The sequence below is a fragment of the Acipenser ruthenus genome, chromosome 23 (assembly GCF_902713425.1).
Source record: "Acipenser ruthenus chromosome 23, fAciRut3.2 maternal haplotype, whole genome shotgun sequence".
Taxonomy (NCBI): domain Eukaryota; kingdom Metazoa; phylum Chordata; class Actinopteri; order Acipenseriformes; family Acipenseridae; genus Acipenser; species Acipenser ruthenus.
The window spans coordinates 30,048,144-30,192,322 of record NC_081211.1 but is presented as its reverse complement, the minus strand read 5'-3'; the positions used below and the strand labels follow the sequence as shown (position 1 = coordinate 30,192,322).

Below are 144,179 nucleotides of genomic sequence, written 5' to 3'. Positions count from 1 at the left end.
GTATACTGTCCAAATTCATCCCACCTTCAAAACAAATCAGTGGTATTAACTACAGGACGATTGAACTGTGCATCCCGGCGTTTCAGCAGGTTAGAGAATCCGTATGCCACCAAGTCCTGGTTCAGAAGTCATGGTTAAAGTCGGTTGTTTTTCAAACACTGCTGCTTCGGTTCTGCCAGGTTTCCTCTGACCGCGGCGCTCACACGGAGAAATGACAGTGTGCGCGTTTCTGTTTTCGCTGAAGGAAGTAAACCTGCTGGAGTTGAAGTGTCTGTGCTCGAGTTCCTCCTATTTTAAGTAGAAATCCTCCCCAACTCCTACAAGGTCCCCACCCACATGGCAAGCTCGGTCTAATCGGGCTTCAGCAGCAGGAGCCTATTCGGGTGCGTCTCTGGGGAACGTAATGGCACAGTCGCTTTACGGGGTAGAAGAACTCTGCGTGTTTATGAGGACTGTCTGCGGAGCTACGGGCAACTGGAGGCGCACACGCACGAACACAAAACACCCCAGAAACACACACAGTATACAAGTGGATATGCAAATCGGGTTGTAATGGGGCTATTTAGCAAATAGTATTAATGTGTCATTATATTTCAATGTATGTAATCTATCCCTGCTAAATTAATTTAGATAGATAAGCCGATGAAGGACTTGTAGTCCGAAACGTCCTGATAATTGATCTGTAATCAATTATTCTACCTTTTTAAGTACCTGAAATATCCTTTTCTTTTTTCTTATTGATCATTTTGGTACACAGCAGTTTTCCTTTTTCTTAAAATTTATATATATATATATATATATATATATATATATATATATATATATATATATATATATATATATATATATATATAAAGCAGCTGGCTCTTTGAGCTGATTATATATATATATATATAATCAGCTCAAAGAGCCAGCTGCCCAACGTTTCGATATGTTGTACATATCTTTCTCAAGGAAGCCTGTGTTTGAATCAAAACATTGGAAGCATTTCTAGGTTTTTGACGGCATGACAGCTACTTGTTATTGTTTATATTCAAATCCATGATTTATTCTTACGTGATGTAATGATGTTCTATATATTGTGACATCATAGATATATAGTTAGATAGATAGATAAGAACATAAGATATATAGATAGACAGATAGATAGATAGATAATAGCAAATAGCAATAGTGTTTCGTACTCGCAGGATTGAACCCACGACCCTCCAGTCAAGAGTCCAGAGCCCTAACCACTACTCCACACTGCTGCCCTGCATCTGCCCTGATTGCTGAAGCTGTGTCTTCATGGGGAAATGTCTCCTGTCTCACAGATATCTCGACATGCTGGTTATGCGTAAAGTAGCACTTTTTATACAAAAGGGTGCAGTTGGTAATGATTAATTATTGCATGTGCACTCGTGTGTTTTTACTATTGGGTGGAGTCTGGACCGGAGGGTCGTGGGTTCAATCCCAGGTGGGGGACACTGCTGCTGTACCCTTGACCAAGGTACTTTACCTAGATTGCTCCAGTAAAAACCCAACTGTATAAATGGGGAATTGTATGTAAAAATAATGTAATATCTTGTCACAATAATAATAATAATAATAATAATAATAATAATAATATTAATAATAATAATAATAATAATAATAATAATAATAATAATAATAATAATAATAATAATATACGGTGTGCTCCTGATCACAATCGAGTCATCGTGCGCTCAAGAAGGGGGACCAGGGTTTTGGAAGGGTAGAACAGCGACTTTCTGGGGTCACTGTCACAGTATACCGCTTGGAGAGCAGATATTTGAATAAAACTCACGTGAGTTAATTCCTCGCGTTCTGCTTCAGGGGCGCAGGAACTATAGGGTTGCGGGTCCATTGTTCCAGCGCCCCTGTTCTGCGGTATGTGCTCGCCACAGTATTGTATTGTACTGCTTGAGCCCTGAAACCAGGAAAACAGAATTCGAGTAAATCCCTAAAGTGCGGGATTAAAACAGAAAAAAGGTGCGCCATTTTTGAGCGGGGTGTGGGAGTGTTTTACTGCGCTTAATTGAATTGGTTTCTTTCAAGATTTGGGTGTAAATGCAGCTGCTTTTGATTGCGTAATTTAAATGTTTATTTTTTTTATCTATCTATCTATCTATCTATCTATCTATCTATCTATCTATCTATCTATCTATCTATCTATCTATCTATCTATCTATCTATTTTATAGTACTTTTTTCAATTATCAATACGTACTGTAACATTTTTCAATTATTTCTTGGTTTTAGTTTTTTACGAAACCCGTTTGCTGTGCATTTCCTTCGTCTTGTAAAAATGCACACATCTCAACAATGGTGTTGCTTTATTGCAAGGTACGACGGGAACCGACATCCACACGTGAGCAACCTATCAGTCTGCAATAAACTATTGAAGCACGTGCTACAACACCTGCACACGAAGTAAGCTCTCGAGGTTAATAATTAATAAGCAACCATTTATAGCACAATTGCTGGGCTATAGCAAAACATGCGGATATCTCCTGGTCTCGCAGAACGATTTCGCTTTACAGCAATACTGTCTATTTCTCTTGTAAACACCGCGGGGAGCGCGCTGTTTCGTGTTTTGCATCATAACAGCTGTCATGGTGTCTTGTAGCCTACATAGTTATTGAAACGAGTTATCGGTGGGATGAAACACTTAAAAGAGGCACGTTCGAATATTACAGTCATTTATTAAATGTTCCATTCTTTATTAAATCAGTAATGAGCTGGTCCCAGTTTGGGCTACTCAATTACAATGCAGTCTAATAGCTGCTTCTGCGCCTTTACGGGAGGACAGCCGGCGCTGGCGGAGGCCTCACTCTGTTGTACTCTCATATTCCAATGTTAGCTGTGACACAGTCTGAATCGGAATTGTAATATAAACCAAGAATGTCTTCAATTTAAACACTGGCGCCTATAAAATGATCGAGTGACCCATTTTCCATATTGAGGTCCTTTTTTAAAGATGCGTGCATGACCAGCCTATCTCTTCCATTATATCTGTCACTGTTGAAATGCTCCCTCTGCAGTCCTTCATAACTCTGGGATACGGTTTCTGTAAGCGCTTTATTATTCTCATGTATCCTGCAACTGATACTGCAGGGCTGCACGGGATCCGCAAGCCATAGCCCGAGCTGTTGTGTTCCAGCTTTGCGCGCACGTTTCCTCATAGTGGCATTTCAAACTCATTCGCGGGAGATACCAAGGTATCAAGGGTTTTTTAAACGTTGTGTTACGTGAATAATCACCGCGAAACACTGACATTGCTGAACTGCATTTGACTTTATTATTAATATAGCCTATAACGAATTAAAACGACCCTTTCTGACAGCGATCAAAACAACAACATAGTGAAACCGAATCTATAATTCTTTGAAAACAACATGCATTGTTTGTTGTATAAAATATCTCCGTGTTTTAATGGTGTTTTGATTCTGAAATAAATCATTAGCCTGTCTTTGTGATTTGCTAATCATTTCCAGTCGAATGACTCGTTACAGTACAAGCAAAGAAATGGAGTTCACACTCGTATTCTACTCTACTGAATGTGATCACAAAACAGCATTATCAAAAGCCTACTCTAACTGTACATGCAGTTTAAACACAAATGCGCTCAATTAAAAAACAAAAACACACAACCATGGACATTTAGATTTTACAAAGCCTGCCTTTAACACAAGTGCGTTGAGAAGTTCTCGTAGTTTGCACGTTCAGTTTAAAGCACGCTGGTACGCCTTCACTCAAAGGATAGCGTCTCTCATATTCCAGTGACTTTAAAAAAAGAGTAGGAATGAAATACTCGCAATAGCTACAGGCTCAGTGTTTCTACCAACCCGATCCTCTCCACGCTAAATATCTCTTCAAACACTTCTCAGTGTAGGGCCGTTCGCACTTTATCATTAAAAAGTAAACTGTGTACAATAGTACATGAGAAGCACGCACAGGAAGAGGGGAGCGGCGGTGAAGAGGTGGACACGGCTGGGATAAGGAACCAGTACAGGTCACTGACGCGGCATCGCTGCAGAACAGACAGGATGGGGGGTTTGGGAGATGAGGGGAACTCGGGAATGCGCGGATAAGGACATCGCGCCATACGCCGGTGCCTATAGGGTAATAAAGGTTACAGTTTGTTTCCTGTTTCTCAAATGAAATCGTGACACTGCTGTTATGACAGCACAGCTCTATTCACACCACGTGCTTAATTCGTGTAATGAATCGATGGCCGGCCAGGGCAGTGCGTTACTATAGCTTCATTGTTTCAGCGCTCTGCTGCGCGGAGAGAGGAAAGCCCCGCTCCAAGCCACTTTTCTATTGCAGGTCATTAATGAGGCTTGATGTGTTCTGGCACTCTAAAGCTGATAAATCCTCATCTGGCGCCTTTGGCTGAAACAGATGATTACCCCCCAGTATTTACAGTAGTAAAGACTATACCATCGATCACCCTGTATCCTCCATTCATTCATGTATCTGTTTATTGGTTACTCATTAGTCCACTGATGTGATTTCTCTCTCTAGTTTGTATTGGTCTGTTTGCTAACATGCTGATCTGGCACATTGTGAAACCGTGCGCGCCACCATTCAATGTATTATTCAATGTAGCAGTGTGGAGTAGTGGTTAGGGCTCTGGACTCTTGACCGGAGGGTTGTGGGTTCAATCCCCAGTGGGGGACCCTTGAGCAAGGTACTTTACTTAGATTGCTCCAGTAAAAACCCAACTGTATAAATGGGTAATTTTATGTAAAAATAATGTGATATCTGTATAATGTGAAATAATGTATAATGTGATATCTTGTTACAATTGTAAGTCGCCCTGGATAAGGGCGTCTGCTAAGAAATAAATAATAATAATTATTATTATTAGCTGTAATAGTAGTCGTATTTTTCAGAACGGTAAATTATCTTCTTGGGTGAGGCAACGCTATATATTTTAAGCGCTTTATTTTTTATTTTTGAAGTGCTACCACCAGAAGGTCAGTTTGATTTGGGTCGAGTCATACAGCAGAGAGAACTATAGCATTGTTCAGAAACCCGCGACAAGATGCCACCTTGCTGAATATAACATGCAGTAAGGTCCAGGGGCACGCTGCATCTAACAGACACCAAAACCAGGTACAAAGAAAACGGCCTGTCTAATGAGTCGTGTAGGGGTAGCTTCTCAAACAAGTGACCCAGGTACGTGCTCGGCGGTTCTCTCAAGAATAACCACGCCAATAATACGACTAATCTCCCATCACGATTCTTTATATGCCAAGAAAACCCATTTAGCTGGGTAGGTGATGCTGTTTGACGTGTTTGACTTGCCTCTATTAAGAGGCTCATAAAGAGGCTGGAAGTGTCATGGGGAAGACTAACAGAGCTTGTGAAATGAATTATTCATGCAGAGCATTTCAGTCATGAAGAAACTCGTTAAATAGATCACTTGTACAAAACATAGGCGTCTCTGCGTCGACTTCAACTGTCTGGAACTACAGTTTCGTGTTATTGGTAGTGATTACGTGATGCAGAGCCCAGAGCTTGCGAATTAGACAACAAACCCACGAAATGTTCAACAGAAACGCCTCTCCTTCTTCATATGTTTAAATCGTGATGTTATTTAGGGAGACTGCCGGGTCACATCCTGCCCACCGCTCTCTATATAGAGACGGGGGTGTGAGTAGAGAGCTGCGTTACACCAGCGAGTTTACTCAAGAGAATAGACGCTACTTTCCAGCGATCAGCTATAACCAGGATGCACGTGTCCCGTTTATTAATGGCTGTTTTCCAGACTGTCTGCTGTTTCATTCAACTGCCCACGCAAGCAATCAGGGACCTATGCATGGCCAGTGCTGTAGGTGTTTCAGTGTTGTTATTTACTAGAGTCTCACCGTGTATATTTAAACTAAACTACGTGTGCATAATAACACAGCTGACTGGCTCATTTTTACAACAATACACTAATTGTGGGTTAGAATAAATCACACAGACAGGCGCTGTCTCGTTCAGACCAGCACTTGGAAACGTTGTCTGTTGCATCAGTGATACCGGCATCATCATGCGTGCCTCACATCAGTGTGGGGGATGGACCCAGATCCCTGCTGTATAATAAAGCCCGGTGTATGATGGACGGTAAAAGTCACAGTATTGCCAAATCTTAAGATTTACTGGTAAATGTCTTAAATAAACATGATAACGCTTTACTTCGGACATTTACCGGTAAATCTCAAGAGTTACCGATGTCTTTGTCTCCAGTGACCGGGTTTCGCGCTTTGTAAGGCTTCAGGAGTCCCGTGTAACTCCAAGTGCCACACAATGCTGCACTAAGTAAATATCCCTATTCACTACTTTCTGTGGCGTTTTGTGTCAAAAACCGAAGTGCGATTTTCTGTTGAAAAGACGAAGGTCCTAAATGATTTCATCTGCATTTAACAGAATCACAGTATTGCTCAGTACCATGTTGAACTAGTTTAAATATCACTGTAAGCTCATTCAAAATTATTTTGTAAATGGAAAACGTGTATTCAGAAATAAATATATTGTTCTACATTTAATGTTTTTTTTTTTGTTATTGAAACATTTGTATGCATAAATCAATGTTTTTTTGTTTATGGAAAATGTGTATGCAGAAATAAATATATTATTATTATTATTATAATTATTATTATTTTTAAAAGACTCTTAAAACACAACCTTCCGGAGAATACATTTCTATTTTGCATGGATGTAAAATCCTTGTACCCAAGTGTCCCTCGTAAAGAAACTTCAGAAGCTTGTCAAAAAGCACTAGATAATAGACTAGATAAATCAACTGCAACAGCAGAGGTGCTGAACATGATCAACGTGGTTTTAGAAAACAGTTATTTAACATTTGTTGATAAGATTTACAAACAAAACGATGGTACAGCGATAGGATCTAAATTAGGAATGCATTTTGCCAGTACGCGCATGGGGAAATGGGAAGAACAATTACATAGAAAATCGGAAAGAGAACCTTGAGAATACATTCGGTTTGTAGATGATATTTTGGGGGTTTTGACACGTGGAGAAGAATCTCTTGTCCAGTTTCATAAAATAGCAAATGAAATCCACGGTAATATTAAGGTGGACCTTCCATTGACAACAAAAGAAATATATTTTTTCGATCCCATAGTAAAACTTGAAGAAGGTTCAATTGAGACTGACCTCTTCTGTAAACCTACTGACATGCACCAGTATTTCCACATGTCCTCTGCACATCCGATACACACTAAAAGGGCAATCCCAAAGGGTCTAGGAATAAGAATACGAAGAATATGCTCTAAAGAAAGTGACTCTCTAAAACAAAGAAATGTATTAAAAACAAATCTTAAAAAAAGAGGATACAAAGAAAGAATTATAGAGACGGAGTTAAGAAAAGTGGATAAACTAAAAAGAGATGATCTACTAGATTATAAAATAGAGATAAAAAGGTCAAAAGAGTCCCATTAGTAATGACTTGCTCTAAACATTTGCCTGATATTTCTAAGATAGTTTGGAAACACTTGCAGATTCTACATAATTCAGAAAAATTTAAAAAAAAGTATGTCTTAATGCCCCAGTTGTAGCATTCAAAAGATAAGCTAATTTAGGTGATATTTTAGTTCACAGTAAACATAAAAGAATAATTGACAGACCAGGTTCTACAAATACTTGCATTAGTACATGTAAAGTGTGTAAATACACGGACAAAAGAACAAATATAATGAAACAGAAGAACAACACATAGCCACTAAAAACTAATACCTGCTGTAAAAATAGCAATGTGGAATAGCCTGTGAAAAGTGTGATGAAATCAAATGGAGAGACTGGAACAACTTTATATAAAAGAATTCAAGTCTGATCCTCAGAGCCAGCATTGCATGATAATATAAATATAAGTTTATATAAAATAATGTTAATTAGAATTAAAACAGATTTAAAGATAGAAGTACTAATGATGTCACAATATATAGAACATCATTGCGTCATGTAAGAATAAATCATGGATTTGAATATAAACAATAACAAGTAGCTGTCATGCCGTCAAAAACCTAGAAATGCTTCCAATGTTTTGATTCAGACACAGGCTCCCTTGAGAAAGATATGTACAACATATCGAAACGTTGGGCAGCTGATTATATATTATTATTATTATTATTATTATTATTATTATTATTTATTTATTTATTTATTTATTTATTTATTTATTTATTTATTTATTTCTTAGCAGACGCCCTTATCCAGGGCGATTTACAATCGTAGGCAAATACATTTCAAGTGTTACAATACAAGTAATACAATAAGAGCAAGAAATACAATAACTTTTGTTCAAACAAAGTACAAGTGTGACAAACCACAATTCAATAATACAGCAGATAATAGTGATAGTTACATCAGGATGTGATTAAATACAAAGTACTACAGGTTAAACACTTGGCAGATTACAGTATTCTGAAGTACAGGATTAAATGCAGTAAAATAGGGGGCAGATAAGAGCAAAATGAAGCACATTTAAATGAAGGGTGATAGTGTCCCAGGATACAAAAAGAGGAGTTCTACAGGTGCTGTTATATATATATATATATATATATATATATATATATATATATATATATATATATATATATATATATATATATATATATATATATATATATATATATATATATATTAGAGGCTGTATCCGTATCTGGAGCACACCTTGTACTATTACGAACTCCAGAACACATTTTTAACAAAGTAAAACATGACAACAGCCTAATCCACAATACTAAAAAGAAGCCATAGTGAGAGCCTGTAGCTAAAACTAGGTTTAATCGCCAGTTTCATAACGTAGCCGCATTTCTCCATGAAAAAGCTTCTGAAATTCTGGTTGGGCACCTTTCTGTAGGAAAATGCACAAGCCTTATTGTCAGAGAGTTACCTTTAAATGTGTTTGAAAGCGGTATATACACACACGGGGTAACGCTGTGTGTATATGCAGCCCCAACGACTGTGAGGTTATCTATGAACACTCATATATCCTTGAGTATTCTTAGAAACAATATATTTCATCACGGCGATTTCTTCTGAATCTAAAAAGATTATATAAATGTTTTTAGATTGTATAAATACACACTTATACTGTTGTGACTCTGCAGAAACGCATTCCGCTTACCTCAGATCTAGAATTATTTCACTGAACTGTAGAAACTTTAGTCTGTACAGCGACCAAGGATGTTTAAAGTGCCGTGTTGTTTGATCACAATAGTATTTATTATATATTAAATCGAAATAAAATGTGTATTTGGATAAGCACAGGTTTTTCAAATGACGTTTTTGCACTATATATATATATATATATATATATATATATATATATATATATATATATATATATATATATATATAAAGAAAAAAGGTACAAGAATTGTCCCTGTTTCATATGTTAATTAAAAACAAATCAAGTTAATATATATTTAAGATTTTCATTTTGTTAAGGTCAACCGACAATAATATATTAATAAGAAAGCTTTAACCCAGCACTGTGCAGTTAGAAGTGCGCTCCACTGCTTTTGAACCCAGCACTGTGCAGTTAGAAGTGTGCTGCACTGCTTTTGAACCCAGCACTGTGCAGTTAGAAGTGTGCTCCAGTGCTTTTGAACCCAGCACTGTGCAGTTAGAAGTGTGCTCCACTGCTTTTGAACCCAGCACTGTGCAGTTAGAAGTGTGCTCCACTGCTTTTGAACCCAGCACTGTGCAGTTAGAAGTGTGCTCCACTGCTTTTGAACCCAGCACTGTGCAGTTAGAAGTGCGCTCCACTGCTTTTGAACCCAGCACTGTGCAGTTAGAAGTGCGCTCCACTGCTTTTGAACCCAGCACTGTGCAGTTAGAAGTGTGCTCCATTGCTTTTGAACCCAGCACTGTGCAGTTAGAAGTGCGCTCCACTGGTTTTTTAAAATGGAATGACAGTGCTGATTTCTCAATTAAATGAGCAAATTAAAAAAAATGAAACTAGCAAAAAATAGCATGTGAATGTGCAATGAAACAAGCAAAAAAAGGCAATTGAAGGTAAACGCGGGTGCAACTTGAAGATTGCTCATCATTGTTTGCATTTTTATGGCATAAAGAAAAAAATATAACATCTGTTTTCTGTTTTCTGTTTTCTGTTTTTTTCCCATCCCTTTTACCGGTACCGCGGCATGCACGATTTTAAAAGCTGCTACCCAATACAACAGAGCCTACAGTAAGTCAGTGTAAAGATATGAACGTGGTTTCATGTGTAAATCCTGGGCACTCGCAGTAAAGTGCTGGAAGTATAAAGGCGCGATTAACTATCTCCAGACTGCACAAGCGGACGCAGCTCCTCTTTCTTATTTGCAAAACCTTCATGCCAAAGCCTTTCTATAATAGGAGTTTAATGTGGGGGTTGTCTTCAAAAGCCTTTAGCTAAAGCCTTTTAAGCCGCCCCAGCTAGACGGCATTAATGTTAGCTAGAGCTTTAACAGTTTTAATAACACAATAAATTTAGTGTAAAACAGGGCTGGTCGGCCCGGGAGGAGACCTCTAGCATTTATCAGTATTTAATCGTGCGTTAATGACGGGCGTTCAGAGAGAGAGTCAGGACTCAGGCGATAATAATAGAGAAAACAACGGCCCTCGCGAGGTGCATAAGAACATAAGAACATAAGAATGAAAGTGCTTAAGATTCACACCCGAAGAGAGCTCCGTGCCCTGTAACACATCCTGCTGATGTATTGACACAATGTAACACGTCGTGCTGTTTGCAGTGACACAGTGTAACATGTCGTGCTGTTTGCAGTGACACAGTGTAACACATCGTGCTGTTGTAGTGACACAATGTAACACATCGTGCTGTTTGCAGTGACACAGTGCTGTTTGCAGTGACGCAGTGTAACACATCGTGTTGTTTGCAGTGACGCAGTGTAACACACAGTGTTGTTTGCAGTGACACAGTGTAACACATCGTGCTGTTTGCAGTGACGCAGTGTAACACATCGTGCTGTTTGCAGTGACGCAGTGTAACACATCGTGTTGTTTGCAGTGACACAGTGTAACACATCGTGCTGTTTGCAGTGACGCAGTGTAACACACAGTGCTGTTTGCAGTGACGCAGTGTAACACATCGTGTTGTTTGCAGTGACGCAGTGTAACACATCGTGTTGTTTGCAGTGACGGTAGGTAATATCCAAGCCCCTTCATGCCGTACTCCTAACGTGTCACTCTCAAGACACAGCGGGTAATTCAGGCCCATATCACCGTACATTTCATATCCTGTTGCTGTTGACACAAGCTCGATTCGCAGCGACGTTTTTTTTTATATGACGTTGCCCATTTAAAGTGTAAATGAAATGTATCCAGAGTTAAACATCAAGGCTATGCGACCGATTCACTTCACCGTGCGTGTTTGTTTTGGTTCAGATGTGCATATTTAAGTATATTCTCAATTCGCGAATGCTTAATAATTAAACATTCGTTTTGTGTGCGCGTGTTGGAACTACAATAAAGGTTACATTTATTTTTTCAAATTATTATTATTATTTGTTTATTTAGCAGACGCCTTTATCCAAGGCGACTTACAGAGACTAGGGTGTGTGAACTATGCATCAGCTGCAGAGTCAATTACAATTACATCACACCCGAAAGACGGAGCACAAGGAGGTTAAGTGACTTGCTCAGGGTCACACAATGAGTCAGTGGCTGAGGTGGGATTTAAACAGGAGATCTCCTGGTTACAAGCCCTGTTCTTTAACCACTGGACCACACAGTCTTCTAAATAAATAAACGAATAAAATAAAATATATGTCTGGTCTTATATAAGCAAACAACGCCTAATAAAACCGGCTAGGCTAATCAAGCACGCTGGGATTGTGAGCTCGTGGCACAGGGTCATTCCTATTGATTGAAATGAGTTTCTAGAGCTCTGTGTCATCAGTCTGTGCTGAGTATACAGATTAATTCTCAATAGAGCTGCACTGCAGAGATTAGCCTCTAAGTAACAAATAAACACTTACGACCTTCGTGTGTGTGTGTGTGTGTGTGTGTGTGTGTGTGTGTGTGTGTGTCTATATATATATATATATATATATATATATATATATATATATATATATATATATATATATATATACACACACACACAGAAATGTATAATCAGAAATGTATTTATATATATATCCTGATATCTGGCTGTATGTATGGCCTTATATCAAACCCGAGGGTCGTGGCATTGTGTGTATCCGGTGTATTCAGCGCACTACTCTTTCATCAAGTTCCTCCGGATTTCCATAGAGGATATTCTTCATGTCAATTACGTCCTGACCAATTTGGACCTATTTCAAACCAAGCGCACTGAAAGAGAATGATACATATAACAATGTTCAGCACCAGAAAGTTAACCACAATCATTTTGCAATAACATGTTGCGCACAAAGCTTCCCATCGCCTCTTAAACTGCAGTTGCCACATGCTTGGCTTCTGGCTTTAGAGCAGACCTGCTCAATCGCTTACCCAGGACTCAGAACATGAAAATGAAAGCTAATTGAACGCTTCAGGACTCCCACAAATACATTCAGAGATTCCTTACCCGGCTCCACGCAGGACGTTCCATTCTTAGAGAACTGCAGTTCCATTCCAAATCCCTGTCATTGAAATAAACACGCATATTAAAATCCTTACAATCGACACACATGCAGCACGGCCGGAGCCAACCACACCAGCACAGCCTTTCGTCTTCATTGTGCTTCAGTTCCTTCAGAATCGACCTCAACATCATCAAGGCAGGGATTTCAAGAACGAACAGAATAAAATGAAAGCGTGTAGGGTGCGTTTCTTTACCGTGAAATGCAAGAAGCACACGATGGCTTTTGAATGGAAACATTAAATTGTACATTTGAGAACTCTCATGCTGGCAGGTTGAAGGCGGGCTGCGCGTTTTCAGAGTCAACACATCTAAAAGCACTTTTTATTTGCGCTGTGTAATGGGTATTTGGGTATTTGAGTATTTTGAGTATTGTGGGTATTTTGGGTATTTGAGTATTTTGAGTATTTGGGGTATTTTGAGTATTTGGGGTATTTGGGGTATTTTGGGGTATTTTGGTGACACTTGTTGGCCGATGTTTTTTGTCGAATAAATAAAAGCAACACTAAGATGTGTTTAAAATGAGTTGAATAATATTTTTGATTATAGTGTATATGATCAATAATAATGTGTAGTAGTATATTTATATATATATATATATATATATATATGTGTGTGTGTGTGTGTGTGTGTGTGTGTGTGTGTGTGTGTGTTGGTTTGTGTAATTCTTTAAACATTTTACTGTTACAATACTACCACTGCTAATAATAATAATAATAATAATAATAATAATAATAATAATAATAATAATAATAATAATAATAATATCGCTGCTAATACTACTAATACTAAATATTTAAACTGCATGTACAGTTAGAGTAGGCTTTTGATAATGCTGTTTTTGTGATCACATTCAGTAGAGTAGAATACGAGTGTGAACTCCATTTCTTTGCTTGTACTGTAACGAGTCATTCGACTGGAAATGATTAGCAAATCACAAAAAGACAGGCTAATGATTTATTTCAGAATCAAAACACCATTAAAACACGGAGATATTTTATACAACAAACAATGCATGTTGTTTTCAAAGAATTATAAATTCAGTTTCACTATGCTGTTGTTTTGATCGCTGTCAGAAAGGGTCGTTTTAATTCGTTATAGGCTTATATAATAATAATAATAATAATAATAATAATAATAATAATAATAATAATAATAATAATACCACAGCTATTAATAATATTCATATTACTACTACTACAACTAATAATAATAATAATATACACTTTTAATTATTAACAATGAATCCAGTAGAGGATTCGTTTCATCTGTATCTGCTAATTCAAATAACCCTTTTGTGCTGTCATGTGCAGTACACGCCATTGGCAAAAGAGGATTCTGCCGTCGGGTTAAAGGCAAGTGTACCAAACCAACCAATAAACAAACAAACAAACAAACAAACAAACAGACAAACAAACAGACAAACAAACAAACAAACAAACAAACAGACAAACAAAAAACGATATTTTGCCAAGAGTTTGCAAGCAACTTTTGAGTCTCAACTTTTGCTATATCCGTGGGTCTCTCATCTCCGGGAGCTGCTTGCTGTCTTACTGTATGCTAACAGTAAATCGTGACAGGCTGAAACGACGCGCTGTTTTTATAAGCGCAAGCATGCCCTTTGATTCTGTTTTGATCTGATCGCCTCCCTTGACTCTGACATGAAAATACAATACCGCGGCAACTTCAGAAAAGGGAACCCCTTTTTCTGTGCGGTTCTGTAGCTGACATCCATTGGACATTATGTATTCTGCAGTAGCCTATAGATATTTATACAAAGAGCTAATTCTCTAATGTTTTGAGGGTTATGTAGAGTACCCACCACCCGCCCGTAAGCACAGGATATAAAACCTACACTCTACCCGGTACCCTTATGAAGCCGTGCCTGCTGTCCCGTGTAAAGGCGACGTGTAAACAGTGCACACTAAAGTGCTTGATGTTATGCTACGATTTACTAAGTAAAAGGATATATCATTGGCAATAATGAGACAGACGGTAGGACATTCATTATGTTGGACACAGATCTACATTTCGTCCTCGGTTTCACCCTCTGGAATTCTATATTGTTCTCGTATCTGCAGTCTTGACGAGACGCAGACTGTAGAATTCATGATGTAAATATATGTCAAGGACGCCTAAGAGCGCCCAGGCTTTAGAGCCAGCCTGACCAACGTTACCACTACTAATTTGAAATGGATTCGCTGTCAGTGTTTTGTGTGATAACCTTTTCACTGAAAACTAAATACTGTAACTGCAATGGATAATGTGGGTTATGTAGTGAGTTCAATTCAACATCATCGTATTTATTTAAGCAATAACTATCTTCTATATTTAAAGGGACACAAAGCTTGTATCGGCGTGTGTGTGCTTTTTACCATCATGCAAACTATATATGTTTAACTGAATTAACAAAACGCATAAAACACTGCATTTATTCCATTTTACAAAATACAGTAGCCCTGTACAATATTACTATAACAGAAGATAAGATAGGTAAGACAGGCACACAGCCAGGAGGAAGCATTTCCGTATGAAATAGCCGGTATTAAAACAAGCCAGTTACAATGTAATCGAGCGCTCTTGTCGGTCAATATCTCAATGCACCCGCCCGATTTCTACTGTCACTTTATCAAAGTGCGAGTCACCGCACACTTACCAGTTTGTTTCCTCCACAGTCGCATCAGAGTGCCATGCAGGCTGTGATAGATCCAGTGGCAGGCAGACAGACAGGGTGCTGTGGTGATGTACAGGGTGCTGTGGTGATGTACAGGGTGCTGTGGGAGATTCGGTCTGTGCTGCTCTGCGTGTACTTTCCTCCCGAGGCTTCTCCAGCGCTCCGATGACGTCACGAACCCCCTCTGCCGTCCTGTCGGTGCTGTAGACAGTGATGTTGTAGCTGTCTGTTTAGACAGCGTTCACGGTTATACAAAAATACAATCAAATGAACTGAAAGACTAGTAAAGCGTGCCGATTGATTGGTTATTATTGGCAGATTACACAGATAATATTTAGGTCCCAGTATTTTATTTTAAATAATCCGGTCACTGGTACGAATATAAGTATTGGCTTCATATGTGACTGCTTTTAAAATACATATTTTGTTTAATCATTTCCATATTCAAAATGATTGAACACTAGAAGTTGCCCAAAAATTCATTTTCTTATGAAATGTAACACTGGAGATTGATCCAATAGGTGTAAGCGCTATAGACATGTATTCATTTATATGGGATATGAGTCCTCAGTGTTTCGTTGTTAAATAGTGAAAGGGAATTAAGGCTGTACAATATCTTTGGTGTGATTTCTTTGTTCTCCTGTTTTGAGTAAATGGCACACAATCCATCTAATATTCTGAAGGGTTTTACAGCAGGATTGATCGACACATTGGAACTTTATCTTTCCGATTTAGAGCCGGGGCTGATGGTCAAATATAAAGTGTATGCTTTCCTGCATGTGCACCGCCACCTTCATAACAAGTGTGCCTGGTGATCAAAAACAGCGTGGAAATATGCATGTGTGAAGACACGTATCATGAATGAAGAATAAATAATGCTACTACTATTGTTATTACTACTGCTAATAATGATAGACGCACAAGAAGCGAATACAGACCCTTCCTTATGCGCTCTGTTAATGTGCATGTAATATCTCCGCGCTGTGTACAATAATTATTATTATTTATTTCTTAGCTGACGCCCTTATCCAGGACGACTTACAATTATTACAAGATATCACATTATTTGTACATATAATTACCCATTTATACAATTGGGTTTTTACTGGAGTAATCTAGGTAAAGTACCTTGCTCAAGGATACAGCAGCAGTGTCACCACCAGGGATTGAACCAACGACCCTCCGGTCAAGAGTCCAGAGCCCTAACCACTACTCCACACTGCTGCCCTCCCCTGCCCTGTACAATGATATGTCGGACAGTGTAGTAGCAGCTCTCAATATTCTGCATGAATCTCAAGGGATCACGGAGCTCAATCTGGGGCAAGCCGTTTCCCCCGTGAATTACAGGATAGGACATCGCGTTATATGCAAAGATCATTTCTGCAGTCTGTATGATACCACTGTTAGCACTTAATGAAGTCTAAGTGTTTCTGTACTTCACACTGTTTATTTTGCTAACGCTTGCATGTTTTCTGTGTGAGTCAGGGGTAGTGTAAAATGATTCTAATAATCCCCATTTATATTGTGCTGCAGTAACCGTGCATTTAAAGCAGCATGTGTTTATTTACATGCCGGGCTCTTCAATAGGAATAAACCGGAGTCTATTCAAATGAGCTGCACTGCGGGGACTGCGATGGAAGCCGCCACACAGATCCGGATTGGTAATATTTGAATATTTAAACGGAGGTGCACAGTATTAGATCCGAATCGGATCGGTTCCGCGGAAAACAGAGAATGGAGTGGCTGCCATCAACTATTTCCATATCAGGGATTAATTTACCTTAGAAACCAGAGGAACCAAGTCGGTACCTAAGACCTGAACTATGTAAGTGCAGTGCAGTGCTGCAGATACAAACAGAGCCAGGCTGCCTTTAGTTTATTACGTGACCCTGAACTGTGTAAGTGCAGTGCAGTGCTGCAGATACAAACAGAGCCACGCTGCCTTTAGTTTATTACGTGACCCTGAACTGTGTAAGTGCAGTGCAGTGCTGCAGATACAAACAGAGCCACGCTGCCTTTAGTTTATTACGTGACCCTGAACTGTGTAAGTGCAGTGCAGTGCTGCAGATACAAACAGAGCCAGGCTGCCTTTAGTTTATTACGTGACCCTGAACTGTGTAAGTGCAGTGCAGTGCTGCAGATACAAACAGAGCCACGCTGCCTTTAGTTTATTACGTGACCCTGAACTGTGTAAGTGCAGTGCAGTGCTGCAGATACAAACAGAGCCACGCTGCCTTTAGTTTATTACGTGACCCTGAACTGTGTAAGTGCAGTGCAGTGCTGCAGATACAAACAGAGCCACGCTGCCTTTAGTTTATTCTGTTTGTAAGAGGTGCAGTAGAAATGTATCTGATCTGTGTTGATAACACGTCTTCAGTTTGAAATTGTAATGACAATGATGTCAAGATGCTCATTAAAAAGAGACACAAGTGGTTCTGAACAGGTTTTACGATAGGAAGTCTTCTTGTGCTTTGCCTCACAGCACAAATGACCTGACGTCGAAGCCCGAAGGTTACACAAGTCAAAATGAATTACTTTTCAAAGCCAAGCTGTTGAAAAGTGAAGTGCATTCTCTGTTTATTTAGTGGATTGCTGTTTAAAACCAGTGCGGGCCCGTGAGGCACTGCATTACTGGTGAAGCAAAGTCACGAGTAGAGAAAGCCATTACCAGTCTGGAGTGAAAGAAGAAGATTGGTGTGGAGGATCCTAGATTTAGAGTCAGTGGGATGTTAATGGCAAAATGCAAACAAATAGAAAAAGAACACTGTGACTCCAGAATAGATAAACATTTGCTGTGAGTCATCGCTGATTCCTTAAACCATACCAGAGTCAAAAGTGTGACATTCGCTTCCATGCGCTCTCCACTGAATAAACCCTGGGATCAGTGCACACCCTTCGGCTGCATTAGTAACTTAAACCCAGGACTTTAAACAAGGCCTTTTCAACCAAGGTAAACAGAGGAGACTATGAGCACATTATCTTCCATACAAATGAATTGGGAGCTGGAGACTATGAGCATTGGGAGCTGAGCTGTTTTATCAGAATTGCGGTAGTAAAGAAATATCAGCTGTTTGATATGGTCGTGGATTTGAAGAAAATTCATGAACATAAAAAATGAACTAATCAAAACACGCGAATACGAAACAATGGATAGAGTATGATTTCTAAATCCTTGCCCTTGTGTGTTTGTGACTCTGCCAGGCTCACTAAAGCAATGGTGCAGAGATGTTTGTTTTGAAAAATGGATTTCTACCGTAGATCTCTGAAGTGGAGATGCACCTCCAAGGCAGTTTCATTTGAGCGAGTGCTTCAGGTGAAACTCCCACGCTTGTCTGATTGTCTGATTCTTTCCTCCGATGGAACTCAGTGGAGATTAACCCTCATCCTGTCCAAGGGCAATCACACTGGGAATTCTTTGGGTATAAATGCATTCCAAATGCACTTCCTCTTTGAGGAAACGCCATCATCCTTCTGCTAGAAAGCCAATGCACTAGTACCATTACCAAACATGTATTAATACAGGCAATACAGACCCAGGCCCATGTTACAGGACTCTTATTAAAAGCGTCTCATCTGTGATCTGTATGATTTTACACATGTGTGATTAGGGAGCTCTTCCATGCTGGATTGGATCAAAGGAACTGCACAGCAGTGTTCATCATGCAAGCAGGAGTGGTGCTTCTTTAGTTCTATACTATAGTGCTGAAGCACAAACACAATCAATTGAAATACAGTAAGGGTCTGGTCATTACCGTTGTTGCACTGTGAACTTCAGGTGAGGACCATTACCCCTTGTTAATATCCTAGTACTATAAATAAAAGCTATCTGTAAACTGGCACAGCTGCATATCTGGCTGAGGTCTGGGAAAAGGTGAAGCGACACTCTGGAAGCCTGAGAAAGATATCCTTGCAGTGTAAGGGTTAACCCCAGAGAGCAATCACATCTTTGGTATCTGGGTCAGCAACGTGGATCCCAGTCAGCAGTCTGTCTGTTTTTAACAGACGTCTGGTGTTTGTAGAAAGTGAAGAATTTCATGCTTACAGAAGTGGAGGAAGCTGTCTGTGCCATTGGGTTCAACATCTCGTGAACCTGTTGTATGCACAACTTACCTGTTTTTCAATTTCTACACAAAACAAAGCCTGTCTGCCTGCAGTAATAACCCTATCTTTACTTCGCAGTCTGTTTCTGCGTGGGGGTGTGGTGGTGTGTCATCTGGTAGTTATGCCTCAAATTCCACTGTTTGTTTTTGAAATGAATATGATCTTACTGTTTTTTCAATGGAATACAGTAAGAAGAGGAGGTTGGGTTGTTATGGGAGACATTGTGAAGATGTTGGTAGTGGAGGTCAGGGCTTTATTGAAGAAGGCACACAACAACAGATACAGCTTCAGTTCAATAAAGCATCTTCGTGGTTGCACAGCAAAAAGAAATACCTGCACCTCAGGTGAAGAAAACTTCTGATTTTAATGAATTCCATTGGTGGAGAAATGCTTGACTACCTGTAGCCCTAAGGCACAGAACCCATATCCTAACTACTGTGCAGAGCCCTGATCCTGACCCTGACCCTAACCCTGACCCTAACACTACTGCGCAGAGCCCTAACCCTGACCCTGAGCCTGACCCTGATCCTGACCCTAACCCTAACCCTAACACTACTGTGCAGAGCCCTAACCCTGACCCTGAGCCTGACCCTGACCCGACTACTCACATCCCTGACCCTGACCCTGACCCTAATCCTGTGGTCATTTTAGGGATAATATCCATTTTCTAGACTTCTTATGTCTTGTTTATTGTCCTTCCATTTAAAAAGTAGGCATTTGTTTTAAGATATAGGATTTGTTCTTCACACTAATAACATTGAATTACCTTTGTCAATAGGATACTGTCATACTGTATAATCTATAAACCATATGTGTGTCACAGCTGGGATATCAGCAGTTTTCAAATCTTGTAAGCAATATTCTTAAATACGTCATCGGAATGATAATTCCAAGTTAGAAATCAGGTGGGTGCTTCTTTTAAACCTCCAGTTTCTGTCGTGGTTTTATATTTGTTTTTGTGTTTTTGACTTTTTGTGATCCAACGTCTCCGACTAAATTGATATGCTGCAATACTCCTTTGGGCTAACCCTTTCTAGACAATAGACTTTCTGGTGCAGCATCAGATAAATACATTGCAAAATGATTACTGTGCAGACGCACAGCTAGCATGATGCACCCAATGCTGTGATTAGACAGCTCAGTGCAGCCCTGGAGGCCTGCTTCGTCTTTGTCTCCATTCTTGCGTAAAGAGGAATGCCTGTTTTCCACAGGCCTTGTTACACTGCAGCCCTGTCCAGCGTGTTTATAGATCTCTGCCCAAGACATGCAGTAAACAAGGGCTGTGTCCGTGTTACTGATCACTCATGCAGGTGGGCACAGTGAGAGTCCTAACAGGGCTTCAGTTTCACAGGCCGTGTTTGAAGATGCATCCAGTCTAACAGGGCTTCAGTTCCACAGGCTGTGTTTGAAGATGCATCCAATCCTAACAGGGCTTCAGTTCCACGGGCTGTGTTTGAAGATGCATCCAATCCTAACAGGGCTTCAGTTCCACAGGCTGTGTTTGAAGATGCATCCAATCCTAACAGGGCTTCAGTTTCACAGGCTGTGTTTGAAGATGCATCCAGTCCTAACAGGGCTTCAGTTTCACAGGCTGTGTTTGAAGATGCATCCAGTCCTAACAGGGCTAAAGTTTCACAGGCTGTGTTTGAAGATGCATCCAGTCTAACAGGGCTTCAGTTTCACAGGCTGTGTTTGAAGATGCATCCAGTCCTAACAGGGCTAAAGTTTCACAGGCTGTGTTTGAAGATGCATCCAGTCCTAACAGGGCTAAAGTTTCACAGGATGTGTTTGAAGTGTGCTGAATCTCAGCTCTCTCCTGGATCTTAAACAGAAAGGTATGCTCCTCTGGAGAGGCTCCCACAGTACGGCCGTTTCAATACAATACTGTGTCTTTCTGTTAATTTTGACAAAGATGAATCGTGCAAACATTACAGTTAAAAAACACATATTGAAACAAACTTGACAAATATTGAAGCAGTGAGCGTTGAATAGCAGCAGCATTACAAAAAACCAGAAAACACAAACTGTTTAATTCAAAGAGCATTAGTAGTTTGTTTTTAGAGGTTTTGAATGGGTGGGGGTAGTAGTGTGTTGTATGCAGCCAAACAAAAGCTGGAGCTGTCAAAAACAAACCCAACTGCAAATGCCACGACGTGTTCTAATGTTGAAAAACTGGAAATCTGAACTGTGGTGAAAAGGTGCTCCGAGGCATGCTGTGAAAAAGCAAACAGTAAAACAATCACTTAAAGAAAATGGACAAACCAGAACGAGACGAAATACCTGCAAAGATACACAAGGAATAGTTGAATCAAGTACTAGAAACAGTACATAGTAAGCCATCCGGAACACACTGTGAAAGTATTAACACACGCAATACGAAGCTGAGGGATTCCAGCTGTGAGGTCAGCGCTGACACCGACCTTCTCCATGGCTGTTGCTAAGGAAGCCCATCTGAAAAGTGGGGTGGAAACCATCTTCAATCAGGCTCATAGGAAAACAGTGATCAAGTGGGATTAAGTGATTATGGTTTGATTTGAAAGGATGGCGATGTTGGTCTGGTTGCAGCTCTGTGTACAGTGAATCGCTCAAGTGCTGTTTCCTCATCAATACGGATCAAAAGATGTAGATGCGTGACTCCAGACCTTGCTGAAAAAGAGAATAATGTACAAATTATCAAAGGGAACCCAAGTGCAATGAAACCTAAACTTTTACTGTAAAGTTGCCGTTTGATCAGTAGTTTAAATCAAGTCGTGTTTTCCTCTCCTGTTCATCCATGTTTAGAAGAATACCCCATTTCAGAAATGCAACTCTGTCACAAGGATGGCTGGTGGATAATACCACAGAGCCGGCAGATACAGACTGTGGTGTGAAACGTGCTGCTTGCGCCTTTATTCAAGAAAAAGAAGGTTGAACAAGACAAAAACACTTTGTAAAATAAAACAGACAAACAAAACGAACAGACGAAACGAAACAGACAAACCAAACAAACAGACGAAACGAAACAGACAAACCAAACGAACAGACGAAACGAAACAGACAAACATATCGATCAAACCCACACTCTGTGCACCACTACAATCATACATATAACAGACAACATTAACACGCCACATACACCATATAACACCAACTACACACGGGGGCAGGACACCCTGCCACAAACCCCTATGTGGTGAGGAAAAATATCCAGCTGCCCCACAATGAAGGTTTTCCTACACCTATTCAACACTCATGCATGTTGTTTGTTAGATCCCATTCCAAATCTGTGAATTGTACGCCATGCTATGTTTTGAATCAGTGGAAGGCTTCAGTGTAATGTAAGAACTAGTTGAAGAGAAGGCTTAGATGTGAAAATTCACAGCCTTCATGTTTTGAAGCAAAGGTCTGCAAGAGGATTTATTGCATTGCATGGGAATTCCTCGTAGCCCAGATGTAGGAATCTGAGCCTCACAGCCAGAGCAGTGAACAGCCATGGGAACGTTATCTTGATCAGCAGATACACTGGGATCTGCTCCCCATAAACCTCCTCTGCTTGTCTCTGCTAAGAACCACTTTACTGACAGGTTTGTACCTTTTGCTTTCTGGCTTCTGATAAAAATCACGAACTCTGAGTAATAAAAGGGCTGCAATAAAAGAGGACCGGGCAGACCCCCAGACTCTGCCATCACTCCTGCTTCTCTGTTTCTCCTCAGGAGTCTGCTATGAATTCTGGGTTCCCACATGACATGCATGAAGATGCATCCTGGCCGGGCTGCACACAGACAAACTGGTGCCGTATGAACCAAATAAACCAGGGCAGAAACCTTCAGTGTGATTGACAGAGCAGAGAAATAGCTGAAGCATCACAAATGTTCTGCGTGTTCAAGGATCTGCTTCAGCTTCGTGTTATCTGTCTATAATTCATATAGCCGTCAAAGTGTTCCTCCATTTGAAGGCAGCACAGGAGTAGCAACCCCCACGGAAGCCACTGTTCATTTTTCACATAGTTATGAACCTCAAAGTGTATTTTTATGTTTTTAGAAAGATGATTTGACATGAAAAAACAAACTGGTGCCTCTCGTCATAATAAATTAGAGGTTAAACAGGGCTCCGATTATAGCAACCTTGTCTTGATTTTTCTTGAAGGCAAATGTCTTTCTAAGGAATTTTCCTTTTCTTTCTCCGGATAAGAGCAAGGAAATCCAGAGCTTCTTTATTTGACAGGAAGCATGTGCAGATTTCTTATCATTGTGGATCATAATAAAACTGAAGCCCTGATACTTTCCATTTCATTGTGGCTGAAGCACTTTAACCCCTTAAGAACCACGGCTTTGTTTAGTCTGAAGTTACACATACAGTATGAACAGGGGTGATCTCATACAGTATGAACAGGGGTGATCTCATACAGTATGACCAGGGATGATCTCATGTATTGCAGAGCTCCTAGCAATGCAGAGCTCCTCAAAGAGACCCAGCGCTCTCTGAACTGTACTGCTGCACTGTGACAGCCTCTTCTCCTGTCTGTGTTAACACTGATCACACAGAGACCCAGGGACCCAGCGCTCTCTGAACTGTACTGCTGCACTGTGACGGCCTCCTCTCCTGTCTGTGTTAATGCTGATCAGTGAAATGCATTGCAGGGGCTTGGTCATGGTCCCCCAGCTGCTTGTCATAGATCACTAGAACTGATTTAGAATATGCTGCAATGTTTGAAGAGAGTTTATTTTATATCCTTGTCATTTTTTTTGAGAGGGCTGTGTAGAATCTGATGACAGATTACAGATTACAGATTACAGTGTGTCGTCATTGTTGACCCCTCTTCAGTTCTCATGTAAACCTGCTGTGTTTTTTTTTTTTTTTTCGATGACGGCTCAAGTCTGTAACCTTGTTTAGAACTTGGTGTTCTCCTAGCGGTTTTAAAGTGAACTATATTGCAATCCGAAGCGTCCACAGGCTTTGATCATTTTAATTTAGAGTGTCTCTCTGTTCACTGAAATCCAGTTCTACTTGTGAAAGGTCAAGTCCCTGGATTAGGGAGTCTCTTTATTAGTGGTTCTGTAAAAGCTCCCTCATAGAAGTGAAGTTACAGCAGGCTCTGCAAACAACCAGAGACTCACTCTCTTTGAAAACCGCTTGAAGAGTTTTTCTTTCACAAATCACACGCTGTAGTTCTGGAAATGTTCTTTTAATGCACTCCCGCACATTGGCCCCTTGAGTTGCACAGCCCTGGTCGAGAGGTCAGTAAACACAGCTGGGATTTCCTCCCAGGTCTTGACAGCAAAGCCACTTCCATCAGCTCAGCGCCGGCTCAACAGAAAGGGTTTCAGAAGGAATTTCTTTAATCCTCATTGGAAAGATCGATCACATTTATAGACAGTTTTTAATGAATCACTCCCTTGAATGGGGCCTTAGTGGAGAACGCTTGCCATGAAATAGCTGAAATACACAGAGGTGATAACTGTCCGTACAAACCCCAGCCAGTGTCCCATCATTCAGAGTTCAGTGTGGCTGTTAATCAGTGCACCCTGGTTGAAACGCTGCTAATTAAATAGGACTCGCTCGCTTTGTCAGTGGATGATACAATGAGGGGAAGCTGAGCTCTGCAGACCTCTGCACTTGACAGCGGGGAGAGTGACTGACAGCTGCTCTATACAGTGTCACCAAGAGAGAGAAGAAAGCATATCTCTATACAGTGTCACCAAGAGAGAGAGAGAGAGAGAGAGAGAGAGAGAGAGATAGAGAGGAAACCATATCTCTATACAGTATCACCGAGAGAGAGAGAGAGAGAGAGAGAGGAAACCATATCTCTATACAGTATCACCAAGAGAGAGAGAGAGAGAGAGAGAGAGAGAGAGAGAGAGAGAGAGAGAGAGAGAGAGAGAGAGAGAGAGAAGAAACCATATCTGTATACAGTGTCACCAAGAGAGAGAGAGAGAAACATATCTTGGATGCTTTTCTGTCAATCATATATTCTTTGTACCTGTTTGATACAGACAGGGGTTCGCTGGAACGATGGAGCTGCGGTCACATTGCATGCAAAGATGTTTTTATTCTGTGACGGGCCAAAGCAGCTGCAAAGTGGGGGAGCAGTTCATTGTCGTCTTCGTGTTACTGATGGATGGCTTTGCTGCCAGATCAGGCAAACAAACGTAGAAAAACGACATGAGCTGAGGAGATGGGTTTTCCATTTTTAAAAGCGTGTTTTCACAAACCTTACCAGGAAACGTTACAGTACACTGAGTGTTTAACAGCAAGTCCCAGGTAATATGACTTGTAAAATAGACCGTGGACTATAAAGTGGAAAAGCTTGGTCTGTGCTTCTTTCTTAATTCAGCAGCCCTTTTTTTGAAACCACAAATCTCCATATAGGCTTTGGTACATATATTGCTAATAGTTGCAAGAAACATTTTCTAATACATTTTGAAAAGCTCATTTTAAAATAATCTCCAGGCGTGCATGGCTGTTTGACAGTGAGATTGTGTGGATACCCTGTCTGTGCAGAGTTTCACAGCATCGCCACAGTGTACTGTACGTGTGCTGAATCTTATCCCACATATTGGAAAGTCAGTGAACGCTGTGATTTATTCAAATCTGCTGGTGCGGTGCGCTGGTCATCTCTAAGGTGGGGTATCTAAATGCTGCCACGGTTCAAAAAATAAACTAAAGAGACATCAAAGATGTTGATTTTCATAACCTTGGTACAGATAAACACTCAGCCAAGGCAGCCCAATGTTTGAAATATTCCTTATTTATATTATCCATATTGACAGACCATTAGGAATAAAAAAGCAAAGAGAACAAAGCACTGTTGTCTTGCTTGACAGTAATGGTTGTTGGACTGAAAGTGTATAATCCCGCGAGTCACAAGGCTGTCGGAGATTCTGAACAGGCTCTCTGGCTCCAGTCAATTAGCAAGGTGAATTAGAGACACACAAACGATGAAGGATCTTAAACCGGGGAGGAAGATACAGGGTTGAGAAGCTGTTTAAACCCTATTCATGCTTTTGTAAAGAATAGCCAAAATAGTAAAACAAAAACAAAGCATTCAACGTGAGGGAGTGCAGTATGTGCCGCTGTGACCACACGCTTTGTACCCCCCTGTAGAATGAACTCAAGGTGCTTCATAAAGTCCAACGAAACCTGCCGAATACTGTTAACATATTGAATTATGTACCGCTTTGTAGTTTTCCACATATACAAAACCTGAAAAATGTGACACGCCATCGGACATGAAATACTGTACTACTATTATGGCTTCCAGTAGACTTCTGCACTATCATCTTGTATTTTATTTTTTTTTTATTACATGAGGTTAAATAAAAGATCTACATTATGTTCATCTATATATATATATATATATATATATATATATATATATATATATATATATATATATATATAGTGTTTTTTAATGATGTCTCAATCCTAACATTGTAGGTGATGCTAAACTTTTGTCTCAACGCTGTATGAAATAGCCTGCAGTTGAGAAGGGCAGCCCGGAGTCAAGGCGCTCAGGGAGATCTATGCAGTGTTGGAGAGTGCATATCATTGAATTTCTGGCTCCATTCCTGCTTCAGCTCCAGCTTGCACACATTAAACACGTGCTCCAGGAAGGCCCCGCTAGGTTACAAGATTAATTGCCAATGTCTTGAAGTGGCTCTAGCGTTTCTAAAATATGACTGTGTTTTGAAAAAAGAATTCAAAAGTTCATTTGTCATGAAATACAATCACTAGAAATGACACACCGGGCCTGTGGACCCAATCTGAAAGGGGTGTGCATTGAAATGAACCAGGATACACACAACCTTTAGCACTGACAGTGCATTGTATTCATACATGTGATATAAACACTTTACTACCAGCAGAACATAACAATAAATCATTCACTGCCCTCAAGTGCACTGCCTATCCCTCGCAGGGTGAGAAATGTGTCCATTATCCCAAACTGGGATGCAAACGACATTTCTAAAAAGGTGGCCAAACAAGTACAATGAAATATTGTCATGGTCGACTTTCTTTGCATTACTTCTAAGGACAATAATGTAACTGCCCTTTGTAGACCATTTTATTACAGTTTTTTGTCCTGCTGGACATTTGTGAAGTGTAAGTTTTCAGTGAATGTGTTTCTCTGGGTTCCCTGTTTTCAGTGAATGTGTTCCTCTGGGTTCCATGTTTTCAGTGAATGTGTTTCTCTGGGTTCCATGTTTTCAGTGAATGTGTTTCTCTGGGTTCCATGTTTTCAGTGAATGTGTTTCTCTGGGTTCCATGTTTTCAGTGAATGTGTTTCTCTGGGTTCCCTGTTTTCAGTGAATGTGTTTCTCTGGGTTCCCTGTTTTCAGTGAATGTGTTTCTCTGGGTTCCCTGTTTTCAGTGAATGTGTTTCTCTAGGTTCCCTGTTTTCAGCCAATGTGTTTCTCTGGGTTCACAGATGGCCCATTTCCCAGTAAGCACATTCCATTGTGTGTGGATTGCAGCAGGTCTCTGATAGGTGCTACAGGCTGTGCTGGGGTATCATACAATTCATATGATTCTATTGTATGGGGCTCACATAAAGGCTCTGAATACACCTCCACTGCTGTCCTCTAATGCTGCCCCATGTGAGCTTTCAGTACTTGAAGGATTACACAGCAGTTCCATTTCATAGAGAAGTGTAATCCTCCCCTCTTCCTCTTCCTTTGATTTGCTGTGACTGACAGCATCAGTCTGTTTGACAGAGCTGCTCTCTTACCACCCTGATGGGGATGTATCTCAATGCATTACCAAGCTCAAGATATGGGGGCTTACAGTACGACTGATGGCTTATTAGCAGCCAGATTTCCTTGACTCCAGAAGCTGTGCAGAAGCCAGTAGAGACTCAGTAAATGGAAAGCGAGGGAGTGGGAGAGAGCAGGAGAGAGACACTCTGTTTGTTGAGAGGGAGCCCTGGATGTGAAGAGACAGCAGGGAGTGTCTCGCTGCACCCATTTCTCTGGAGTGTATTCAAAGGAACGTGGCCTCTTCCAGCAGGGAGCTGAGCAGACGAGATACAACCTGCTCCATCTCCAGCCTCTTCCTTGGGCTTCGTGCTCACTGGGCTTGTGTGTTCATTAGGGAGTAGGAGCATGTATTGTATTGACAGGTATGTAGGCTGTAGTTGGCACTGTTTATTTTTTATTACAGTTGAAAAAGGGCAGGTGTGTTTTTTGATTTTTTTTTTGCTAAAATAAGCTACAATTAAACTAATTTGTTAGCAGTTTAATATAATGGAGCCACTACCCGATAAATAATACATTTAGAAGTGATTAATGTTATTAAAGGAATGCAATTGGTCTGCGGTCATGAAGCTTCACTGGTCCGGCACCACGTCACTTTGCTTGTGTTATGAAAAGCACCTGACAACTCTGCGTTGGCATGCTGGTGCACCTTCTACTTCTTTCACTGATTTAATGAGCAGGTTTGTTATGAAGGACAATCCAATTGGACTGCATTGAAATTCCGCATTCCATTCCGCTGAGGTCATCATCGGAACACACATGCTCATGCACTGTCACACAATGGCGTGCTTTAAGAAGCCCATTCACAACACAAACTGCCTTCCTCTGCATTGTCTGCTTTGTCACAAGACGGTTATGATTGATAAGGTTCCTATTTGAACCATATAAAACACTTTGAGAAGTGAATTCACAACATCCTGTAATTAGCTGCTCTTCAAATATACTGTAGGGTTATAGCAAGGCCAGCATCTGTATGTGTGGGAATATCAGCCCAAGTAGAAATGAGAGGAACGAGGCAGCTGGGTGGAAGCCAAACTAAGTGTCAATATAACCCATGCACTCTATTATACACTGCTGTGGTGTTAATGTGCAAGTCACACAATCCAAATGGGATCGTTCCTATTCTTAACAAGCCTGGATTCAGTGCACTGGCATTTTCAAAAGCTTGATGAAGAGAACTCTGCTATGTCACTGAGATACGTGGCTGATTGTGATGTCACGGTTAGGAATTGACTGTGTAGTGTGAGGTAGAAACTAAATATGGCACAGATGATGTCATCAATGAGGCTCCATTTGCATCCATGTAGCTGTTTACTAGAAGTCTAACATTACATAGTGATGTCCCTCAGACCTGCTCGTTGAGTCAGTGGGTTTGGTGTCACTGCTGTTATAGGATGTTCAAGCTTGTTCCTCAGACCTGCTCGTTGAGTCAGTGGGTTTGGTGTCACTGCTGTTATAGTATGTTCAAGCTTGTCCCTCAGACCTGCTCGTTGAGTCAGTGGGTTTGGTGTCACTGCTGTTATAGGATGTTCAAGCTTGTTCCTCAGACCTGCTCGTTGAGTCAGTGGGTTTGGTCTCACTGCTGTTATAGGATGTTCAAGCTTGTCCCTCAGACCTGCTCGTTGAGTCAGTGGGTTTGGTCTCACTGCTGTTATAGGATGTTCAAGCTTGTTCCTCAGACCTGCTCGTTGAGTCAGTGGGTTTGGTCTCACTGCTGTTATAGGATGTTCAAGCTTGTTCCTTAGACCTGCTCGTTGAGTCAGTGGGTTTGGTCTCACTGCTGTTATAGGATGTTCAAGCTTGTTCCTCAGACCTGCTCGTTGAGTCAGTGGGTTTGGTCTCACTGCTGTTATAGGATGTTCAGGCTTGTTCCTCAGACCTGCTCGTTGAGTCAGTGGGTTTGGTCTCACTGCTGTTATAGGATGTTCAAGCTTGTTCCTCAGACCTGCTCATTGAGTCAGTGGGTTTGGTCTCACTGCTGTTATAGGATGTTCAAGCTTGTCCCTCAGACCTGCTCGTTGAGTCAGTGGGTTTGGTCTCACTGCTGTTATAGGATGTTCAAGCTTGTTCCTCAGACCTGCTCGTTGAGTCAGTGGGTTTGGTCTCACTGCTGTTATAGGATGTTCAAGCTTGTCTCTCAGACCTGCTCGTTGAGTCAGTGGGTTTGGTCTCACTGCTGTTATAGTATGTTCAAGCTTGTTCCTCAGACCTGCTTGTTGAGTCAGTGGGTTTGGTGTCACTGCTGTTATAGGATGTTCAAGCTTGTTCCTCAGACCTGCTTGTTGAGTCAGTGGGTTTGGTGTCACTGCTGTTATAGGATGTTCAAGCTTGTTCCTCAGACCTGCTCGTTGAGTCAGTGGGTTTGGTCTCACTGCTGTTATAGGATGTTCAAGCTTGTTCCTCAATATCCGCTCAGATTGTCAATGAGGCCATTTCATTACCCTGATAATGCAATATTAAATATCTTACTAACGCAAGACTCATTATTGGATTAGATCACTAATAAAGCAGAGAGGAGTTTTGAAATAGTGCAGGTGAAGGATTTAAGCAGGGTGGCATAAGTGTTTAATCATTCTAATGCTGGATGTGATGAGGGCTGTGAAACGCTGTAACTGGAGATATTTATCCCCGTCGTATTGACACATGATCATACATTCCTTCATAACAGACCCGGGATCACGTAGGAGTTGTAAATGGTCAGTTAGAAGGCTGGAGTGAGGTCATGCCTAACTCTGTGGGCAGGAATTGTTCTGTGAACAGAGGTGAGTCACTGCCTTGGGCAGTCCAGCTCTGTAGTTTGGTAACATCATTGGTGTGTTTCTATTTTACAAATAATAAATACCCCAATGTATGCACAGTGCTGTATGCACTGTTACTGTGTGCGTCTTTGTTATTAGACATGGTAACAGATGGGGTATATGTGCAGTGCTGTATGCACTGTTACTGTGTGCTTCTTTGTTATTAGACATGTCTATTAATCCTCTTGTAGCCGTTCAGACTTCAGTAAGGGTGTGGTCGACCGCGTGGGAGTTTTTTCAATACGTTTGGGATCTCTGTCACAGTGTGATCGTACAAGAGGTTTTGAATATTTCTGGTTGTTTGAATGATGCTTCAGGCAGACGTTTCTTTAACTATTAAAGTGGGGTTGAATATGTGTCTGAAACTGAAGATCTGAAGACCATGGCTGACCTGGTAGAAAGCAGTGGGCTGCATGCCTTTGCCCTGTAATGGTTTGTAATGAGGTATAAATATGAAATAGACTCCAGTAAATTGAAGCGCTGTTAGAGTTTCCATAGGCTGTATTTGCATGTCACCATCAGATTAGCAGTCGATACTGACAGTTGAAGCTGAAGAGTAAACATCAAAGAGATGACAAGACAGATGCAGCCAGTAACATACTCAGCTCTGCAGACTCCTTTTACTGAACAAAGCCATTCGCTTTGCTAGGCAGACAGAGCGGAGGTACTACAGGTTCATGTGTCATGAAATGAATGTCATTTCTACACATCACTGGAGCCAGGTCTACGCTTGTGTGGTAAATGTGCATGTCAGCTCTAACTCTTTGTCTTGTGATTAAATGAGCTTTAAAAACATTGAGATGATTCAAGAGGGCACTCCTTTGTCTACTGGAATATTTCGTGTGTTTTTAAATATTTAAAAGAAAGAAACGCCTGGAACGTCGTTTTCAATAGGAAAGGTCATTTTGAAACAGCAGTTTCAAAGAACTCTGTGAAACCGAATGTGTGAGAGCTAAACAGAAATTTTTTACAGATGCATTCGTGTTTATTTAAATGGTTTTAAACTATGCATAAAAAACCCCACACATGCGCTGCAAGATAAACAGTACAGGGTAAAGCATGCAGACACTGAAATGGGTTTCCAATCTGTTGCATGAGATTTCAAACTCTTGCTTTGCAATGCCGTGCTCGGGGTCAAACAGCCTCTTTGTAAAGCTGTTGACATCAGCTGGTCTGCTATTGTATCTCATTAACTGACTCTTGCTTTATTAGAGGAACACTTGACCCGACTGTCATATCAAACTGCATCTGCAATACAAAGCTGGACATGTGGAGCTCCTGCCTAGGGATTGGTGATGCATACACATGAGTCCAGAGTGCTGCAGGCAGGGTCTGTGGGGCTGATTTAGCCTGTCTGTCAGGGAGGTGTCAGGGGAGCCCCTCTTTTAACAAGCTCGTTCCTGTGTCACTGCCGGGCTCTGCGAGCCTCGCACAGAGAGGAACAGCGGGGAGATACAGGGGGCTTCTCGCTGCTCATTTGTAAAAATGAAACACATCCCTTGTTATCTTACTGTTCTCCAATCCACCGTGTGAAACGATGCCAATCAATGTCAGCCGCTGTCTCGCTGCTAAGAAGGGCCTGTTTTTTGAGACAGGCTGCTTCAGTAAAGTGTGAAGCAATCTCTCTGTTAAATTGCACTTCTCTGAACCTGAGGGTCAGAGAGGTCGCATTAAACATGTTCCAGACATTAAGACTTGAGAAGAGGCACAGGGGGGAGGAGGGGATCGGAGTTCAACTGCAGCACTACAGAGGAGGGGGGTGCAGCACTACAGAAGAGGGGGGTGCAGCACTACAGAGGAGGGGGGTGCAGCACTACAGAGGAGGGGGTGCAGCACTACAGAGGAGGGGGGTGCAGCACTACAGAGGAGGGGGGTGCAGCACTACAGAAGAGGGGGGTGCAGCACTACAGAGGAGGGGGGTGCAGCACTACAGAGGGGGGGGATGCAGCACTACAGAGGAGGGGGGTGCAGCACTACAGAGGGGGGGGATGCAGCACTACAGAGGAGGGGGTGCAGCACTACAGAGGAGGGGGGGCAGTACTACACAGGATGGGTGGGTGCATTTGAGGTCTCCCTCAATGATGATATTCAGTATAATTGTCGCTGTTCAATACCTGCAATCATTGAAAACACCAAAGCAGAGGCAGGTATTGAAGTGCACACGACAGCTTTTATAGTGCTTACTGGAATGACAATTTAGTTGTGTGACTTCATCTGGTCAACATACATATATATGTGTATGCGTGCGTGCGTGCGTGCGCGTGTGTGCGTGTGTGCGTGTGCGTGTGTGTGTGTGCGTGCGCGTGCGTGCGTGTGTGTGCGTGTGCGTGTGTGTGTTGACAGACTGCAGTGCTTTCACATAAAACACACGAATATAAAAAGACCAGTGACTTTTTCTTACAGAGAAGTTTAAAGTTCCATCTTCCATACATTGTGCTCAGAAGAAAAGGATTGTTTGCTTGGTAGAAATGTTAATACTGCACATAACAATGGCTTCTAATTCACAATGTGTGTGGATGGGAGCTGAGCTGGTCTGTGCTTGAACTGTGCAGTGTGTGGATGGGAGATGAGCTGGTCTGTGCTTGAACTGTGCAGTGTGTGGATGGGAGATGAGCTGGTCTGTGCTTGAACTGTGCAGTGTGTGGATGGGAGATGAGCTGGTCTGTGCTTGAACTGTGCAGTGTGTGGATGGGAGCTGAGCTGGTCTGTGCTTGAACTGTGCAGTGTGTGGATGGGAGATGAGCTGGTCTGTGCTTGAACTGTGCAGTGTGTGGATGGGAGATGAGCTGGTCTGTGCTTGAACTGTGCAGTGTGTGGATGGGAGCTGAGCTGGTCTGTGCTTGAACTGTGCAGTGTGTGGATGGGAGATGAGCTGGTCTGTGCTTGAACTGTGCAGTGTGTGGATGGGAGCTGAGCTGGTCTGTGCTTGAACTGTGCAGTGTGTGGATGGGAGATGAGCTGGTCTGTGCTTGAACTGTGCAGTGTGTGGATGGGAGATGAGCTGGTCTGTGCTTGAACTGTGCAGTGTGTGGATGGGAGATGAGCTGGTCTGTGCTTGAACTGTGCAGTGTGTGGATGGGAGATGAGCTGGTCTGTGCTTGAACTGTGCAGTGTGTGGATGGGAGATGAGCTGGTCTGTGCTTGAACTGTGCAGTGTGTGGATGGGAGATGAGCTGGTCTGTGCTTGAACTGTGCAGTGTGTGGATGGGAGATGAGCTGGTCTGTGCTTGAACTGTGCAGTGGGATAAGCCAATACGTCATGCATGTTACAGCACAGCATTTGCAAGTATATCAATGTAAAATATACTTCCTGCCTTGGGAAATTATACTTGTACCGAACATAAATATCCATGAGAACTCCCCGTGGATTTGAGGGACCCTCCGAGCTGTTCCTGTCGATTTCCCAGAGGAGCAGGTTAATCAGCTTACATGTGTAGCAGCACACACAGAAATAGACACGAATGGGGAAGAATAGGAGACAGTAGATACACTTTCCTAGCCCCTCTGGAAACCTGGGTTCCTATTAGCATGCTGATTGGTGATCAGAGTTAACTACAAAGCATTGTGGAGTAATGGTTAGGGCTCTGGACTCTTGACCGGAGGGTTGTGGGTTCAATCCCCATTGGGGGACACTGCTGTTGTACCCTTGAGCAAGGTACTTTACCTAGATTGCTCCAGTAAAAACCCAACTGTATAAATGGGTAATTGTATATAAAAATAATGTGATATCTGTATAATGTGAAATAATGTATAATGTGATATCTTGTAACAATTGTAAGTCGCCCTGGATAAGGGTGTCTGCTAAGAAATAAATAATAATAATAATAATAATAATATGTTAACATGACATTATTCAGCAGGTTTCATTCGACTTTATGAAGCAAAATGAGTTCATTCTGTTTGGTGATGCAAAACCTTTGGCCACAGCTCTATGGGAAGCATTGCCCTCTTATTACAAGAGACAGATCACAATTGAGATGCGTGCATGGCCTCTTTATAATGGCAGTAGTGGGCGCGATGCGCAGTGCCGTTGAGAATGCTGCTATTTATTGAAGGTTCAGCATGTTGTAATCATCTCAACAGCAGGTGGCTACAGTGCTCCTCCTCGACATCACACTGGACTGCAGTGATGTCGTTCTTCAGCAGATCAGTAATGAAACCGTATTTAACCATTGACCTTTAGATGTAAGCAGTTCACCAAAACTGTATTTAGGTTCCATGTACATGAAGTATTTCTTTGGTCTATATAATACATTTATTAAACAAGACTGAAAAATTCCTATTGCACATCATATGTACCTCTCATACCCAATGCAATGTCAATACAAATAGAACAAGCCGACTTGAGTATGAATTAAGACAAAGAAAAGGTGTTTACACAGAGCTGCGAACCCTGGTCCTCTCTGCTGTGTGTGTGTGTGTGTGTGTGTGGGATTGCTTTTCTTTCAGGCGGATCCCTCTTTTATTCTGTAATCCTCGTCATGGCTGGGATTGGAATGCACAATGGGGTGTGGTAACAGTCGCTTTACAATAACACCAGCGAGCTGGACTCACTGTGTTTGGGTGGCCTATTGCTGAGAACAAAGAAACAAACCAGTTGGATTCTAGGCTCAGAGCCATTTATCTTCGTTATTCACATCTAGATTGTGGCAGTTTTATGACAAATAGCACATGTTCATGTAATTGTAAAGCCTAGAGGTGCTACTGTACAACCTAGCATATATTGTGTAGTACAATTAACGCACTTCTGAGCTCTTTGTCTGACAGGAATGTTTATTGTTGTATTTATTCCTGTGTTCATGACCCTAAGCCTATCCTGGGAGCTTATTATAAACGACCCAGTTAAAGCAGATGCTGATTTCCATTATGAATGAGACGACACATGGAGGAGGCAGTGGGTGTGGGGATGCTAAAATCAAATCGCTAAATTCTGTTCATATCTGGAGGTTTTAATTATGTCTCAATCCTAAAATTTTAGGTGATACAAAACTTTTGGACATTGATGTTATGGAAACTTTGCAAAAAAGATAACCAAACAGCAACTAATTATGATCATGAATGAGTCATTTAACAGACGCTTTTATCTACAGAGACTTGCAGAGAACACAGGGTGAACTGTGCAGCACTTACAACGGGACCTCAGATCTCATCCGAAGGACGGAGCACAAGGAGGTTAAGTGACTTGCTCAGGAGCACACACAGCTAAGCCAGGATTTGAACTGGGATCCTCCTGGTAGCAAGTCCTTTTCTTTAACCACCAGACCACCATTCTGTGTCTTAGGAAATAATTCAAACAGAAATGAGACAGCAAAGACTGGGCCTGTTAGCTGCTCTGTGCGGACTCTTCCGAGAGCTCCTTAAGGGTGAATTATTCAAAGAGTGGCAGATCTCAAACCCCCTGCTGAATGTGCCACCCTTTTCAGTGCACCGCTCTTGTCTGCAGTAGTGATGTTAATGTGAAGTGGCTGGATAAACCGCAGCTGGACTCGTATAGTGCTGAAGAGCAGATGTCAGTGTTTAGATCATTCAGCTGGAGCCCAGAGTCTGTTTATTCCACATATAGATTCTGCTGCACACAAGACTTTATTTCATTCCTCAAAACAGATCTTTCAATACTTCAGGGTTTCAATCTTTATAAGCGGGGTGATACAGCAGCCCTGTAACCTACCGTGACCACACAGCCATTGAAACGCAGCCGGCTGATTTCAAACAAGAGTGGGACTTGGACTTGTCTAGTGTCTGCTATTCCTTTTCATTTAGATACCACTAGGAAGTAATAATTGAAAGATCTATTTGATTTAATAAGATATTGTATTTCAGTTGTGTATCGTGACGTTTCAGGGTTGTGATGAATATATACTTTTTTCAAAAATGCAACCTTATAACTACACGCTTAAAAAGTCCCGTCCACTGCAATGTAAGAGTCTCAGAACTTTAGAAACTGAAATCGTATCAGAAACACATTTGAAGTATTTATTGACTGTGTAATATTTCATTTGGTCACTTGGTCTGTCTAAAAACAGTTACAATAAACCCTCAGATTTGATTATAATATGTTCCATAAGAACAATCTTTAATTCTTATCCTAATCATTTTTAAACAGAAAACAGATTAAAATGAACGAGGGTCATAAACTAAGAAAGATGAACATCGTCCAGTCAATGAACCAGGGGATTTGCATTTTGTTTTTCCTGCCTGTCAATGAAATTGCATTTTATCCATAAAAAGAATCCATTAACATTCTTGCTGGTGTTTGTGTGGAACAATCCCTTTGTCTTTCGAGGAACACTCTAACAACAAGCAGTATATCTGTACAGACAGAGCTGAGGGAAAGTGATGATGTCGGCTCAATAACTATTTTCTTCTTTCATGCCGAAGGCTTGGTGCTTTAAACATGCGAAAGCGATTTCTTAATCCCGTGGGCTCAGGAGCCAAGCACGGCATCATTGTAGAGTACAGGAAGCCTGTCTCTCTCAGTCTGCAGCCACGCCTTGAGGATCAGGCATCTCTTTCAAACACTCCTTTATTCTTCAGCAAGGGTTCAACACAGGGAGCCGCAGCAGTTGCCAGGCGACGGTGGTGTGTGGTGTTGTGGCAGGAGAGACAGTGAGCAGACAGGTTAATCCCTCACCACGCTGTAGTGCTGGAGCTGTGTAGGGGACTGGCTTCAGCAGGTCAGCACAGCAGCCCTCGAGATCGCCAGTCCTGTTTATTACAGAGACTGGGACCGAAACCAGCTTTATTCACACTGAGCAGTGAAAAGGTAAACACTGGCTTCAGCTTAAAACAAAATCCCCGGGACCTACTGAAAAAAAAGATGGGCTTAATGTTACGTCATTGTCATTTTATTTAGTTCATGCTGTAGATTGAAGGACACCTGACTGAAGGTTCATCTGAAATGTACCGGTTTTCAATGGGAATAATAATCATTGTACAAGCAAGACCTTGCACACGGCTCACTCATTTCACATGGACACAGCTTTCCAGCAAGACCTTGCACACAGCTCACTCATTTCACATGGACACAGCTCTCCAGCAAGACCTTGCACACGGCTCACTCATTTCACAAGGACACAGCTCTCCAGCAAGGCCTCTCTCTGTCTCTCTCTCTGTCTCTCTCTCTCTCTCTCTGTCTCTGTCTCTCTCTCTCTCTCTGTCTCTCTGTCTCTCTCTGTCTCTCCCTCTCTATCCATGTCTCCTCTTAAACTCCTCTTCTCCCTTTTAAACATCACATATACAGAACAAATCTTGTAAAAAAAGAAATAACAGGCTTGTAGGCCCGCAGTCGAACACGGATCCTGTTTATCATTTTGTTCTTGTCTTAGAAATGTTATAGAAAGCAGGACCCCAAACTGAAAGAATGATTGTTTTCCTCACAGAAATCTCACTTTTTTCTGCTACAGACAGACAAGCTGTTAAACTGGAGAGGTGAGCCTAGAATCAGGTCCAAACAAGATGCAATCCAGACTCCTGCCTGACCTCAACTCCTTGTGTAAGAAAAAGCAGCAAGGCAAACAAGCCCCCGCTCCGAGCTCATTGTTGTGCTTGTGTTAGTTCTACACGCAGTAAACCTGCTCTTACTTGCTGTCAGCCGTTACACGCAGATGTGCTAGTCAGGCATGCCAGGAAACTACAAAGGTGCAGCACTTGAGTGTCAGCACGGGGGTCACCTTCATGTTTTAGGACGTAGTCTGAGGCTGGAAACTGGAGTTTAACCCCCATGGATTTCTTTCTCTAAATCTACTGCATTTAAAGGTCAGATTCCAGCAGGGAACACATCTCCCTTGTAAAGAGACAAATCTCCCTTCTTTCTTCTTATTATGAACAGACAGGAACGTGACAGGAGACAGCTTGTTTCAGTTCTAATCGTCAGAGTCAGGCGTTTTAATGAGAGCCAAGTCTTGCACAGCAGACTCACATTCAAGTCTCAGCAGTCCATTGTCTATCTATATGGAGAATACAGTAGAAATAGAGAAGGCACAGTTCAGCTCAGCAAGTCATTGCGAAGTCACAGAACCTCCCATTAAGAACGCACACATTGCAATGCACACACAGTAGCGTTCACTCTTTAACCCAGACTCGCACCTCCTTTATCAGCGAGTTGCACACAGGAGCTGCCTTGTGTAGGATTGCTCTGGTCTGCTCAGTAGATTCCTCCCTCAAGTCCTCACACGGAGATCCTTGTCTGGGTTTTAAGATTGGTCTTGATGCTGGACAGCACTGCTGACCTGGTTTCAGTGGAACCAACAGAACTGTGGCGGGATGTTTCCGCAGGTCTCCACAGCATCTCTGAAAGACCGTGGTATTGTGAGGACTGAATGCAGGGCCTCTCACAGAGCAAGGGCTTCTGGTATTTTAACTGTGAAACTGCAAAGATATTGAAACTATTTCTTTAGAGATCTATAAACAGGGGCTTCCGAGTGGCGCATCCAGTAAAGGCATTCTGCGCGGAGTGCAGGATGTGCCCTATAGCCTGGAGATCGCAGGTTCGAATCCAGGCTATGTCACAGCTGACCGTGACCGGGAGTTCCTTGGGGGTGGCGCACAATTGGCTGAGCGCTGCCCGGGTAGGGAAGGCTTAGGTCGGCAGTGGAATCCACGGCTCACCACGCATCAGCGACCCCTGTGGCCGATAGGGCGCCTGTGGTTCTGCAGTGGAGCCGCCAGATCTGTGTTGTCCTCCGGCACTATAGGTCTGGTGGCATTGCTGTGGATGTGCAGTGCGAAAAAATGACGGCTTGGCAGGAGCACGTTTCGGAGGACGCGTGTTCCAGCCTCCGTTTCCCGAGTCGGCGGGGGGGTTGCGAGCGGTGAGCCGAGGATACAGATAATAATTGGGCGCATGCTAAATTGGGGAGAAAACGGGTAAAAAAATTGGCGACAACTAAATTAAAAAAAATAATAAAAATAAAATAATTAAAAGAGATCTATAAACATGCAGCAGACTTTGAGATCCACAGCTGCTATAGAACACAAACCATATGCCATGATCAGGTGCACCTCACTGTAGCTGTGTCATGCTGTCAGGTGCACGCACTGTAGCTGTGTCATGATCAGGTGCACCTCACTGTAGCTGTGTCATGATCAGGTGCACCTCACTGTAGCTGTGTCATGCTGTCAGGTGCACTCACTGTAGCTGTGTCATGATCAGGTGCACCTCACTGTAGCTGTGTCATGATCAGGTGCACCTCACTGTAGCTGTGTCATGCTGTCAGGTGCACGCACTGTAGCTGTGTCATGATCAGGTGCACCTCACTGTAGCTGTGTCATGATCAGGTGCACCTCACTGTAGCTGTGTCATGCTGTCAGGTGCACCTCACTGTAGCTGTGTCATGATCAGGTGCACCTCACTGTAGCTGTGTCATTAAATCCGGCAGTGCCATGGAAAAACGGAACATTCTTTCTTCTGTCTTTCAGACCTGTGCACCTCGCTCCTGTAAGTGAGGTGCACAGACATAATGAGCTAGAAAGTGATGGGAATCTCACTGGGACGGAGGCTCTCATCGTACAGAGTACAAGATCAGTATTAGGCAGCAGCCCTGTGTCCAGTCTGAATCATCGTACAGAGTACAGGATCAGTATTAGGCAGCAGCCCTGTGTCCAGTCTGAATCATCGTACAGAGTACAGGATCAGTATTAGGCAGCAGCACTGTGTCCAGTCTGAATCATAGTACAGAGTACAGGATCAGTATTAGACAGCAGCCCTGTGTCCAGTCTGAATCATAGTACAGAGTACAGGATCAGTATTAGACAGCAGCCCTGTGTCCAGTCTGAATCATCGTACAGAGTACAGGATTGGTATTATACAGCAGTCCTGTGTCCAGTCTGAATCATCGGCTCCTCTTTGAAGACCCAGGTCCTCTGCTACACTCGATCACTCAGTTTGCCACTTGGACATGTTGTAAATAGTTTGCACAGGGCAGCTTTGTTTCCCTGAGGACAGGTTTGTTTTGCTAGTGCTTGCAGTGTAGTTTATCACTTGTAAGAACATGGCATTGAACAGCAGGGAGCTGCACACCAGCAGAGACACATCAGTATGTGCGCTCAAGTGCTTATCAGGTGATGGATTTATTTCTTTTCTTATCTGAAGGGGGTAATCGCTGATGAAAAGTAAGCTAGGAGTAGGATTCTCTGCATAAACAACTCCTGTCCCCTACAAACACTGCATTGTATTGAAAGACTGTGTTGCAATGTTCTCTAGGGCTACAGAGTGTCTCAAAACACTAGACTGAATCCCAAGCCCTGTTTCATCTCCAAGCCCTGTTTCATGTCCAAGCTCTGTTTCATGCACTCCAAGCCCTGTTTAATTAGTCTTTTTGTGAATTCTGCAGTGTCTAAACTGTACAGCACACTTCACACTGTTGTCTCAGCATGCAGGGAAGACAATTCAGGGATTAGAAACACAAACAGAGACAATTCCAAACGCAGCATGACACAGTTTCAAAGGAAAACCCCTTTTTAAATTCTGTTTTCACAACATTATTTCAAAACCATGTGTTGTGTTTTAGCCACCCACTAAGAGCACTGAGTCCTGTGCGGTTCTAGGTCCCAGATTGCATTGATGTGGTGAGAAAACCTGTGTATGTGTGTGTGTGTGCGTGTGTGTGTGTGCGCGTGCGTGCGTGTGGGCGTGTGTGTGTGTGTGCGCGCGTGTGTGTGCATGTGTGTGTGTGCGTGCGTGTGTGTGTGTGCACGTGTGTGTGTGTCTATATATATATACAGTATATATATATATATATATATATGTATTTGTAACTGAAGAATGAGAATGTGCTCAGTGTGCAATACAGCAATAGATAATATAATACAGGACTGTCCCTGATATCCCCCGCGCTGCACTCATTTGAAACACTTTGAAAGATCAATGCCTCAGCTTGTAAAGGCTGCTGTTCAGAAGTTTAATCAAGTCATTGCTTCTGCTTGTTTGTATTTGTTCTCTAACCTGTATAGGTGTCTGGTGAGTTCAACAATAATAAATAATAATAACCCTTAATAATAAAGCCAGTGCTGCGCTGCACTGCTCCTGACCGTCAGTAATATACAGCAGGCTGATTAACTGCAATAAACCACAGATTCCTATACCAGAGCCGCGCACGCTTTCACACTGAGCAGCCCCACGCAAACAGGACGACAAGCGATATGAGATCTTGTTTAGCAGCTCAGGCAATTCTGCAAGCATGCGCATGACAATAGACTGGGAAGCATTAGGAGGGATTCACTGCCCTTGTTTGGGGAAGGCTGCCACGCTCATTCTTCCTCATGACTCTGGCACTTAGCGCTGATCTTATCTTCCACAACACAATGCTTCATTAGTGGATTAGCTGTAATTGGCTGCAGTAGCCATTAGTCCCTGGGTTTAGTGGCTCAATCTGCAGCTGTCATCTTAACCCACCATTGTGCCACACTGGGCGAATGCTGGAGACTTTCACATATGCTCCAAATCATTGATTGTGTAAAAGTCACTTGGAGGCAAAGATAATTGTACATAAGACTTAATTCCTCCCTAAATAAACCTCTTGTTATCAGGGAATTCATCCACCCAAATACCTAACGTTGTGGCTCAGCAATGCGCTGCATTACAGAAGCTGGTGATGTGAATGAGTCGGTGTTGTGAATTGAGAGCAGCAGTAGTGCAGGGCTCCCATGTCTGGATAGTAGAAGCTCTCTGGATGCAGAGCCTCCAGTTCCAATCTCATGCTGCTTCCCCCTGACTTCTGAAGCACCTCAATGTTCTAGCAAGAGGGGGATTCCAAACCCCAGAGGATTTCTTTACCCAGCCAGGTCCCGTGTGAGCAGCAGCAACAGACAGGCTAATGCATTGCATATTGTCTTGAGATCAGTAATGGATTCACTCGTCAATCAGATCTGCAATCCAGTGCCTTATAGAAAAGAGTTGCATTCTGGACCAAAGGGTCAGCTTACAGTTTGTGTTTCAACTGTTCTCCTGATTTGCAGCCAGCAGCTAACTACAGCATTCCCTTTGGAAATGATCTCAATTCCTGCCAAGGCCAAAGTAGCTATACCTTTTAGAAGTCTTTGTCAGTGCATTTTGCATGGATTGTGTTCTGTGTTATAGTAAAGTATACCAGATACACCGCACACATTCATTTAATAAGCTCAGTCCAAAATATGTAGTGCCTGTATTGCATGTAGTTTACAGAACTGTGAAGTGAATCCATACTTGATCTGCATTGCATTTGACAAACAGAACGATGGTTAATAGTAATGTCTGTTTAATGGGACTGTGTCTTCTGAAGCGCTGAGCACTGGAATGGGTCCAAACGCACGATAAGAATCGTCCACCTTGGACTTCCTGTAACTGTAGACGAGGTAACCTTGGTTTTGCTCCTGGCGTTACTTTTTGTGTCTTTAAATAACTGGAAAGCCAGTATCAGCACTATCTGATAGACAGTGTTCAGTGGTTCCCTTATAGGATTAAATTAAAACAATAAAGAAATAATGAGCTGGATAAGTCTGTGCTGTTTACTCAGCTGCTGTGTAAAGTGAAGTTGTGAGTGTGCTTCCTGTCGTCTCTCTGCCTCTCACACGGAATTCCAGAATCTCCAGCTCCAGAGATTCCGAGCTGCTGGTCATTGCGTGCCCACAGTAATGCCGCTAATCTTCCTGGGGGGTTACCTTTGGCCTGCCCGTTTCTTCGCTGTTTTGCTTTTTGATCTGTCCGTTTTCTTCCAGGGATTAGTGTGTGTTAAGGCTGAATGATAATATTTTGTTTGGCTCTGTTTGAAGCGATGGTGGTAACTTGTTTCATCCTCAAGAATTCCGCCCTGCACCCCATCGCGTTGTGAAGGGTGGAGGGACAGAAACGCTGAGCTGCTCAGTGGAGCCCCCAGTGGTGGAACAAACATGCCCTGCAATCACTGCCAAGGACCCGGCAGAGCTGCACTCTCACATTTTACATTCAAAGATAAAACTATGAGAGACTAAGCCAAGAGCACACCCAATAGCCTCACTGCTGTGCCTGTGAATTCTGTGTGTGTGGAAGTCATGGGTGATGTTTTAACAGAGAGAAGTTGATCGTTCTGATTGTGTGTGTGGAAGTCATGGGTGATATTTTAACAGTGAGAAGTTCATCATTCTGATAGTGTGTGTGGAAGTCATGGGTGATATTTTAACAGTGAGAAGTTGATCATTCTGAGAGTGTGTGTGGAAGTCATGGATGATATTTTAACAGTGAGAAGTTTTCTGTAGATTTATGAGTTGTAAAGTTCTTCTCAAGACTACACGCCCGTTTGTTTTGAATCATACAGTCGTTTTGCACTTGGACTCAGTTGTCTTGAAGACAGTTCCGAAGCGCATTGTTCCTCTGAGAATGCCAGGCAGGGTTATCACAGCAGAGGAATCTTCAGTGTTGATATATTGATGGAGGGGCACAGGCACAGGGCAATGCTGGAGCACTTTGTATATTTGTGAAATGATGAGATCATCATTTATTTGCTTCCTTCTTGAATGTTTGGCTCAGTCACAGTTTGCCTTGTCACAATCCAAACCTAATCTTTACTTCCATGACTGTCTTTCTGACAACTTTATATAGGGAATATTTTCTTTATAATTATGGATTGAAGTCCATTGTTTCTCATCACTGTCATTTGCATCTGTTTTATATATAAAGAGAATTAAGTCATCTAGGTTTCTTATGACATCTTGATTCACTCGTTGGCTAATGTATCATCAAGATTTAGATCAGCACTATTATGTTTGTCTTTTTAAATGCAAACAAAGGAATTGTTATATTCTGATCCGGTGCCTCAATCAAATTAGAAATGTTTCAAGCAGTAAACAGATTTGTAACACAATGTATTATTTGTAAGAATGATCTGCTAAGCTCTCGTTCCAGGATATGACATTCTTTTAAATAAACCATGCAGGAATCAGTAATCACAGATGACAGATGTATTCAGAAGGGTGTTTTTGTTTGTTTTTTTAAATACACGTTTAGTGTGTTCATTGATTTAACACGACAGGATTTCACAAAGCAGAATCATTGTTTGACATCTTGGACACACATCGCTCCCCTGAAGAGGGGCTGTGAAAGGCACTGCAGTGGATAGGAACCACAGCGTTGCTTATCATTTACCCACAAGAGCTTTAACACAGCAGTGTGTGACACATCCTGTGCTCTGCTCCGATACCTGTGAACTGTAATTAGAAATGAGCTGTTCCTGATCAGATTAGTGTAATTACAGTCCTTGAGGGGATTTAAACCTCAAAACAGCATGTAATGAATAACATGCTGTATATGCATTCCAACACGCACAAGCACACGCACAGGCACACACGCACACGCACAGGCACAGGCACAGGCACACACGCACACGCACACGCACAGGCACGCACACACACACACACACATGTGTTATTAAACGCAAACTGTATTAACTGTATATTATTGAGATATATGTTATTGTAAGCATGTGCTAGCTCTTCTGTACATGTCTAATATGCAAATGGTAGTTTTATGAACAGCAAGATTTATTTTTTCATGTAGCTTTTAAAAAATTGGTCTGGGTGATTTTTGTTGCTTTTCACATTTTCCTCAATTGAAATCCATTGCAATAATGCAAACATCTTATAAGTATTACAGACAGCTAGATACAGTTAGAGCCTCTTAATGCAAATGTATGCAAAAGACTGTCTTCAGAGCCTAATGATTCACGGCATGAACAAGTTCACAAAGCAAACCCACTGGAGCTGTTAAGAGCACTTTGACTGTGAGGGTCACGTGTTTCTGGTTCTGTATAAGTAAGCTGTGAGGGTCACGTGTTTCTGGTCCCTTATAAGTAAGCTGTGAGGGTCACGTGTTTCTGGGTCCTGTATAAGTAAGCTGTGAGGGTCACGTGTTTCTGGTTCTGTATAAGTAAGCTGTGAGGGTCACGTGTTTCTGGTTCTGTATAAGTAAGCTGTGAGGGTTGAATGTTTCTGGTCCTGTATAAGTAAACTGTTGCTACTGCATTATCACATCCTCTGTGATTTCTGGATTAAATCTCTTGTCTTGTCACCTTTTCTTTGCATTTAAATGGGTGCTGGTCTTGTTATATTTACATGAAGCACTTTGTCAATCCAGAAGCTTGCCCAGAGGCATGCTGTTTATTTATAAGGAAGGGCAGAAGAACTTGCATGAAGTTCCACTGCAACAATAACAGCAGGACAGCTTGCGGGGGGAGTGTGTACAGCAGTGTGTAATTCACTCCTGCTTTCTGAAAGATTGAAACACTTTTACAAAACCAAACAACGAATATAATCCAAGGTCTCTTCAGCACTCTCGAGTTGATCAGAATAGTTTCATTGTGCAATTCTGATTAACAGTTTTCAACCCGAAAGCTTGCCATCTGGCTGCTGTGCTGTCTTCAGCAGAACGTGGCGTTCTTTTCAGGTAAAGGCTGTTTATAGAGACTCCTTATTTAGTTTTCTGATTTATAAGTAATGCGATATTAAATAAGAAGCGATCTGCTACTGTACTCCACAGCAACGCTTTGTTTCACGCTGCAGTGTGGACTTACAGGCGGCGACTGCACTGTAGCCATTCGCCGCTCCGGAGAGGCATTCTACTGCCACCTGCTGGTAGAAAGTATATACTGACACTATCCGAAATGCAAAAAGAACTGCTGTCGGTATTTCTGAAATTTAGCATGAACAGTGTTTGATAGTACAAAATAATAATACAATTGACACTTATTTTCAATAGGGACAACACATCTTGCCTCCAAGGACGCACATACAGCCTTGCACTGATCAGAGATTTGCAGTGCACATTGTAGAATGTAGAAGAGCATTATATTGTTGTCAGCTTTGAAGCTGTAAAATCAACGTTCAAACCAGTCAAGACAGATTTTTTTACAAATAGGCTAATTATTGAAATGTGTCCTAATGTTGTTAAACCTGTGTTGCTAGAAGCTAAACTACCGTTGACAACGGCCAAATATTTGGACGATTGTGTAATTCCAAACGAATTCCAGGATGTGAAAACGTTCGAAAGGAAGGCGGGCTCTCCTCGTTTCTCTTGTTTCAAACTGTCAATCATTCACAACAGCCATCAGATATGGAACTAAATACAAGCAATCACTCTTCTGACACTGTGTGTATCTCCACGCATCAGAGCCGTGCAAACAGGCATTCTTCAATATGACACACACACACACGCACACACACACACACACACACACACACACACACACACACACACACACACACTGTGTGTATCTCCACGCATCAGAGCCGTGCAAACAGGCATTCTTCAATATGACACACACACACGCACGCACGCACAGAGAGACACACACGCACACACAGTCACAGGGAAGGAGAAAATTTGCACGGTTTTTTCTTTTATTTTACTAAAGCTTGTAGCGAGATTTTAGTATAAAATGTATTCACTTTTAAAATATTGATCTAAACTATCATTATATATATAATAATACATATGTGTGTGTGTTATTATTATTATTATGATGATGATGATGATGATGATGATGATGATGATGATGATGATGATGATGATGATGATGATGATGATGATGATGATGATGATGATGATGATGATGATGATTATTGTGTATTTCACGTCCCCTCAGTATTTTCCAGTCTCTAGTGAGATTTACAACAGCAGCTATTTGCTTTGTTTTTCACTCTCAGGCTTCACAGCGTTGAAGTGGATGTCATGAATCGATGTCTCGGGTCACCACTAAAGTTCAAATTCAGTTTATGTACATCAAATGGTCCTGGCAGTGATCGAAATATAATATAGAAGCAAGCATGGCAGTGTCTCTACCAGCTCAGACACAAACTCATTCATCAACATCAATAAAGAACAGCCCCATCAAGAGACGAGACGTTTTATCAGACAAGAGATCAAACGTTTTATCAGACAAGAGACGAAACGTTTTATCAGACAAGAGACGAGACGTTTTATCAGACAAGAGATCAAACGTTTTATCAGACAAGAGATCAAACGTTTTATCAGACAAGAGACGAAACGTTTTATCAGACAAGAGACGAGACGTTTTATCAGACAAGAGACGAGACGTTTTATCAGACAAGAGATCAAACGTTTTATCAGACAAGAGACGAAATGTTTTATCAGACAAGAGACGAAACGTTTTATCAGACAAGAGATGAAACGTTTTATCAGACAAGAGAAGAGACGTTTTATCAGACAAGAGACGAGACGTTTGATCAGACAAGATACGAGACGTTTTATGAGACAAGAGACGAGACGTTTTATCAGACAAGAGATGAGATGTTTTATCAGACAAGAGACGAGACGTTTTATCAGACAAGAGACGAAACGTTTTATCAGACAAGAGATGAAACGTTTTATCAGACAAGAGAAGAGACGTTTTATCAGACAAGAGACGAGATGTTTGATCAGACAAGATACGAGACGTTTTATCAGACAAGAGACGAGACGTTTTATCAGACAAGAGACAAAACGTTTTATCAGACAAGAGAAGAGACGTTTTATCAGACAAGAGATGAAACGTTTTATCAGACAAGAGAAGAGACGTTTTATCAGACAAGAGACAAGACGTTTTATCAGACAAGAGATGAAACGTTTTATCAGACAAGAGACGAGACGATTTATCAGACAAGAGACGAGACGTTTTATCAGACAAGAGACAAGGCGTTTTATCAGGTAATCTCTGTCTCTGTGTGTCTGTCTCTCTCAGGCTGTGATCCCTGGCAGGGTCACTCAATAGCCCATGCTGCTCCTCTCACAACTGATGCATATAATACTTCAGAAGTTCTCTCTGGAGTGTTTACAGCTCAGCCCAGACAGCTACACAAGAGGACAAGTGCAGTCGGGTCTGGGGATCATCAGGCACATCAAAAAGCAGCTTCCCATTTGAAAGGCTGCATCAGGGCCTACATCAAAGCAAGCAGGCACTTTAAACCAGCAGGCTGTTCAATGCATCGCTAATGCAAGCTGGCTGCTTTAACAGAAAGAACTGGATTTGCTTAAAATGCAGTCATGCAAACAAGCTGTCTTGTGCACCAAGCAGAGTAAACATGGTGTCCCGTTTAGTGAAAGGGCTGCTTTGTGATTGTTCTTTTTGAATTCCCGTTTACCGAAGTAAACTTTGTGCCTGTTTGTTGAGATCAGGAGTCCTGAGTGCTGTCTGTCTAACTCATGGTGTGTCTGAATGCATTCACAAAGGCAGGCTGGATGTTGTCTAGCCTTGTGGAGATGCAAATTCAGATGTTAATTATATCTGCGTGCTCATGTACTGTATATATTACATACAGGGTGCATAACAATCTCACAGACTAAACAGAATAGATGAATGTTCCACAATTAAAAAAGATTCAAGCTCTTTTACTTTGATTTCCTAACAACAAAACAAAAGCTTCAGGGGCATTAAATGGAAAACATGCAAAAAGTCATTTCTAACCAGTATTAGTCGTAGATGCATTGGCAGCACTCAATGAATGTGATGATACTGGAAGGCTGTCTATACTGACGCAGACAGAGCATGCTTGTGGTGTAAGAAAAGTAAATGAAAAGGCTTTGGCATCTTCTCAAAAATGAAACCAGATTTAAAGAAGTAAATGAAACCCGAGGTGCCCAGTTTGAATGCTGCTTCACTGCTGGAGTTTCATTTTTAAAACAAATACTGAACTTCTTCAGCAAGCGTCTTACAGCAATTACAAAGGGCCACAGGTGGGGGGTGCTAAGCGTGAACTACAAGCCAGTTGAAATGAGAATGCCTGTGTTTGATGTGCTGGGTGAGGAGTGTCCTTGTGAAAGCAGCAGTGAGGCGGGAGAGCGGGTGGCCGCTCACCAGGACCCAGGTGATTCATGCATTCGTTTGATTGAAAGGGCTCTCCTGGTTTCCCTGCTTCTCCTTGTGGGAATCTCTCATCTTTGCCTCGACACATTCCTGATCAAATCAAGAGCAGCAGAGTCTACATTGGACCCAAAACAAGCGTGTTCTTAGATTCCATCAGATATTCCTGGCTGTCTTTATTCAGCAGGTGCAGCTGTTTCTGCTCTGCACAATGAGGAGCCTTGTCTGAGTCCAGTGTGATCCAACCCTTCCCCCGGCCTCGCATTTCAGGACAGCTTTTGCAGCACTGATCTTTGAACACAGGTCCTGTGCAGTTCAGAGTTTAAGAACAGGAGGGATCCCTTCAGCAGTCCTGTCCTATTGTCCCCAGTCTTTTTGTGTCCCAGTGAGAAGTTGTGTTGTGGCAGGGTTATACTGTAGCGTGTTCAGCTGGGGTGAGTAAGCTAATAGCAGCTTTTATTGGGTGGGATTGCTCCTGGGAGTCTGGTCCCACACTCCTGCTCACCTTGCTTTAGACAGGCTGTAGCTCTTCAGAGAATGACAGCAGGAATGCACTTCTGCTTTACAGAATGCTTTCTGTTTTGTTATGTTTGTGTTAGGAGAGCTTGAAATAACAGAGAGATGGAAGCACATACATCGAGCCTGATATGAAAAAAACGTTTTTTTATTGAGCTCCACCATATATATATAAATGTGTGTCTGACATGATAGGGAAGAAATGCACTACAATCTGCAGACAGGCGTGGCTCGTATGATATGTCATAATGCAGGGGTGGGCAAACTACGGCCCGCGGGCCAAATCCGGCCCCCGAGAGCTTTTCATCCGGCCCGCAAGCTTCCTTGTGTTTTAACAATAAAAGTACTAGATTACTATAAATAGTACAAATATAAAAATCCATTAAATCGATCCATGTTATTGATTGATTTGGGTTAGAAATAACTAATTTACTAATTTACTAGGCTAATTCACGACCGACACAGACAGAGATTGCATTGCCAAAAACAAAGCGCTTTGCAACGTCTCACGTGGGGCGCAGTGTATGACGTTTATTCATCTTTGCTACAGTGCATGCAAGCTTGCGAAACAGCCGTTTGAATTGCAGCAGCTAGGTTTTTGTTTTTATGCTTTCTGAAGAAAAATGAGCACTTCAAAGAAAAGAAAAGTGGACAGTGAGTGTCGAGTTTTCAAAAAAGAGTGGATTGAGAAATATTTTTTTCACAAATGCCAACTCGAAGGCTGTATGCCTGATTTGTCAAGAGAGCATCGCTGTGTTCAAGGAGTACAATTAGAATCGCCATTTTACAACGAAACATCCTAATTACGGCAGCAACTTAACAACAGAAGAAAAGTCAAGAAAAGCTCAGAAACTCCCTACTAATTTAAAAACCCAGCAAAACATTTTTGTGCGACAAGCTGCAGTTCAGGAAGCCGCTACGAAGGCAAGTTATGTTTTGGCATTCAAGATAGCTAAACAAAATAAGCCGTTTGCTGAAGGGGAGTTTTTGAAAGAATGCATGGTCGATGTTGCTGGCATGCTGTGTCCTGAATACAAAAATACGTTTGAGAACATTAGTTTGTCACGAAGAACTGTTGCTCGCTGTATCGAAGTAATTGATGAAGACTTGGCCTCCGAGTTGAACAGGAAGCACAGTGCTTCACGGTGTTTTCGTTAGCTCTCGATGATAGTACTGACATAAAGGACACAGCGCAGCTCTTGATTTTTGTGAGAGGAATTAACAACAAATTTGAAATCACAGAGGAATTTTTATATATGGAATCAATGAAAGGCACAACAAAGGGATTGGATTTGTATGAGAGGGTGTCTGGTTGCCTTGAACGTCTGAAGCTCCCCTGGAGTAAACTCGCAAATGTGACCACAGATGGATCGCCAAATTTAACTGGGAAAAAAGTAGGACTTTTAAAAAGAATTGAGGACAAAGTAAAAGATGTAGATTCTGAGAAAGAAATCATTTTTCTGCACTGCATCATACATCAGGAGGCACTCTGCAAAAATGTTCTGGACATAGATCATGTTGTTCACACAGCAGTGAAAATAGTGAACTACATTAGAGCAAGGGGGCTTAATCATTGGCAGTTCATTTCCCTTCTTGAGGACAATGATGCTGAACACCAGGACTTACTTTATCATACAAATGTCCGCTGGCTCAGTTTAGGAAAGGCGATGCAGCGAGTGTGGGAGCTTAGAGATGAAATTAACATTTTCTTGGAAATGCAGGGGAAAGAAAACGATTTCCCTGAATTAAGGAATTCAAACTGGGTGTGCGCCCTCGCTTTTGGTGTGGATATCATGGCACATTTAAATGAACTTAAACTGTGAAGCTGCAAGGCAAGGATGTGTTTGTTCACGAATTGTATTCCAATGTGAAAGCTTTCAAAGTCAAGATAATTCTGTTTTCAAAACAAATGAAGAGCAAACTGTTCACTCACTTTCCAACACTTTACGTTTGGAAGTGTCATCAGAGTGGGCAGACAAGTACAACAACATTGCAGGGAGAATGTTCTCTTCGATTCTCTGACTTTGAGAAGATGGAGAAGACCCTGGAGCTGGTGTCATGCCCACTTTCATTTGACTACGAGAAAGCCCCCGAAGAATTACAACTGGAGCTCACTGAACTCCAGTGCAACTCCACTGTGAAGGAAAAGTACCATTCACAAACACTGGACAAGTTTTACACCTCTTTGAACGAAACAAAGTTCCCAAATATCTGCAACGTAGCCCAGACAATTATTGTGTTGTTCGCCTCCACCTATGTGTGCGAACAAACATTTTCACTACTGAATTTCAACAAATCTCACTACAGATCCCATTTAACTGACCAGCATCTCAGCTCTGTTTTGCGGATTTCAACAACAAGGACAGCACCGGACTTTGATGCTATCGTAAAGAAGGGCGACCAACTGCATTGTTCACATTAACAGCAAAGAGAGCGAAAAAAAGGGGGTATGTTTTGTTTCCTTTTTTCTTGTAATGCATTTTTATGATGATATATCTATAATAATAATAAGGTCGTATGTTTCCCCCAATATCTATCTTTATTTTAATACCTGTTCTTCAGAGTTAAATCAATTAACAACAACATTGCTTTGTGGTTTACTTTTAAGCTAAAATTGTTTGAATATGTTTGGTCATTGCAACAGTTTAATAAAGAAACATTGATGGTTCAAAAAAGCTCATTATAGCAATAAACAGGAAAACTACCAAACGTATGCAGTGCAGTACACTGAGAATTGTGAGCGATGCACATAATTTGTGTTGAGACAGGGGCAACATAACTGAGCACGTAAAATCAAAAGACAACTCAATGATGCTATTTTATGATGATTTTACCACAAAATTGTTTTGTGTCTGTTTGAACATGATTGGTTTGTTTGTTAAGTATACATTTATATGGCCCGCCATACAATTTCCATACCCTGATGTGGCCCTCAGTCCTAAAACTTTGCCCACCCCTGTCATAATGTCATCATTACTTTAGTTTTAACTCGTGAGCTATTAATCATTCTAATACAGTTTGCAATGTATCTGTTCCAGGCTGGTTTAATCATTCTAATACAGCTTACAATGTATCTGTTCCAGGCTGGTTTAATCATTCTAATACAGTTTACAATGTATCTGTTCCAGGCTGGTTTAATCATTCTAATACAGTTTACAATGTATCTGTTCCAGGCTGGTTTAATCATTCTAATACAGTTTACAATGTATCTGTTCCAGGCTGGTTTAATCATTCTAATACAGTTTACAATGTATCTGTTCCAGGCTGGTTTAATCATTCTAATACAGTTTACAATGTATCTGTTCCAGGCTGGTTTAATCATTGGAATACAATTTACAATGTATTTGTTCCAGGCTGGTTTAATCATTCTAATACAGTTTACAACGTACCGTGGCATCTTCCTACATTATTCTTTGTAAATCTGTGCTTGTTAGGATCATCAATACCTGTATGTTCTGTGCTTGTTAGGATCATTAATACCTGTATGTTCTGTGCTTGTTAGGATCATCAATACCTGTATGTTCTGTGCTTGTTAGGATCATTAATACCTGTATGTTCTGTGCTTGTTAGGATCATTAATACCTGTATGTTCTATGCTTGTTAGGATCGTACCAGAAGCACACAATAGCTTCTACAATTCCTCAGCAGTCGCTTCTTTCTTTCACAGGTGATGTTAAATTATCCTTGAAATCCTGGCACATTATCGGCTGCTCACTAGGAGGCAGATCTCAGATAAACAGGAATCCATATCAAAAAGGTGACGTGCGAGCCATGCACAAGCTGCACTGAGATTAACAGCAAGTGGCATTAGCACTGCTGACTCCCTTTGTATCTTAATGCTGACTGAGACGCCTTATCTCCCGTTTCTGTGGATCTGTTTGCCTCTCCTGTTGCTGACCTAATCTAATCCCCTGTAAACCAAAGGACCTTACATGCAAGTGAATGGTTTTGTGGTGCATTAGAGGTCAGTCCTCAGAAGGTAAACACATTGCTCATAAACGAAGAGCAATCTCCAGCCCTTCATCCTTGCAGGTAAGATCAAACCCCTTCACAGGGCAATCTCACACTGTCCTTGTGAGCCTGCTTGTGGTTGCTGTACAGATCTGTTAAAGTACAAACAAGACTCCTTTGTGCCTGTCTTTCATTGAGTGCTGAAGACAGCCCATCCAGGAGTGGAGATTACTGCAGCAATCTGCTGTAGACCTTGCTTTGTACAAACAGGGGGGCAATGAAGAGGCCTGCCCACTTTGTGAGGAAGACCTCCGGCACATCAGCGTCACCACTCGCCATTTGAGAAGTCTTGCAAAGACTCCAACATTGTGCTAGTCCTGGAATCTCGGCCCCTCCCCCCGTCACCGCTCAGGCTGTCACAATCCCTGTGCTTCTCCTCCAGTGTACAGATGTCATGCCATGCTTGAACATACAGCACGGCGCACTTCTGGAATTAAACACACAGGACACCTCTTCATGAGGAACACAGATCCGGTTTGGTGATTCATAAGAAGTTTATACGTTACGTGCAGCGTGCCTCTTATCATAAAATAAAATCATTTTGAATAGTGAATCGAGCAGCCAGAAGGGATTTCAAGGTATTCAGAAAGACACAAAGAGCAGGTTAATATTGCACAGCCGGTAACTCAGAGCACACTGACACTGCATGCTTCTCATGCTTCCCTTCATTCAGATAGGTCTGCATGTTACTAGCCATGCTTGTGATACACCTGTGCTTGCACAGTGCACGTGGTGGCCAGTAGGTCTCCCCCACGCTGAAATGTTTCGCTTCTTTATTGCTCTTCTTGGTGTTACAGTGACTCCTGCTGCTGCTGTTGTTGTTGTTTGCAGCAGCAGGGGTCATTTAACAGAACGAGAAGCAGATGCTGTTCCATGAAACCAGTTCCTCCCATTGGGTGCTCAGTCAGCTTCCATTCTCCAGTGTCATAGAAGACGTTCACAGGAACTCCCTGACTGCAGCTTCACGTGCAGCACACTTAAAGGCTTATCCCATTGTCTCGGACAATGCATAACAACGACGAGGAAAATGCATGAGTTCCAGCTATTACCAACGATAGATCCACCTTAAAATGAATCAGTCCCATCTCTGGGAGCCACAGCTATGAGCCATCCTCCTTTAAGTAGTACGAATTGAGCAGGTTACTTTGTTTTGCAACAGAAAGGATTAAACGGATGATTTCAGAGGCTCATTACACTTGAACTGTTTTGGGCCCATGTTGCTGGTATGAATGCCTAAGTGATGGAGCCACACCTTACTGACTCTTCAGCCCCTCTACCTGGTAATCAGCAAATGAAAGCCTGGTTACCATGGCAGCAGAGGAAGACAAAGGGATCACATGTCAGTGCTAACCAAACGATCCCTGAATAGAGTCCTGGACACCTGTATGGAAAAGCATTACACCTCCGATCAGGAAGCGCTTGCTAATGTCTGCTTGTTTAATGTGGTCTGGAGTTTGCTGAAAGACAGGCTTACAATTGTTTTCTCAGACTAAAAGCCAAGGTAATGAAATGGTAATTTTCCACGGTTCATAGGAAATTAATGAAAGCCTGGCAGAGCGACTGAACTGCAAACAATTCAGAAATACAGAAAACACGAGCGCGACTGAACTGTAAACAATTCAGAAATACAGAAAACACGAGAGCGACTGAACTGTAAACAATTCAGAAATACAGAAAACACGAGAGCGATTGAACTGTAAACAATTCAGAAATACAGAAAACACGAGAGCGACTGAACTGTAAACAATTCAGAAATACAGAAAACACGAGAGCGACTGAACTGTAAACAATTCAGAAATACAGAAAACACGAGAGCGACTGAACTGCAAACAATTCAGAAATACAGAAAACACGAGAGCGACTGAACTCTAAACAATTCAGAAATACAGAAAACACGAGAGCAACTGAACTCTAAACAATTCAGAAATACAGAAAACACGAGCGCCACTGAACTGTAAACAATTCAGAAATACAGAAAACACGAGAGCCAATGAACTCTAAACAATTCAGAAATACAGAAAACACGAGCGCAACTGAACTGTAAACAATTCAGAAATACAGAAAACACGAGAGCGACTGAACTGTAAACAATTCAGAAATACAGAAAACACGAGCGCAACTGAACTGTAAACAATTCAGAAATACAGAAAACACGAGAGCCAATGAACTCTAAACAATTCAGAAATACAGAAAACACAAGCGCAACTGAACTGTAAACAATTCAGAAACACAGAAAACACGAGAGCGACTGAACTCTAAACAATTCAGAAATACAGAAAACACGAGAGCCAATGAACTCTAAACAATTCAGAAATACAGAAAACACGAGAGTGACTGAACTCTAAACAATTCAGAAATACAGAAAACCTGATAAAAGGGAGCGTTCTATATATATATTGGCTCTTGTAATGCTGAAATGTGCATATTTCCCTATTACCCATTGTTCTCTATTCATTTGTATATATAAATGCAGTTTGTAGCTTTCAGTATTTGTTTTCCATATGCTGTATTCAGAATGGATGTATTAGTCCCGTGTTCAGTTTTATAAAATGAACAGGTGTTTTCCACACACAGCAGTCAGAGGACAGGCAGTGGTTGCTGCTGCTCTGCCTACAGGACTCTGAAAGGATGCTTGTTGTTTAACTGAGAAGGATTTCAATCTGTGGCCCGGGGCTGTACCAGTACGATAGAAAGCTTAGGATTGAAGGCTATCAGCTTATGAAACGAAATCCGAAATCCTAGAATAATATAATTGCGGGGGTTGCTTGTCTGGGCTACAAGACAGCAGATGCTTCTAATGGAAACCGAGTACATATATGGATGAAAATATCTGCCGATGGATTCCAGAGATGCCATTCTCTAGCATGTGATTCCAGCGCTCTGATGAAACAGCGCGGCCGTGGCAGAGCAGCCTGGAAATCAGCCTTTTATCTGTGGAGTTCATGTTTCAATGAACACAGTGTAAGCATGTTCTAAAACACAATGCTGTGAAGTAGATGCTCCTATACAGTATGTGCGCTGAAACATACTCACGTATGTGTGCATCTCCAAGAGAAACAGGAGTCTTCAGGAAGCAAGAGAAGTGGGCATCTCATGCAAGTGATATTATAGAGGCCTGTGCAGTAGGGACTGTTATGCTGAAGGGAAAGAAAGGGAGTTTCTCTTCATTTGCTTTTAGTGGCTCTTAAGCCCGAAAGAGCTTTTGACCTCAGCCTTTCTTTGATACACAGAGAATGTTCGACAAGCTTGTTTCAACAGCGTGCACTTGAGAGTGAGTGAATGAAACACTTCAATACTCCAACAACTAGCCATGTAATAAAAGAGCAATCTACTGTACACACAAGCACGCATGCACGCCCACACACATGCACATGTGTGTTCGTGCATGAGTGTGGGCGCGCGTGTGCGTAATGAATTACCTTCACAACCCATAATGATGAAAACAATGCTGCATTTTCAGAGCAGGCAGCACAGCTTGAGCGTTCTTCAGCGTATGAATGTCGCTTCGCTTACCCGCATTAGTTCCATAGTCAAGATATTCCAGTAAGAATGCCACTTTACAAGTTTGGGCATATTGTGTAGATCTGAGAGTTGTGTAATCCACGTTAAACTAGAAACCCATTGTCTAATCAATCTGCCTGAGCCCAGCACTGCCTGCTACCTGCAGCGATCACATTGCAGATTGATTTTGCTGGGTATTGCAGGGATTAAAGGCAGTAGCCACTCAGTCTAGACGGTTTGTGTTACATTAAATACAGACAAAAGAGTCACTAAAACAGTATTAGCGACTAACTGAATCTGGTATTAACAAGATTATTATTTACCAGGATTACTAATTACTGCTTCTGAAAACCAAAACAAACAACCAAAGAAAGCGACTGTGGGGGAGGAGAGGAGGGGAGGATCTGAAGAGCCCCTTTCAGGATAGCGCTGCAGTTCAGTGTCATCAAGAACTGCTCACCTGCTTTATTTCATGTGGCTGAAAGATAAGACTGGGAAATAACAAGAAAACCAGTACCAACCCAGAGCCATTCAATTACTCCTGACTTTTCTTTTTCTGTACAATACAATGTCTGTATGAGTACAGGAGGGCTGTGAGTACAGGGTGCTGTGAGTACAGGGCTGTGAGTAAAGGGCTGTGAGTAAAAGGGGGGCTGTGAGTACAGGAGGGCTGTGAGTAAAGGAGGGCTGTGAGTACAGGAGGGCTGTGAGTAAAGGGGGGCTGTGAGTACAGGGGGGCTGAGTACAGGGCTGTGAAAGGCTTCTTAACTATTACTCACCCACCTGACAGCTACATTCTGTCTTTAATCCTCTAATTGTTTCGCATCGTCCTTTTGTACTTTGAACTTAGCGGCCATGAATTGCAATTTCAGAGGGATGTTTGTCAACTCTGGTGACAGAAAGTCTCTGCTCTTCTTTGTCTAGACTGATTATTGCCCAAAATGATCCTCTTTTTCAGGCATTTCAAATTGGGGAGAAAATAATAAAAACTAACTGGCAATGACTAAATTTTTTAAAAAAAGAGGAGAGGATTAACAAGGACATGTACATGAATTAAAGAGGGAGGGACAGGGAGAGGATTAGCACGACCTTCACACGTCCTGGTATTAAAAAAACAACATAAAAAACAATAGTGAAGTAAATGACAAGCCCTTCTGATTGAATTACTGGCTACAGCATTCAGTGGGTTTCTTTGTGCCAGTGTTTTCAGTCTTGCACTTGCGCTGATTTGCAGTAATCGTCTCCAGTGCACCACAGCACTCTGTTAATTAGGCTTCATCATGCTTTCCCTCTGAAGATCTGAACATGCTACACGGCACATCGTTTTGCAACTACAAACTAAAAGCTGCAGGTTTGCTATTTGGCGTTTGCTTTTTCATCTGGAAATATTTAGCAGCACTGATGGGATTTCTAGACATGTTGTAATATTTAGATTTATGACATTTTTAAGAGATTAATAAATAGATGACTTGCCAAATGTAAAATATTGCATACAAACACTGCACTATTATTATTATTATTATTATTATTATTATTATTATTATGCTCAACTAATAACAAATAGTTTAGAATACAGATACAAATAGATGATTTAAACAGGATTATATATGATGGTATTAAATATGAAAACAAAGTACATGCAAACACATGATAAAATAATAACACGACACAAATAGATTTTGTTCCTAGGAGTATTATTTTAAACAATGGACCGCTGAGAGAAACAGGGAGGTAGACATGAAGGTACATAGAGAGCATGTTTAAATATCTTTAAGAAGTGTTTGTATCTGTACATTATCCACTTTGGATCAGGGCGGCGTGGGAGGTTCTCTCATACAGCAATGACATTCATGAATTCCATTTGCACATCACTCAGCGACAGTCTTTCTATCTGATTCCAGCAGCATTAACGGAGAGCTGTCTTGTTCAGCTCCAGCCCTCGGGGAGAAGCTGCTGCATTGTCTGTGTAATTGTGCACATGTCGTGACCTGACTCCCATCACCGCACGCTGATGGGCTGCACTGGACACCTTCCAAGTGAAGAAAGACTTGATCAAATACACAGCAGGGCTGCCCTGAGGGAGGCTTGCCTTGAAGAAGGAGCACATGGAATTCTTGTGCTTCGCGCTGACAATCGAGGCAATTGGTGAAACTCGCTGGCATTTAGGTGGAGATGTCACGATGGACAGCTTTGAGCCCAGAGCAGACTGTGCGTGTGTGTGTGTGGGTGGCACGGCACAGGGAATTGTGCGGTTAGGCAAAAGAAAAGACTCCGAGGGTGATGGAAGTATAGGTGCAGTGCAAGTAATTGCAGATGCAAATGTCAAATTGCACTGCGCCCTATGGAAGCTTAAGAGCAATGCAAGTTACTGAACACACACAGATAATGATCTGCAATCTTGATCCTGAGGGTCTCAAGGAGCGGATCGCTCTATTTAGAGGCCGCACCTGCACAGTTAGGAGTACAGACAGCAGTAGTTGCTGTAGGACATGTGGAGTATGAAAATACAAAGCAACGAAAAAATATGTCAAAGGAAGGGCAGTAAAGTCCTCTTGGCGCACGGAAAAGAAACGGTTTCTGAGGAGCTGAGAGTTGAGAGGAGCACGAGTTGTTTGGAAAAGCCTCGGCCAACATCAATTATGCTAGTCTCCTTAGGAAATTATATGTATTGGCCTGCCCATTTCAGCATGACTTCCAGCAATTTGCCTCTGGAAAAGGTGGATTGGGCTGTTCTTCCAGACATGAAGTCTGAAAGGAACCAGAGGCAGTGCAGAGAACACAGCACTGCGCAGGGATAGCGGTCCTTAGATTGACACTGGGATCCAGCTCATCCCTCAATACAGCTATTAGGTCTAGGATGACCTGCGGTGTGAGATGATAACACTTTAGCACCCCATTCTCTGGCATCCCAAACAAAGTGACCCTGGGATTGAATATTCAGGGTCTTATTGTCTTGCCCTTCTCTGAACGTGTTCCTGTCTCTCCTCAACAAATGCAATGCAAGTGTTCATTGCACTTCAATTGAATTGTAATGGATTCATGAAGTGCAGATCTGACAGCGGGTGCAGAGCGCCAGGTGAACACCATTCTTCACATTCTCTGCATTTTTAGTGACCGGTAAAATCAGACTTTACGGCTGCTAAACATGGTTTACGGCTTCACGCAAAGCCCTTGAAGGTCAAGGGGCTTGCCCAAGGCCTTTGAATGCACAGCAGAATCCCAGAATCTATTAGAGCTTTACAGTGCGCCCTTGAGAACATCCTGCCTGCAGCCTCCCTCTACTGAAGACCAGACTGGGTACCGGCACACTGTGGTCCGATTTTACTGGAGGGTTCTGTCCTGTCCAGGTGTGAGCACAGCGCAGTGCAGGAGCCTCTATTGCTGATCCACACGGACTGCAATTACCAGCAGCCCCCTGCTCCCCCTTTTTTCACAGTTTGACTGACAGTTAATTATGTCAGTGCCCTATTTCTTTTTTTTTTTGGCCGCCAGATTTAAGCTCCCCAGATGAAAATATAAATGAGTCTGGCCCTTGCACTGCAGCTGAGGCCTCCAACTGGTTCAGTTTAATTTATTCTCCTAAAGCCAGAGATTCAGGCCTTTAAAAAGAACACAACTCTCAGGTTTCCTGTGCTAACCAGGACGCACTGCAGTGTGGCGGAGGATGGATTTCTCTTAACCCTTTCACTGCCGGCACACCCTGGGTGCATGGCAGGCTGTTTGCTTGTTTGGTTGCTTGTGGACGCACGCTGGGAAGCCTGATAAATGTGTGTGACACGAGTTGTGTTTTTACGTGTGCACAGATAGGGGCAGCAGTGTGGAGTAGCGGTTAGGGGCAGCAGTGTGGAGTAGCGGTTAGGGGCAGCAGTGTGGAGTAGTGGTTAGGGCTCTGGACTCTTGACCGAGGGTCGTGGCTTCAATCCCAGGTGGGGACACTGCTGCTGTACCCTTGAGCAAGGTACTTTACCTAGATTGCTCCAGTAAAAACCCAACTGTATAAATGGGTAATTGTATGTAAAAATAATGTGATCTCTTGTAACAATTGTAAGTCGCCCTGGATAAGGGCGTCTGCTAAGAAATAAATAATAAATATTGTTTTGGGATAAAGCCCCCCCCCCCCCCCCCCTGCAATTACTGCAAACACTTTACTCCCGAGAGTTCGGATACCCTTTACATTCACTCTGCAAAAGAGATGGATTCTTTCAATGAAACACCTGCTAAATCCAATCCCGATTACTCTGTGTACAATTGATTTGAATGGAAACAGTGTTGCTTTCTTCATCATAGTCCAGGCAAATCATTCAGTATTACTCATTATTACTACTACTGTTCCAACAGCATAACCGATTACCACAAATTATACCAAGACAGCAAACTACAGTATATAAACTGTACATGTACATATGAACAGCGCACAGGCACAGTAACTCCAGAAAGCTCTTCTACAAACTGGAAAGATCTATACAATAGCAGCCTTGGTTTTTCTTGTTTTTTGTTTGTTTCTGCAGAGTAGTATATAGATATATTCTGTATTTGATTACCCCTATTTCACAGCCAGGAAACCCACATGTGTTGTTTTCCAGTTTGTCGGCTCCCAGTTCAGTATAATAACATTCTTTTTGAATATCTGCCCACATGCAATCCAGGACCTGGTTTGTACCTCTCAACCCCTCATCTGCAACAATGTTTATCTGATTTGCTTCACTTTTTGAGTAAAATCTCAGCGAGTGCTGGGAAAGTCTCTCCTGAGAAACAGCACCATGACAGATGCTTTGCATTTCAGGGCTTTTCCGGCTGAAACCCTGCCTGTATTTCCTGGGATTATCCTTCAGACAGCAGCCCTCAGAGGAGGTCCCGAGTCCCTGCCTTTCCTGGCTGGGACTCCCGCTCAGTGCAGCGCTGGTACCATCATGGCTTCAAGATGCTGGACAGAGAGTGTCTTCTGCAAATCTTCTTTATTATTATTATTGTTTTTGCTTGAAAAGAAAATAAGCCATTTACATTATAAAACCAGTAAAAAAAAAAAAAAAAAAAACTAAAAATAAAAAACACATTTGCAAAAAAATGTTAAAAGATTTATATTCATTTCCCTAAACCAGTGCAGATTTCACTTTACAATCAATATATTTTAGCTTTTTTATTTTGTACAATTAAAATGGGTTTTCTTGGTTTTAATGTATTTTAAGAGTGTATGGTGTCTGTAGAGGCAGAATCATATTCCCTTCTATCATTTCATAGTACATATGCAAAATGAATCTGCATGCCCCGCCACTGGGATATGAATACGTGTGTGTGTGTGTGAGTGAGTGTGTGTCAGTGTGTGTGCGTGTGCGTGTGTGTGTGTGCGTGTGTGCGTGCGTGTATGTGTGTGTGTGTGAGTGTGTGTGCGTGCGTGCGTGTGCGTGTGCGTGTTGCAAACTCTCATAATTAAATGACTGGGTTTTATTCTGAAACAGTGCATCTCAATACAAAGTAACAAGCCTGTCGTACATACTTACACAATACAGTTACCACGATCATCCTAAAGCTTCCCATTGTCCACATCAAGGCTATGGTGACACCTAGTGGTTACAGGAAGGATATTCAAAACTATTCACTTGCAATATATATTATTATTTATTTTCTTTATTTAGCAGACACCTTTATCCAAGGCGACTTACACAGACAATGGGAAGCTCCTATTCCAATGACAGCAGTGACTTTCACAATGGGAAGCTCCTATTCCAATGACAGCAGTGACTTTCACAATGGGAAGCTCCTATTCCAATGACAGCAGTGACTTTCTCAATGGGAAGCTCCTATTCCAATGACAGCAGTGACTTTCACAATGGGAAGCTCCTATTCCAATGACAGCAGTGACTTTCACAATGGGAAGCTCCTATTCCAATGACAGCAGTGACTTTCACAATGGGAAGCTCCTATTCCAATGACAGCAGTGACTTTCACAATGGGAAGTGAAGTGGAAAGATGAAGAGCTCGAGCTGGAATCGCGTCGGCTAGGGGTGAGATAACCTGAGATTAAACAGGACTGACCGACAGCGATGCAACATTTCAACCTCAGCTTAGAATTAAAACATCTCAAATTGAGAGAAAAAAGAGGAATGAGTCAAAGAGAAACACGCTACACATGAAACATCCCAGTATTTTACTAAAACACTGTACATGACATACTTCATTGCCACCGTTAATTATACACAATATAAACATGAAAGTCTGCAGCACCAGTTTATCAGAAACAAAGAAATCTAAATCAGTGAGACACATAGTAAGTAGCACGACACAGTTACAAAAAGTACCTGCAGTTTCTCTTCCACACGAAAAAAAAAGAATAAACCTGAAGCTATGAACATGATTCGACCTTTCAGTAAAAACAAATCAAACGCTGGCCACGTCCCCTGGACAGTGTGACACGCCCCCCTGGACAGTATGGCACACCCCCTGGACAATGGGACACGCCCCTGGACAATGTGACACGCCCCCCTGGACAGTGTGACACGCCCCCCTGGACAGTGTGACACGCCCCCCTGGACAGTGTGACACGCCCCCTGGACAGTGTGACACGCCCCCCTGGACAGTGTGACACGCCCCCCAGTTGAGAAGCACAGATCTAAATGACACCAAATTCCAAAGCCGTCCGTGACACAGAGTATAATCAAAACAGACATTTTAGGAAATGTTAAAAAAAAAAAAAAAAAAAAAAAGTATCAGAAAAAGGGCCCCCCCTCCCCCCCCGTTTAATCAGACGCAGTGAAGCTGAAGCCGGTTCAAGTTTAACTGGCATCGAGCTTCGCCATCTCCTGCACATAGATCCCTATACTCTCGCTGTCGAACAGCACGAAGAAAACCGTCTTGATGGAAGAGGACATGGTGGAGACGAAGTAGCTGGAGATGGCTTTCAGGATGAGCTGAGCTGCAGTCTGCTTCGGGAAACCATTCCTACCAAACAAACAAGAACGTTTCAACCACTCTCTGATGCAGTGTTCAATAGACTGGGCACAGAGGACAACGTTAGGGTTACACACTCTGATGCAGTGTTCAATAGACTGGGCACAGAGGACAACGTTAGGGTTACACACTCTGATGCAGTGTTCAATAGACTGGGCACAGAGGACAACGTTAGGGTTACACACTCTCTGATTAGCAACATGAAAAACACCTCTTTTGTATACTGTAGGAATCCACTTTTGATAAGTTAGAGATTCTGTGATTGTTTTTTTTAAGCAATCTTTTGTGTTAGTAGCTGGTAAAAGTGTTATCTAATTAACACAAACATGCTTTTAAATGGTCATTCTTCAGCAGTCTTCTGAGGTTAATGACACTCGGATAAATTCTCAAAGAAGAAACGCACCCAATAAAGTCACCAAACCTGAAATAATCAGCTAAGACTTTTAACTTGGGAACTTGTAAGCAGTCTTGTGTTATTTCTTATTCCTTTTCAAACTGTAACCGTGTTATTGTTCCATTCAGATAGAAAGTGTGCTAAGATGATTTGGATTTTGCGAGACTGCAGTGCTTGATTTCACACACGGGGAGGGAGATCCTCACCTGCCGCTGCCAATAGAAGGGAACGCGATTGACTTGAGCTTCTTCTCGTCCGCCAGCGCCAGGCAGTTCTTCACTGTCTTCTCCAGCAGCTCCTCGCACTTGTCAGAGCCCCAGCCCGGGCTGTTGCAGTGAATCACGAACTTAGCAGGGAGCCCGAAGCCTGGACTCAGAGCCGCTGCAAAACAAGCACAGCCATGAAAACAACAACAAGAACCACAGAGAAGCAAACCCTAGCCTGGACTCGGAGCCGCTGCAAAACAAGCACAGCCATGAAAACAACAACAAGAACCACAGAGAAGCAAACCCTAGCCTGGACTCGGAGCCACTGCAAAACAAGCACAGCCATCAAAACAACAACGAGAACCACAGAGAAGCAAACCCTAGCCTGGATTCCAGATTTATTTCTATTTGTGATTCCTAATTGTAAGCAGCAGAACAGCCTGTTTATTTCTATTTGCGATTCCTAATTGTAAGCAGCAGAAAAGCACACTGAAATGTTTTGTTTTTTTAAAGGAAGGGAATGGAGACTCACCTCCTGCCACGTCCAGCGGTCCATTCTTCTTGCGCAGCTCGCTGACCGCCTCCTCAAACTCCTTGCCCCCTTTCTTCTCCAGAGCGCTCCCTGATCAACAACACCCCCGAACCGTTAGTGCCACAAGAGACAGGACAAGCTAGCAGCTTCTGTGTTAGGATTCAGAGTCACACTTTTCATGAAGTGTCTCGGATTACTGTGCATTTCATAGTGGTACTTAGTAAATACATGTGCACTTACACATCACTACAATCTTATTCTGCACAGTTACAATGCAAACGTGGAAATCTCTTTGCAAGATACAAGCAAGTACACAAATGTATCAGAAAAGGGTTCGGGTTCGGGTTAGGGTTGTACTGTGCAAAAAAAAAGATGTACACATTAAGCACATTATATATGCATTATGTGTAAGTACGTGTGTATTTACTAAGTAACAACAATGTAAATAAGCAGCAGTTAAAGACACTTCATGCAAAGCGTTTCCGGATTCAGCAGGTAAGGGAAACAAAAGTCAGCCAGCTTCTCTTAGAAGTTGTGGAGTCTCTCTGGGCTCCATCACACACTTACTGGTATTCCCTATCCGTTACCTTTCTTTGATACCTGAACTTTGAAATCTAACTTTTCAATACAGAATCCAAATACCCAGACTGAGGACTGGCGAGTTTCCAGCCCATCCAGCCTCATGAATCTGTTTTAACTGACAGGGAAACTCTGAGGGAATGATCAGTTTGTGCAGAAATGTGGACTGTTTCCGTGTGGTAATTGGATCCAGGTAATTCAGGTAATTGAGAGCACTTAACATTACCCTTGAATGGGATCTTCCACAGCTGTGTTTATGTGATGCCTCGCGTTATCTACAGGGAGCTGGCACAGTGCTCTCTGAATCTACATTTCCAGTGATGCACGGCAGGTATGATGCCGAGAGCCCAGAGAGAAGGAAAGGAAGGGTTTCTGCAATGCAGAGACCACCTATTTACACACTGAGCACAGAGACCCAAGCCATGAGAACAAAGCAGGCAGAGTGGTGTGATTGTCAGCATCGCTCTGTTTAAACCCAGGTCAGGTAAAGGGCAAAGCGTGTCATGCAGTCCTGTCTCATCTTCCAGCAGTCACAGTGAGAGAGAGAGAATTACAAGACAAGCGGAGGTCATGTGATTCATCTCTATACAACCCTAGCGCTGGTCATGTGATTCATCTCTATATAACCCTAGCGCTGGTCATGTGATTCATCTCTATATAACCCTAGCACTGGTCATGTGATTCATCTCTATATAACCCTAGCGCTGGTCATGTGATTCATCTCTATATAACCCTAGCACTGGTCATGTGATTCATCTCTATATAACCCTAGCGCTGGTCATGTGATTCATCTCTATATAACCCTAGCGCTGGTCATGTGATTCATCTCTATATAACCCTAGCGCTGGTCATGTGATTAATCTCTATATAACTCTAGCGCTGGTCATGTGATTCATCTCTATATAACCCTAGCGCTGGTCATGTGATTCATCTCTATATAACCCTAGCGCTGGTCATGTGATTCATCTCTATATAACCCTAGCGCTGGTCATGTGATTCATCTCTATATAACCCTAGTGCAGGTTATGTGATTCAGCTGGTCATGTGATTCATCTCTATACAACCCTAGCACTGGTCATGTGATTCATCTCTATATAACCCTAGCGCTGGTCATGTGATTCATCTCTATATAACCCAAGTGCAGGTCATGTGATTGCATCTCTAAGTGTACTTGCTTTCTCATGGTAACCGTGGGTTCTCTCTTAATCTTATTGACCTTGCCCTGAACACCACAGGTGCTGCTACAGTGCAACACCATTATCTTCATTGTCTCGATTACTTTTCACCTGCTTCAGTGTGCTACTAAGGGGCCAGGCATGCCATGAATTTAACTAACTGCACGAGGCTAAGCCTTCCTCTATCTGCTAACGTTCCCTGCAGCGCTCTCCTCTCTAGGGAGCCTCTGATTTCAGGATGCTTTACTATGCAGATCTGCTGAAACACACAGGGGTGGAAGTGGGCTGGTGAAGTCTGAACAGCACCATGCCAGAAGGGAACGGAGCTCAGCAGTGAATGCATGAAAAGGACAGCTGGAAGCAGGAGGGAGATGCACACAGGACACAGCGAGCTGCAGTGAGAAAGGCTCATTACCTACTTCCCCTCCTGTGTAGAGATCAGTATTGGTCGGGTGGATTACAGCGTCGCAGTCGATGGTGGCAATGTCAGCCTGAACAACTTGCAACTACAACAACAGCAGGCAAATAACATGGAGTCAGAACCACTGGGGGACAGGATGGGAACGGATGGGAACATTTAGGAAAGAATTCCTCTCAGGCCAGGCCAGGCTCGTGGGAAAAACAAATAGAGAGAGAGAGAGAGAGAGAGAGAGAGAGAGAGAGAGAGAGAGAGAGAGAGACGGCAAGCTGAAAATCAATCAACTGAAGTGTGATGGAAGATGAGATCCTCGAGGAGACCGGAGAGACGCATGGAATACAGCGCAGTCACAGCAAGCACAACTTCATCACAACTTCATTATGTCACACCCTCTCTGCAGAGATTCGGCACAATCCTTGAAAGACAAACTAAATAACTGCTTTCTCTTGTGTCACAGACACTGCTGTAGGATTCACATGTAATGCAGCAACACGCTGCTTCATTTGATTCTGCAGGAGTTATACAGGGTATTCATTTATTTAGTTTATTTTTGTACTTGTCAAGGATTTCCTGTATCTTTACAGAACATGAAACAATTAACAGTGAACTTCAGAGCTGTCATGGAAAGAACTGAAATGACTGGTTTTAAATATCAAACATATCCCATGCAACTTGCATATTCTCATCCTGTATGCAGTGCATCAGTGTGCCTTCACCACAAGCAGGGCTGCTTGTATAGCGCTAATATAAACCCTCCATGCTTCTGTTAATAAATGCAATACAGACCTTGAACAAATACAATCCTTTTCTTGTGAATACGCATGGATAATTATATATATACTGTATATAAATGCCTGCTTGCTCTGGGAAAGGCGCGCTCTGTGCATCACTTCAGTTGTATTCCTTGCAGCTCTGCAAGCCAGTGTGTGGGTGAGAATAGACACCTTCCCTTTACCTAGATCATCTTTAAGGTCAATGTCAGCATTGGTAGGATTGATAACAGCCTCCACATCAAACCCAGCCAAGTTAGTGATTTCACTGTGAATGAGGTTCAGCTGGAAAGAAAGAAGAGACATGCAGCAGGAAAGCAGGACAGCTCGAGGAGTCTGGGACTGCGTGTGCGCCCGGCAAGAGTCCCAACGAAGGAAAGCGAGGGGAGCTCAAGTAAAACAAGCCCCATTGCCAATGCAGAGTCATCCTGGTGAATGAATGGGAGGATGGCTTTCACATATCAACTCCTCTACTATTTCACATTTCTTACGATCCACACACACACACATCCTCCCACAAGCTCGTGGTGGCACTGCTGTCCTTATGATGGGGTTTGAACAGCACCAAACGACAAAACAGACACACTGTGATGAAGGTAGCGGGACAGCTTTGACAGCACCGTCAGTAAATACTGTTGCACACGCGATCACAGATCCTGCTATTTGGTACAGATCTAATCCTAAAGGTTTTTCATCCTACTGATCTTATCCAAAGCTTAATCTTGACTGTGTCTTCTCAGGACTCCGCACACAAATCCAATACATTTCAAATGACACTCATTTCTGTTCTCCGCTAACATCGCGTTCCTGCTTAAATTAATAATGAAAGCTCAGCCCCAGCTCTCTGGTACACTTCATGTTCAGTAACGTGTACAGCAGAGCAGTTATCAATTGGTTCAGTGATTCAGAGTACAATAATTACAGCCGATGAAGCAATTCAACTTCACAATGTGCAGCATCATTAGGGAGAACTCCTGTCCACTGGGCTTGCATTTCTGTCTCATATTCCAGGATTGGGAAAGACAGGGCTGGTTTTGTTTATTTGCCCTTCTGTCCTCTGATCAGAGCCCAGTTGCTTAGCAACAGCTTGGGGAGCAAGGCTTAGGTCTTTCTTTGTTAATTACTTTGTGTTTCCAAAAAAAGAAGAGGATGAGAGGAGAGGAGTAGAGGAGAGAAGCAGAGAGGAGAGCAGAGAAGAGGGGAGGGGAGAGGAGAGGAGAGGAGAGAAGCAGAGAGGAGAGGAGAGAAGCAGAGAGGAGAGGAGGAGAGAAGAGAAGAGGGGAGAGGAGAGAAGGAGAGAAGCAGAGAGGAGAGAAGCAGAGAAGAGAGGAACGGAGAGGAGAGAAGAGAAGAGGGGAGGGGAGGGGAGAGGAGAGAAGCAGAGAGGAGAGAAGCGGAGAGGAGAGGAGGAGAGAAGAGGGGAGGGGAGAGGAGAGGGGAGAGGAGGGGAGCAGAAAGGAGAGAAGCAGAGAGAAGAGAAGAGGGGAGGGGAGAGGAGAGAAGCAGAGAGGAGAGGAGAGAAGCGGAGAGGAGAGGAGAGAGGAGGGGAGCAGAAAGGAGAGAAGCAGAGAGGAGGGGAGAGAAGTAGAGAGGAGGAGAGAAGCAGAGAGGAGTGTCATTGGCCACCTTATAAAAGTTTCCCATGGGATATTGACACATTGAGCTTGCTTTCCAAATGCTCAGAATGTGCATTTAAAGTGCTTTTCCGTGGCTAAGCATGTTTTTCACTGTGCTTCAGTTTATCATAGTTCCTAATGACTTCCATTTGGTGTCTCTGCTTCCACTATACTTTCACTTGCTGCACGTCACAATGCTTTTACTGCTGTTTACACAGTACACTTGTATAGGGGCTCTTGGAAATGAAGCACAGGGCAGTGCGCTCTACAGGGTGCACTCAGCAGTACCTTTTGCCCCAGGAAGAGGCTCTTGGTGGAGAGGACAGTGAACCCGTCCGCTGGGGGCCCCTCGGTGGTGCTGTCAGCGCTGGCTGCTTTACTGACCTCTCCCTGCTTCTTCTAAAGGGAAACACACAGAGAGCAACTGAATCACACTGTGAGAATACACACTGTGACAATACACACTGCGACAATACACACTGCGACAACACACACTGCGACAATACACACTGCGACAACACACACTGCGACAACACACACTGCGACAACACACACTGCGACAACACACACTGAGAATACACACTGTGAGAATACACACTGCGACAACACACACTGCGACAACACACACTGCGACAACACACACTGCGACAACACACCCTCAATCAAACACACCCTCAATCAAACACACCCTCAATCAAACACACCCTCAATCAAACACACCCTCAATCAAACACACCCTCAATCAAACACACCCTCAATCAAACACACACCCTCAATCAAACACACACACACCTTCCAGTCAGCATCTCTGTTACTCTGCATGGATGCGAATGTGTTACTCTGTCACGTTGAGTAGCTGCGGGGGGTCAGAGAGAAAGAGGAACAGCGCTGTTGTCTCTACATGTTTCTCAGGGGGTTACATGGTGCTCACCTTCTTGCCCCCAGCTCCCTTCTTGCCCCCTGCTCTCTTGGGCCCTGTTTTCTGGGCCGGGGGGAGCTTGGATTTCTTGGCGGGCGGGGGGGTGATGATGGCCTCCAGCTTGCCCTTTGAACCCCGCTTCTTGGCGAGCAGCTCAGGGTGAATGTTGGGTAACACGCCTCCAGCGGCGATTGTAACTCCTTTCAGCAGCTGGGAATGAGAACGAGTCTTTCACAGTGGATCACCATCACAAAGCGCTTTACAAGAGAGCGAGGAACAATGCATAATACATTACATACAGGCATAACACATTCAATAAAAGGCTACCATGACGGAAACAAAACCACAACTCGGGCAAAATAACAAGCGCTAGAGCTAAGCTGTGGGAACGCAGTCTGATGTTCTGAAATCTGAAGATCAGCTTTTCTTAAAGCAGGTTCATGAGAAAACATGCAGCATTAAGAGACCAGAATCTCAAGGCTACTGGATTTACTCTAAAACAGCTCCAGAATGACTCCATTATCACAGGAAAAAATACAATACGATTCTACAGCAAAAAAACAATCCATTTAAGACCACATGCAGGTGCCTACATGAAACATCTGAGTTGTTTATTTGAGGTTTAGTAACTTCATTGCGAATCTAGTCTCAAATGCAATACGAAGCCTTAGCAGTAACTGTACTGTACTGTGGAGCCGCCTGGGAGCAGCAGTGAGAGCCCTGTACCTGGTTGAGCTCTTCATCATTGGCGATCGCCAGCAGGATGTGTCTGGGAGTGACCCGGCCTTTCTTGTTGTCCCGAGCAGCGTTTCCCGCCAGCTCTAAGATTTCAGCTGAAACAAAGCGTGTGGCAGTGTGATTAGAGTGTGTCTCGGGGGGCACTGCATTAGTGAGAGGGTAAGGGAGCTCACTGACCTGAGAGGGGCTTCGAGGGTCTGGCTGCAGCTGGGCATCGACTCCTTTGAGAGCAAACACCCAAGAGCACCAGACTGTGAGCTAACACTTACCTGGCTGGTTTCCATGGCAACCACACAACCCTGAGCCCCACGGGCCTTGCGCTGGAGAGGAGATGTGTGGAACACCACCGTCCTGCAGGAGGCGCTAAAGGGATCCTCACAGCACCAGCTCCACTTTTACAAACATATCCTACCCGTCTGCTGCCCTATTGGGGGTATTTTCCATTGCTGTTTCTGCTTAGGATTACTAACTATAACAAGTAACCCCTGTGTCCCTGCAGCCCCTGTGTCCCTGCAGCCCCTGGGTCTCTGCAGCCCCTGGGTCCCTGTGTCCCTGCAGCCCCTGGGTCCCTGCAGCCCCTGTGTCCCTGCAGCCCCTGGGTCCCTGCAGTCCCTGTAGCCCCTGGGTCCCTGCAGCCCCTGGGTCCCTGGGTCCCTGCAGCCCCTGGGTCCCTGTGTCCCTGCAGCCCCTGGGTCCCTGCAGCCCCTGTGTCCCTGCAGCCCCTGGGTCCCTGCAGTCCCTGTAGCCCCTGGGTCCCTGCAGCCCCTGGGTCCCTGGGTCCCTGCAGCCCCTGGGTCCCTGTGTCCCTGCAGCCCCTGGGTCCCTGCAGCCCCTGGGTCCCTGGGTCCCTGCAGCCCCTGGGTCCCTGTGTCCCTGCAGCCCCTGGGTCCCTGTGTCCCTGCAGCCCCTGGGTCCCTGTGTCCCTGCAGCCCCTCCTACCTGTCAGGTACTCCAGCACGGCTGCCATGTACACAGGCGCCCCCACCCCGATCCTGTACTTGGGGTGCCCCTTCTTGATGTAGCGCAGCATGCGCCCCACAGGGAAGATCACGCCGGCCTTCGTGGAGCGAGATGTCTTGGTGCTCTTTTTCTTTCCTCCTCGGCTGGACATTGTGAGGTGCCAGTATTCAGTGTGGTGCTGCAGCAGCAGGAGGGAAAGGGAGTCAGTGCTTTCAATTCTGATAGGGCTCATCAGTCTCTCAATCCCGACTGTGAGGACTTTGTCAACTTGAGCATTGAATACTACTAATAAAAAACACTTGATAAGCTGCATTATTGACAGCACGCTCAAGTACCGGCTTCTGAAAAAGATATTTCTGCACAGCCTTCTCTTCCAGCAACACGTTCTACAATGCAACCTGCCACCGTGCAGTGACGTCACACACGCAGGTACAGCAGCGCCGCGGCTCTGTCGGCTTTCACGACAGATGCACTGTATGTATTTATACAGCTTCTCGTTTAGTATTTCTGTCCAGAATCGAACAGCAACAACCCGAGAGACATTCTATAATTACTGGTCATGCAGTAACATACCGGTAAACTACGCGACACGCAAATACAGTACATTACTATCGTGATCGTTTCTTACCCTTTGCCATCTCCAGTGATGTGATATTTACTCGTAAAGTGCAGTATAGATTTACCCAATCCTCTCTGTAAGCTCTGTTTATAAAACTCTATGCAACGCGAGTGTTGTTCGCATGATTCATCTCCAATCAATGCAGTGCAAAAACAGCTGCGCTTTCCGGGTTTGGCAAGACACGTAACATCGCTCCGTGGATACAGTGAAGCACAGGAACCGCGCACGTCACCGTCCTGATTTGACAATACAATAAGGAATGCCAGTTATTGTGCGACTGCGGTAGGTAATGCGAAATCAACACACAAATAAATCAAACACAAGGGTTGCAAACCTGGATACAAAACGGGCAGCCTGCCAGCATATAACATGCCAATAATATCACCAGGCCTGCGTTTGTTTATAAACAACACAGACATGATTAAGTGTATAGGACACACACGACTGGGTACAGAGCGTGCCGCTTTTACAAAACGAAACCTCGCACACTACGCGGGGGTTAATCACGTTTAAAGAATTGCAGTGTCAGTACTTACAGGATAAAGCACTGTTTCAATATGTCTACTGCTGTTCCTCTCTCCGCTTCACATACACTACAGACTCAGAGACGGCAGAGCTGCGTCTCCCAGCCACACTCCCACAATCCACAGCGAGCGGAATCACAACGCTCCAGCACCAGAGGAGCAGCTCTGTGCAATGAATAGGATAGTGCAACATCCCCTGTGGAGTCTCAAGACTTCATGCAGGGTATGCGTTAAGCGATGGCATTTCAAATTGCATAGCTTTTCAAACAATATAGGAATGGCTGACATCAGAAGACATTTTCACAAAGTGCACAGGATCACTCCAGAAAACATTTCTCATCTCAGAGTAGACAAAAACAAAAAAGACACTGGCTTCCACTGGACTAAATGCTATATTATCATCATCCGTGCATTAAAAACACCTTCACCGTACTGACCTTGCAAGAGGCTGGTCAATATCTAAATCCACCACCAGGGGGCGACCACGGTCCATCAAATCCCAAAGTTATGAAGAAATGTGATGAAAGGCAACAGAAACGTGTTTCAACTATAATAATAATAATAATAATAATAATAATAATAATAATACACCCATTTTAAGCACATTCTTGTCTTTATTACTGCATCACGTTAAGCTCATAAAGTATCACTTTATCTCCAGTTACTTTACACGTGTTTAGCAATATACTGTATATCAATAGCATGTATGAGTACTGCTGGGGGAGGCATGATTCATCTTTATTGTATTGTTTGTTTGCAATGACTGAGACACTCCCATGGCATTGTCTGTGCACAGCGGGGTTGAGCGGAGCTCGGCGGCTCTGCTGCTCTCGTCGCCTGCAGTAGACATGTGAAGCACAGGATAGATAAGCAGCCAGTGTCTTTAGAGACGTAAGAGCCGCGGCCAGCTGGTGCGCATCGTGTGTTGCTATAAATGCAAAAATAAATAAAAATAATAATAAAGAAAAATGTGCTGCAGATGTGTTTTTATTGAGACACGCTGTCTGATTGGCCCTGGTTATATAATGGCAGTAGAGAGGGAGAAACACGAAGCGTGAAGTACACGTCGTTTAAAGCGGTCTGCCTTTATGTAAATCTGCTAGTCGAATACGCTAGATGAAGTGCGCGCTGATGCTAAAAGGGGCCAGTTCCTACATTATGTGTTTCTTTAACGAGTTGATTTACTGACACGATAATAAAAGACAGACCGATAAATCCCCGAGCCCAGTCCATGTTCCACTTCGTGCGTGTGCAGCATGTCACCTGACTGCCGTTTAAACCAATCGCTGGCCACACAGGTGACTCCACCGCCACAAAAAACACTGTGATCTGTCAACATTACAGTGAAGGGAACAGCGCACAGGGCAATCGGGATAAACAAGACATCTACAGCTGAATCAACAAGGGAAAGGGTAAGCTAGAGTCGACTTTTCAGCAGGAAGAAACGTATTCATCTGCACTGTGCCTGTGAGTCGCTAAGCAGAGCTTTTACGTTTCTGTTTGTTTGCTTGTTTTTAAAGTTCCTTGAGAAACTCGAGTTTATTGCGCGAGTGCTGAAAGCATGTGCTAGTATATAATGCTACCGGTACAAACATGACATTGTTATTGATAGAAATACATTATGTTGGAATCGTAAACTGAGGTGATCTTTCTGCATAGAACACGCAGCGCATATTCACTGTAGGAAGCGCAGATAGAAGTCGTTTTACATGCGACCCATTCCACTTACTGGAGAGACAGAACAGATTGTAGTCTCTAAATATACCCTTCTAAAAAAACCAAGCCGTTCACAACGATGCTGTACATGGCTTTACATGCGACCCATTCAACTTACTGGAGAGACAGAACCTTCTGATGTTCCCCATGGTAGTGGTTTCCTCACACTGTTCTCATTGTCAAACTGGATTTAGCAGTTTACCTTATTTATAAATATGCTGTACCTCCACCTGACTGTTCTTTACAAATGCCAGCCTGTGCTTTGCCATGCGTTCACTGCTTGATTACACTTTGCTGTTCTTTATTACACTTTGCTGTGCTTTATTACACTTTGCTATGCTTTATTACACATTGCTGTGCTTGATTACACTTTGCTGTGCTTTATTACACTTTGCTGTGCTTTATTACACTTTGCTATGCTTTTACTACGGGACACTTTTAGAAGGGCTGTCAGTACTGTCATGGAAGTCATTGAATCTGCGTTCGACCCCCTCAGATCCTGGTGGTAATGCCAGTCAGATATCTGCCTAATCTGCTCCCTGTATTGCTGGCTTTAACTGCAGCGACCTGTGTGCTCGTTCCTGGGGCTGCCCTTTGCCCAAATCATTGCACAGAATTGCTGATTCAGGATCCAGCAGTGCAGTAATGTAGCAATGTTGATCAGGCAGCTAATCAAAACTTTTATTCCAGAAATGATTAACTGAGGGGAAATATGAGACACCAAATAAGATTTCTGTCAGGATCTTTTCAATATACATTCCAGGGCATGAGATATTAATGCACCATGAATGCCTGCGTGTGGCGTCCTTTCTTTACAGACCTGTGTGATACAGACTGGATGAGTCTTTACCCCTGAATCAGGCTTCAGCTCTGAGCAGTGAGTTGTCACTTGTGTGATACAGACTGGATGAGTCTTTACCCCTGAATCAGGCTTCAGCTCTGAGCAGTGAGTTGTCACTTGTGTGATACAGACTGGATGAGTCTTTACCCCTGAATCAGGCTTCAGCTCTGAGCAGTGAGTTGTCACTTGTGTGATACAGACTGGATGAGTCTTTACCCCTGAATCAGGCTTCATGCCTGCAGATTGTATTAACTCTTCTGTCTTGTGTTTGTTTTCTCAGACATGAAGAGACGGGCTGTGGCTGCAGAGTCTGCGAGACAGGTGCACTGGAACATTGAAGGAATGGGATGCTGGCTCACATTGTATTGCACTGTGTTCCTGTGATCCTGCAGTCTGCAGGCCTGGCTTCTGTCACACTGCAATATTAACGAGTGTGCGTTTGCAGTAACGTGTGCAGCACAGCTCCCATACCTCCTGATATCCAAACACTCCTTCGTCTAGGAATGGGATCTCCAGCAAAAGAATAGTCTGTACAAACGATGTGTCATACTAGAGTATTGATGGGAGAGTGGAGGCGAAGGAGACTCCTTAATGGATTCTGAACTCTAACCTGTTTATTATTAGAAATTCAAGTAAAGTGCTTTGACGTTCCAGATGCAAGGAACAAGGGGATTAGCATGGGGAGAGATGAGAGGAAAGGGCAGCTCTGAGGGGATTAGTGCGGGCTGGACGTGTGGAGCACAGGGGGGTACGAAGGACTGGAGACAGAGCTAGCATTGTTAACAAACCAAACTGCTTTCTTATACAGGCCATTCGATATTGTTATGTTAAAGTTACATTTCATATCAACAACTCACTAGAAACGTATACTTCAGTCACTTCAGCAACTCGAATACACATGCCCTTCATCTAAAATATATATAATAACACAACAGCACACGCAGTGTGTGCCTCTGCATGCTGATCACAGGGTTACTGACTCTACGAGAAAACCTACAGCTTTTATACAGTGCTTAGTGGTATTGTATGTAAAGCTGTCTCACCTCCCTGCCCCTCTCCTTCTCTCTCTCTCCCTCTCTCTCTCTCCCTGCCCCTCTCCCTCTCCCTCTCCCTCACTCTTTGTCTCTGTGTCTCCAGACAGGACAGGTGTGGGACTCATTGAAGAAGGCTGCCTTTGTTCTGGGCTCTGGGCTTTTCATCTTGGTTGCGTTCAGGAACTCCGTCACTTGGTAAATGCAGTTATAAAACGTTTTATATAAGGCTAGGAAACTTGTTTTCTTTAAGTGTATTGTCTGCCACACCAGGGAGGTATTTGTTTGAGCACCTCAGCTTGGGAGTGTGAGAGGACTGTGTCACAGCACTAGAGTCCAGTGCGCTCTGTAGAAGAAGTCTGAAGTCTAGTTTTCTTTGAGAATGCTAAAACGTTCAGGTCCTAGTTCCTGAATATGTCATGACTGAGTGATTGAGTCGTTCACAATGGGTCAGTATTGAGGCTGCGTTACTTTCATTTCTTACCTTCCAGGCACCTGCAGCGGTTCTGGGGAGCGTCGGGGGATTTCTGGCAGACGCAGTGGGGGAAGCTGCACAGCCTGTTCAGAGGCCATGAGGTGGCACTGTTCTTCCTGGGTGAGACAGCGAGACGCTCTCCTCAATATTCCTGCTCTGCAGTCAGCTGCTTCTGCTGCTAAATACAGCCACTATTAAACAGGGGAGTCAGACAGAGCGCAGGTCTGCACAGATAATCACATGAAGCAGCTCTTCTGGGCTCTGCATTGCTGTTTTAGGGTTTGTGTAAATTAGGTTGAAGCTCAGGTTGTAGAGCTGTAATGCTTTTGAAGAGTTCAGAGTGTATTTGAGGTTGCTGTGCACACGGCAAGGGTTAATGCAGCCTTTGACTGGGAATGTTGTCAAAGGGTCTGTTCCAGGGCTTCTTCCTGACAAGTTCAATAGAAACTGAGGGAGCAACTCACTTCACTTCAACTGAACTCACTTCACTTCAACTGAACTCACTTCACTTCACTTCACTTCAACTGAACTCACTTCACTTCAACTGAACTCACTTCACTTCACTTCAACTGAACTCACTTCAAATGAACTCACTTCACTTCAAATGAACTCACTTCACTTCAACTGAACTCACTTCACTTCACTTCAACTGAACTCACTTCACTTCACTTCAAATGAACTCACTTCACTTCAACTGAACTCACTTCACTTCAAATAAACTCACTTCACTTCACTTCAACTGAACTCACTTCACTTCACTTTACTTCAACTGAACTCACTTCACTTCAATTCACTTCAACTGAACTCACTTCACTTCAACTGAACTCACTTCACTTCACTTTCAGCTGCATTTGCTCCGTTTGTTGTATTCTTTAATATTCCTCAAGTGGTTTTTTTCCCCCAGCTAAATGTTAACGGATTAGTGTCCCTTCATTAAGAGTTCCTGGGTGCTGCACTAACTGAAGTCCTTTAACATGTAGTGAGAAGCTGTCAGAGATACAGCATCCAGCAGCTCTCCCAGTCTATCACTCTGTCTCTGTGCAGGGACCATGCTGGCTCCTACCATCGCATTCTGGTCCTTTAACGCAATGCTCATGCTGGCCGACGCGACTGGAGTCCCTGCCTTCATCACCCGCTACAGGATTCAGAGGGACAGGAACAATCCGGTATGTACAGACCTGCAGATTGGTAAGGGGTCGCTATGCTAGCACAGAGCAGCACTGCCCTGCTTGGAGCCCGCAGCATGCTGAAGAATAAAGAGGCCGGGTGCATTATAGATCAATGCTGGTGCAGTATAGGTCAATGCTGGTGCAGTATAGGTCAATGCTGGTGCATTATAGATCAATGCTGGTGCAGTATAGATCAATGCTGGTGCATTATAGATCAATGCTGGTGCATTATAGGTCTAATATCGGTGCTCTCCAGCCCCTCTTGAACATCTCCCTGAACGGAGACAAACGATCTGCACCCTGCACCCTGCACCTGCACCCTGCACCCTGCACCTGCACCCTGCTTCCAACACAACCTGCTATTATCTCTTGTGACGGAATTCCCATGTGTTATCTCTTGTACACAGATAAGAGGTGTACGAGGCACAGTACATGAAAACATGTCAGAACGTTCTGCTGCATCAGCAACACGCACTGGAAGAGGGTTTCTTGGGATCCAGTGGATAGGCATTATTATTTCACAGCTCTCCAGTTTACTCCAGATATTGTAATACTGCTGGGTCATGGCAGTGGCCCACACTGTTCTCACACTCACTGATAAGATTGCACTAGTACTACAAAGTGACTTCAGCAATAAAACTAGACATTTTGACAAGGAGCCCTTTGTCAATTGCTTTTGTGCTCTTGTAGTTTGAACATGCATTCTTAGAATGCAAACTATTTGCAGCCCTAGAAACACACACAAGGAGGGTGGCTGTCGTATTCACACCCTCTATTTCAAACACACACAAGGGGGGGGGGGGGGGGGGGGTTTGTTCAGTGCAGCCAGTCCCCTGGTTGATGTGCCCCTCTCCTCTCCCTGTGCAGGTTGAGCCAGCGAAGCTGTGGCAGGCTGTGAGGATGGTTCTGTTCTATCAGTTCTGTCTCTCTAGCTCCGAGGGGTTTGTTCAGTGCAGTCAGTCCCCTGGTTGACGTGCCCCTCTCCTCTCCTCTCCCTGTGCAGGTTGAGCCAGCGAAGCTGTGGCAGGCTGTGAGGACGGTTCTTTTCTATCAGTTCTGTCTCTCTAGCTCCGAGGGGTTTGTTAAGTGCAGTCAGTCCCCTGGTTGACATGCCCCTCTCCTCTCCTCTCCCTGTGCAGGTTGAGCCAGCGAAGCTGTGGCAGGCTGTGAGGACGGTTCTTTTCTATCAGTTCTGTCTCTCTAGCTCCGAGGGGTTTGTTCAGTGCAGTCAGTCCCCTGGTTGACATGCCCCTCTCCTCTCCTCTCCCTGTGCAGGTTGAGCCAGCGAAGCTGTGGCAGGCTGTGAGGACAGTTCTGTTTAATCAGTTCTGCCTCTCTGTTCCCATGGTGATGCTCATGTATCCCATCATGCAATGGAGAGGAAACCCATGTGGACCGGAGCTGCCTACCTTCCACTGGGCGCTGCTGGAGATCGCCATCTTCGGGCTGATGGAAGAGATTATGTTCTACTACTCACACAGGTACAGGGAGCTCCTGAGCAAGAAACACACACACAGGCTAGTCACACACCTGAAAACCAGCCACGCCTCACCACACTAAACCACGCCGCGTCACACCTCACCAAACCACACCACACCTCACCACTCCACGACACGCCGCGTCACACCTCACCAAACCACACCACGTCACACCTCACCAAACCACACACCACACCACTCCACGACACGCCGTGTCACACTGCACCACACCTCACTGTACCACACCACACCGCGTCACACCTCACCAAACCACACCTCACTATACCACACCAACCACGACACGCCGCGTCACACCTCACCAAACCACTCCACGACACGCCGCGTCATACCTTACCAAACCACACCACGACACGCCGCGTCACACCTCACCAAACCACACATCTTACTATACCACACCTCACCAAACCACACCACTCCACGACACGCCGTGTCACACCACACCTCGACACGCCGCGTCACACCTCACCAAACCACACCACGACGCCGCGTCACACCTCACCAAACCACACACCTCACTATACCACACCTCACCAAACCACACCTCACCAAACCACACCACGACACGCCGCGTCACACCTCACCAAACCACACACCACACCGCGTCACACCTCACCAAACCACACCACTCCACGACATGCCGCGTCACACCTCACCAAACCACACCTCCACGACACGCCGCGTCACACCTCACCAAACCACACCTCACCACACCACACCACTCCACGACACATCGTGTCACACTGCACCACACCTCTCTGTACCACACCACACCACTCCACGACACGCCGCGTCACACCTCACCAAACCACACCACACCACTCCACGACACGCCGCGTCACACCTCACCAAACCACACCACACGCTGTGTCATACTGCACCACACCACACCTCACTGTACCACACCACTCCACGACACGCCGCGTCACACCTCACTATACCACACCACACCACTCCACGACACGCCGCGTCACACTGCACCACACCACACCACACCACACCACACCACACCACACCTGTTTTTCTGTTTTGTGTTTTGTCTTCAGGTTGTTCCATCACCCGGCTCTGTACAAGCATTTCCATAAGGTGCACCACGAGTGGACGGCCCCAATCGGAGTGGTGGCTCTCTATGCCCATCCTGTAGAGCACGTGGTAGGTGGAGGAGTCAGCGTGTTTTAATGGCACAGTGTCCTCACTCTACACATCCTGAGTGACGGGACAGAGGACTCTTCAGCTTTGAAACAGTGGTGTTCAGTGCCTGTGATTGATTGTACTGGGAGGTATTGAGTGACGGGACGGAGGACTCTTCAGCTTTGAAACAGTGGTGTTCAGTGCCTGTGATTGATTGTACTGGGAGGTATTGAGTGACGGGACGGAGGACTCTTCAGCTTTGTAACAGTGGTGTTCAGTGCCTGTGATTGATTGATTGTTGGTTTGTTTCTTTGCAGTTATCCAATATGCTGCCTCCCATGCTCGGTCCCATGTTAATGGGCTCCCACGTTGCCACCACCACGCTGTGGTTTTGCGTGGCTCTGGTGATCACCAGCATATCACACTGTGGGTACCACCTGCCCTTCCTGCCCTCTCCCGAATTCCACGATTTCCATCACCTCAAGTGAGTACCAGAGACTCCCGTCACGTCATGCTCTCCTCCCCTCTGAGAGGGTGGAGACGGGTGTCCTGTACTCTCTGGTACAGAGCTCTGGACTGTGCAATGTAATAACAGTGTGGCACGTCACAGTGCCCTCATGTGGCCTGGGTGTGTAATGCACTTCAAATAAAATCTGTGGCTGCTTCAAGTCACAAACCAAATCACACTGATCTAAAACCCTCTCGCCTCTCGTATGAGTAACACTGAGCATCAATGAGGACTCTCAATTCAGTGAGGCTGTCTGTATGAGTAACACTGCATTGAGGACTCTCAGTGAGGCTGTCTGTATAAGTAACACTGCATTGAGGACTCTCAGTGAGGCTCGCACTCATGTTTTTAAAGCCAGCGCTCCTCCTCGCTGTCTCTGCAGGTTTAACCAGTGCTATGGAGTGCTGGGGGTTCTGGACAGACTGCATGGCACAGATACTGTCTTCAAGAAGACCAAAGCGTACGAGCGCCACACCCTGCTGCTCAACCTCACACCTCTCTCGGAGAGCATCCCAGACACCCCCAAGCAGGGAGAGTGAACTGTGAGCCTGGAGGACAACGCACTCACGCTGGGGGACATACGACCACGTGGACCATCTTTTAAATTTCATACATTTTATAAATCAGTAAGCTACAGTTTAAACAGCAATATGATGTGAACAAACTGCTGGTATCCTTCTGGGCCTTTGTCTGTCACATTTCATGACTTTTTATATTAATAATAATAATAATAATAATAATAATAATAGTTACTTTTTAAATGTAATTTCTCGATTGATCTGTTATGTATGCTTTCATGGGGCAGTGTTTGTATAAATCCCTACAATGCCATTCTCTTACATTTCAACAATTGAGATGTAAAGCACTTTAGAAATCACTTATAAGCTAAATAAACCAGAAAGCACTTATTTTAAACTGCGGTGGTATTTATTTGATCTGGGAATAACCTTTCTATACTCTTCACACAACTTTAGATTCATTTTAATGAACCCAAATAAAAAATAAATAAGTTACTAATGCATCTAGCACACTAGTGACTGGCCAGAATCCCCCACTGTGTGTAGCTCCGGGTACATTGTCCGAGGGGAGACAGGCGGCTCCTGTCCAGTGTTGAAGGCTGTTTACACAGTAAGTGTATGTGAAGCATGTCAAGGAGATTCATTGTCACGTGTTAACCAAAAGCACCCCAAATAATACAAAACAATAAAACACTGAGTGTAAGCCTGTGAACGAGCAGCGACCCCCCTCCGCAGTGCGGTCGGGTCAATCCCTTTGCATCGTCTGTGCTGTGCACGTGATCTCCAGCACGAGAGATCTGAAATGTGAACGAGCAGCGATCCCCCTCCACAGTGCGGTCGGGTCAATCCCTTTGCATCGTCCGTGCTGTGCACGTGATCTCCAGCACGAGAGATCTGAAATGTGAACGAGCAGCGACCCCCCTCCGCAGTGCGGTCGGGTCAATCCCTTTGCATCGTCCGTGCTGTGCACGTGATCTCCAGCACGAGAGATCTGAAATGTGAACGAGCAGCGATCCCCCTCCGCAGTGCGGTCGGGTCAATCCCTTTGCATCGTCTGTGCTGTGCACGTGATCTCCAGCACGAGAGATCTGAAATGTGAACGAGCAGCGATCTCCCTCCGCAGTGCGGTCGGGTCAATCCCTTTGCATCGTCCGCGCTGTGCACGTGATCTCCAGCACGAGAGATCTGAAATGAGAACGAGCAGCGATCCCCCTCCACAGTGCGGTCGGGTCAATCCCTTTGCATCGTCTGTGCTGTGCACGCGATCTCCAGCACGAGAGATCTGAAATGTGAACGAGCAGCGATCCCCCTCCGCAGTGCGGTCGGGTCAATCCCTTTGCATCGTCTGTGCTGTGCACGTGATCTCCAGCACGAGAGATCTGAAATGTGAACGAGCAGCGATCCCCCTCCGCAGTGCGGTCGGGTCAATCCCTTTGCATCGTCCGCGCTGTGCACGCGATCTCCAGCACGAGAGATCTGAAATGTGAACGAGCAGCGATCCCCCTCCGCAGTGCGGTCGGGTCAATCCCTTTGCATCGTCCGCGCTGTGCACGTGATCTCCAGCACGAGAGATCTTAAACGGCTGGAACATCAGCAGGGGTCGAGTTACACAGGAGCTCAGCTACAGCTTGCTTTCAGCTGCCTTCGAAACTCCCAACTGCAGCGTGGTTGAGGACAGGAGCCCCTCACACATACATGTCCTGACATGACAAGCGCAGGCAGAGCGCAGTGCACTCTGAAATGGGACAGGCTTGCGATCGACCAGAAGCACAATATCAAACTGAAAATAACCACACCAGGCAGCAGGATGGTGTTTAAGGTTTTTTTGTACATTTTATGTTTTATTTAAAGGAAAAGCAGAATTACTACAAATTACAAAGAACACTACTGTAACAGCGAATCACATCAGCCTACAAAGCAGAGATTAGGAATATTAAACGTTATAATACAAGATCTCATTCAAGTATTTTACATTTTTTTTGTTTTTGTTTTTTTATTGTTTTTTTTTTCACTTTACTCCAACAAGTCTAGAATATTGTTATGGTAATGAACTATTAACATTATATGGATCATATACAGCTTTTTATTTTATGGCTTAATGGAATTGAGTCCTTTTTTGTTTCCTGGGTATCAGTTATGAATCACAGCCTGGTTTTCTGATATCAGGGTTGAAAGAGCTTCTGCGACACAAAATAACTAGGAATCAGCGGTGTCAGCCAATAGTAATAATCATCATCATCATCATCATCATCATCATCATCATCCACTGGCGAGGAACCAAGCTTCCGTTAAGAAAGCAAGTCAGCTGCCACACGGTGGAGTCCATGAAGCAGGAGCTTGCTGGTGAACACATGCACTGCTTGTGTGTATCGGAGGTCCCAAAGCACCACGGAACGCAGTCTCAGATTCCTCTAGTGCGCCAAGGGGGGGGGGGTGTTATAGATGATTATCAGAAAGCTCGTTTGTGTGGGCGGTGTTGAGTAAAGCATCTGCTCCAAGCGACTCATCAGCTACGGGTCTCGCCATCCTCCCTTTAACTGAACCCTTCCTAAAACAGCCCACGATCGTAACAATAATAATAATAATGAAGTACAAGCTCATTCCGCTGTGGCATGCTTGCTGTCCAGAGTTGAACAAGCCCATGCTCTGTCTGGGTTCATCCCTCTGCGGTCAACGCTGTTTCTGAAATCACTCTGCACTCACACCTCCACAGGGTTTGTACACACGGCTATCACTCTGCTACTGGGCAGCACTCTTAACACAGTGAAGCACATAAACTGAAAGAAGGAAACGGAAGCACAAACACGGGTATGAGAGGAAAGACTCAGATTAAACCCGGGCAACTTCAATTCTCCTCCCCTTCTCCCTTCAGTCATCCCTGCCTGCATTACCAGTCCTGTGTGTGAAGCCCGTGCTTGCTGCAGGTCTACAGGGCTCATTCTATTCATAGAAAAACACCAACATCACCGCTTCCCTTTTAGCTGCTAGATTGTTAAATGTTCCCAAGTTTAAAAAAAAAAAAAGGGGGGGGGGGGGGTCAGGGGTAGCTAATAGTTCAAATCCACACTCTTTAAATAATAACCCTCCTCTATGTAATGGAGAAGCAGAAATAGAAAACAGCAGTGAAATCAAAACCTTAAGAAGATGAAAACAAAGCTTAAAAGATAATCTACATACACAAGTAATGAAAATATGTTTTTCCTATAAACATAAAACAAGAAATAATAGGGAGGAGGGGGCTAAAAGCAGATCTTCAATATCAAACCCATTTTAAAAGCAGATCTTCGATATCGAACCCATTTTAAAAGCAGATCTTCGATATCAAACCCATTTTAAAAGCAGATCTTCAATATCAAACCCATTTTAAAAGCAGATCTTCGATATCGAACCCATTTTAAAAGCAGATCTTCAATATCGAATCCATTTTAAAAGCAGATCTTCGATATCGAACCCATTTTAAAAGCAGATCTTCGATATCGAACCCATTTTAAAATCAGATCTTCGATATCAAACCCATTTTAAAAGCAGATCTTCTATATCAAACCCATTTTAAAATCAGATCTTCGATATCGAACCCATTTTAAAAGCAGATCTTCGATATCGAACCCATTTTAAAAGCAGATCTTCGATATCAAACCCATTTTAAAAGCAGATCTTCTATATCAAACCCATTTTAAAAGCAGATCTTCTATATCAAACCCATTTTAAAATCAGATCTTCGATATCGAACCCATTTTAAAAGCAGATCTTCTATATCAAACCCATTTTAAAAGCAGATCTTCGATACCAAACACATTTTTGTTCAGCTGTTGATTACGATGAGTGGATTGTCCAATAGTTACTTTGTTTCAAAGAAAAAACCAAATCGTCACAAATCCAAACGGCACTTGACTCGAGTTGTCCATAAACTGGAATTACAATGAGATAACAAAGTGATGTCGTAAACCTCAGGGTTGTGTTGTACCAGGAACACAAAGAATAAACTGCAGCTTCCCAGGGCCATGGGTGTCATGCACTGATCACAGTAGGAAAAGGGTTCAGACCAAGGGCAGCATGACTGTCTACTGGCAGCATTGTCAGATAGCCAATACCAAGAGAATGACAATTGTGATGACATGGATTTCAAAAGATGTGCCTGTCTGATGAAGACGCATTGCGCACTCAGGTCCTGGTAACCCTACACTTCCATTGCAGAAGCAGCAGCATTTCTTTTCATGCCTTTTGTTTTTCTCATGATATTGTTTGAAGCACGTTAGATAAATATACAATTCAAAAGCACCACCAGCTTTGCAGGTGTCCTGCGAGGCGCTCTTCAAGTATTCAGAGTGTGATTGCAGTCTCGTCAGAGTCCTCCCTGCTCCCTGCAACACTCGGCTCAAGAGCTCATCGTTGTGGAACAGAGCGGGTGAAACCTGGAGGACGAGAGCCAGCACAGGAAGGTGCAGTCCGGTGCCGGTTTCACTCGTCTCACTGAATCGGGACTGAAAACTGCAATGAAATGTTACACACATCAAAATCAACACTACGGGCTGCAGGGGAAACATGAAGCACAAAAAAAAAAAAAAGAATGTTCAAATAAGGCAACTTTCAAAAGATCCTGCTGATCGGCAGGGATTTCAATGTCATTAATAAAGTCTTTGCCAGCCCCAAAATCAAATCAAAACAAAGCTTTCCTTTTCAAACAGCCGTCTCCTAAATCAGGCTCCTCAAACCAAAATGCTGGCGGTCCAGGTAATAAAGGAAGTCAAAGAAGTGGGGAAAGAGGGTCCGGAAGGAAGAAGTGCCCACGTCAGCTAATCTGCAACAGGCTCCAAAATAAAACCTCTACATACGGACTGTCCTGGCTGAGGAGGACCCGGCTGGGTTTGCAAGCAAGAAGGCAATCGAAACGCAAGCAAGCAGCACTTTCTCTTCCAGTGCTCCACTTCAAGTCTTTTCAATCTCTCAGAGACGAAACGTTGGTGAATGTAAAAGAACATTCGGAAGAGCAATAGAGTCGCCTGATCGAGAACGGGAAACGTCTTTTTCATGCTTGCGTGAAATCCTGGATCACCCCCCCCGGGTTATAAAGAAATGAGATTGAAGGCCAGCCCCCTCCCACACCCCCCCCCTCCCTGGCGGGTCACTTCTCCTGGGATTGAGGCTCCGAGGCGGGTGCGAGGGAAGCAGCAGCAGCAGCAGGTTTCTGGTTCAGGTTTTTGGCATCATCTCTGGATGGGCCTTGCGAAACCTGGGCCTGGCTGTACCCCAGCTGGCCCGATGGGAAGCGTCTCCTTCCCTCTCCGCTGGACGAGTGTCTCCTACGACCTCCATCCTCGTTCATCGGAGGCTGCAAATCCAATTAAAAAAAAAAAAGATGTGATTATTATTACAAAATATTTCCTCTTGCAGCAAAACCCTGTAGGTCCTCTGCGCTCAAACACAGGATCACCAGCTTGCATCTCCCTATTGTCTAGCAGCCACTAGGTATTTGTGTTCCCTCGTTAGAAAGGTGGTCCTGGAACAATCAAAGCTAAACCAGTTAGTTTGTGAAACACGTTTGCATGGACCGGGATTCAAAGCTATCTCATACTCCTGAAGAATGGATGAGCAAACTCGCTCAGTTCCTACGCACATCCACCCGGAAATCCTCGAGGCGCTTGAATTTGCTCAAGTATTCCTGCAGCTTGGGGTCGATTTCCAGGGTCTTGGTTTTCGAGTATTTCAGGAATGCCCAAAACTTTTCAAGTCCATACAGCTGTCCTGTGAAGAGGAAAAAAAAAAAGAAAAAGTGTAAAGATCACCGCCTTATGAATAAATAAATTATAATCAAATGACATATCATAAATATTAAATATTTAAAATAAAGGGCATTGAGCACACCGTTCTGAACAAACTAAGAAAAACGAATAAACCTCACCAGATTCATAATCCTTGACGGTTTCCTCCTGAAAATCTTTAAATATGTCAGGCCTGAATTTCCTTTCCAGTCCGTAGCTGTAATACCTGAAGAGACACTCCAAGCCATACCTGAAAACAAACGAGCAAAACACAAAACCAGCGTTTAACTTCCAATCACAAGCTGCACTGAGGCACGCTCCGCACGTAACCCTGCTGTTTGACATGTCATTGGTTTTGCTGTATTGTATATCATGTAACCCTGCTGTTTGACATGTCATTGGGTTTGCTGTATTGTAGATCATGTAACCCTGCTGTTTGACATGTCATTGGGTTTGTTGTATTGTATATCATGTAACCCTGCTGTTTGACATGTCATTGGGTTTGCTGTATTGTATATCACGTAACCCTGCTGTTTGACATGTCATTGGGTTTGCTGTATTGTATATCATGTAACCCTGCTGTTTGACATGTCATTGGGTTTGTTGTATTGTATATCATGTAACCCTGCTGTTTGACATGTCATTGGGTTTGCTGTATTGTATATCATGTAACCCTGCTGTTTGACATGTCATTGGTTTTGTTGTATTGTATATCATGTAACCCTGCTGTTTGACATGTCATTGGGTTTGCTGTATTGTATATCATGTAACCCTGCTGTTTGACATGTCATTGGGTTTGCTGTATTGTATATCATGTAACCCTGCTGTTTGACATGTCATTGGGTTTGTTGTATTGTATATCACGTAACCCTGCTGTTTGACATGTCATTGGTTTTGCTGTATTGTATATCATGTAACCCTGCTGTTTGACATGTCATTGGGTTTGTTGTATTGTATATCATGTAACCCTGCTGTTTGACATGTCATTGGGTTTGCTGTATTGTATATCATGTAACCCTGCTGTTTGACATGTCATTGGGTTTGCTGTATTGTATATCATGTAACCCTGCAGTTTGACATGTCATTGGGTTTGTTGTATTGTATATCATGTAACCCTGCTGTTTGACATGTCATTGGTTTTGTTGTATTGTATATCATGTAACCCTGCTGTTTGACATGTCATTGGGTTTGTTGTATTGTATATCACGTAACCCTGCTGTTTGACATGTCATTGGGTTTGCTGTATTGTATATCATGTAACCCTGCTGTTTGACATGTCATTGGGTTTGCTGTATTGTATATCATGTAACCCTGCTGTTTGACATGTCATTGGGTTTGCTGTATTGTATATCATGTAACCCTGCTGTTTGACATGTCATTGGTTTTGCTGTATTGTATATCATGTAACCCTGCTGTTTGACATGTCATTGGTTTTGCTGTATTGTATATCATGTAACCCTGCTGTTTGACATGTCATTGGGTTTGTTGTATTGTATATCATGTAACCCTGCTGTTTGACATGTCATTGGGTTTGTTGTATTGTATATCACGTAACCCTGCTGTTTGACATGTCATTGGGTTTGCTGTATTGTATATCATGTAACCCTGCTGTTTGACATGTCATTGGGTTTGCTGTATTGTATATCATGTAACCCTGCTGTTTGACATGTCATTGGGTTTGCTGTATTGTATATCATGTAACCCTGCTGTTTGACATGCCATTGGGTTTGCTGTATTGTATATAGTAGACTCCAAGCTGTCAGCTTGCAATCAGCACAAGACGTTTCCTCCACTCTCCAGGTTTACCTGTATCCCTCTTTCCCATCCTCCACCACCAGCTGTCTGAACTCCTCGTACATCTTCCTGTTGAAGTGATCCCGCAGGAAGAAGGACCAGAAACGGAAGAGCGTGTTCATCTCCTGGGACTGGCCGATCCCCAGCCGCTTTCGTTCTGGCAGAGGAGGAGCGGAAGAACAGCAAATGAGACAAACTGCACCAGTCTTACTTACAGGACAACAATACTGTCACTTAGCAGATTCAAGAAGCGGATAAATACAATGGAGAGGGGTCACACAGTCTCTGTAAGTCGCCTTGGAGACAGGCGTCTGCTAAATAAACAAATACAGACTGACCTACATAAACGCCAATCCTTGCAGAAAACGCACTTTAAGAGGTCGATATGAATATCAAGGGTGCTTCCCAACTCCAAGTGTTAGGCCAGGTGGGGCTGTATTACAAGTTTACCAAGATACTGGAGCTTCTTCCTAAATGCAAGTGCAATCCCACAGCTTGCAGCTGCACACATCCAATTCAAACACAAAAGCACTGCAGAGATAACTGCAGCAGCAACAGGAGCTGGTATCCAATACAATCTCTACGACACGGAGAGCTCTGTAAAACCAATCCGACTCAGATAAGGACCTTCTTTATTATTCTACAGAACACCGCTTTGCAGAGGAGCTGGGTGGGACAGGTGGGGTGTAGTGTCTGCTCTGCGCTGCCCTGCTCTGCTCTACGCTGCTCTGCACTGCACTACCCTGTAGTGGGTCAGGGTTACAGGACTATACCCACCGTTGACACAGCGCCGGCGGTACTTGTGGTACACGTGTTGTGTGAAGCCATTGTCCTTGAGCAGCTCGTGAGAGGGATGCTGGAACTTGGGAAGAGACTGGGGGGTGCAGCCCAGGTTTGCAGGCGTGCCTTCAGAAGGACTCGCGTTCGAGCTAATTAAACAAGAAAAAAACACAATTACACATCTTAATAAGAATCGAATTGGGTTTACTGTATAAGCCTTGGGTTAAAATAACTGGTGTTTATGCAAGCCACGTGTCATTGCATTTATCCCTTGGGGCAACTACTATGGAGCACATGCAGAGAGGAGCAGTTTGTTACCTGACAGAGGCCGTCCTGGACCTTGCCCTGTGCTCTCTGGAGTCCATCACCCAGCCCACATGGCACTCCATAGGGGGGTTGGAGCTGTGCCGAGTCTTCCTCTTGCGTGGGGTCTGCAAGGCGAAGGAGGTATGGGAATATTACAAGCTATTATCCAGATATCTAGATCCATCTAGCAATGCGTTCTGGAAGGGGAACCGAATGCATTGTTTCTACACAGCTATGGTTAAAAGGTTTGCAACACCTGGCATTTAAGGACTGAGACAATTCAAAGCATGCTTTTTGTCATCGATTCTGCAGACGACGGTGCAATGCAGGTTTCAGCGGAGCTCAATATCAATGCAATCAAAGTGCAGAGGCTCTGCGTGCAGAAGCTCCTTCCAGGAGGTACCTTGGCATCGACAGGCCGGCCTTCCTTCACCACGGGGTAGAAGCGGGGTGTCTGTGTGGGGTCCTTTAACCGGGGGGTGTGGGGGGTGCGCGGCGTCCTGGCGTTGCGGTAGTTCGGAGACTCGGGCACAGTTGTCGGTAACGATCGGGCGATTGTAGAGGGTTCGGGGGCACCAAACAGTTTATTGGCTAAAGCGTCTGTAGGGACTGGAGAAGAAACAGCATGCTTTATAAAACCACTGCTCAGGAAAACACAGCAATGCCCAGGGATCGTTCCTGTGCTCATTACAGGCCGGAAGGGGGGCACACTTACTCTGCTGAGGTGGGGGGGGTCCGGGCGGCACTTCTTGGTTCAGATCCACGGGGGGCTCGGGGGTCAGACAGTCAAACTGCTCCCTGCTGATCAGATGCACCTTCTTGAAGTTCTCCACTTCTTGCTGCAATGAAAAGCAACATCAGCCAATTTAAATCGCTGAGCTCACAGCTCTGTTTGCACTGGTGGAAAACGTTTTATAAATATCAAAGGTCTGTCTCAATGGGTTCTGTTTGAATGCTCGGTAAACACTGTGCCACTGCTACATTTACAGAAACCCTATAAATCCCCAAGACCAAGCCTGAATACAAAGCAAGGGGCACCGAGGACAAACCTGCAATTAACTATGAAGCTGTTTCACAAGCCAGTTTAGACTGAAAACCACAGCAGAATGTTACTAGAACAGCAGCCCCCCCTCCCCCCTCCCTCCTCTCCACACACACACACATTATTTTTATATATGTATTGCAACAGATGTTAAGCAACCTACAATTCTTTCTTCATTTCCAATATATAAAAGCACAAACTCCCCCCTGGGGAGCACTGAGATCAAATCATCAATGCCAAACACCGTATTTTAAAAATCAGCTGAACCAGACATTATTTTCCAGTGCCAAATTAGATTAGATCTGTTCATCTCTTTACTTTTTTTATTTGAAAAATCCCCAGGGACAGAAATCATCCCCCAACTACATAATCTGGATCTCGTTATCGCTGTTGACTATAAAACATTAGCATGCTTCAATTAGACACCCTAAACGTTCAGAATCGGATACAGATTCAGTAACCAGTATAATAATGTCCTTGGACAGCTTCCTGTAGAGTTACCTCTGATCCCTGAAGAGACATCGTTCTCTCTCTCAAACCCCTGCACTGAAGCCAGGGCCAGGCTCCCTCACAGCCCGTTTTATTTCACACAAGGCCCTGTGTTCATGCCAGGCTGACCATGTGAGCGTGAGGTACAAAGAGAGATCCCACAATAGCATTCACAAAACACACTCTTGTAGAAGCTCATTCAGAGTCCTGGCCCATCCAGAAACAGCCCTTGAAAAACTGCACAGAGAACAGCAGCAGAGCTGGAAGCTTTTAGAAGCGGCCCTGGATCGCCAGCGCAGGCTTCATGAGATCACTACGTTACAGCCCTTGAAAAACTGCACAGAGAACAGCAGCAGAGCTGGAAGCTTTTAGAAGCGGCCCTGGATCGCCAGCGCAGGCTTCATGAGATCACTACGTTACAGCCCTTGAAAAACTGCACGGAGAACAGCAGCAGAGCTGGAAGCTTTTAGAAGCAGCCCTGGATCGTCAGCGCAGGCTTCATGAGATCACTACGTTACAGCCCTTGAAAAACTGCACAGAGAACAGCAGCAGAGCTGGAAGCTTTTAGAAGCGGCCCTGGATGGTCAGCACAGGCTTCATGAGATCACTACATTACTGTGAGGAAGATTAGGAACTGGTGAGAAATTATATTAAAAGGAGATTGGGGGAACAATCACCTCTGTGGAAATGTATGTGAAGTTTCTAAACGAATTCATATCAGCTCTGCAAACTAACAACTCAAAACGCCAGACTGCTAGTGTGGTTTAGAAGAGGAGAACAAAATAAAAGCAGTTCCAGTCAGACTGGTTAACCACGCCTGGGTCTCCTATATCACTTTACATGGACTGGTCCTCAAAGAAGACAGTGGAGTAATCATTGAAATGGATATAGCAGGAATGACTATAAATAAATACTTCAAGGAACTAAACCAGAAGACTCTCAATGTCTGCTGTGTTGAAGCCTGTGCAGCAGCAGTCCGATTCCCATCCCTGCTCACCTTGATGGTTGCGTACTCCGGCTCGTAAGACTCGTCCCAGAGGTCCTGCTCGTAGTAGTAGAGCCCATCGTTGATGACCTTCACCAGCTCGGTGGAGAGCTTGGAGCGGGAGGTGTGGTTGCCGGTGCGGTCTCCCCCGGGGTGCTTGCGCAGGGCGGGGGGGGTCTGCGTGACGATCAGGATCTTGTTGACATCGTGGTCGTCGATCTCGCAGTCCGAGTCCTCGTCGGACCAGTCCGTGAAGTTGTTCCTGCGGCCGTCCATCTGCTGCATCTCCTCGTCGAACATAAAGTCCAGCTCCTCGGGCTCGTCCGGACCCGCCAGCTGCTGCACCGGAACCAGAGAGCCACACTCCTCCGGCTTCTGTTTAAACAAACATAACATCATTCCTGGCATCTGAAATAAAAACCATGCGGTACGCTTTGTTATTTTCACAAACAAAAAAAAAACAAAAAGGGGTACAAAAGAGCAAACACAAAAGCAAGACCCAGAAAATGAAAACTGTCATTCTAAATGTTATTGTATTTCTTGCTCTTATTGTATTACTTGTATTGTAACACTTGAAATGTATTTGCTTACGATTGTAAGTCGCCCTGGATAAGGGCGTCTGCTAAGAAATAAATAATAATAATAATAAATATGAAAAGACCAAGCGAATAAACTTCAGCACAGAAAGGACAAGAAACATTATAACTGTTGTTCCCAAGGACAGCCAGCAGGGGGCAACACTAACCCAAAAATGCAGCTGCTCACAGGTCCGCAGCCTGGGAGTTTCCTGCAGCACAGAACAGACCTCCGTCGCGCCACACCTGGCTGCCTTTACTACCGCTGCCTGCTTCCTGTCTGCACAAGCACCTACTGTACCAAGTGGCCCTTGCCATGTAGATCATTATGAAGACAATGATCAGCATTACTGTGGACAGGCCAGTCGTTACACAATTCAAAGAGGGGCCTTCAATGCACAACTTCAATTTGCAGAGTTTCCTCTGCATTGATGTTCAGCCTGCCTATTCATCAGTTCCTGCTGCTGCCAGACACGTGTAATACAGACACTGCTGTCGGTTCAACGAGACTGCTATGGGCTTAGAGCAAGAAAACACCTTCTTATAAAAGAGCTTCACAATTGTCATTTCAGTTTCTTATTCAGACAGCACGCTACCCAAAGTACATGTGTGATGCACTTAGACAAGCCCTTCAATAAGATGTCAGTATGTTACTTTATAATAACTCAGAACAAACATTTACTACCGTGACAGCTCATCTCAAAGCATATGAAGAGTTACTGGACTGCCCAATGGCACGTTCAGGGAACCACATGGCGCCAGGACTAGGCAAGGCCTCCAAGCGGAAGGGCATGAAACACCCAGCGGCTTAATAAAATCAGCCAGCCACGTTCTCCATGAACATCCTGATCCACAATCCCGTCTCGCTCCAGCGTTTCAAACAGCGTGATCTTTTATGCGCCCCGTCACTACAGGCTGCTGGTGATGTGAAATGCAAGCACGCCATGTAATGAGAACCACACAGAAGTCTTTGAAGGGAGCGGATACACACACACACACACACACACACACACATATATATATATATATATATATGGAAGAGGCATCACCTTGGGTCTGGAGGGTGAAGGCCTGGGCCTCTTCTTCACTTCAATCCAGGTGTCAGAGTCGAGGTCGGGCAGGCTGGCAGACAGCCCCTTGGGCATGGTCTTCAGGTTACTCACATCTTCATGCTTGGGCTGCATGGGAGTCAAGGATCTGGGAGAGCCTGGAGCGGACTCTGCGAAAGACACCAGCGTCAACCCTTACATGTATTACAATCAAAGACACTCTTCTTTATGTACTGCATCTCAGCATCACGGCGCTGCATGGAACAGGAGTCCGATTTCCATCCCTGACATCTTTTAAATATTTTTATGCAGGGTTTGCTCTACATGAAGACTGCCGCCTCACCTGTCTGACTGTCGGCCTGCCTGGGCACAAACTCAGGGCAGTTGATGAGCTGGGAGAAGTCAGTCTGGGTGTTGTCAGGGGCGGAGAGGCCAGGCAGCGGCCAGTGCTCGGGGTCCTCCCTCCTGCGGATCTTCAGGTCAATAATCTCCACCTCTTTACTGTCCTTCAGGGCCTGGAGAAGACAAGAGAAGGGTTTCATACACTCCCAATGCAAACTGCTCCCGCAGTGCTACAGCAGGCTGGCCAGCCTCCTGCCTCGGTTACTGAACCCCAATCAGAAGATAAACTGCCCTGTCCATCTCTTTCTGCACTGCAGACTGACCGGTTTGTATTTCTCAGTACAAGAAAACATACTATAAACTTCTTATCAGGGCTGTGTAAAAAAAAAAAAAACAGCAGTGCCCACACTTCATCGTAATGCCTCAATACAAAACGCCATTTGTCTGCATTGAACACGTTAAAGCCTGAAGCACACAAGTCTCTCACACACAGTGTAACCCGGAGAGCCTCTCACCAGCACTATGAGGTTGAGATCTGTCGTCAGTGCCTGCACTCTGTGGAAGCCAGCGATCAGCGGGATTGGGATGAAACCTTCCGAATCCATCTTCCTCCGCAGAAAGAAATCCCTCTCTAGGTTATCCAGGCTGAAGTAGTATTCGCTGGCATGTGAACACAGAAGGAGGGGACTTTTAAAACACAACAGTTGTTACACACTGCATTGCCAGTCATGGCACTGAAGAAGAAGAAGTCGATGAAGGGCACGGGAGCAACATGACTGCATGTCTGTCTCGGAGGTCTGGGATAGTGCTGGCAGATCAGTACAGCAGGCTCACCATCCCACCAGACCCTGGGATTTTAATGAAACCGTTTTCTACAGCAGCATTTGAGCAAACAGTATGTGTGTAAATGATACAATTACATTGTAATGATAGGATAACAATACCTCCGCTTGGACCTGCTCAACACAATACACCCACACACAGAAACATGCCATGCATCAAACACGAGGGAGTAAAGACAAGGACAAAGCCCAAAGAACCTCCTCTGTCCTCCTTACATCTGTCTCTTGATATAATCCTTGAGCAGCTCCTGGTCCACAGAGTACATCTCCGAGCTGCTGGTGTTGTCGTAGTAATAGGTCACCGTGCTGTTGAACTTCTGGCCAGAACTTCCTTCTTTACCATCATAGTTCTTGTAGCCGTACTGGTAGTCAAAATGACCTGCAGACAGACAGACAGACAGACAGACAGACAGAGCCCTTAATGAATGGGAACCTCGCAGCTTTGTGTGCCTTCATCAGAAACCAGCCTCCGCAGTCATAAAGCATTAGAGCCCACCAATGAAGACATGAAACTGCAACACACTAAACACAGGATTAATAAACCCTCTATAAACTAAACAATACAAAACATAATGAAGCTTATAAATAAAGTCAAGCGACTGAAAAGGTGTGCGAATGTTTCTAAAAAACCACCCGTTTACACACAATGTTTAAACACGTGCTCCGTTCACAGCCTCCACCCCTCCTGTTAATCGAGGTGATTGTGAGAAAGCAGCTCCGAGGGAGTAACATTCCTCCTTCCCTCTACTCCCCTCTTTCCCGGCTGTGAATGGGGCACTGTTTTAGCAGGGAAAGACCTCTGTAGAGTCTATAGACTGCCTGCCAAAACCAACACACAGAGTGCTCAGCCTCCACTGACAGCCAGCGGAGATCAGACCCCCACTAACCTGCTCAAGAACTCAAGCTATCAGACCCAACAGTACACAGAGCCTCCGTGCAGCATTCCCCTATCGCATGCCCTGCACAGCCCCGGGGGTACGTACCTCTGCTGCCCCCCCTGCCTCGGCCCCTCCCTCTCCCTCGGCCACGCCCCCGGCCCCTGTAGCCTCCTCGGAAGGGGGCTCCCTCGCTCTTCACACTCGACACCTCGTCGTGATCCTCCCGCCAGTCTCGCTCGTACCTGTTAGCACTGTGCCAGTCTGCAGGGCAGGGAGGAAACCAATGCATATGAATACGTTAAAACAAACAAACAAAAAATCCATTCTCCAGAACACACTAATGTGTTTCTTCTCTATCACATCTCATCCCTTCCATTAAGTAATGAAAAACACAGCCCAACAGTTCTTATCTGCGATGTGGTTTAACTTTAACTAGGTTAACAGTACGTGGCTTATTTAAATCGAAGCCATAATTCCACCTTCGCTATCTTCACTTAACCTTGAATATATCAGTACAGTGATGGGGCGGACTGCTCCCAGCTCTATTAACCAAGCCCTGCTGCACAGCCCTGACCCCCAGAAAGCCAGTGAAAGGGAGCGCACCCCTCAAGTCGTTCCTGCTGTTGGGGGGAAGTCTGTAGTGTTCGTTTTGGCGCGTGTTGTTTCTGGAGGCAGACCTCTCTTTGGGACCTTCTGATTTCACTTCAATGGGAAGAGGAACCCATCGATGCTTGTTACCTGCAATAGAGAGTCAGAAAGCATGAACAGGAAGCTGGCTCTCCAGGTGGCCATCGCGACGCTTTAATGGTACATCTGACCCCTCTTAGAAAGCTGCTGCATGACAGGGTTCTGCACCTTGCTTGTTTCGCTAACCCAGTGTGTCACTATAACACCTCACTGAAAGGACCGAATCCATTTCCTTGAATATGAAATGACGGCCCACTCTCTCGCGAGCGCGTGGCGCGGGGACCGTACCTTTCTTCCGGGACCCGTATTTCTGGGAGTCCTCGTCCCCGTTCTTCTCCTCCCCGGAATCGTCAGACCTGGTCTTCTGGTTCTCCTTGCTCTCCTCGCTGTCTCGCTTCTCCTTCACCGCAGTCTTCTTAGGAGGCTGCGGCTTTCCAACAGGAGCCTGCCGAGAGACACAGGCACATTAAACACACAGGGCTACCTCCATGATTCACAGTAAAGTGTACAAGTCCTTCACGATCCTGTATCAGGACCCTTCACTCACTCGCTGCTCTAATGAATACACACTGGAGAAAGGGTTCACTATTTCCAGTGGGTAAAGTTAAAGCCACCTGGACTAAGCCTTCCCAACACATTCCACCCCTGAGCCTGTCTAGCCCAACTCCCTGTGCACCTTCATGACTCTCAATGCGAGGGTCAGGCCTGAAATAGAAGCAGACGCTGCGGAGGGCAATGTTATGGGAACCCCTAAAAGGACATCCCCTCTATAGGACTCGAGCGCTGGTTATTCCTGGCCCTGCCGTGACCCACATTGCACTCTCAGGGCAGCAACCTTTAAAAAGGGATTACTCAGGGGGGCTTCTGCGCAGAGACTCCTGGGAGGGTTTACAGGAACACAAAATCAACTGGCTGCAGCTCCACTTACTCAAATGCCTCAGTTCTTGCTGCCGTCAATACAGATTTACAGGGGTGGAAATGAGCCTCTGAATACGAAGACTCTCAATGCCAGCGTCTTGCTTGCAAAGTTACTTGACGAAGGAGTGAAGTGCCGTTCTCACCTTTCCTTTGCATGTTTCAAAAGAAATGAACGTGCGCTTATTTGAGGGTTGCTGGATCTTAAAACAGGGATGGAAATAAGAAATCCCATTGCACAGCAGTATGAGCCAATCCTGGTTTTACTATGATGAGTTCATCAAGACACACCTGAGCTTGTTACCTCTACACTGTGGCTAATCAAGCGCGTAATAAAATCTGGAATGGGAGAAACTGCTGTGCAATAGGAGTCTTATTAACATCCCTGGATTTGTGATGTTAATGGTGATTCTAAACATCCATCACTAATCCAACACACAGTCACACTGTAACTGCTCTGGAGGCTGCACTATTTATAACTTGTCCTTTAATAAATACTTCTGACAACTCTTAGTGAGCTTCCAGCAACAGCACATTCTGTTTGAACCACAAAGAATGTTGATCTAAAAAAAACACACACACACACACACACACACACACACACTGATGTAATGCAATGGTTTGCGTCCAAACAAAGCATTTGGTTTCCTGCAAATGTGTAAAACAAATTCACAGCACAAGCAGAGGAAAACATGCTTCCAGCATTATAAACACTGTGGCTCATATACAGTTCTTCACAAATGACCGCAAGCATTCAGGAGACAGACATGCTCACTTATTAACTACTGTGAACCAGAGGGTCCCCCGAGTCACACCCAGCAGCAGCAGTGGATGGATGGATGGGTGGATGGATGGATGGGTGGATGGATGGGTGAATGGATGGGTGGATGGGTGGATGGATACTGCAGTTTTACACAAACTAATCCTCTTACCTGCACTTCCTTATTCACCATTTCCCCTGGGGTTGGCCAGCTCATTGCATCACCAAAATCACTGACCTGCAAGAGAACAGTTTCAAAACCACCTTCAATGACCTATACTGGATTACATTACACAGACGGGACTGGGTCAAACGCGTGTGTGCGTGCGTACGTGGGGAGGGAGGGAGGTGGTGTAAGGAACACACACATCCTTCTAGAAATAAACTGAGCAACGGCTCCTCCATTCCTGTTTAAATCCATCTTCATTCTGAGTGCAATACCAATAAGCAACCCTGCCTATCCCACATTCCTGTTAGAGGCAGGGCAGTGCAGTGCAGTCCCACATTACTGTTAGAGGCAGTGCAGTGCTGTCCCACATTCTTGTTAGAGGCAGTGCAGTGCTGGCTGTCCCACATTACTGTTAGAGGCAGTGCAGGGCAGTGCAGTGCTGGCTGTCCCACATTACTGTTAGAGGCAGTGCAGTGCAGTGCAGTGCTGTCCCACATTCCTGTTAGAGGCAGTGCAGTGCTGGCTGTCCCACATTCCTGTTAGAGGCAGTGCAGTGCAGTGCAGTGCTGGCTCCCAGGTGTGGTACAGCACTCATGGACTCTTATTAAGAGCCTGTAGAAATGCACTGTTAGCAATGGAAGAATGGTGGTAGATGAGACACAGAGGGCACAAACCTTACTGCCTTTCCTTGGTCTTGGGTTACCAGCCTTCACCACCTTGGCTGGAGCTGGCTGATCTGCGGATGGCAAAAAAAAAAAAAAAAACACATCAGGCTGAATGCTATGCATGTTACAGGAGGACAAAACCTAGCAAAGTGAATGCAAGGTTAAATACAGCAATTTCATAAATGCCATTTCAGACAGCCGATAGAGAATCAGTTCTACAGGTATACACAGTACCTTGCAGTCCAGTGCGATCATTGCTTTATAATGAAAGTGTGCCATTCATATCTGTGTGATTATTTACAATCACACTCTGGGTAAATCTGTACAAGCCACACCCGACTATGTCTTCCAGCGATCCCAGTCTCATCAGTGCATCGAGGCTTCTGACTGGTGGACCTCAAGTCATTTCCACAGGGAAAACCAGACAAGCCTCTGCATGTTCCAGCTGCACTGTGCCATTTAGAAAAGGCACGCAGTGCTGCGGCTCCTTATCCTTACTGTGTTAGAGCTGCTACTGCAGCTCACCCAGCCTGACCGCTTGCCAGGTTCCCAGAGACGGCTTCAACTTCCCAGCTCTGCAGAGCAGGGGCAGGGCGCCTTCTCTACCACAGCACTCAGCAAAACCAAACTCCGTCAGCACACTACTGTGCCACGCTGTAGAGCTCATCTGCAAAACACACTGCAAACAAGAGCACACTACTTTCAGGTTTTTAGTCTATCTTGATAATTTGGTAATAGATGCAGATTCCAGAGAGAAAATTCGAGTTGCCAGCACTCCCAGGGAGACACACATTTGGAAACACGTCTTAGATTTGCATAACCTGCTGAAAACGCAGTGCTGGCTTGGCAGACAACGCGCTGCACAAACCAAACACAAAAACCAAACAAAGCAAAACGCTTAATAAACTGACCGTGTTGAAATCGTACACGATATCTAACAAAAGTCTTAAAATATAATTCAACATGCAAGACTACAGCAATTCACAACAAACAAAATCCTTTACCAATAACTTACAACAGCTGCTTGAAATAGTGTGTGAAGAGAGCCTATCAGAAAATACAGCGGCATACTGAACGACAATACAAACACACAGCGTACAGTCTCTTTAATACAACGCTCTCCAAGATGACAGTGTGACCATCTGGGGCCACAAAAGTTAATGCTTCTACAATCAAACTCAGACTCTCAGACTGCTATACTGAAGCCATGCAATATCACACGTCACAGTGAAGGGTAGCGTTAGAGTTTCCATCGCGTTGAAAATATTAAGTTAGCATCTCAAATGGTTATTATTGACAGCTGGACCAGGTATGGGACTAAGACTCCTATTGCACAGCAGTTTCACCCATTCCAGGTTTTACAATGAGCTTGATTAGCCCGAGTCTATAGAGAACAAGCTCAGGTGTGACATAGTAATTCCAGGAATGGATCCAGCTGCTATGCAACTGGAGTCTTGGGTCCATTCCAGTGGAACTACAGAGAGCAGGAAATAATGTATTTACAGCACAGAATCTGAACAGCTGAAGAAATACACTAACAAATTCATATATGACTGTAAATATACACCAGGTCCAAATAAATACAATATGCTGTTAATATGCTTCATCACAAACAAAAGAATAAACATTACTGCAAATCCACTTTAAGATTTGACTCTAATTCTGTACTAATCGTCTCTTATCAACCGCTATGGGGAACGCATTAAAACAATCACAGAAAAGGTTTGTTAAAAAAGGTATCTAAATGAATCCAGCAGGTTCTCCTGCACATTTTCTCATGGCCTTGGAATCTGGAGGTCAGACAGAGCACAAACAGAAGAACGAACCCAAAAGTACCCAAATAATCCAAACATTGAACAATGAACAAGACCCCACGCACCCCCAGCACTGCAGATCACCTCACACGAAGACCACACGCCCCCAGCGCTGCAGATCACCTCGCACGAAGACCACGCGCCCCCAGCGCTGCAGATCACCTCGCACGAAGACCACACGCCCCCAGCGCTGCAGATCACCTCGCACGAAGACCACGCGCCCCCAGCGCTGCAGATCACCTCGCACGAAGACCATGTGCCCCCAGCGCTGCAGATCACCTCACACGAAGACCACGCGCCCCCAGCGCTGCAGACCACCTCGCACGAAGACCACGCGCCCCCAGTGCTGCAGATCACCTCGCACGAAGACCACGCGCCCCCAGCGTTGCAGATCACCTCGCACGAAGACCACGCGCCCTCAGCGCTGCAGATCACCTCGCACGAAGACCACGCGCCCTCAGCGCTGCAGATCACCTCGCACGAAGACCACGCGCCCTCAGCGCTGCAGATCACCTCGCACGAAGACCACGCGCCCCCAGCGTTGCAGATCACCTCACACGAAGACCACACGCCCCCAAGCGCTGCAGATCACCTCGCACGAAGACCACGCGCCCCCAGCGCTGCAGATCACCTCACACGAAGACCACGCGCCCCCAGCACTGCAGATCACCTCGCACGAAGACCACGCGCCCCCAGCGCTGCAGATCACCTCACACGAAGACCACACGCCCCCAGCGCTGCAGATCACTTCGCACGAAGACCACGCGCCCCCAGCGCTGCAGATCACCTCACACGAAGACCACGCGCCCCCAGCACTGCAGATCACCTCGCACGAAGACCACGCGCCCCCAGCGCTGCAGATCACCTCACAGGAAGATTGGAGAGAGATCAGTGTACAGTGTCTGTGGTTACACTACCTCCACCATGTGATTTCCTGCTTCCACCTGCAGACCAACTTGATAAACCACCCTGTGTACCTCACTTGGAAAACAGAGTAGATTACAAATTAACAGAGCAGAACAAATTTCCAACCTCGAGATATTGAGCAAGTCAAGTTTAGTTCCATTTTTTTTTTTTTTTCGTGGCGTCCTCGTCTGTGCCAGGTATTCAAGGTGGAATCAAAAAAATAAACAAACACCCCAAGTCCCAAATGCTATTTTTCGGACGACGGTTTTGCAGTCTGTGACACGCAGAGTTTATTGCCATGATGTGCTTCAGCACTGGTGCTCATGGACGCACTTTATTTATTTATTTATTTATTTATTTGTGTCTGCATGTATTATTTTTATAACTTTTATAAAGTACAAGTCCCTTCTGTTTTTTGTTCATTCTTATCTTGTGCAGTGTTCTCAGTACAGTTTTTGGCAAGCACAGCAGGCTGCCTGAAGCTCACTCACAATCTACTGTTTGCTCCTAGATTACAATGAATACACACTGCAGTTTAAAGAACCCTGTTTCTGGGAACGTACTCGCCTGGCAGAACACACACGGGTACTGTACCCCTCCGAGTGTAACTTCACTAGCAAGACAAAGAGCGAGCATCTGAGAAGTACACCATGCTGTCGCCTTGACCTCAAAACTAATGTAACCACGAGATGAAAGAGGCTTAGTGGACCTCTAACCCCTTAAGAAATGCAGATCAGTGAAACCAGATGTCTTGTTCTGGCTGGATACAAGTACATTATAATGAGGAGACTAGTCTCACACGGTCCACCTGGCTGCTGTAACCTGAAGCAGCAGAGTGCTGTACAGGGAGAGCGACTCCTCAAGGTCTACAGAGCTGTCTCTTCTGAAAAATCACTCAGCAGGTAAATGATCCTTGGCTCAGGACAAGCAGTCCAGTACCACGGCAGTAACGTGTGAACCACCACCTGTGGAGGAACATCGGAGCGCGTCCCACAGTGCCCAACGTCAGTGCATGGGAATGGGCAAGCCTTCACCTAGCTGCCAGGGCGTGCAAGTGCACTGGACTGGAACGCCACGCACGCTGCAGCTACAGTACAGCAGAGACATGGGCAAAGAGGGGGCGGCAACCACACCAGTGAAGAAAACAGAAGAGCACAAACTCCCAGAGGCTGCACCGAGGGTATGAAGGCTGCGAAACGCATGTGGCTTACTGAGCTAGAAATAGAGCTTGCCACGTCTGCAGAACAGCAGAAAGGAGATGATAGTACTGTGATAGTACCCTGCTTCATAACCTGAAGACACAGACCCCCGCAAAAACTAATGAGCCGATATTTCATTATTATTTGGTTGTTTATTTATTTAGCAGACGCCTTTAGCCAAGGCGACTTGGAGATTAGGAGTGTGAACTATGCATCAGCTGCAGAGTCACTTACAATAACATCTCGTCCGAAAGACGGAGCACAAAGAGGTCAAGTGACTTGCTCAGGGTCACACACAGGATTTGAACCGGGGACCTCCTGGTTACAAGCCCTTTTCTTTAACCACTGGACCACACAGTCTCCTATGTTAGTAAAGGGGGTTAGTAAATCATCACTGAAGATCATTGAAATAGAGATCTTTCTCTCATCCAGCGCACCTACAGTTTTTTTTTTTTTTAATAGTTTTTTTATGTTTCTTGACTTAAATACACACATTAAACAATATATTGCCCCACACATACAGAACAACGTAAAAGTATTTTTTGTGACGTATCACGCACGCATGCTCGTGTTCCTAGAAGACGCAGCCTAAAGATGGTGGGTGTTTCGAAGCTCACGCGGAAAAGAAAGCAAACAGCGAAGCGCACTGGATCACGTGTGAAACACCACACTGCCATGTATTAAAGTAGGATCAACACCACAACGTTTCACGAAACCATTTCAAACGCTGTGATAACAAGCGGAGCTGGGTTCAAAAGGGTTGGCGTTCGGACTGGGCTTTGCACACCAGACCGGTCTGATCTGGACGTGTCCGAGCAGCAGCAACCCGTCCAGCACAGAACATTAGCGCCGACGGGCTTCACGTCTGTGTCTCCAGCGTTCTCTCACATGTGGGTCATTCCCAAGCACTCCATGGGAAATCACACATTACTGCACTGCAGTGGGTTTGCTTGTGGGAACGCATCCCTCGTGGGAAGAGAAACAGTCATTCCAGCCCATCATGTTTACCGCAAGGATCCAGGCTCGTGCACTGCAGCCTGTGCTCATGGTTTCTGGTGCTCCTGTTAAAGATCATCCTCAATTTAAAGGACTGCCAGGCATTGTATAGCAGACAGTATTTCTCATGTGATTGAAAGGCAGAGGAAACGTTCATCTCCCAAGCATGAGAGACATGGCTGGTGTGGAGAGGTGGATGACAGTGTTACAGCAGTTCTGCAGTGTCAAAGCTGCCTTCTGTAAACACAACTCTGTCTCATTGCCCATTCCACCCACAGGCACTGCAGCGCTGCCACTACAGCATCAAGCAACATTATATGGTGACTCATCCTTGAGAGAGACAGAGAGAAGAGCGAGACTTCCGAGCAGCGCTGCTCCTGAACACAGAGGAACCGGATCCTCTCAAATTCAGACACGGGGAATCCAAGCCATTCTCACAAACAAAACACTCTGCAATACAATAAACACTAGAAATAATAAAACACAGGTGGTAAAGTCATGTGACACTGTGCAACTTTCACTGGGTCAGAACCGCACAACTTCACTGGGTCAGAACCGCACAACTTCACTGGGTCAGAACCGCACAACTTCACTGGGTCAGAACCGCACAACTTCACTGGGTCAGAACCGCACAACTTCACTCTTTCCATTTCTGTTGTTGTCGTACACTCATTTCTCATGTTTATGTTTTGATAAGCTCTCTAGAAGCGTATCTCGCATGGGATAAAGCAGCACCACTAAGCTTCAGATGATGCGTGAATGGGGCTTGTGGGCTCTAATAAAAGGGCAGATCTGCTTTTGCCTCCACACCATCTACAGTAGCTATGAAGCCTGGTGAATGTACAGAACTCCACGCCAGAACAAGGGGAAGCGTGCAGCAGCTTGCCTACCTTGGGCAAGTTCATTTTTAACAGGGTGTTCCAGCCATTGCTGAAAATGAAGTCACAAGAAGAGGAGGAGTTTCACACACTTCATTCGACACAAACCTCACAACTTGAGATACACAAGATAGAATTAGGAGACGACACAAATCCCTGGAGAAAAGCACTGTAGGAACGGTTGATGCAACACTTAGTCTGTCCTTTTAATATACACTTAAAAATATAAATAAAACACGCAATTATCCACTGTCCTCAAAGACCCCTGCCTCACCGTGATAGAAACACTGTCACAAAGACCCCTGCCTCACCGTGACTGAAACACTGTCACAAAGACCCCTGCCTCACCGTGATTGAAACACTGTCACAAAGACCCCTGCCTCACCGTGATTGAAACACTGTCACAAAGACCCCTGCCTCACCGTGATTGAAACACTGTCACAAAGACCCCTGCCTCACCCGTGATTGAAACACTGTCACAAAGACCCCTGCCTCACCCGTGATTGAAACACTGTCACAAAGACCCCTGCCTCACCCGTGATTGAAACACTGTCACAAAGACCCCTGCCTCACCGTGATTGAAACACTGTCACAAAGACCCCTGCCTCACCGTGATTGAAACACTGTCACAAAGACCCCTGCCTCACCCGTGATTGAAACACTGTCACAAAGACCCCTGCCTCACCCGTGATTGAAACACTGTCACAAAGACCCCTGCCTCACCGTGATTGAAACACTGTCACAAAGACCCCTGCCTCACCCGTGATTGAAACACTGTCACAAAGACCCCTTCCTCATTGTGATTGAAACACTGTCACAAAGACCCCTGCCTCACCCGTGATTGAAACACTGTCACAAAGACCCCTGCCTCACCCGTGATTGAAACACTGTCACAAAGACCCCTGCCTCACCCGTGATTGAAACACTGTCACAAAGACCCCTGCCTCACCGTGATTGAAACACTGTCACAAAGACCCCTGCCTCACCGTGATTGAAACACTGTCACAAAGACCCCTGCCTCATTGTGATTGAAACACTGTCACAAAGACCCCTGCCTCACCGTGATTGAAACACTGTCACAAAGACCCCTGCCTCATTGTGATTGAAACACTGTCACAAAGACCCCTTCCTCATTGTGATTGAAACACTGTCACAAAGACCCCTTCCTCATTGTGATTGAAACACTGTCACAAAGACCCTTCCTCACCCACACAATGTGCTGAACTGCTGTGACGAACCATGTTTTTTACCTGCCTGTCCCTCAGTGTTAGGCTCAAGAGGCCTGTCTCCCGACTGTACTGTTCTTGGAGATGAAACTCTCACGGGTATTCTACCTTAAACACCTGCCTATTCTCATCTACCTGTGTAACGCGAAGTCTGGTTATCCCCTGTGTAGGTGGCATTCAATGTGCTGTACAAACAGTACTATAGTGATGATAACACACGCAAATATAACTCCAATACCTTACAGAAAGGAGATCTTAACTGAACGGCAAAAACATATACATCACAAATCATTAACTGTCAAACTGCACAATCTACAGAGAAGACATCAGGACAGGTTTCTACCGGGAACCTAACGTTTACAACGTTTCAAAACTGTGCCAAAATGCGCTTTAAAAACTGAAGGAAAACTGACAGGAAAAAAGATAAAGTTCGCCAGAACACAGAAGGAACTGGTAATCGCGAAAATATAAGTGGCTTTTTATAACTATACAAACATATGCTATTTGCTAAAACGCTTAGCGCAGAATCACAAACAGCATGACACCCAGCGTGGGGGAGGGGAGACGCGCGTCTATACAGGAGACTGCTTTGTTTAGAGCTATTTTGACTCACATTGTGCCATGAAACCCAACTGACGGCTCAAGCACGGCATCGTTACGTGTCGTTAAACAATATCCCACACAAAATGTCATCTTGTGATCGACACGGGGCTAAAACAAGCCGATTCCGTGCAATCACATGTTTCAATGGGCTGGAAGCACGTTGTCGCTGTGCTGGTGCAAGGCGGAATCATGGGAAATTAAGAACTTTTCAACACAGCACTGCAATACCGTGTCCGGGCGAGGAGAAGCGTTTCACGCGTGGGACGTGTTTAAAACACCGTTTAATGTTACTTTTCACAAACATACACAGAATAAAGACAACGAAGTGTGTCGTAATTTGTACAAAAAAACAAACAAAAAAAGCAATCAGTAACTAACACACAGGCTTGCTACAAACCACACACCAGGCCACGGTCTATAAACCGATACGTTACCACACGACAACTCGAATCTCAACCATGAACCATGACAAATGTACGAATGTACCTAACTGGATGTAGCTGCTCTTTTCAATGCTTCTGATATCGATAGCGCGTACCGCACAAGATCAAGCATGCTGGAAAATGGAAACGTCAGTGTGTGTTACAACGCTGGCGTCAGTGTTGCGCCTGTCCTACCTAAACCAAACCACCGTGAAACTAAATATTCAGCAATCAATATATCACCAGCTAATCAACTTTTAAAAAAGTGTTTTTGTTTAAGTAAAGAAACGTATCCTCTCCACATTATGACCTACACCACCGGCCTCGTATTAAATAACACACAGAACGTATTCAGTATATTATTATTCAACTTGGCAACTCCTACTTAAACCAGACTCGGGAAACATCCACAACGACGCGTACACGACCAGCACAACAAAACAACACCTCCGGACTGAGCAACACAGCAAAGCTGCGTGAATACAGCACGCCAGAGCCGTGTCTGTGTACCGTGTGCTCCCGTGATATTATAAGCGACATCGTGTTATTCCACCTGCACGCAACACGAAGCTTTTCTCGTGACACACATAATCTACGCCTTCATTTATCTTCAGCTGTTTTTAAAAGAGCTATACGGGCTGGAATAACGTCTGCTCACACAAACACACACACACAGCCCCTGCCAGCCATCTCTCCGGTGCAACGCACTGCAACCTGCAAACCGCTTGGGTGGTAGGCCTGGCTGAAACAGCAGCTTGCATTTTTAAAGAAATTATGCTCAGTGGGGCAGTTAATAATACACTGAAGAAACCGTGAGCCTGAGAACAGATTACTCACAATATCGCAAAACTCGTTCCATTTTAGAAACTTCATTAGCACGTCCTGCAAGCAATCCCGAAATAGTTTTGGGCCTAGTACAGATCTATATTAGGGCACGGGTCTAGCGTGTCTGTGCTCTAGTGTTTTTCACGCAAGGATTGCAGCAACACCCCTCGATGAGCTCACTGTCTGAACCATTTTAGCTCCCAGCAGAGAGACTCGTTTAGGTAAAGGTATATTTAAAACACACAGAATTAAAGCCACGGCGGTACCCACCAGGATGCGCTTGTCCATTCACACTGATCACGGTCACCGAATTCATTTTCTTAGTCCACGGGTTCACCTTGGGAAGGGGGGCCTCGGTAAACTCCTTTTTGCTGCCCTTCTCCCCTCCCTCTCCTCCCGGGGTCTCCACCTCCTTGAGCCGGCTCGATTCTCGCTCCGCGGTTCTCTGCTCTGGATCGTCGCCCCCCTCGTTCAGCTGCTCCTTGCTTTGCTCGTTATTACTCGCATATCCACCGTGCTCGTCGTAGTCCTTCGCGTCGCTCCCCGTGCCCCCGGTCGGCTGCTTCTCCTCCTTGCCCACCTCGTGTGTCGCGTTGCTTGCATGCCCGTGCCCTTCTTGTTGCATTAGCGGGTTGTTGCTGGGAAGGACAGTCTCCACCTGAGTGGCCATTTCCCCTTTTCTCTGTCTACCCCCCAAATTCTTCTGTGTAGTATTAACTGGAGCGAAGTCCTTCTCTCCGAAATTACAGTCTAACCGCAGTCTTACTACTCCACTCCACCCCTAGACCAAATATCCTTCAGTCTAAGCTGCAGAGTGGTTGCTTTCAATTAAAACATATATCTGTAAATATAGATTTTTAAAAGCCTGCGAGTACCTCTTTAAATTCCTAATAATGTAATCTCACGACTACTAGCAGCAATATGGAAGAACACCACGCGACCAACGGGGGCGCGCACGTACGCAAAGGGGCGTGGTGACGGCACGGTGTGCGCGACTCCGATAGTAATGCTAGGAGGTGGCCTTAAAGAAACAGCACACCGTTGCAGCCTGAAGTGACTGACAGACAGCAGCCTTGAGAAATACAGAACCGTTTCCTGCAGCACGGCTGATATACTCACACGTGTTGGGAAGACAGTGGTTCTTCTGAGTAACCTCCCTCTTGTGCAGAGAGCAAGCGTGACATTGCACGGAAGTAAAGCAGCCAGTCTAACCAACGTTTTGTTTTTGCACCAGGCACATTTTATTTTGTACATATTTTCTACTGCACAAGATCTTTGGTTTCTTTTTCATGCTTCAGAATGGAAAGTGCAGCAATCGGGTCATGTGACACAGGAAGTCATTAGATAACAGGAATCCAGGAATACATTATTTTAAATTATTGTTTAAATCTACTGCACTGTATTAAAAAAAAACTGAAGTATAAAAAACAAGCAGATACAGAGAATATGTGATTTTTTTTTTGTTTAGTTTTATTAAACAACTCAGAGCATCATTATTATTTATTTTTTAGCAGACGCCCTTATCCAGGGCGACTTACAATTGTTACAATATTTCACATTATACAGATATCACATTATTTTTACATACAATTACCCATTTATACAGTTGTTTTTTTTTTATTGGAGCAATCTAGGTAAAGTACCTTGCTCAAGAGTACAACAGCAGTGTCCCCCATTGGGGATTGAACCCACAACCCTCCGGTCAAGAGTCCGGAGCCCTAACCACTACTCCACACTGCTGCCCTCATGGCAAGCAGGTGTTTTTTTACTGGGAGTGGAGCTTCTGACGCCACGACCAGCACAACGGGTGGTAAAGGTGTAAAACTAGGAGTTTCTGGATAACTTTAAACATGTTTGATTGGCCCCAGCCTTTGCACTTGCTTTCAGCAAGGCCCCTTGGTGTTTGTATGGTACAATATGTCACGGGTATTCACAAAGCAATGCCAGTGCAATGAACACAATGAGCAGTGTCCAGTCAGCATTGCTGCACAGGGTGTGTCATCTTAAAGAGCCTTCTGGAGGGTGATTGCTCACCTTCAAAAAGGGGTTTTATACTGATAAACTAAAGACAACGGAGCAACAAGGAAGGGACCAATAAGGAGCTGCTACTTCAAATAAATACCCAGGCTGAGGATTCACAGGCAGGCCCGCACCCAAAGAAGCACGCCAGCGGTGTCACCACGGCAACAGATTCCGCACCATCATACCGGCAATGTAGATAAACCCCAAGGGGAGAGGGACTGATGCGCTGCTTCTGTCCCGTCTGCCTTGCAGGGGTGTCTCAGTGCCCAGGGAGTGCACTGCAGAGCGCTGTCTTTCTGTTTGGTTTAGTTTTAAAATGATATCTTTTCAATAATGAAGGTTTGGGTTGAGACGTGTCTCAAAGTGGACACAATGGTGAAGGCATCCCATTGCCTGCAGGGCTCCCTGTGTAGCTTTGAAACAGGATGGACAGCGAGTGAAATACAGTAATACAGTAAAATACAGCATGCGAATAATTCACTGAGCTGCTGAGAATTAACCAATGGGGAAATTGGGAGCACTGTACTTGATTTGTACCCTCGAGTGTGTGTGTCTGAAGTCATGCAGTGTGATATCCACTTCTCTGCCTTGTTCCTTAAAAAAGAAAGTATGACGTATGACATGGCAGCTGAACCCCCAAGATCACAGAGCTCAGCAGTTCATCTCAGTGCTGGTGTTTTCTCAGCTTCAATATCAAGGACACAGGCAGGGAGCAGCACACTCTACATTGCAAGACTTGAAGTCGCATAGTAATTGGATTTACAATTGAATCGAAGAGGCTTACAGTGATCCCTGGCTGAGCGGTCAGTCTCAATGGTCGCGCTGTGCAGCCTGGGAGAGAGATGCTGTTCTCAATGTAGAACTCCTCCTTTCAGCAGTGCAATTCAACCCCTTTAATATCCGAACTTTATAAATACAGTCTGACAAGACTGATTCATAAAACACATTGTAGTGTGCCCTCCACACACACAGTCACTCACACACACACACGCACGCTCCCGCACACACACTCACACACACTCACACACACACACACAGTCACACACACACACACACGCACGCTCACGCACACACACACAGTCACACACACACACACACACACAGTCACACACACACGCACGCTCCCGCACACACACTCACACACACACACACACACACACACAGTCACACACACACACACACGCACGCTCCCGCACACACACTCACACACACACACACAGTCACACACACACACACGCACGCTCCCGCACACACACTCACACACACTCACACACACACACACAGTCACACACACACACACACACTCACACACTCACACACAGTCACACACACACACACTCACACACACACACACACAGTCACACACACACACACACGCACGCTCCCGCACACACACTCATACACACTCACACACACTCATACACACTCACACACACTCACACACACACACACACTCACACACACTCATACACACACACACACAGTCACACACACTCACACACACTCATACACACACACACACTCACACACACTCATACACACACACACACAGTCACACACACTCACACACACTCATACACACACACACACACTCACACACACTCATACACACACACACACACAGTCACACACACTCACACACACTCATACACACACACACACAGTCACACACACTCATACACACACACACAGTCACACACACTCACACACACTCATACACACACACACACACTCACACACACTCATACACACACACACACAGTCACACACACTCACTCATACACACACACACACAGTCACACACACTCACACACAGTCACACACACTCTTTTTGTCACTCTGTTATGGTACAGTTGAACACATTCAGATATTCCTGCTCGCTGCAGAATTCTTTCCTTTGTGCACAATGACATCAGTGTCATGAAAAGCTCTCTGGCATTGTCCGTCCCATTGGCCCCCTTTAGTAATGTAATCGCCAGCTAAATGGCTGCGGGCGGCACCAATAAAACCCCTAGTCAGCAACTGGTCAGCAAATCACAAAGGAAGGGTTTCAATTGTGGAACTGCAAAATAAGCACTGAGCACAGGCAGAGAGAAAAAAGCAGCCGGTGGAGCTGAGGAGCAGGGAGAGGGGGCAGGGGGAGAGGGGGCAGGGAGCAGGGAGCAGGGGGCAGGCTCCCATTCCCAGAGCCCCAGCAGTGTTTCATGACTGTCCTCGAGGTGTTGCACTGCACCTGCAGGCTCCCATTCCCAGAGCCCCAGCAGTGTTTCATGACTGTCCTCGAGGTGTTGCACTGCACCTGCAGGCTCCCATTCCCAGAGCCCCAGCAGTGTTTAATGACTGTCCTCGAGGTGTTGCACTGCACCTGCAGGCTCCCATTCCCAGAGCCCCAGCAGTGTTTCATGGTTCTGCTCATTTAATGTATCGTCTAATCTGGGGTCGGCTACTCAGCCACTCCCAGTCAGGGTCTTCGTTCTGACTATGTCACTAATTATATAACTGAGCAGCTTCTCTGTTATGAAAAGAGACGGGGCGTCAGTGCAGGTAATCCAGCCCCATTCAAAAGCTCAGCACAGCAAGCGAACAATCACTCTCAACCAATAACAACAGGGATACCTCAATGCAAACATGCAGCAGGACAAGGTTTTCAAAACAAGCGCAAGTGTGATCCTGCCTTATCTGGACAGCCGAAGCCAGCACAGCATTGAGACGATGGTCCAGCAGACAGCTGAGAGCATTCAGATAGCATCTTGGTGAACGGGAGGGGACACAGTAATCAGCACAGAGCAGCCAGGGACAGCTAGCATTCCACTCTGCAGCGCTGGCAGCCCAGGCTGGGTGGGGTTCATACAGCATGAAGGGATCAGATCGAGACGGCCTCATTGCACACCCAGTCCAGAGCAACACCACGTACATTTACACTTGTGGATACAGATCGCTGTGGGAAGTGCAGCCTCCTGCTAGGATTGCATTGGGAAATGCTGCAGTGCGTTGAGCAATGTAGGCCAAAGATTACAAACAGTCAGACTGCCGCTGACACAGCGGGCTGCCCTGCTGCCCACGCATCTCAGATCAGAGACACAACCGAGCCATTCTGAATGGCGCAATTCCTCCAGCCCTTCCAGCAATGAACTAGCGCAGGTGTGAAACGGGCTTCATTCAAGCATGCCGGCACTTTGTGCATGTTCTTTTAAAAGAGGGTGCTGTATCTTAAGAACGTGAAAGCTGTGGCCCTGCACCACACACTCTGCTGAAGTAAATGCTGCTGTTTGCTCTCGTAGACAAGGACAACGTGTTTGCCAGGGCCACTCAGGAGTCAGGGAATATTCAGTCTGCCCGAGTCAGTCAATATAATGTATTTGACCGGGGGGGGGGGGTTAATGCTGGTGCAACTCAAACTTTATCTCTAACGTGTTTGGAATATACAGTCCTGCCCCCGAATATATGACAATATATTTGAATTTCGAAATATTGAACATATCCTAAACCCTTGTTTAATTTTCGAGCGTCTATTATTTCCCTCACAACATTACCATCTTTTTAAGCGTATATATTTAATACAGGGTGCTGTAGCTGTTTAGTGTAAAGTGTAAAGTGCAGAGCCAAATGACACGTCAGAGAAACAGAAATGTTCTTGTTACGATGCCCTCTTGTGGGGACGTACTGCAAATACAGATTTTAATTCCAACTCTAATCTTGTGGTGTTTTCCCGGGAACCATCTACTACACTGCCACCTACTGGCTGAAGTCAGTCCACACAGGCAGTGCATGCTCAGTCCTCAGTGGTGTGAACTTCAGTTCTTTCACAGGGAGGGGACTAATACCCAGCCTAAGGCAGAACCTGTGGCACTGAGGGACGGCTTCGTCTAAATGCTTGTCTTTCTGGTTTAGTTTCTTCTTGTTTTATCTTAGAATGTAGCCTGGAGTCGAGGCACAGCCTCTCTTAAAATCTTCCACTTCCAAGTGTCCAGGTCGTTTTAAGAGACAGCAGATTATCTGATCTGGATGGGACATGCAAGCAGTGATGGGAATGAGGCTTCAGTTACAAAGCCCTGTGAGTAACCAGCTAACGATGACTGTGAGTCACTCCCCAGAGGCTCTGTCTCTATGATTACCCTAATTAGGTCTAAAGTAAAACCTGAAGTGGATTCAACTCCTGTGCATTAGGAATCTTAGAAGAAGAAAGAAAAGTGATGTGTGCACCAAATAAGAACCCTGCAAATGTGATGAACCTGTTAGAATGTTCTCAATAATAACCTGCAAATGTGATGAACCTGTTAGAATGTTCTCAATAATAACATGCAAATGTGATGAACCTGTTAGAATGTTCTCAATAATAACATGCAAATGTGACGAACCTGTTAGAATGTTCTCAATAATAACATGCAAATGTGATGAACCTGTTAGAATGTTCTCAATAATAACATGCAAATGTGATGAACCTGTTAGAATGATTTATAAACAGTATCAACTCTTCAGATCTATTATCACACAAAATACAGATTGCTCTGCAAACACTAAGACTAGCACTAGCACTAGCAATAATATTAATAATAATGAACAGAAATGTGTCTAGAAAATACATTTCAGATGCATTCTTACTTTTGTGACAGTTACTTGCATTAGTAATTCTGCACACTCAAGATTTCTTTCCAGATATTTCAGCCATGCTTTTCTTGTGTCTCTGTAAGTGGGAGGCTTTCCTAAAAGCAGCATTGCTGTGCGTGGAAACGCTAAGCCCCTCCTCTTGTTACCGTGTGATGATAAACACAAGTCATGCTGAATTGTGAAACCCTCAACATCTGCTTCAGAAGCGGACTTTGACATCGGGCGCTCCTGACGTCTGCCGTTTTGCCAGTCAAAGTTAGCAAGAAAGTCTTCTAAACGTGGGTACGTAAAACTAAACATATATTATATGAACTTATACTACAACTACTACTGCTGGTAATAATAATAGAAAGCTGTATCCTAATAGAAGTAAGCACCGTTGACAGCGTATGCCTTGCCCGTATGTAGCGTGTTCTCTAAGGAATGTGTTTCACAAATGCAATGCTATACAAGACGCAGAAAGCGCACTAGGCGTGCTCCGCGTCACAGTTCAGAGAACACGTTAAACGGGTGTATCCATGCAGCACGACTACGAGGCAACTGTATCAAAAATATTGCACAATACAATAATACTGAATCAATGTGCAATACACGAGCTTGGAAGCCAGACTCGGCTGCCGCTGTTCGGGATAAACAAGCACCTGCTGCACCATTCGAAGAATTACACAAATGTATGAAAGAATAAAATAAATAATTCCCTAAGCGAACGGGCTCTTTTACTGGATGCGTTTTTAAGGCTTGCAGTCTTTAATAATAAGCGTGTAGAATAGGAGTCTTCAAACCTGTACATAAAAAGCTACAGCTTACACAGGTATTGAAAATGCACATTGCAAATATTTAACTGCAGTGGAACCATTTCTACACGTTGTTGTTTTATATATATATATATATATATATATATATATATATATATATATATATATATATATATATATATATTGCGTGGGACACACAGAAAGAGGAAATCCTTTTTCCTCGTTGCCAAAACCCCCAAAATACAGGAAGTTCAGCTCTGCTGAGTGTTCGTTTAGAACACAGACTGGGCACAGAGCTGCGTGACTCCACTTTCACACACAAGTGCCGCTACTGAGCCGTCTCAGAGACGTTTAAAAAATGCTTTAAAATACCCGTTCACACATGCAATGGCGGTGATGAAATCCCAAGCATGCCCTTTATAAAGTCACACTGAATGTGCTTTACCCTGGGAAAAGCATAGCAAGATGCACAGCAAAAAAACAGGTGATATGGGAGGCGTTGTGCAGGTCAGAGTCGCACAGGACTCCCATACTAACTGTGTCGTCTGCTGTGTTCTTGTCACCCTTTCAGGATAAATGGCTCTGAGTGGAAAAGTTGCCCTTGTCACTGGGGGCTCGCAGGGGCTGGGGAAAGCCTTCGCAGAGATCCTACTGAAACATGGAGCAAAGGTGAGGTATTCATATGACTAGGCTATGAGTGGCAAAGGGCATAGAAAGCGTAGAGATCAGCTTTCAGTGCGTTACACAACAAGAGGCTAGAGACTAAAATAACTTCCTGGAAAGGAAGTTGTCAACCAGAGGAAAGCTTTGGGGTTTGTTATTTTGACAGTTTATTTGGGCTGAGCTTTCAATACTCTGCTTTGAAATGACCTCCGAGTCCAGTAAGTGAATACATGTAGCTTTCTCACCCCTTCTAGCTGTGTACTGAAAAGCATGTATCTGTATATATGCAGTGGAACCTGGTACGGACATTCCTCTGTATCAGAATATAGGTCAAGCTGATTAATACTGATGGTAATATTTCATTAACATAAAGTATACTTCCAAACTTCCCTTGTCATGGTTACAGGATTTCCTGAATTCGGAACAGCCGGTGTTTTTAAGAAGCCTTTTTGTCCCATTTCAGGTGAGCCTCTTGGATATCAACGTGCCCACAGGAAATAAACTGAAAGCTGCTTTAGATGAAGAGTATGGTTCAGACCGTACCTGCTTCATCCCCTGCGATGTCACTTCAGAAACACAGCTTAAAGGTAATGATCTTTCTAACCAGCACTTGTGCATCAAAAAGCATTCTCTAGAGTCTGCATCAAATACAACTCAACTTTGTTACACGTTCCTTCAACTTTTTAAAAGTTGCACCACAAAACACAAAAATCAGAATCAACACATTAGCACTGCTGAATTTCCAGAGTCTCATGAACAAGTTGAAGGTCAGGTTTTAAAAATGCTGCAATCCCCTTGACTCTGAAACAAGACTGCTCCGCTGCTGGCAGCACACCATGTACAGTCTTGAGGCTTGAAACACTGATAGCAGACATGGATTTGAAACATTGTCATGACTTTTTCCCATCTCCCTGCCATGTGTTTTCAGAGGCTTTCCGTAAGACGCTGGAGAGCTTTGGACGGCTGGACATTGTGTGCAATAATGCAGGGATAGGGAACGAGAGCAACTGGGAAAGAACGGTGGATATCAACCTGGTAAGTGAAACAGTTTAGCAGCGCTGGAGGCGTTGAGCTTAATGAGAGGCTCAGGAGACCACAATATTTCCAGATGAACATCGAAATGGAAGCTCTTTAATATGGCCATGTGTTACTGTGTTAAATACCCCATGGCGCCTGTGTGTTTCCTTTCCCCTGTCAGAATGGAGTGATCAGAGGCTCCTATCTCGCTCTGCAGCACATGAAGAAGCAGAATAAAGGCCAGGGGGGAGTCATTGTTAACATCGCGTCAATGGCAGGTAATTCAAAAGCATGCAAATGCATGGAAACATGCAATGCATATTTTCATTGTAGGCAGTGGAGCCACAATGGAGCCTAGGAGGGAGGTTACAAGTGCAATGCTACACACAGGGACCCGTGCATTGCACTTGCATTTTAAGAAGCTCTAAATGCTTGTTTTCTCTCCTAACCAGGTCTGGGTCCATTTCTCTCAGCACCAGTCTACACAGCCACCAAGCATGCTGTTGTTGGATTCAGCCGGGCTTTAGCAGTAGGTTCAGTGTTAACGCTTTACCTTTCCAATCAAATCCTCTCGTTCTGCATGCATAGGTCAGAAAAACAAAGTATGTGATTTCCTCCAGCACACAGATTGGACACTCCAGTACAGTGCTGTTGCACTGGGATCAGTGAGAGCTGGCCATGGCCAGGGTAGAGCCTCTCGTTAGCACTCACCATATCTACCCACCTTCAGTTCTGTTGAGCATCTTTAGTTTTTAGTTTTTGGTTGTATTTCAGAGCACACTTTTTTGACATTTAATTTAGGGGCCTGTGAGTGATTAGTCTAAAATGTATTTTATTCCTTTTAGAAATGCAAATGATGATTTTTTTTCTTTCAGATAGAAAACGCGCTAACGGTGATTTGAAGTAAATAGCTTTGAGAATCTAGCCCTGTGTGTCCTTCTGAGAAACAGACAAGGGTGCAACAGCACACAGTAGAGCTGGATTGAATATCTGCATATCCTTGCTCTGTCAGGGTTTTAAGAACAGCACACAGTAGAGCTGGATTGAATATCTGCATATCCTTGCTCTGTCAGGGTTTTAAGAACAGCACACAGTAGAGCTGGATTGAATATCTGCATATCCTTGCTCTGTCAGGGTTTTAAGAACAGCACACAGTAGAGCTGGATTGAATATCTGCATATCCTTGCTCTGTCAGGGTTTTAAGAACAGCACACAGTAGAGCTGGATTGAATATCTGCATATCCTTGCTCTGTCAGGGTTTTAAGAACAGCACACAGTAGAGCTGGATTGAATATCTGCATATCCTTGCTCTGTCAGGGTTTTAAGAACAGCACACAGTAGAGCTGGATTGAATATCTGCATATCCTTGCTCTGTCAGGGTTTTAAGAACAGCACACAGTAGTAGAAGTAACTTTGCTGTGCGGGTTCAACACTGAATCATCTTTTCCCTTCTCTGTGTCGCAGGATGCCTCTCGAGTGAGTGACTATGGGGTGCGGATAAATGTGCTGTGTCCTTCTTTTGCAAAAACGGAAATACTGGAAACTTTCAACACAGACGATCTCATGGGACAGTTCTCCAACCTCAGACAAACTACACAGAAACTGCTGGAGCATATGGGAGTGTTAGAGTGAGTTTCATTCTGTTCTCTGCTGTAAGGGCAGTGTGGTGTGAGGGCAGTGTGGTGTGAGGGCAGTGTGGTGTGAGGGCGGTGTGCTGTGGCAGTGTGGTGTGAGGGCAGTGTGGTGTGAGGGCAGTGTGCTGTGGCAGTGTGGTGTGATGGCAGTGTGTTGTGATGGCAGTGTGGTGTGAGGGCAGTGTGCTGTGGCAGTGTGGTGTGAGGGCAGTGTGGTGTGGCAGTGTGGTGTGGCAGTGTGGTGTGAGGGCAGGGTGTTGTGAGGGCAGTGTGCTGTGTGGTGTGGCAGTGTGGTGTGGCAGTGTGGTGTGATGGCAGTGTGGTGTGAGGGCAGTGTGCTGTGGCAGTGTGGTGTGATGGCAGTGTGGTGTGGCAGTGTGGTGTGAGGGCAGTGTGCTGTGGTAGTGTGGTGTGAGGGCAGTGTGCTGTGGCAGTGTGCTGTGGCAGTGTGGTGTGGGGGCAGTGTGGTGTGAGGGCAGTGTGCTGTGGCAGTGTGCTGTGTGGTGTGGCAGTGTGCTGTGGCAGTGTGGTGTGATGGCAGTGTGGTGTGAGGGCAGTGTGCTGTGGCAGTGTGGTGTGATGGCAGTGTGGTGTGGCAGTGTGGTGTGAGGGCAGTGTGCTGTGGCAGTGTGCTGTGGTAGTGTGGTGTGAGGGCAGTGTGCTGTGGCAGTGTGCTGTGGCAGTGTGGTGTGGGGGCAGTGTGGTGTGAGGGCAGTGTGCTGTGGCAGTGTGCTGTGGTAGTGTGGTGTGAGGGCAGTGTGCTGTGGCAGTGTGGTGTGAGGGCAGTGTGGTGTGGTGTGGCAGTGTGGTGTGAGGGCAGTGTGCTGTGGCAGTGTGGTGTGAGGGCAGTGTGGTGTGGCAGTGTGGTGTGGCAGTGTGGTGTGAGGGCAGTGTGCTGTGGCAGTGTGGTGTGAGGGCAGTGTGGTGTGGTGTGGCAGTGTGGTGTGAGGGCAGTGTGGTGTGGCAGTGTGGTGTGAGGGCAGTGTGCTGTGACAGTGTGGCAGTGTGCTGTGGCAGAGCGTGATTGTAAGGATCAGCAGCATCCAATACAAAGTGCGCCTCGTCTGCTTTTTGCCATTCCTGCTTTTTTACACATCCTTTCCTCTAGCGATCTGGAGCAGCTGCAGTTACATTACTGACAGCACGCTTGCCTTGGGGCGATGCTTATATCTATTGCATCTACTAGATGTCTTGTAACAGCGCCTGTCTGATTAGAGATTATTTACTGTTGAAAGGTGGATGCTGTCTGTCATAATCTCTATGAGGAATATTGAATTTGCACAGACACTGGGAAGGCAGTCTTTGCTTATTTGTGGTGTGTCCCGTGACTGAGCTGAATGTCCCTCTGGTGTCCACAGACCGTCTCAGGTGGCTGAACACTTTCTGCAGTTGGTGACAGATGACAGCAGGAATGGGGCAGTGCTGAGGGTGACCCAGGCAGGAGCCAGCTACATGGAGTACCCCAAAAGTGTTATGTGATCTGTGGGAGAAACACCACAAGAGTCACAATATATCCACTGAGCTTCAAACCAGAGCCGCAATATATCAGAGTCGCTTCTGCACTTCAATGCTCAACTGGTGCAAATTTATTTGATTTTATTTTTTCATAAAATTATCATTTTTTTAAATTAATAAAAATATAAATGTTGTGACCATTTCTTATGCAGTATTAAGAAAATAATAATACATAATCAATACAAAATGATTTAAACACTTCATTGTCTTTGCTGTTGATCTGTTCCCAGTGTACATGTGTTTCAAAAGCAGACTGTAGTAAGTGTAGATGATCTGTTTCACTCTCAGCCAGTGCTCAGGACCTCAGTAAGTAGAGCCTGCACACTGTGTGAGATACAGGCTGATATAAACACTGTAACATGTTTGGTTTTATCACTGACCTGCTTTCTGCTGTGGTTGAGTTTCCTACCCACAGAACTGTCGGTTGCAGTTGGTTTAAATAACAAGCTAGATATTTAAATCTCAGTTTTAGGTATATTCGTTTCTTGTCATTAGCCAATACCATTGAGAATTTGAAACTTCACACTGGCATTCTGCAGTGTTTGTCATCCTCATTTGAATTGCATTGTAAATGACTTACCACAAGGTGTCGCTAACATGTCACTGAAGTGCTTGTTCGCGTCTCCAGGGCCAGTGGAATTGGCAGGAATCTCGGGGGTAAAGCTGAACCCTCATCTGCTGTAGTCTCCACCAGCAAACACAACCCCCTCCCCCTCCTCGCCCAAAACAGTATTTAACATGAACAAAAGCAGCAGTAAGTGATTCCAAATAATGTGTCTTCAATTCAAAATACTAATATTTAGGGAAGCATACAGTATCCTATATATATAAATGTTTACTTTGTATTATGACATCGCGTCTGCTGTGAGAGATGTATGCTCTGTATGATACACTGATGAACGCTAATCAGGCACAACTGTATACATTCTGAACATGTCTTCAGGGCAGAGTCGATGCTGGAGCTCTTTAAGTGAATGCTGCAAAACCAGCCTGCTGCAGCTGTGATTCGGTCATGAGAAACCGCTGGAGAGACAGCTCGAATAACCTGCAGAGGAAATCACTTGATATGTTGTTAGGGCTGCTGGAAGACAGAGGGGAACGGGCAGCAGCTGGGATACATGTTATGAGCTGCATTTCAATATTGCACACACACCTTCTAGCAATGTTCAGGTGCGTCTGTAATAAATGCTTCAGGCTGCATGCTTGCATGCTGTGAGTGCAGTTCCCCCAATGCATCCCCATGGTTATGCTGTGCTGTGCATTTACTAGTGTTCACCCCTGTTTGCCATGTTTATTACTATGCTTTACCAGACCTCGTTATTTGTCACAATGCTTACCTCTGCTTCACCATGCTTTCACTGTGCTTTATTACAGTCTGCTGTGCTTTTACTGTAGGGAACTTTTATAAGGGGTGTTAATTTCAATTATTCAGTCAAATATCCAGGTAATACACAAGCATAGAGCAACGGGTCACGATAAGCACAGAGCGAGATGATCTCGTACATGTTATATCGATATAAACACATGCATTTTATTATAAATAGCTCTGTCCTGTGGCGTAGAGGGACAGACAGCATGTGTTGCGGGGCAGGTTTAAAATGCATTTATTGACACATTTCAGAATGGGAAACGTTATCTTGCTGAGTTTCCCTCACCCCTCGAATGAAATCCCAGGGCAGCACGAAACCCAAATCTACAACTACACCGTTGTGGCAAATTATACCCAATAAACGTTCTCATTTGTTCTGCAGGAGTTTGAACGTTTTACTGAGGGATCCACAGTTGGCAGTTTTGCCTGAGTTTACACTGCAAATTGCTCCACGGTTTGTTCCTAATGGGATTATAATGACAGTTGTGGTTTACAAGAATTGATGTTTGTGACTTTTACGAGGTGAGAGTGAAGGGGCGGGCCTAGGGCTGCTCGTAAAGCCAGGAGGAATGTTAATTGGTGGAGGCTGTGGCCTGTCTGAAGCCCCGGTCTTTGTTCTGGCCCCTCACACAGGGGCTTCTGTTGCTGCGCTCCCCGAAGGACGCATGATTTAAAATCTGGGATTTTTCCCCCTGCAATTTACTGCTGAGCCGCGGGACTCAAAAGGGTTTGCACTTTTAATTTGCTCACTCTCTGCTAATCGGATTGTTTAAATCAAACAAGCTGTGCTGCGTCCTCGCTGGGTCTGTACTGTGCCCAGCCAGGCTGCTCTGGACAGTGCTCTCAGCTTCATTTCAATTGTTCTGCTCGGGAGATTTTCTACAGCAGGGCTCGTTTCCTCTCTCCCATTTTAATACATACATACATACATATATAATGACGAAGAAAAGCAATTGATAAACTGAGAACTCACTATTTTAAATGAAATACAGTCAGCCCTATGAAATGTTAACTTCAGTGATGCATATATGATTATTTCATTTTGGTAAAAAAGTAAACTGGAGGAAGCTCTGTGTAAACTGGAGGAAGCGCTGTGTAAACTGGTGGAGCCCTGTGTAAACTGGAGGAGCCCTGTGTAAACTGGAGGAGCGCTGTGTAAACTGGAGGAGCGCTGTGTAAACTGGAGGAGCCCTGTATAAACTAGAGGAAGCACTGTGTAAACTGTAGGAGCCCTGTGTAAACTGTAGGAGCCCTGTGTAAACTGGAGGGAGCGCTGTGTAAACTGGAGGAAGCGCTGTGTAAACTGGAGGGAGCGCTGTGTAAACTGGAGGAGCCCTGTGTAAACTGTAGGAGCGCTGTGTAAACTGGAGGAAGCGCTGTGTAAACTGGAGGAAGCGCTGTGTAAACTGGAGGAAGCGCTGTGTAAACTGGAGGAGCGCTGTGTAAACTGGAGGAAGCGCTGTGTAAACTGGAGGAGCGCTGTGTAAACTGGAGGAGCCCTGTGTAAACTGGAGGAAGCGCTGTGTAAACTGGAGGGAGCGCTGTGTAAACTGGAGGAGCCCTGTGTAAACTGTAGGAGCGCTGTGTAAACTGGAGGAAGCGCTGTGTAAACTGGAGGAAGCGCTGTGTAAACTGGAGGAAGCGCTGTGTAAACTGGAGGAGCGCTGTGTAAACTGGAGGAAGCGCTGTGTAAACTGGAGGAGCGCTGTGTAAACTGGAGGAAGCGCTGTGTAAACTGGAGGAAGCGCTGTGTAAACTGGAGGAGCCCTGTGTAAACTGGAGGAAGCGCTGTGTAAACTGGAGGAAGCGCTGTGTAAACTGGAGGAGCCCTGTGTAAACTGGAGGAGCGCTGTGTAAACTGGAGGAGCCCTGTGTAAACTGGAGGAAGCGCTGTGTAAACTGGAGGAAGTGCTGTGTAAACTGGAGGAGCCCTGTGTAAACTGGAGGAGCCCTGTGTAAACTGGAGGAGCGCTGTGTAAACTGGAGGAGCCCTGTGTAAACTGGAGGAAGCGCTGTGTAAACTGGAGGAAGCGCTGTGTAAACTGGAGGAGCGCTGTGTAAACTGGAGGAGCGCTGTGTAAACTGGAGGGAGCGCTGTGTAAACTGGAGGAAGCACTGTGTAAACTGGAGGAGCGCTGTGTAAACTGTAGGAGCCCTGTGTAAACTGGAGGAAGCGCTGTGTAAACTGGAGGAAGCGCTGTGTAAACTGGAGGAAGCGCTGTGTAAACTGGAGGAGCCCTGTGTAAACTGTAGGAGCCCTGTGTAAACTGGAGGGAGCCCTGTGTAAACTGGAGGAAGCACTGTGTAAACTGGAGGAGCGCTGTGTAAACTGGAGGAGCCCTGTGTAAACTGGAGGAGCCCTGTGTAAACTGGAGGAGCCCTGTGTAAACTGGAGGAGCGCTGTGTAAACTGGAGGAAGCGCTATGTAAACTGGAGGAGCCCTGTGTAAACTGGAGGAGCCCTGTGTAAACTGGAGGAGCCCTGTGTAAACTGGAGGAAGCGCTATGTAAACTGGAGGAGCCCTGTGTAAGCACCGCTGAACGGGGGTTTGGTTCTGCACATGAAGAGGGAGGGTGCAAACTGAACGGGGGTTTGGTGCTGCACATGACTGAAGAGGGAGAGTGCAAACTGAATGGGGGTTTGGTGCTGCACATGAAGAGGGAGAGTGCAAACTGAACGGGGGTTTGGTGCTGCACATGACTGAAGAGGGAGAGTGCAAACTGGACGGGGGTTTGGTGATGCACATGAAGAGGGAGAGTGCAAACTGGACGGGGGTTTGGTGATGCACATGAAGAGGGAGAGTGCAAACTGAACGGGGGTTTGGTGATGCACATGAAGAGGGAGAGTGCAAACTGGACGGGGGTTTGGTGATGCACATGAAGAGGGAGAGTGCAAACTGAACGGGGGTTTGGTGATGCACATGAAGAGGGAGAGTGCAAACTGAACGGGGGTTTGGTGCTGCACATGAAGAGGGAGAGTGCAGACTGGACGGGGGTTTGGTGCTGCACATGACTGAAGAGGGAGAGTGCAAACTGGACGGGGGTTTGGTGATGCACATGAAGAGGGAGAGTGCAAACTGGACGGGGGTTTGGTGATGCACATGAAGAGGGAGAGTGCAAACTGAACAGGGGTTTGGTGCTGCACATGAAGAGGGAGAGTGCAAACTGAACAGGGGTTTGGTGCTGCACATGGCTGAAGAGGGAGAGTGCAAACTGAACGGGGGTTTGGTGCTGCACATGAAGAGGGAGAGTGCAAACTGAACGGGGGTTTGGTGCTGCACATGGCTGAAGAGGGAGAGTGCAAACTGGACTGGATGCAGCAGCGTGCCAGACTGAATCCTATTCCACTAAGCTGGGGCCTTGGCAATGTGCTTCTACAGTACGTATGTGTGTGATCATGAGCTCTGAATATTGACTGGCTCAGTATGAAGACCTCCTAATCATATTCTGTCTTGCTAGTTTAGGGCTGCAGTAATACGTTCCTATGCAGAAGATCATCACTGTATAACTACTCTCTGCTTAAGCTTGCATTAGCTCATGCCTTAAAGAAATTGAATTATTTAAGGCTTTAGGTTTCCACTATTCCTATTATATTTGAAAGTAAAAAAGTTGCAGGTTAGGTGACAATGTACGTGAAAAACTTTAACATTTTACAACGAGTCAGTGTTAAAAATGAACCCAAGGTTGTGTGATAAAAAGCAAGGAGGAAGGAACCCTCTCGTTAAGATGCCACATGTCACAATCACTGGAGTTTCATCACACCTCACGGTTCATAAAATATCCCAAGATGTCAATCAGTAGACAGACAGCCCCATGCCAGCCCCTATGATCACCTGTCTGTACAAACTCAGCGCAGCAGTGAACTCTCCCAAGTACTGTGAAGGCTCCAGCCTGGTCATGCATGACATGATCCAGGTAATCATCTCCTCATCCACACTGTTTCATCTCTTCATCTTTGTAATTGGAAAGAGCTTCAAAAAGACCGAGCTGCAATTTCTTGCAAAGATGGAAAACAGCTGTATTGTGACTGGAGAATTGGCACTGAGCTCAGCTATAAAACTCTGTGGTTTCAAAGAGCGCATTTAAACAAATAACCACACCATTAGACAGCTTAGGGACGGAAACCCAATTGTTTTATGTTTGGTGGTATCTCCCTTTTTTTTTACAATAGGAAGAATGAATAAATTATAAACAGGATTGTGTGCAATGCTAAGTAGAGTTACAAAGCATGTTACCTACTTCATAAAACTGTTATTCTAATTATGAGAAACGTCTTGCAAACCTTCCCATGCTGCTCAGAAGAATCCAGCTCTGTAGTGGAATTGAGTCTAGGAGTACCTGGGGACTGAAATACAGTGTGCCTGAACCTCTTTACCAGGGAAAGCCATGAGGAACAGAATCCCCTCAGTGTCAGAGGCAGCCACTTCCAGTACCTGCAGATCCCAGTGTGGGATATAATGCAGGGAGTAATCTAGCACACACATTATCACAGGACCTCTGCTAGGACCAATACACAAACACAACCCTGCAACTTCATTCCAGCGTTCAGCCTGAGCTGTGTGTGTCTGTGCAGAGCAGGGAGTGAGAGTGGGGGCTGATCCACGAGGGACAGCACAGCCTTTCATTACTGAGCCCTGGCAGTCACATTCCTAAATATTTAGCTAAGAGGTGGCAGCCTGACTCTAACATTACAGCCCGAGGAGCTGCCTGCTGCGAGACGCACTGCAGAACCATGCAAAGCAAGGGGCATACGAGGGGTTCAAAATGATCACGTGCCACAAATAAAGAACAAAAGAAAGCAAGAGAATTTTCTTTCAAGCGTCCTTGAAAAGGGATGAGGGTTTACACTCTTGGCTCATGATCAAAACTTTTAATTTGGCAGCTATTGGGGTGTTTACAGAAAAGGGTTAGGGTTAGACTTATATCATACAAAATAAAAAATAATTCACATGAAGTGCATTGTAACTATGTACACTAACATTGTAATTGTGTGTAAGTACACGTGTGTTCACTAAGTAACTGCTCTGTAAATACACAGTGATTAGACACTTGATGTAAAGTGTTAGTGTATTTGCAGATGGATCTTCCTATCAGAATCCCTACAGCCGTTCATGTTCCCCGTGTCTGTGTCCCTCTATCAGGCCACACCTCAGAGCTGAAGGAGCATGGCAGATATTAACAGCAGTCTGCAAGGTGGATTCCCTGCCTGCTTTAAATGCGATCCTGCAGGACCCTAAAGGACACTTCCTGTGCTGTACCCTAACCCTAAACGCACCCTTCTCTACAAAACACACAGCGGTGGTGAAATTAGGGATTGAGGCTTTTTCATTTCTTTTTTTTTTTTTTTTTTTGGCGGATACAGATATTATTTATTTATTGTAAAACTGAAAAAGAAACTTGGCAAAAACTTTGACTTCTAAGAGACTTCTGAAATGGCCAAGGCATTCCTACAAGTGTGCAGTTAGACTTCCGTCTTTCTATTGTGTTAGACACAGCCATACAGGTATTACCATCAATGACCAGTAGGGGGAGCCGCTGTGGTTCTGCCACAGAGAGAAGACCGCTGATAAGTATTTCTTTGCAAGCCTTTTGCAGCTTTTCTATTACAGTATCTCCATTCTGTCAACAGACAGTATTAGCTGATCTGCTTCCTCTAATATTGAGCTGTTGAATGGGTTTCTCTATCTTGCTTTACCTTGTTATGGTACAAACAGCACAGAGGAGTTTAACATGACCTCTGGCAGGACTCTCAGTGCTCTGGTACTGTGCTCCCTGCAGATCAGTGTGAAGAAAGCTCTGGACTCTCAGTGTTGTGGTACTGTGCTCCCTGTGTGTATACACACACACACACACACACACACACACACACACACACACATTGTGTTAACACAGTAAGATGCTCTGCACTGCATGTGGATGGACTGGGAACTGAAGTACCTTGTGAAATCAGCAGCACTGTAATATTAAGCAGACCCCGGTATTGTAAAAGTTTAAATCATGTTTTGGTAATGCTTCTGTCAAAGCTGAGGATAAACTGTAGCCCACAAGCTCTGGCAGGGTCGGGGGGTTGGGGGGGGGGTCCCAGAAGCACCCTGCCTCTCCAGCCCCGCAGACTCTTTGTCACCATTCTGATTGGTAGACTAAACAGCTGGAAATATTCACCAGATCCCCTGCCAGCGATTAACCATTAAAACCATTGAGAGAAAGCACAGCTATGGATGCAACAGCAGCACTGGCTTCAGTGAGATACCCCAATGCACACGGTGTCCTGGAAAACATGGCTTTTTATACACAGTGAAGGCACTGCTATTTACAGGAAACACTAAAAAAGACAGCGTCATTCTCCCTCGTAAAAGTTTCCCATAGTAAAAGCATAGCAAAGGGTAATACAGCATAGTGAATGCACAGTAAAGCAGAGGTAAGCATTGTAAAGTGTAATAAAGCACACTGCATAGTGAATGCACAGTAAAGCAGAGGTAAGCATTGTAAAGTGTAATACAGCACACTGCATAGTGAATGCACAGTAAAGCAGAGGTAAACATTGTAAAGTGTAATAAAGCACACTGCATAGGGAATGCACAGTAAAGCAGAGGTAAACATTGTAAAGTGTAATAAAGCACACTGCATAGGGAATGCACAGTAAAGCAGAGGTAAGCATTGTAAAGTGTAATACAGCACACTGCATAGGGAATGCACAGTAAAGCAGAGGTAAGCATTGTAAAGTGTAATACAGCACACTGCATAGGGAATGCACAGTAAAGCAGAGGTAAGCATTGTAAAGTGTAATACAGCACACTGCATAGGGAATGCACAGTAAAGCAGAGGTAAACATTGTAAAGTGTAATAAAGCACACTGCATAGGGAATGCACAGTAAAGCAGAGGTAAGCATTGTAAAGTGTAATACAGCACACTGCATAGGGAATGCACAGTAAAGCAGAGGTAAGCATTGTAAAGCCCAGAGAGGTAAAGCATATAGAAAAAACAACATTGATAACTCTGGTAAATGCATAGTATAACCAGGGGAAAGCATGGGACAAAGAGCAAACATACTGTGCAAATGTACTATTGTTAAGGGTTTATTAAGAGAATTTAACAGGGTGATTTTTCTTATGCAGACACTTTAACCCACACCCCACACCCCACACTGCACACCCCACACCCCACACCCCTCTCTCCCCTCCAAGACACGATTGAGAACCATTCATCTATCGAAAAGCTGGTTACGAGTTTCTTGAGTTTGAAGAGTTAAAGTAGCGAATGAGATTCGAATGAAATAATGGTCTCTGCATTAAGAAAGTGCTTTTCTTTTTCAATTGGTCTTATCTGCACTGCGTTCTGGAGGAGGTGTGCACCCTAATAGCCTCTGTGAGGGCTGAGCACACATTCCAGCTGTGAGCATGAAACCCAGCCTTAATCACACAGGCTGGCAGGGCAGGTGTGATCCCAGCCTCAATCACACAGGTTGGCAGGGCAGGTGTGATCCCAGCCTCAATCACACAGGCTGGCAGGGCAGGTGTGATCCCAGCCTCAATCACACAGGCTGGCAGGGCAGGTGTGATCCCAGCCTCAATCACACAGGCTGGCTGGGCAGGTGTGATCCCAGCCTCAATCACACAGGCTTGCTGGGTAGGTGTGATCCCAGCCTCAATCACACAGACTGGCTGGGCAGGTGTGATCCCAGCCTCAATCACACAGGCTAGCTGGGCAGGTGTGATCCCAGCCTCAATCACACAGGCTAGCTAGGCAGGTGTGTTTCCAGCACTGAGCATGAAGCATGCTTTTAATCCCTGTCAGGTAGAGCTACTATTAAAAAGCTCTTGGTCATGCAGCTCAGAAGCTAGAAGACCACCAGTGTATTTCCATGAGAAATCAGGTACCTAAAGCTCCAGCCTATTCACACGTTGTCTTTCCACACACTTGATAGACGAGAGCTCCCACTTCACCACCCGGAGCCACACTGCTCTACCTGTCACAGCACACAAGCCTGGGAGTGCGGACTGAAACACCAGCATTCCCACCCGGAGCAGCACCACCAGCACCAGAGCCCTGCCTGTATTAATCAAGCCACTGATAAAACACATGCAATCAGGAATACACTGCAACAGAAACACATGCATCAAAGTGAAGTGTATCTCGAGTTTCACGAGAGCGGAATTCTTTAGATAAATCTCCCTATCCCTGCGTACTTGAGCTCAAATGATTAGATAGGTGAGATATTATGGAATATTCCCACACGGCCCTACTCCCTGCCAACAGCCTCTGGTGTGGACTGTGGGTTGAACTGTACTGAAGTACCAGTGGAGATGACTGCACACTTTACAATAATGGGACGGGACTGCTAGTCCCTTAGCTCTAGAACCTTGGAGTGTCATTAGGAACTTCACGTACAGAATGTTTAAAAATAACATTGGAGTTCTGATTGTCAGCCCGAGCAGACCCATCACCATGAAAGGAAACACAATGGGTGATTGCACAGGGGTTCTGATAGGACTGCAAACTGGTCCTGATTCTGATACCTCAATGGATCACCAATGTGTGTTGGGCTATACCAATGTGACACCATTACTACATGGGTACAGATCTGCCAATCAGATCTCATTATAGCTGCCTTTGTGCTTCCATGGTTCTTTAATACAGGACCACAGTCAGCAGACCGTTAGGTTAGGGTTCACAGTTCAACTGGTTTCAATACACTGATCCCCAAAATCCCGCTGTACCGTGCAGGTCACGCCAGGTCACATCTTCACCTCTGAAAGCAACGAGAACAAGAAGACAGCCCAGTGCACCTTCAACTGCTGAAGAGAAACTGAAATCCAGCCAGAAAGAGACAGGATTTACTGAGGCGCACAAAAGCACATCGCAAACAGAAAGGAGTTTGAAATTCCTTTGCTAGGTTTTCTTCTTCCTCCGGTCGGTTATGTAATTAATGAATCACAGGGCTGCCCTTACAAGGAGCCGCACAGACTTCCAGCCAGCCTTGAAAACAAATCAATCCCAACTGGAACTTTGTGGCTTTTATACAGCTTTCTTAAAGACATCAAAAATACCAAGAAACTCTTTGAAAAACAAATGGGAGGAATAAAGCATGTAGCACATTACATTAAAACAGTATGATCATTTAGAAGAATGTTTTCTTCTGCTGATTAAGTTACCAATATGACTTTGAAATGAGTGCTGGAGTTTGGTGTCTGGTGTCGTGTTGTTGCCAGGGATGCTTCAATACACAACACCATGCCAACCGTATTGGCACTGGGACAAACATCTGGGTTAAACGACCAAACAAGTGATGCAATAAGACCAAATAAGGTACGCCTTTCTTATGCTGTTATGGCTTAAAGCCATCCTAAGAGTCCAGTGTAAATGTGGATGAGAGGCTGACTGCCAGCAGGTTCTGTACTACAGTCGATGAAACAACCAAACTCTGCACTATCCTGCAGCCCAGTCTTCATCACACCTCCACTGGCTTTCTCAGAGCACTATGAACCAGCAGCCCAGTCTTCATCACACCTCCACTGGCTTTCTCAGAGCACTATGAACCAGCAGCCCAGTCTTCATCACACCTCCACTGGCTTTCTCAGAGCACTATGAACCCATCATTGCGCTGATCTTTGTCCCAATAACCCAGGGTTGTCCAATCTCGGTCCTGGAGGGCCATTCCACTCCAGGTTTTACAGGTAAAATGAGATCATGAACCACTTCAGGGTCTAGGTGGAGTGTTCATGGGTTCAATTAAACCATTTACAACAGGGTTGGAACAAAGACCTGGAGTGGAAGGTCTATCATTATACATACAATTACATTATTTTTTACACATTTTGTTTTTCATACAATTAACCATTTATACAGTTGGGTTTTTACTAGAGCAATCTAGGTAAAGTACCTTGCTCAGGGGTACAGCAGCAATGTCCCCTACCAGGGATTGAACCCACGACCCTCCGGTCAAGAGTCCAGAGCCCTAACCACTACTCCACACTGCTGCCTTTACGGACTTCAAATGCATTTCCTAAGTGTGTGTTTCTACAACTATTACACTTTTCTGCCAACATAGACAACAGATATCCTAGTTCTCTTGTGTGACAGCATTTGACTAACAATTGAAAAATGCTTTTAAGGACTATTACATCTGTTGAAGTGAATTTTTTTTTTGGCTCAAGCTCCAGCTTCTCAAAGTAACAGGGGTTCCCATTAGCCCCTACTGAACCAGCTAGGCTATCTCTAGCTCCCAGGAAGCTGCTGGGCCACGGAGCCAGAGCTGCTCCCATCCATCATTCTTATCAGCGGAGTCTGGCGGCAATGGAGTCCCTGGCTGCAGGGCCTGTTAGTGTTGGAATGGCCGGTGGAGTCTGAGTCTTGCGGAGCGGTGGAGACAGGAGAAGGCATTAAAGTGATAAGCAACGATACAAACAAAAACAACTGTCCTGATTTCAAACATCAAAGCCCCAACCGCTAAAAAGTGCGCAGCTTAACAATTCAAATTCTCTGGGGAAAGCCTTTCACAAAATTAGAATTCTGTTTGCTGTATATGTGGCCTCCTGTGTGTGTTACAGAGAGTGAGAGAGAGAGAGAGAGAGAGAGAGGGGAGAGGGAGAGGGAGAGAGAGAGAGAGGGAGAGAGAGAGGGAGAGAGAGAGAGAGGGAGAGAGAGAGAGAGGGAGAGAGGGAGAGAGAGAGAGAGGGAGAGAGGGAGAGAGCGAGAGAGAGCGAGAGAGAGAGCGAGAGAGAGAGAGAGAGAGAGACAAAAGACTCTCAGTTTTTGACAAATTAAAAGAGAATTTGCGGGGGAAGAACCCCCACCCCGTCAGATTAAAAAACTAAACAGCTTCAAATAGTTTGGACCGTTCATCAGCAAGAACTCAAGAGTAATTTGTACCACTAGTTTAAAAAAAAAGAAATGTCACAAGAATTACTTCAGGCTCTATTTTTTTAACATGTTATTATGAAGCGAAGCCAAAACCACAAATGAAGCGCCAAGTCTTGGAAAAACTGACATCACCACCCTCACCCTCATCCTCATCATCATCGGTGCCGTAGCGTGGATGATGATGGGGCGGTGATAATATTAAAGGAAAGCTTCCTCCCCATGATTTCTATCTGTCCTTTACCTTTCTAATCTATCCTGACTCCAATCAGACAGGATTCGCTTTGATCTTGAGAACAAACTATTTTCCAATGTGTCGGGAGCCAGCTTCGTAGCATGGTCTCATCTCCTTCCATTAAATGAGAAAGTCATGCCTTTCCTCATGTGAAATCCTACCCGGCCTCTTCATTCTCACTGTGATCTGTAGCTGGTGCTCCAGCCAGGACAAGGGGCAATGTGGACTCTATCTGCTTGAGACTCAATAGACTGGCTGCTGTAGACACACTCACTTGCAAGACTTGCTTTGTACGGATCCGGAATATTTCACATGTGGGATTGAATAGGTCCTGAGGCTACAAAAGACTGCGGCCAAGTTGATAAAAAAAACACAACTTCCCTCATATTGTAACCACTGTTATTGGTATATAAAGCTTTAACATGCCAGTACTGAGAGTAACTGTACTTTAGTTATAGTGGAAACGTTAAGAGCTGGCATATATAAGGTAAATTATATATATATATATATATATATATATATATATATATATATATATATATATATATTCTGTTTTATTTCATTTAGAAATATAGAAATGTATTAAAATGGGACTGCATGGTAATTAGAGAAAGGGAGATGGAATGGACACTGAGGTGCAGTGCAGAGCATGATGAGAACATCATCTTCTCTGGCTTCACTGGTGACGGCTCCTCACATCATGAGAACTTCATCTTCTCTGGTTTCACTGGTGACGGCTCCTCACATCATGAGAACTTCATCTTCTCTGGCTTCACTGGTGACGGCTCCTCACATCATGAGAACTTCATCTTCTCTGGCTTCACTGGTGACGGCTCCTCACATCATGAGAACTTCATCTTCTCTGGCTTCACTGGTGACGGCTCCTCACATCATGAAGGATACTTTATGATATCAGAGCGTTCCACGCACCATGTGATCTGCTAACCCTATTTTATGAAACATTGTGGATCACATTTAGCATCAATAAGGTAAAGTATAAATCCAAGAGTCAGCAGGCAGGAAGTGGAACAATAGCTGTTTAAAGAAGCTTGCGGTCCAGATGTGGCAAGGTGCATCTGAACAGGGGGACGGATTTATAGCTTTTTCTCTAATGAGGTAACATCCTTTTCACTCAAAAACTTCCAGCACATTCTCCCACATGTGAAAGAACAGGAAGCTGCAGTTTAAAAAAAATACAAAAATAAGTAAACTGCAAGAAATGTATTAATTGTTTCTCAGTGTGATAAACAACATGACATGGCTCCTATAGTACACTGAAGGACGGGGGATGGCTCCTATAGTACACTGAAGGACGGGGGACGGGGGACGGGCTCTGGTTTTATATTGAAAAAGATTTCCATCAATGTGATGGCAAGTTAAACTGAAACAGCTTCCTCCTTTAAAGCAAGAAGACTGAACGGAGGAGGCTGTGTGCAAGGCGTTATCTCTAATTAAACTGGACAAAGAAATACATATCCCAGTGTCCTCAGGGGCAGTGCGTGTTACACTGAAATTACTCTGAAGACACTAATTCATTCAGAGTGCCAGGACCAGCACTGAACTGCAATGCAGAGTTTCTTGGTTTATTGTATGTCATGCTAATTCTGCAGCTCTTACACATTTGGGTTTCCCAGTTTGATGAAGCACACTATAGTGATTTAGCAGTGAAAGAAATGCCTGTAGATGTCAGAAGACTCCAGGAGCACAGCCGGGTGATGACTAAACTCCCAGTTGCATTTCATTGAAAGTGATGTAATCCTGTGCTCCAGGGCAGGCCGCTGTGTTATTATCTGGACTCCTTGTTCATCCATCGCCAAGCAGCCTGATGACAGGATTCCCACCTTCTCCCAGCTGCTCCAGCCTGGCAGCTGATTTAGGAGAGCTCCCTGGCTTGGTATGTAAACCCATTCCCCCCAGGAATGTATAAGCAAGCCATAAAAAAATCGGATTCGGGCCTAGTCACAAAAGACAGACTGTACCATAACCCTCTTTTAGTGCGTGTCTCAGCTTCAGAGGATGAACTCCACGCAGGCTCCCAGGGTAATTGATGACCCGCACGGTTACAGATTGCAAAACGACAGGCCGTAGATTCCAAGTGCCGTGTTTAAAGTTTTAAACACATTATTTACATTATCTATTGAAGCAGAGGGCATTTGGCAAGAACTGACCGTTTTCACTGCAAAGAAAAGCCCAATTTCTTCTGACTTTCAAGAGGTGATCACTTGAAGCCCTAGGGAGAGTATGCAGTTTCTGTAGCGCCGCTACGCATCAATTCCATTATGTTTATTTCTGATGTCTTTGTTTTTAACATGATGAGAGATAGGTTACTATGCATGTAGTGGATATCATCGATACACTTGAACCAGTGAGTCAGGTTTCTATAGGAATTGCCTGGTACAGCAGCACTATCCAGCCCCTGTGTGTGGTGAGTGCACAGAATTCACTAACTTCCCTTCTGATCCACAGCTGGCAATAGCCAGGAACAGGGGTTATTTAATATGCAGAGCAAATAAGTGAAGTGGAAGAGGAACGTGGGCTCTAAGGAAAGGAGGGCATAAGAACAAAATAGACAAGCTAGAGGCACTCAGACACCACATGTGCGTCACAGAGGGCCATGTCTGTATTTAGTTGTACATGTGTATGAGACTGAGGAAGGGAAGGGACAGACCCTGCTGGATGAACCATGGAATATAATAAGAGCTACATTCTCAAAGCTATTTACTCCAAAAAAACACCCAATAAAGTTACCAAACAACCAAAGGACAATTCATTTAGGGGCTGATGAGTTTTTTATTTGTGTTTGAATTGGAATTGGAACTGGAACTGGAACTGGAACTGGAACTGGAACTGGAACTGGAATTGGAATTGGAACTGGAATTGGAATTGGAACTGGAATTGGAATTGGAACTGGTGTTGGTGTTCTTGATGGAAATACAATCTGGAGTAAATAGCTTTGAGAATCTGTCCCTCATGTACGCTCTGTCCCGAGCGGCTCATTCTGTTACAATAGGATTCTAATCCGCTGGGATATCAATTCTCTGATCACTTTGTTATCTTGCAATGCTTTTATATTAATGTTTGCAGACTGATTTCCTCGGAGCGAGTTCATGTATTTGAATGCCTGAAGCTTGCTTTTCTTATGCATGGCAAGGGTCATGTGTTAGCAAGGCTGCAGTAAAAAAAAAAAAAAAAAAAAAACGCTTTGGCAGTGGTGTCTGTCTTTTCTCACTAGCGAGCCCCCAGAGTGGAGCAGACGTGGAGAAGCCAAAGAATGAGAAGGCTTTGCAAGCAGGCCCAGTGGCTGCTCCTCACAGATCCCCAGACAGGCTGTGGAAGGAGCCCCTGCACCAGCGAGGCTCCACAGAGAGCAAAGAGGGCACCAGTAGGGGGTCCAGGGGTCATGTTTAAAATCATCAGGAACTTCTTCAGCGGGATAAGAACGTAAAGACTTTCTTCTTCGTCTCAGTTTCCATGGTATATTATGCATTTTGTATATTCATGCACAGCCCCGTAGGTAAAATAATATAAGTGATTCGGTTTAAACAAGAGGCTGATCATGTAAAGCCAACATTAGAAGTGGAATCCATTAGAAGTGGCAGCCCTTATCGTGGAACTATTTCTCTAAACGTCTAGACAGTCTCTAGACAGAGTCTGTGTTTCAGAACCTCCTAGTAGCTGCTGTGTTTGGAGTTCAGTGTAATGGTTTTGTGGAATCCACTGGAATCCCCCCCTCTTAAAACCCAGAGATGCAGACCAGTCGGGATCTTTTGCACAGTGCTTAAGACGCTTGCTTGTTTTTTTTTACCTAAACTTTTAGTTTTTCATTTTTTTCAGTAATCTTCTTAGTAATATGCCAAATCGGAGTGAATATGACTATAGAAGAAGTAAGAGGTGGACAGCAGACAGCTGGCTGTGGTAGCGCTGTTCATGCACAGCATGGCGGTCGCTAGGTTCTTCAAACAGACTTGACACAGCCAGAGGTTTCACTCCAGCCCTGATCATGCAATATGAGAACCTCATGCGCACGCTCTGCTTAAACTCAGAGCAGCAAAACACAAACGGAGAATTTCTTTCTTTCTTTACATTTTGTTAAACATTTCACAAGAAACACCTACAAAGCAAAGCTTACGGCCTTCCAAAAATGTGTAAAAACATATATTTTTAAATTCAAACAATTAAAAAATAAAACTCATGCCTATGCAGACATATGTACTGTGTTTCCATTGTAGTTCTTCAGAGCAGCCAGAAACATCAACCCATGAAGTAGAAAGTGAACCCTCATGAATGTGGAATTGACTGCAAGCGAGTTTGCTGAACCCAGGTCCTCATGCCTTTATAAACATCTCCCCTCCAGCAATGCTCCAGCTGTAGCTCACCCCTGTGTTAGAAGCCCTGCTCAACCTGGCCTCTCCTGCGTTCACTGTGCTTGTAGCTCAGCCTGGCCTCTCCTGCATTCACTGTGCTTGTAGCTCAGCCTGGCCTCTCCTGCGTTCAATGTGATTGTAGCTCAGCCTGGCCTCTCCTGCGTTCACTGTGCTTGTAGCTCAGCCTGGCCTCTCCTGCGTTCACTGTGCTTGTAGCTCAGCCTGGCCTCTCCTGCGTTCACTGTGCTTGTAGCTCAGCCTGGCCTCTCCTGCAATCACTGTGCTTGCAGCTCAGCCTAGCCTCTCCTGCGTTCACGGAGCTAGTAGCTCGGCCTGGCCTCTCCTGCGTTCACCGTGCTTGTAGCTCAGCCTGGCCTCTCCTGCATTCACTGTGCTTGTAGCTCAGCCTGGCCTCTCCTGCGTTCACTGTGCTTGTAGCTCAGCATGGCCTCTCCTGCGTTCACCGTGCTTGTAGCTCAGCCTGGCCTCTCCTGCGTTCACGGAGCTTGTAGCTCAGCCTGGCCTCTCCTGCATTCACCGTGCTTGTAGCTCAGCCTGGCCTCTCCTGCGTTCACGGAGCTTGTAGCTCAGCCTGGCCTCTCCTGCGTTCACTGTGCTTGCAGCTCAGCCTAGCCTCTCCTGCGTTCACTGTGCTTGTAGCTCAGCCTGGCCTCTCCTGCGTTCACTGTGCTTGTAGCTCAGCATGGCCTCTCCTGCGTTCACCGTGCTTGTAGCTCAGCCTGGCCTCTCCTGCGTTCACGGAGCTTGTAGCTCAGCCTGGCCTCTCCTGCATTCACCGTGCTTGTAGCTCAGCCTGGCCTCTCCTGTGTTCACTGAGCTTCAGTGCTTCAGGACACAAGCACGGTACACTATGCTGCTTTGCACAATATTGTCTTGTAACTTGGCTGTTGTCTTCGGTTGTTATTTCTGCAGGACCAGCCCAGCTGGTATTCTGTCTGCTAGCTCCAGATCTAATCCTTGTATTTACTCGCATACGCCTTGTTTGAAACCATGTGTTTCAGATCTCCAGTGTCTTCACTGACCTCCCATTGATTCAGGACACTCACTATGCTAACATTGTTAACCCCCTGTGGTCTAGCCTGTGATAAGAGCTAATCGAGTACACGGGAGGATCATTGATATTGATTACTATATGATGTGGTCTGGTGTGTGATCCACTGTACAGGATCAGTGTGAATCTGTACTGATATTGATTACTATATGATGTGGTCTGGTGTGTGATCCACTGTACAGGGTTTTGCATCAGTGTGAATCTGTACTGATATTGATTAATATATGATGTGGTCTGGTGTGTGATCCACTGCACAGGATCAGTGTGAATCTGTACTGATATTGATTACTATATGATGTGGTCTGGTGTGTGATCCACTGTACAGGATCAGTGTGAATCTGTACTGATATTAATTACTATATGATGTGGTCTGGTGTGTGATCCACTGTACACGGTTTTGCATCAGTGTGAATCAGTCATCAATTCACTCTGTACCTGGCCCGCCCTTCTCTTGGTTGAAGATCTCGTGTTTGAAACTTCACTTTGTAATGTGCAGATATTTCAAAGACAGCAATGCCAGGTTGCTGCTGCTTCCTGGTATTTAATCACTTCTCGTTCTGTAGTTCGAATTTGCTCCAATGGTTAAGTTGCAATGAGACCATGTGACCTGCAGCCCTTCATCATTGCTGTTATAATAGTGACACATTCTGAATAAACAGCAGGTGAAGATCACACCTGTTCAGGGGACCGGTTATAATGTTACTGAAGCTACAATGAACACGGCTTTGAAAGCACTGGCTAGCACTCCTATAAGAGTTTGACATGCGGAAGCATTTACCCACATTTAGAGATTCCCCCTCAAGGCAATATTTCACTATATCTCACTGGGGAGAATATTTGTAAACTGAGATACAGTCTGGGTAACATTTCTTTTTACTATATACCGGAAAAACAGCTGAACACACTACAGATATTCTGATAAAGCGCCAGCTCCTCTCTAGGACAGGTTTGGTCAATCTTAAAATTACTCAACTCAACCTTTTTAAATGTTACACTAGCACAAAATAAAATATCTTGTCATTTCTTGTTTTAACATTTTCAAACGCTTTGACACCCAGCACCATAAACAGTAAAGCAAAACAAAGTGCTCCAATAAAACCCCAAAGAGTGTCTCTGTAGGTCTGCCCTGCCTTATACAGCAAGGACCTGAACACTGAATCTCAACTCAAACCACAGCCCTCCCTCAGGGGGAATCAGCGCTGTGCTGCTGGTGGTCTGGGTCTCAACACAGCAGAGCCAACGGATTTGCATTGAGTCTGCCAGGAGATCGCTCCTCCGAGCCCTTAGACCCTGGTATCTTAGAGGGCTTCGGTCCAGCCTCCCAGCCTCCAGCAGGCAGAGCATAAATGAACTGGAGTGAACATACAGGGCTCGGACAGCCTCCCTTCAACTGGAAACAAGCACTGGGGTTTGTGAACATACAGGGCTCGGACAGCCTCCCTTCAACTGGAAACAAGCACTGGGGTTTGTGAACATACAGGGCTCGGACAGCCTCCCTTCAACTGGAAACAAGCACTGGGGTTTGTGAACATACAGGGCTCGGACAGCCTCCCTTCAACTGGAAACAAGCACTGGGGTTTGTGAACATACAGGGCTCGGACAGCCTCCCTTCAACTGGAAACAAGCACTGGGGTTTGTGAACATACAGGGCTCGGACAGCCTCCCTTCAACTGGAAACAAGCACTGGGGTTTGTGAACATACAGGGCTCGGACAGCCTCCCTTCAACTGGAAACAAGCACTGGGGTTTGTGAACATACAGGGCTCGGACAGCCTCCCTTCAACTGGAAACAAGCACTGGGGTTTGTGAACATACAGGGCTCGGACAGCATCCCTTCAACTGGAAACAAGCACTGGGGTTTGTGAACATACAGGGCTCGGACAGCCTCCCTTCAACTGGAAACAAGCACTGGGGTTTGTGAACATACAGGGCTCGGACAGCCTCTCTTCAACTGGAAACAAGCACTGGGGTTTGTGAACATACAGGGCTCGGACAGCCTCCCTTCAACTGGAAACAAGCACTGGGGTTTGTGAACATACAGGGCTCGGACAGCCTCCCTTCAACTGGAAACAAGCACTGGGGTTTGTGAACATACAGGGCTCGGACAGCCTCCCTTCAACTGGAAACAAGCACTGGGGTTTGTGAACATACAGGGCTCGGACAGCCTCCCTTCAACTGGAAACAAGCACTGGGGTTTGTGAACATACAGGGCTCGGACAGCCTCCCTTCAACTGGAAACAAGCACTGGGGTTTGTGAACATACAGGGCTCGGACAGCCTCCCTTCAACTGGAAACAAGCACTGGGGTTTGTGAACATACAGGGCTCGGACAGCCTCCCTTCAACTGGAAACAAGCACTGGGGTTTGTGAACATACAGGGCTCGGACAGCCTCCCTTCAACTGGAAACAAGCACTGGGGTTTGTGAACATACAGGGCTCGGACAGCCTCCCTTCAACTGGAAACAAGCACTGGGGTTTGTGAACATACAGGGCTCGGACAGCCTCCCTTCAACTGGAAACAAGCACTGGGGTTTGTAGGGACAGCTGCCGCTTCCTCTAAAACCTGTACAACCGCTCTGTGTGCTGCTTGAAGACGGCATGCTTAAAGATAGCAGGTAGATCTCTGGCTAACTGCACAGAACTGCGCAGAGGTGCAGACCCAGAGGCAGGAAGGGTAGAATAACGGTTAGACATCACGTGAGTGATCAAGTCAGATTGCAGGATAAGAACTCTTCTTTATAGAACCTCCAAACGGGGATCCAGAGAAACGCTCGTCAAAGAATTGAACTGGTTTCTTTCAGTAGCTATACCGCTGGGTATGTTTAATAGATAGCGGTGAGTGATATAACCAATAATACTGTAGGCTATGTTAATGTGACTCGTAATTACACAAAAGGGAAGAAGGCTGAAATGTATTTGACTATGAACATTTAACATTGTTAAAAAATAATCAGAATGGGGGGCGGCAGCAGGGCGGTTACACATCAATACATTTATTCCAAAACACACAATAAAAAAAGATACAATGTGGTCTGTCCTTAATAACCAAACTGGGAAGAATTAATCATGCATTCCTAATGGCATTCTGGTAATACGGCATGAGAGGAAGTGGTCATTACATTATATATATATATATATATATATATATATATATATATATATATATAGATAGATAGATAGATAGATAGATAGATAGATAGATAGATAGATAGATAGATAGATAGATAGATAGATAGATATGTATTCAAACAAAGACTTTAAAAAACGAAATGAATAACAGAAGCAATTAGAAACCCTTTTTTTTTTTTTTTTTAACATGTCCAAGATGTTTTTATGACTTATTTCTGCTGCGGCTGTGGCATCGTGCGAGAGTCTCAAATGCAACATTCCTGCAGCTTTTTCTTTTCTTTTCCTTTCCCCTCAGCATTGCCTCATCTGTTTACAAATCCAAGCCATTAAAATGAATGGGAGGCGCTGGTTTATGCTGGTGGAAAAGTGTCCAGTGACAAAGTGCGGTGGGAACATGTGAGCTGGCAACGCGACTCCGATCCGCATAACGAGCGTTTTAATGAGCACTGTCGTTGTTTTAAGCATGTGCCTATAAGACAAGAAGACGAATAATAGAGTAAGATTAAACAGCTGAAGAGAATCAGTAAGTACACGCAAAGGCTGCATTTACAGCGGCGACGCATCTCCAATGCGTTACAAGCCTCACACAGCCGGCTCTGTTCACTGGGAACGTTTTAATAGACTATAGACAGCAGCGGTCTGACGTCATAATCTGGAAAGACCACGGGATTCACTCTGACGTCATAGAGACAGCTGACTTGCTGTGTTTTTTAGTATTTGCACATGTTTATGACAAAAAATAATAATAACAAAAATAATAATAATAATAATAATAATAATAATAATAATAATAATAATAATAATAATAATAATAATAATAATCATCATCATATTAATGGATAATAATCTGTTCATTGTAAATTCGATTTTTCTCATACATCATAAGAGTGTAGGACCTACATATTAAACATTATCTTTGGACACGTCCATTAAAAAACAATGAAAACGCCTCAATGTATTCCCAGTGACAAATATCCGATTGTTTTATTTCC

The 144,179-nt window shown here is 44.6% G+C and overlaps 5 protein-coding genes and 2 long non-coding RNA genes across 15 annotated transcripts in view; 2 read left to right on the top strand and 5 right to left on the bottom strand.

Annotated features, from left to right (window-relative positions):
- Nucleotides 1-15,442, bottom strand: part of LOC117413427 (pituitary homeobox 1-like) — a 21,763-nt gene extending 6,321 nt beyond the window's left edge. The window contains exons 1-3 of one of the 2 annotated variants that reach the window (XM_058997263.1): nucleotides 15,284-15,433; nucleotides 12,574-12,628; nucleotides 1-24 (exon numbers count right to left, since the gene is read on the bottom strand). The exon at nucleotides 1-24 is cut by the window's left edge and continues 126 nt beyond it. In XM_058997263.1, coding sequence (XP_058853246.1) covers nucleotides 1-24; nucleotides 12,574-12,619 — 70 coding nt within the window. In that variant the 5' untranslated portion in view covers nucleotides 12,620-12,628; nucleotides 15,284-15,433. Of the gene's footprint in view, nucleotides 25-12,573; nucleotides 12,629-15,283 lie in introns of both variants that reach the window. The other variant, XM_058997264.1, reaches the window with a different exon arrangement.
- A 45,681-nt stretch (nucleotides 15,443-61,123) lies between these two features.
- LOC117413058 (uncharacterized) lies at nucleotides 61,124-64,458 on the bottom strand. The gene is made up of 3 exons (XR_004546002.3): nucleotides 63,424-64,458; nucleotides 63,262-63,324; nucleotides 61,124-62,739 (listed from the first exon to the last, which is right to left on the bottom strand). It is a non-coding gene; the product is annotated as an uncharacterized LOC117413058 (long non-coding RNA).
- Nucleotides 64,459-64,471: 13 nt separating this feature from the next.
- On the bottom strand, nucleotides 64,472-74,632 carry LOC117412865 (core histone macro-H2A.1). 4 transcript variants are annotated; one of them, XM_058997255.1, is made up of 9 exons: nucleotides 74,171-74,486; nucleotides 72,995-73,193; nucleotides 72,044-72,150; nucleotides 71,330-71,527; nucleotides 70,687-70,797; nucleotides 68,968-69,067; nucleotides 65,841-65,930; nucleotides 65,309-65,483; nucleotides 64,472-64,699 (listed from the first exon to the last, which is right to left on the bottom strand). In XM_058997255.1, exons 2-9 carry the CDS (start codon nucleotides 73,164-73,166, stop codon nucleotides 64,534-64,536), a joined length of 1,119 nt encoding a protein of 372 aa, XP_058853238.1. In that variant the 5' UTR covers nucleotides 73,167-73,193; nucleotides 74,171-74,486; the 3' UTR covers nucleotides 64,472-64,533. The 4 variants fall into 4 exon arrangements, 3 of the variants coding, with proteins under 3 accessions (XP_058853238.1, XP_058853240.1, XP_058853239.1); XM_058997257.1 differs by lacking the exon at nucleotides 68,968-69,067 and adding an exon at nucleotides 68,010-68,100 and having other exon boundaries at nucleotides 74,171-74,482; XM_058997256.1 differs by lacking the exon at nucleotides 74,171-74,486 and adding an exon at nucleotides 73,644-73,810.
- Nucleotides 73,818-83,433, top strand: LOC131699680 (fatty acid hydroxylase domain-containing protein 2-like). 4 transcript variants are annotated; one of them, XM_058997260.1, is made up of 9 exons: nucleotides 73,818-73,916; nucleotides 76,996-77,036; nucleotides 77,853-77,944; nucleotides 78,238-78,341; nucleotides 79,266-79,387; nucleotides 80,666-80,871; nucleotides 81,933-82,038; nucleotides 82,335-82,501; nucleotides 82,908-83,433. In XM_058997260.1, exons 2-9 carry the CDS (start codon nucleotides 76,998-77,000, stop codon nucleotides 83,062-83,064), a joined length of 993 nt encoding a protein of 330 aa, XP_058853243.1. In that variant the 5' UTR covers nucleotides 73,818-73,916; nucleotides 76,996-76,997; the 3' UTR covers nucleotides 83,065-83,433. The 4 variants fall into 4 exon arrangements, with proteins under 4 accessions (XP_058853243.1, XP_058853241.1, XP_058853242.1 ...); XM_058997258.1 differs by lacking the exon at nucleotides 73,818-73,916 and adding an exon at nucleotides 75,438-75,570; XM_058997259.1 differs by lacking the exon at nucleotides 73,818-73,916 and adding an exon at nucleotides 75,499-75,625.
- LOC131699682 (uncharacterized) lies at nucleotides 78,338-79,035 on the bottom strand. Its single transcript, XR_009308257.1, has 3 exons — nucleotides 78,956-79,035; nucleotides 78,821-78,915; nucleotides 78,338-78,790 (listed from the first exon to the last, which is right to left on the bottom strand). It is a non-coding gene; the product is annotated as an uncharacterized LOC131699682 (long non-coding RNA).
- On the bottom strand, nucleotides 83,253-111,005 carry LOC117964603 (la-related protein 1-like). Of its 2 annotated transcripts, none has more exons than XM_034908614.2 (19): nucleotides 110,220-111,005; nucleotides 101,090-101,151; nucleotides 100,419-100,484; nucleotides 98,860-99,016; nucleotides 98,488-98,622; nucleotides 97,990-98,145; nucleotides 97,223-97,385; nucleotides 96,680-96,824; nucleotides 96,166-96,337; nucleotides 95,823-95,992; nucleotides 94,211-94,606; nucleotides 92,398-92,521; nucleotides 92,086-92,291; nucleotides 91,695-91,807; nucleotides 91,374-91,525; nucleotides 90,609-90,753; nucleotides 88,943-89,052; nucleotides 88,658-88,785; nucleotides 83,253-88,372 (listed from the first exon to the last, which is right to left on the bottom strand). In XM_034908614.2, exons 1-19 carry the CDS (start codon nucleotides 110,617-110,619, stop codon nucleotides 88,166-88,168), a joined length of 3,207 nt encoding a protein of 1,068 aa, XP_034764505.2. In that variant the 5' UTR covers nucleotides 110,620-111,005; the 3' UTR covers nucleotides 83,253-88,165. The 2 variants fall into 2 exon arrangements, with proteins under 2 accessions (XP_034764505.2, XP_034764506.2); XM_034908615.2 differs by having other exon boundaries at nucleotides 94,211-94,573.
- A 5,706-nt stretch (nucleotides 111,006-116,711) lies between these two features.
- On the top strand, nucleotides 116,712-122,364 carry LOC117413065 (15-hydroxyprostaglandin dehydrogenase [NAD(+)]-like). Its single transcript, XM_058997254.1, has 8 exons — nucleotides 116,712-116,861; nucleotides 117,906-118,008; nucleotides 118,466-118,584; nucleotides 118,926-119,032; nucleotides 119,196-119,292; nucleotides 119,467-119,543; nucleotides 120,479-120,642; nucleotides 122,007-122,364. The coding sequence occupies exons 2-8, from the start codon at nucleotides 117,911-117,913 to the stop codon at nucleotides 122,125-122,127; spliced, it is 783 nt and encodes a 260-aa protein (XP_058853237.1). The 5' UTR covers nucleotides 116,712-116,861; nucleotides 117,906-117,910; the 3' UTR covers nucleotides 122,128-122,364.
- The last annotated feature ends 21,815 nt before the right edge of the window (nucleotides 122,365-144,179 follow it).

Excerpts from the sequence above, each read along its gene's own strand:
- LOC117412865 (XM_058997255.1), bottom strand. The coding sequence starts at position 73,166 with ATGTCCAGCCGAGGAGGAAAGAAAAAGAGCACCAAGACATCTCGCTCC. Across the intron at positions 69,068-70,686 it reads GCCTCTTCCTGGGGCAAAAG|CTGAACCTCATTCACAGTGA; the intron begins GTACTGCTGAGT and ends CTTTCTTTCCAG. Across the intron at positions 65,931-68,967 it reads TGACCTTAAAGATGATCTAG|GGAGCGCTCTGGAGAAGAAA; the intron begins GTAAAGGGAAGG and ends GTTGTTGATCAG.
- LOC131699680 (XM_058997260.1), top strand. The coding sequence starts at position 76,998 with ATGAAGAGACGGGCTGTGGCTGCAGAGTCTGCGAGACAG. Across the intron at positions 77,037-77,852 it reads CTGCAGAGTCTGCGAGACAG|ACAGGACAGGTGTGGGACTC; the intron begins GTGCACTGGAAC and ends CTGTGTCTCCAG. Across the intron at positions 80,872-81,932 it reads ATGTTCTACTACTCACACAG|GTTGTTCCATCACCCGGCTC; the intron begins GTACAGGGAGCT and ends TTTTGTCTTCAG.
- LOC117964603 (XM_034908614.2), bottom strand. The coding sequence starts at position 110,619 with ATGGCCACTCAGGTGGAGACTGTCCTTCCCAGCAACAACCCGCTAATG. Across the intron at positions 98,623-98,859 it reads ATACGGGTCCCGGAAGAAAG|GTAACAAGCATCGATGGGTT; the intron begins GTACGGTCCCCG and ends TCTCTATTGCAG. Across the intron at positions 88,786-88,942 it reads CGTCAAGGATTATGAATCTG|GACAGCTGTATGGACTTGAA; the intron begins GTGAGGTTTATT and ends TCCTCTTCACAG.
- LOC117413065 (XM_058997254.1), top strand. The coding sequence starts at position 117,911 with ATGGCTCTGAGTGGAAAAGTTGCCCTTGTCACTGGGGGCTCGCAGGGG. Across the intron at positions 119,033-119,195 it reads GAACGGTGGATATCAACCTG|AATGGAGTGATCAGAGGCTC; the intron begins GTAAGTGAAACA and ends TTCCCCTGTCAG. Across the intron at positions 119,293-119,466 it reads TAACATCGCGTCAATGGCAG|GTCTGGGTCCATTTCTCTCA; the intron begins GTAATTCAAAAG and ends TCTCCTAACCAG.